The 143,666-nt window shown below is 40.1% G+C and overlaps 4 protein-coding genes and 2 long non-coding RNA genes across 10 annotated transcripts; 3 read left to right on the top strand and 3 right to left on the bottom strand.

Moving 5' to 3' along the window:
• Positions 1–11,083: 11,083 nt before the first annotated feature.
• Positions 11,084–25,960, top strand: TRIM71 (tripartite motif containing 71). The gene is made up of 3 exons (XM_015615351.3): positions 11,084–11,332; positions 20,951–21,085; positions 23,217–25,960. Exons 1-3 carry the CDS (start codon positions 11,219–11,221, stop codon positions 24,666–24,668), a joined length of 1,701 nt encoding a protein of 566 aa, XP_015470837.1. The 5' UTR covers positions 11,084–11,218; the 3' UTR covers positions 24,669–25,960.
• A 7,923-nt stretch (positions 25,961–33,883) lies between these two features.
• CNOT10 (CCR4-NOT transcription complex subunit 10) lies at positions 33,884–66,055 on the bottom strand. 3 transcript variants are annotated; one of them, XM_015619504.3, is made up of 19 exons: positions 65,911–66,054; positions 60,372–60,463; positions 57,570–57,731; positions 56,921–57,071; positions 55,754–55,899; positions 54,799–54,885; positions 54,013–54,096; positions 53,145–53,262; positions 52,157–52,306; positions 50,368–50,570; positions 47,684–47,805; positions 46,912–47,088; positions 44,207–44,287; positions 39,441–39,554; positions 37,945–38,075; positions 37,129–37,164; positions 36,901–37,028; positions 35,550–35,625; positions 33,884–34,179 (listed from the first exon to the last, which is right to left on the bottom strand). In XM_015619504.3, exons 1-19 carry the CDS (start codon positions 65,930–65,932, stop codon positions 34,025–34,027), a joined length of 2,235 nt encoding a protein of 744 aa, XP_015474990.1. In that variant the 5' UTR covers positions 65,933–66,054; the 3' UTR covers positions 33,884–34,024. The 3 variants fall into 3 exon arrangements, with proteins under 3 accessions (XP_015474990.1, XP_015474991.1, XP_033367806.1); XM_015619505.3 differs by lacking the exon at positions 65,911–66,054 and adding an exon at positions 58,352–58,485; XM_033511915.1 differs by lacking the exon at positions 39,441–39,554 and having other exon boundaries at positions 65,911–66,055.
• A 2,277-nt stretch (positions 66,056–68,332) lies between these two features.
• On the bottom strand, positions 68,333–91,752 carry LOC107200929. Of its 2 annotated transcripts, XR_001519859.3 has the most exons (5): positions 91,558–91,752; positions 79,258–79,360; positions 78,084–78,147; positions 72,207–72,383; positions 68,333–69,672 (listed from the first exon to the last, which is right to left on the bottom strand). It is a non-coding gene; the product is annotated as an uncharacterized LOC107200929 (long non-coding RNA). The 2 variants fall into 2 exon arrangements; XR_002001414.2 differs by lacking the exons at positions 68,333–69,672; positions 72,207–72,383 and having other exon boundaries at positions 77,352–78,147; positions 91,558–91,748.
• An 88-nt stretch (positions 91,753–91,840) lies between these two features.
• On the top strand, positions 91,841–117,351 carry DYNC1LI1 (dynein cytoplasmic 1 light intermediate chain 1). The gene is made up of 13 exons (XM_015618010.3): positions 91,841–92,051; positions 92,343–92,416; positions 103,242–103,358; positions 104,856–105,086; positions 108,199–108,368; positions 109,509–109,602; positions 111,232–111,367; positions 111,635–111,746; positions 113,134–113,193; positions 113,320–113,364; positions 113,895–114,015; positions 114,184–114,342; positions 116,398–117,351. Exons 1-13 carry the CDS (start codon positions 91,882–91,884, stop codon positions 116,508–116,510), a joined length of 1,602 nt encoding a protein of 533 aa, XP_015473496.1. The 5' UTR covers positions 91,841–91,881; the 3' UTR covers positions 116,511–117,351.
• Positions 117,352–123,131: 5,780 nt separating this feature from the next.
• On the bottom strand, positions 123,132–124,601 carry LOC107215687. The gene is made up of 2 exons (XR_004495839.1): positions 124,514–124,601; positions 123,132–123,867 (listed from the first exon to the last, which is right to left on the bottom strand). It is a non-coding gene; the product is annotated as an uncharacterized LOC107215687 (long non-coding RNA).
• CMTM6 (CKLF like MARVEL transmembrane domain containing 6) lies at positions 124,524–138,148 on the top strand. 2 transcript variants are annotated; one of them, XM_033511914.1, is made up of 5 exons: positions 124,524–124,810; positions 129,519–129,695; positions 130,608–130,706; positions 132,204–136,567; positions 137,451–138,148. In XM_033511914.1, the coding sequence occupies exons 1-4, from the start codon at positions 124,685–124,687 to the stop codon at positions 132,354–132,356; spliced, it is 555 nt and encodes a 184-aa protein (XP_033367805.1). In that variant the 5' UTR covers positions 124,524–124,684; the 3' UTR covers positions 132,357–136,567; positions 137,451–138,148. The 2 variants fall into 2 exon arrangements, with proteins under 2 accessions (XP_033367805.1, XP_015473497.1); XM_015618011.3 differs by having other exon boundaries at positions 136,908–138,148.
• Positions 138,149–143,666: the final 5,518 nt, after the last annotated feature.

Below are 143,666 nucleotides of genomic sequence, written 5' to 3'. Positions count from 1 at the left end.
GTGATGGAGAAAAAAATTATTCTGTGCAACCACTTTTGACTTCCTGGAACAGCTTTTCTTATTCTTAGATGTCTTTCCTTTATGATTTACAGTACCTTTTTTGGCTGTAACTACAGAGCTGTGTAATTATATGATAGATGGACAAGAATTTACTCATTCACTCACAAGGGATTAAAGAGTAACCTGCAGTAGTGTTTGTTATATGATTATTGAAATGCCCTGTGGCTGTTAAGACAGCTAGGTCTTCCAAAACAAACATTAAATACTAGAGTTCAGTTGGAAGTAATAGTGCACTAGCACCCATAGGATAACACTTGCATCAGGAGTCTTTCATAAAATGTGATTTGTATAATCCTCCTTAAAATTAAAAGGAGTTGTAACAAGCGTATTAATCTGACAAATGCAGTCTGACATTCTGTTTCAAGCAGCATAGCTTTGGTCCTCAAGGACAACATTGTTTCTCTGAATAAGATACTCCAGTGTATGTGCCAAGCCCTGTGCTGGGAGCAGATAATGATTATTTTTGACGTGGATGCTACAATTTGATGATGTTAGCTAAGGAAGCCTGTAATAATACACTTCCAGAAACTACTGGGTTTGAAGCAAACCAATTTTGTCTTTTCTTTTAATGCCATCCAAATTTGGTTTTGTTTAATTAAGATTCCTCATTTATGAGGGATCCCAAATGAAACCTCAACATGCTGTAATTTTTTTTTCCTGCTCTGAAACATGTGCACTTAAGCTAGTAAAAATTTTACACTTGCATATTTTTGGTGTGTTAGTCTTTCAAAGGATGATGGTATAGGGGTAGAACTTGAATGTTTTTTGAAGATACCTTTCAAATGTTCACATTGGCTGTTTTGGTGAAGAAGGAAGTTCCCTTAAATGCCCTATTCTATAAGGACTTCATATGTGGGTATGCAGTTGTTGTAAAAATACTTTTTAGGACAGAGGAAAGCAGAGGAGGTAAGGCAAAGTACAGAATGGGCCAGTTCAGAGCTGCCTTTGTGCTTTCCACAAAAGCTGTTCCACATAAGCAATAACTAAAAACATTGCAGTATAAAACACTTGGAATGGGTTTATATGTCATTTTTCCCAGACAACCGTCTTGCCTGTATTTCCTAATAAAAGGCTATAGTTGGCCATATTCACTTTGACCTGAGTTTGATGTGCATATGGCACTGGTAGTAACTGGACTTGTTTAATAGGAATGGATTGTTTCACAATTAAAGAAGAAAAAATTTAACAGTTCCTGCTGTGGGGGTTCAATACCATGGCTGTTCCTGTTACAGCTTTCCCTAAAGACAGAGATTTGAGGCAGAAGTGGGAGGAACAGCAGAACTGTGCTGTTCCTGTTAGATATCGGGGCTGCAGCAGTACCCAGAGCCTAATGCTGGCCTGGGGTGGGGAGGAGAGGAGAAAAGATGCCACTTTCTGCCCCTTCCCCAGTCTGCTTTGCACACTTGGCCAGCTGGAAGTTTACCACTGAGAAAACGCAGGGAGGAGGAATTCCTTCCTCTAGTATCCCAGGTGGTTGGCTTATGTCCTAATGGGTAAATTGCTTTTATTGTTATTTGCTTTTACTGCACATAAAAACAGAACCATAGTAATCCTATGGAAGTTTAAATGAAATTTAAACCTGATAGGGGTATTTAATGTTTTGCATATGTAAAAGTCTAGTTCTCATTGCAAGCAGCCTAATCCTCCATCGGTAATTGCTGTGCTATCTCTGCGGCGATATTCACTCCCATGGGTTACTCTCTGGAGAGCTGATACTGGGAAGCAGGGGAGGAGGGACAGTGTCTTGTACAAGTTATGTGGAGATGCATTTGTCTTCCTTCCTAACACAAATATTCCTTTTAAAATCTATAAGAAGCTTTTTTCAAAATTATGTAGAGACGGTGTAATGTTATTAAAATTACTTGAACAAGTAATCAGTACGGAGATAAACCCCCCTAAATAATATGTATGTATCTGAAGATTAGAGATTAAACACGTTGAGCTGCTACCTACTGCTGGTTTTATGTTCATGTTACTTCCATGTAAAAACTATCTAAAACTGTAAACATGTAAAAATTTTATCTAAAACTTATAAATTTTTGAGCACTGTTGTTCTCTACTAATTGTTTTGACTCTGGGTTGCTGTGCTTTTCCTCTGTGATTGTCAGTAAGGCCACATAAGCAAGGGGGGAAGCAAGGAGACAACAAAGCTGCAAAGTGGGCTCAGCATTCATGCTTACTTAGTTTTTCAGTATTCCCCAGCTTCTGCAGTTTGACTTGGAGGGTATTCATGTGGTGCTTCAGCTGTGGGAGTTTTCAAATACATACTTTCAATTTTTTTTTTTCCCTTGTAGCAAATGAGTACTAGATGATGTAGTTGAAGCATTACACTGTGTGAAAGAGTAAGTCCAAACTCGTGTTCTGAAGAAATACTTTTCTGAACCAAGATTTCTAGAAGTGCTTAAAAAACCAAAAAACAACAAAGGAAAAAACAGTCCAAGCCCTGCCCCAAAACCTCACATGAAATAAAATTTTTTTAAAAGCCCAGAAAAACCTGTGAAGTAGAACCTATCACAAAGTTCAAACAGATAAAGCAGTTTATCTGGATAAATGTGTTCTTTCTTCTCATACACGATTTTTCCCTAGCAGCCGAACATTTTGAATTTAAGACATCTAGCTGGAGAGGCTTTCTGACCCCTCAGAGAAGCCCTCTGACAATATTAATGGGAATCAGTTGCATCAAAGTGAATTTTGTTAGATAGTGGTGGATTGCCTAGAGACTAGTTGTATAAGAATGAATCCTACTCAAGACTTGTTTGTGTTGGGATCAGGGAAGTCTCTCTGTCAAACTGCACATAACCCATCTGCTTAACATGTTGTTTCTCAATTGGTTTGTCCTCAGCATGAAGACTAGCTGCCCTTGAGTGAAATCTGGGAACTTCAGGGTTGTTTGCTTCTCTTCCCACTCCCTTCCAAAATAATGTTTGTCTCCAGTTTATTAAGAGACAAAAACTTTCTATTTGGTTGCAAAACATATGATGGCATCCTTGCTGTCATATTTCCATGGGAAGATCAACAGTTGCCAATGACCTGAACAGAGAAAGTGTTCTGCACTGGTGTGGGAACAGCATGGGTTTGAGGAATATGGATTTTGAGAGGTGAAGCCTGTACTGATGGTAGTCACAGAGCTGACACAGGAGCCTTGTGTGTACCCTGATTCTTAGTCCAACCCTTTCTGTGCGTAGAAGGAAAATTTTCAAAAGCTCTTACAATGTGTGGGAAAGGGGAGAACATGTTACGTAAGGAGTTTGTAGAGATGTTAACATTTGGTTCTCTCCAAAACACAAAACACCTTGTGCAATAGCAAAGAAGTTGTCAACCTGTTGCTGTTTTACAGCATCATTGAAATCATGGCCAAGCTTTGGATCAGAACTTTTAAGACACTCTGGTTTTCAGAGAGCTGAAGGATTTACTGAGTCTCAGTGGAGGATTTGCAGGGACACTGACAGCAGTGCCTTGGACAGATGGGTTTCAAAGCAGAACTGTCCTGACCCACTCTCAGCTACCACAGCAGGCTATTTATTAGCTTGCATGCTTGAACTGTTGAATATTTAGATCCACCCACTGTCCCCTGTGCCAAGACCACCCTGCTGCTACTCATGTCATGCAGATTTGGCACAGAAGCTGCATTTAAACAGCTAATGAGTTGTATGTTGAAGGACAGGCTGGTCTCCCCTATTGAAATCTGTGAAAGAGCTGTGACTTATCTTGGGCTGAGTAATCTACTAGCTACTGATAGCATTGCATCTTTCTCTAGACTGGCTACTTTACCTGCTTCCGTGTTGAAACAGATGTTGTGACTTCTTAAAAAACAAAATATAGATGTTTCTTTTTTTTTTAAACTCCAGACAACTTACTTAAAAGAAAATTGCTGAAGTCGACTTGCCACTATGTAATAATTAAACAATAGTCTACTGTGGGATAACTATACCTGCATCACCTCAGTATTAACATAAAATAGTATTAAGCCTTGCTTATCCCTGTTTAGGAAGAATTGGACCAAAGAGTTAAGTTGGAAGCAAGATGCCCTTTCCATCAGTAACTGGAATCTCTGAGGTGGTGAGTTAGATCAGCTGACTGAGTTACCTAGCACCCAGGAGCTTTTAGAAAGCTGATGAGATGGGCAAAGTCCAGTGACTGGTGTGCTGCTCCCTCCATAATCAGAGTGGATCAGTGGGGGCGTAGTGCATCTGGAAGAGGTGAGAGCTGCAGTGCCAGGTGAGTGCCTGGAACCAGAATCTGCAGGCATCACATGAAGTTTCATTTGTAAGATTTTTAACTTAAAACACAGAGGATGCAATTTCGTAGTAGGCTGGAGCCAGCAGATCCTTAAAACAGCTTTGTCAAAGGTGTGACTTCCTGTCTCCTGGCCCGGCTGGCAGCCTGTTGTCACACCATTGCAGGGATCCTGTGGCCTTCAGACTGAAGTGGAACTTGATTGTCACTTCTACCCCAAATCCATTTAAATTTGCAAATGCTGTTTGTGTTGGCAAAGGCAACTTAAATGGTCTCTGCTCCACTCCCAGCTGACTGTTAATACCTACTGGGTGTTCCAAAAGTGATTAATGTGGCTATGGTCTTTCAAAAATCTTTGCTTTTAGCCTGGATGGTTTGACTGACTCAGTGCTGTCACCTCTCTAAAATAAATAGCTGTTTTTACTGGCTTCATGACATCACTGGAGAATTGAAGAAGGTAAACATTAGGAATTTTAAGGGTATAGTAGTCTGTTTAATTTACCAGCCTGTTTAACTCGCTTCCAGTTAGATACTGTTCTCTTCCAGTTAGAACTTGAGACGAATGCTATCAGTGAGAAGATTTACACTGATTTCCAGCTGTGAGGTTGGCAAAGTACCAGAGAGTTGTCATCAAATGTCTCTATGCCCTTAATTATGGGTTCTTCCCCCTTCCCTGTGCTGATCCTACTGATCTTCTGATCCCAGGCTCAGCTGATAAAAATAGTTTATTCAAAAATGAATTTTATGCTTTTTGTAAAGATACCCAGACCTTTTCACTGAGACTGAATCAGTAAAGGGAGGGGGAGGTAAGAGCAAGGCAGGGGGAGATTTAGGGCTTCCTTGCAGAGTAGCTGTCAGTTTAACTGTGGAGTGAAATGACAGCCTTGAGCTGTGTGTGGTTTCACATTTGGGGTTTTATTTGTGAGCTTCCTTCCCCTCTTCATGTGCTGGGCCAAGAGATACCTGTGTGGCTGAGAAACGAGGAACAGAACCCACTGGAGCATGTGGGGAAGGGAGGGTATTAACACAAGTGCTGGGAAAAAAGCGTGTGGAATTACATATATATATTTATTTCCTATAAACAGACTTGCATGAGCCAAGTCATCTGTTAGCTGGACTTTTATTATTCCAGGTGGGATAGGGAAATCAAGGTGAATTTAACAGAAGGGGGCTGAATTATCCTCTTGCACTTGAAGAATTTCTAAATGGGCCAAAACCCACCTCTGTTCATCCAAGCAGCAAAGGAAGGTAATAGAAAACTAATTTTATTGTTGCCACTTGGTACAGCTACCTGTGCGTGTTGCATTCCCTGTGTAGGATACAGCTGTAACACTTCAGAGTGCCCTTGCTTTTGTAGAAATTTTGTAATTACAAGTTCGAGCTAAGTTCAAGAAGTAACTCTTCTCTGCTGTGGAGACCTTTTGGAGTTGGTGTGCAATTTCCCATTACCACTGTGTGCAGAGAGGAAGATGGGTGTTAAGCCAGCCCCTTCTACACCAGAGCATCAAGTTAAAATGCAAGTTCTAGGAGCAATTTGATCATTAACTGGTGTCTCTGAATGCCAGATGTTTAAAGTATACAGGGAAATTGCCTGTAGTTCTGATGTGGTTTGCCCACGTCTTCAGTCCTGATATTTAGCACTCAAATTTCAAATTAAGGTTCCTAAAATACTACTTTCATCCTGGTGTGAATCAAGTTGTCACAAATTGCCAGTGAGGTGGAAACTAAGGACCAGTTTCCTACAGAGTAAAAAAAATAACTATTTTTGCTTAAACCTGCAACAATTACCTGTCTCAAACTCTACACCACTCAGGAGGACTAGTTAATTTGTATACTGTTTTAAAAAAAAAATAAATTAAAAAAAAAAAGTTCTTCATGCAGGGAAGCAGCTTTTTCTTCAGGGAGGGAGGGAAGCAAAAGGTAAAAACAACCCCACAGTGCTGAGGAAATAGAACCAAAATTCATTGGAAAATTGCTTAATACTAAACTCAGTCATCTAAGCCTTACACACCACCTAACAAAGCCACTGGTGTTTGAGTTACTGTCAAGGGAACATGATAATAAAACACCTTTAGTAACGGAAAACTTTAACTATAGTAAGATTTTTAAAATTTGTTTTTATCATAAAGTCAGCCTAAGTTAACTTACAAGTACCATACTGAAACTTTTCCAAAAGTAGAAACCAAGAGGCTACTGTTTCGTCTGTAGACTTCTTTTATTGTTGGTTAAGATTACAGGGTAGCTTTTTAGAGCATCAGACTTTCATTTTAGAAATAATGTGGCCTTATGTTCTGTTTTGTTGCCTTGTACAAATTCTTAACATTGTAGGCTTAAATAAAATCCTTGCAAGATACTAAAATGTCATGACAGAAAACAAATTATTAATGTGATTAGATTTCCTATGCTTTATTGTACATTTGCATGCACATGTGCTCTGAAAGTGAGAGAAATGAAGTGTTGGCAAGCTGGGAGGAGAAGGGCACAGTGAGTATTGCTGAAAGAACATTTATTCAAACACAGTGTAAGGATAAGCCTCCTCAGATGCTGTTTCTGCTGAATTCTCCTCTGTCATGGTCCCTACTACATTCCATTGCTTTTGTCTGGGGCTTGGTATTTGGGAAATTTTGGTGAGGGCTGGAAGGTGGGGGGGCACGCTGGAAGCTGGTCAGCAGCGAGGAGAGAAGGGCTGGTGTGGGAATTGTGGAGTGGGGTCAGGGTTTAACTTTAGTGGCCATTCATCAGATGATGATTGATTGCTGTGCAGTCCCGGGGGACGTTTAACAACATCTCCGCCCATCCCCCTGCCCCCTTTGAAAGCAGATGGACCAAAAAATGGGGAGAGCGACACCCAGGAATTCCTGCTGTTGTAAAATGTTTTTACGGTGCACTGTACAGCCTTTCCTGAAGCAATCACATTTATGGCCTTGCTGTTGTATTTCTTGGGCTGCTGTGGCTGTAAAAGATGAATAGCCCTGTAACATGGTTCACTGATTCTGTTTAAATTGAAGTAGGCTCCCTTTATTGTTTTGTGTCTAAAATTGTATGCCACCAATTCAGGAAATATTTCCTGTTTGGGAAATAATCAACCCATAGCTGATTTATTTTAAAATAAATCACTTTTAACTATCTCTAAAACTAGTCCCATCTTCCTTCTGATTTCTCTTTTCACTTAATTCTGGTGGAAATCCTAAAATACTAATTAATGTAGTAGAACAGTTTTTAAAAAGACATAAAAGCTCCTAAACTTGCTTATTAATCTTTTCCCCCTAACTGATAGGGTGTTGTAGGGCACTAGTTTTTATCTTTAAAACGGAATTTAACTTAATTACTTAATAATTACAGCAGAAAGAAACAATTAATTAAATGCAATTTACACAGATTATAAATTTCCTTGAAAAGAGAAATCTGTCTTTGCTTTTGTACTTCTTTCCTTGCTGCCCATCAGAGCATTCATGTGGTTTGGAAAAACCAGCAATGTTTGAAGCTTATAAACCAGTTTTTCCCATGTTTGGGTAAATAGTGAAATTAACCAGACAATAGCTAATTTACAGCCTGATGGATCTTTTGGCTGTATCATCTCTGCCTCTTCAGATAGGGAAGGGGGGAAAATTTTTAGGACTTTCCTTTGAGGCACTTGTTTTGGTTTTTCATTTTGTTGGAGCTTCTGTTTTGGTTTGGGTTTATTTGAGGTGGTGTGGAATTTTTTAACTGAGTCTAAGCTGATGTCCACTAAGGAAGACTTAGTCTTATTCCTCCTTTCCCTCCTCCTACTCCATCCACACTTCAAGACCAGCCCTGTTATTTGTGCTGTGAGGAGCATTGGGATGCTGCAGTAGCAGTGAGATGTGGGGAGCCCATCTCACATTGCTGAAACTGGAAGAAGGGGGGCTCTGCCAGCTTTGGGTGCGCTGTGTGTGCTGCATCAGTTCTGAACTGAGAACACAGCTGTGCATTGTCCTACACCTATCCTCAGTATGATTATCCTTTTCTTTCCCCCCCCAGGGAGATGCTTGTTTGGGGGATGGGGAGAAAGGGGAGCTCTGGCTCCCCCTGCCCCCCTCTGTTTAGAACCAGGCATAGAAACTTAATCTAGCAGTATGTGACCTTTGTGGCCATGACCTAGGGACTGGGATGTGAGCAGGCTTGAGCTTAACAACAAACTCCTGGCCGTGGCTGCAAGCACAGGCAAGTTGGATGCTGTGCCCAAGCCCCATCAGCCCAGCTGGCACAAAGCCCCTGCACAGCCAAAGACTTCCCAGCTCTGTTCTCTGGGAGCGTGCCCCCTTTGCTGGGCAGAGCTGATGTACAGCCTGCTGGGCACTCCTGACCAGTGTGTGTGACACTGACCACAGGAGGAGAGCTGCCCTTGTACCCCTGCCAAGTCTGGGGGGTTCTCTTGTCGTCTTTGTGCCCAGAAAGGAGTTTCTGGGGAGTTGTTAGTCCACCTTGAAGCTGACTCCTCCTTCAGTGCTTTTCTGGTTGCTAGCTCCCCTCCCCACAGAGAGCACATGGGATTGTGCATTTGTGATTTTCCCCTCTTGTGTACGTAAGGTAAAGTGTAGTGATAGAGATCAGACCAGCATATCTACCTCATTTTGCCCAAGCTTGCTAACTCTTTTGCTCTCTGTTTTAAATCTAGGTTGTTTTTACCTTTTTTGTTTTATTTGTTTGACTAAGAAAGAAATGAATATAAGACCATATCAATGGCTCTGTAGTACTTACCCAAGACCTTCCCCTGCCGTGTCCTGTGTAATCTCCCTATTTCCTAAATGAGAATATGGCTCTTGTCACTCTTCATTCTAAATTCAGGAGTGATGTTTCCCACCACATTTTGGTGGGTGGCAGGAGGCAGCTGAACAGTTTAAGCTTGGTTTTTTCATTGGCTTGAACAGCTGGGTGTCTCTTTTACCCAGTGGCTGCTGTTACCTTGCAGCAGGAGTGGACTGAGCTTTTGCTTCTGGTATTGAGTATTAATAGTAACCTAGTAATAGATTTAACTTGCTTCTGGTCTTCTGTTCATATGGTCACCATTTTCTTTTCAGCTGCTCTGCTTGACTGAGGCCCCAAATCCCCGCTGTATGTTTTTAAAGTATATCAGATTCATATGACTTAACTTGATACCTTGTCTTGGTTTTCATTCTCTCTCAACTTCTCAGTTGTTTAAGTGGAGTTATTCAGCAACATGTAATAAACATTCCCTGTAATTTCAACAGAAAAGGAATTTTGTTTGCAAGTGAACATTGTATACATATTTAGATAACCGCAGTGTAAGGACAAGCATCCCTCTCGTTGAGCAGGACGATGTGTTTGAATGATGTATTTTAGACCTAAGGCATTTTTCACTTGGGGAAAATGGCAATCTGAGACACTGCTTGAGGGTTTAGTGTTTGAACAGAAGCAAACATAAGTTTGTTCCAGTTTCCCTACAGCAAAATTTAATTTCAGAGGAAAAAAAAGAGGCAGATCTTAGTAAAATCTGACATGTGCACAGGAACACACACATACCCCTTTGAGAAATTAATCCATATACCACTTCAGCTGTTGCGCTTATAGGAGCTTAAAATGTCACTTTATGCAGCCCAGGCCATCCAAGGGAGTCACCTGTCCTGTCCTTCCCCTTGCTTTTGAGGGAGAAGGGAAAGGGGGATGTTAAGCACCATATCAAGCTGGAGTCGGGAGTGGCTGGATGACAGCTGGGAGAAGACAGGCATATCAAACACTTGCCCAATCTTTGTTCTGCTCTTGCTCCTTTCTGTGAGGTAGGCTTCAAATATCTGGTGATGGAAAAGTTGTCCTTAATAGGAAACCTTGTGCCATTGTACAGTTCCATGGTAATAGAGATTTTTGATTATTACACTGTAAGAAAAATAGTGTGTGTCGTTAGCAGCAAGACTTGAATATGGAACTTTCTTATGTTGGAGTGTTGTGCTCCTTCATTTGCATCTTTGGAAACGAAAACTTAAGAGAGCCGATTTCTGCTTCCCTCTAAGCAAACAGGCTTCTGTGGAAAATTGCTGTTTCTGTGTGTTACTTCCCTCTACTGGATGGAATGGGAGCAGCTACAGCTGATGAATGGATCCAGCTTTCTAGGCTAGCATCTTGGTCTAAGTTGTGGTTTGAATACAGGGTTTGGAAGTGCTTTGTGAGCAGAATGGGGATTTAGTGGTTGCCACAGGTCACTCTAGCATTCAGATGCTCTGATTGGGCATGACAAAGTTCCAGTCTTGTTTTCCAACTCAAGCACCTCGAAGCATCACTAGCATAGAAAACACTGTCATAGCAAAGGTTTTTTGCTTTGTTGATGGAAGTGGCAGGGGGGAGTTTTGCCTAATATTGTTGCTGTCCTGAACGTAAGGAATTTGCATATTTTGAAAAGAGAGGATGGTTCTTGGCATGCATGGTTGGTTTTCCCCTTGTGAGCAGTGGGAGTGCTGGTGTTGCAGCTCTCCAGTGTATTGATTATTGAATGGCCCATTTAAGAGAACTTGGTGTTTGTATTTGCAGGAAAAGTCTTCACCTGAAACTTGCTATAGATGCCATCTCCAATCTGTAAGTGTTGGCAGATGGCTTCCGCTCTTAAGAGGAGCTGATGCGGACACTCTTCCTAGTATTGTATTGCAAAGAAAACAATGACACTTCCATCCAACTGTTATGCATGATTTGGAGTTTACTGGGGAGGATAGCTGTGGAGAAACTATTGTGAACTCTTTGCCCATTGCTGCTGCCTCTAACCATCTCCTTTACAGTTGAGCTTTTGGATTTTTTTATATTTTTTAAATTATTTTTTTTTTACGCATCCTGACTGTTTTCTTTTTGATTCTTCTCTATATAGTGAGATTTTTATTTTTTTTCTTTCTCCTTTTTCCAGGTACTGCATTTCTACTGTGATACCTGTTCTGTCCCCATATGTCGGGAATGTACCATGGGACGACATGTGGGTCACAGCTTTATCTACCTCCAAGACGCCCTACAGGACTCCAGGACTCTCACCATTCAGCTCCTGGCAGATGCTCAGCAAGGACGACAGGCTATTCAAGTAAGATACTCCCAACTTGTGTACTTTATTTCCCCCTCCTCCTTCTCCCCCCTCTCCCCCCCAGCTTGTCTGTTACAGGGCAAAGTGTCAAGGCAAAAAGCTCTCTGCTTCTGCTGTCAGTCTTCTCACTCCTTCTGTTTTCTCAGATCTCTGACAGAAGTGGCGGTGGAGCTGAAAATAAAAGTGCTGTTATATGAGTTTTGCATTCTTGCAGCATAATCCTGTCATGTAAATCACAATATATATGAAGCTCTGTACAAATGCGCTTGAGTGTGAAGCATTTCCAGAAAGATCTTGTGTGGCAGTGCCAAACCTGGTTTTGTTTTTACAACTGAGACTTTCTTTGAGCATCTTCCTGCCTGTATAGCTTCTAGCACTCTGCCTACCTTTGACTCCTGTTATGTCTTCAGTGTTGCCACCAAATAGAAAATACTAATGAGTTGCAGGGTTGGTGTGAAATTCCTTAACCTGCATGCTTAGAGGATCTAGAGCTATCTCCATGTGAGGATTGCTCTGCACACACAGATGCACACTCTGCCTATCACTGTGTTCTACCTCAGCTGTGTTTTATAGCTATATAATTATATATTTATTAATACCTGGCAAGGGCTGGGAAGAAGGTAGCACAATGCTTCAAACCAGAGAAGGTGTTTTCATAGGGAATTAAACTGCTGTGATATGTAGAATTACTTACTTTTGCTGAGTATTACCTAGTGGCAGGTTTGATATTATATTAGTAGTAGTTTTGTCTATAGGGAGACTCTGGATAGGGAGTTAACTTACTTTCCAAATTGGGTGAGCTTCCCTGGCACGTGCAAGGTACAAACAATAATTAAAACAATCCAAAGCTCATCGTCATCCTTTTGCTGCTTGTTTCTAGTAAATGAGGGAATTAAGCTTGTTCCGTGAAACAAGAGCGACTAATTGGTCTCTCATTAAGTCTTTGCACCAGTGGAATGATAATGGTTTATGTTGGTATAGATAATAGTCAGTTGTTGACATTTCCTTCAACTTCTGATGTTAACTTGTTGTACCAGCACAGTAAACAAGTTTTTGGCACTGGATGGCTAACTTCACACTCCAACTTCAGGCAGAATCCTGGAAAACATAGCATCTTCCAAGATCTGTTTTAAACTGGGTTACAAAGCTCTTCAGCAGTATCCATACTGAAATGTTTCACACATCCCCAAAATGACAAGAAGGAAGGAATGATACTACTTTAAAGACCACTAGTGCGGTGTTCTGAATTTCTCCAGGCTGTCCTAGACAAGGGCTTGCCTGTTAGTAATTAAATTATTGCTTTTGACCTCCAGGGCTCTAAGTCATCTAACTGGTACAGCTAAATCATGTAAGGACTGTTTTTTGGAATAGAAACTAGCAGGAGATCATGGAGCACCACTCTGCTACTATTGCATAAATGCTTTTGTGTCTGATTTTCTTCCCACTGAGTTTACTTTGGTCATTCCTCCCTTTTTTCTGGCTTTTATGCTGAAGGCTCCTGCCACTGTAGTGAGCTGATTGTTACTTGATGGTGCAGGTAAAAGTTACGTGGTTCTGGCTATACTCATGTATCTTGAGCAAGCAATTCTATTGAACTTAGCTCATGCAGCTTTGCCCTGGTCTGGCTACAGCACATCCAGGTTAAGAGTCTGTCTTGGAAGTGCTAGCGGAGCAGCTTGTGTAAAAGATCTGTAAAATGAGCCATGTTTTCAAGAACTGGGCTGTGTCATTAATTTAATGGCGTTTTTAATCTGGACTACTGCACAGAAGAAGAGTAGTGAGCAAACAGATCAGTGATAAAGTTACCAGGATGGAAATCTTGGTGTGCGTTGTGCAGGAATAGGAAAATTGTTCAGTCCATGACAGCTACTCCAACATCAGCAGCAGCCAGAAGAGCATGTGATACTGTTAAAAGCAGAGGTGCTCAACTCAAAGTTTCCATGGAGCAGAGCTCTCCTTGTTCTTGGGACAATATGGCTGTGAAGCTATATGTTTATCCTAGGGAGGAGACAGCTTGTCAGCATGAATTCAAAACAAACTCTAAAATAAGTAGTCTCTAAATTAAAAGAAATTGGCTTGAGTGGTTTTGTTAAAAGTATGGAAATAGTCAACAGAGAATTGAATGCCAGTACAAGCTGTAATATGAGGAACACAAGACTGGAGCTCTAAGAGGCTTGAAAAGTAATACGTGGTAGTAACACTTCTTAGTGGGACTGATACATACTGCTGTTCCATAAACGCTTTCTTAATAGGCTCTGAAAGTGATAGCTCCCCTGATAGGAGACACTGAGGATGGATGAGGAGGGGTAGTTGGGAGTAAATGGGGAAAGGTGGAATTTGAAGGGCGTTGCAGGAGAGAGGAAATCAAGCCATGAGTCAACTGGAGAGTATCTGGTTAACCAAAGTTGAAGGCTTTTAGGAAGAAATGTTTATTTAAGCTCTTCCTGTGGCTTTGGAGGAAAGATTGTTTTTCAGACTTAAAAAAAAAAATGTTGTGAGTTGGGATACATTTCAACCTCTTGATCCACTGAAGCCTGATGTAGTCTGTCACTCCAGAAGAGTCCAAACCTCACTTTTGAAGGAAGTGGAAGTCCTCTGTAAGAAACAGCAAGCCTGAGAGCAAGAAGCTTGCTTGTTTTTCCTGAGTGAAATTTCTGCAGTGATGGAAGGCTTTCCATGCTTCCTTGTGCTATGAGGTCCTGGCCTGCATTCCTAAGTCTGTCTCTAACATGAGAACTTGTGCCTGTGGGGTGAGCTGATCCAGCTGAAAGGGAAGCCTTTCTGTGGGTTTACTTTCTGGCTGGCTCAGCCCCCTGGCTGGTTCACTGCAGTGCTACAAGGACCATTGATGGTGCCAGGGAATGAAAGCAGCAACATCCAACTGGGTTGCTGGTAGGACTCTGTCTTATTTCAGCAGAAAGCTATGCTCCTATCTGGGATACTTTTCCAGCCTTTTCAGAGACTCGGATTGATTCACAGGGTGATATGAAAGCCAAAGTTGACACTGGATAAATGGTGTGGGAGGAATCGGGACTGCTGCCGTTCTATATGGGGAGCGTGTCCCGCTGCCTTGTTTTACCTCATGAAAGTGCACACTTAGCTGTCTTCTTTCAGAATTTTTTCCAAGGACTAGGTCACAAACTGAACGTAAATCTGTTATGGTGAAAGATAGATGGCTTCTTCAAAATGTCACCTTCTTAAAATACATCTATACGTGTGTAACTGTATATATGTATGGATGTATGCATGTAATCTAATGCACTTGCATAACACTAAAGCACTGAGTGCTCATGTTCATTTAGGGTCAATTTCCAGGTGAACATGTTAAAATCTGTTTTAATTTGTTCACCTCAGATGTCTTAAAAAGCGGGTTTATTGGTAAATAAAGTGAATTCTTTCTTAGCTGAAGCTATAATTGGTTTTGCTGGGGTGCTTGACCATGTGAGCATCTCCACTGCCTGGTGAGACTGGCCATGTGCAGAACACAGCGGGAGCTGCTCTCTTATCTATCCTGAAAGGCTTAGGAGCTTCCCTCCCAAATTTGTGGGGGAAGTGGTATGAAATAGATTAGCACCTTTAGGGGGGGTGAGGGGGTACTGTAAGAAGCTGGGCTGGCCAGAGGAGGAAGCTGGTCTGTTGCCTGGAGCCTCTGCCCTTCAGTGGGAGCTTCCCTGTGGGTTGCCATATGGATGTGTGCTGCTGGGAGGCCGATACCTGAGAAGGATGGCACTGCTGGGCTGCGAGGGATCGTCTTGGGGTTGTCACATTGAGTTAGCTCAGGCAGCCCTGTGCATGGCTTTGAAGTCAGGCTTGCAGGTTTGAGACTCTGAAATGAAGTGTGCTTTTCAAAAGCTGGGATTTATATCAAGAGGCTGAATTTCGTCGTACTTTCAGTCATTGTTTTGTGTGGTATTTCAGTGAGTTCCTCGGTGCAGCACATGAGCAGATGGTTATTGGGGAAGATGGATTTGACATGTGTCACTGTCCAAACTACTGTTCTGCCTAAAACTGTAGGCAAAAAGTCTGTTCTTGCAATACAAACCAAAATGATTGTTTAGATGTATCTGGCATGAGTAAACCTGGCCTCTAGCCTACTCTCCATCAAAGCTTCTTTTAAAATTATCCTTGTGAGAAACTTCAAGTGAGGATGTTTTAGTGTTTTACACACATTAGACTGAAACCTTTAAATTGGTCCATCTGAGATTTGTGCTATAGCTGCACCAATATTACTGTAAATTCATTGCTAAGCTTCTTAATCCTGGTACCTTTCTCTGCAGTTATGAGAAGTTAGGCTCTTCCAGTTAATTTTTCTAGTGTAAGAACATCAGGAAGTTTGTATCCAGTTCTTGATGCTGGAGAAAGCCAACAGATTGTTTTGTCCTGGTTGTTTTATCCTGCTTTGACACAGTGATAAGTAACTGGAAAAGTTCAGTGAAACCAGCCCTCTGTATCTTTTTGTGCCTTCAGGAACTGAAAACAATCCACTTATGGCTGGAACACCTCCCATTTGGTGGAAAAGGGCTAATTTAAGACATACCAAAAAGTTTCCTTCAGGATTTTTTGTATTTAATGTGCTTTTAAAATCCAGAAAGGAGTTTGTCAGAGAAGCAGCATCTCAGCATCAGTTTGCTTCCCTCTGAGTAGGACTAACTTAGTCTTAAATTCCTTAATGGTTAAACAGCAAATCCTACATACTGAGGTAGGAAAGTGTATATTTAATATTCTTTATTCAATACTTGTCATCCATTCAACTCTTCAAATACTGAAGAATTCCTCAGTAGAACCAAAATTTGCTTTTGAATTTGAATTTTCTCTCCAGAGGTTTGAACTTTTATTGGAAAACTTGAGATTGGGAAACTTAAATGTCAGAATTAATGCCTGAAAAATTATACCTCCCTCTCATCTTTGGATGGATGAATGGAATAAAAAAAAATCCTAAGGACTTTTTCAAATATGTTCATGCAAGTCAGCATTGATGAGTAGCAGTACATAACCATAAGCAGCCTTAACGTGTCTCATGGTGCTGCCACTGTGGTGTGTTGTGCTGCAGTTTGTTCAATTGGATAAATTCCTGGACTGAATTGGTGTGATCTAACATCATGGCTCAGCATCTGGATTAACAGGCCCTGCTGTTTCAGAGACCTGAGTTAGCCTCTGTGTGGACATAACTGTGGACAGACTGATTTGATTTGAGTATCAGACAGCAGAAACCACACAGCAAGGGCATCAGCATGTCTGTCATAGCTTTTCAGTACACAAGCTTTTTAACAGTTTTTCTTTCTCCTGAAGCATTTTATGCTTGTGATCGTTTTTTGGGGTTTTTTTTCTCATTTAAAAAAGCAGAACTAGTGAAAACTTGGGAGTCTAGAACATTAAATATTCCATTGGAATATTTAGGTAAACATGAAATCATAGAATTTTTTTTTATAACTTGAGGCTCTAGTTCCTGTTGTTCAACAGAAGACAGGAAATGCAAAAAATTACTGAATGCTGGCATTCTACAGAAATGGTGAGTCCTGATTTGGGCAATTCTGAGGTCAGCATGGATATCCAGAAGTATGGCCAAGTTCTGTAATGCTACCCTGCTACTTCTGACTCTTGCAGTTGGTTTCTTCTTTGGTTCATGTTGTACCATCAGTTGCCGTAGCCACTGGAGCAAGATCATCACTAGTTTTTCCCTCAGGTGGTGAAATGTAGATAAAGGGGAGCTAACAGAGATGTCCACCTAAAGGGAGCTTGCAAAGGACACCCATATTCTGATACAACTCTGTTTGTCACCTTCTACTCAAAACTGAAATGTGCTGGTAACAATAGCTAGTTCTGGGAACTGACATTGGTCAGATAAGAGATTTTTAGGCTTCAGGCATTAGCTTGAGCCTGTGTGAAACTAAGTCACACAACTTTCTCACCCTGGCCTGGGAAATCATAAGGAGGAATCCAAACAGTCCTTGGAGAAGGAAAACAAGCTTTGCAGGTGTTGTTTGTCTCCTTGTTGTTTACTTGCAAGAAACGGTCGGGGGCTGTTGTTCCCAACTCTCCAGTGATGGTGATGTGTTGGTTTGATGACCAGTGAGAGGTTTTACCTTTTCAGAACTGTCTATAAAAGAAGATCTGGAAGAATAAAACTTGCTCTCTTTTGCAACCCAAGCTAGAGAGTCTGTGTCATCACTTTGCCATTCCTAATACAGTGGTACAGCTCATGATGGATGTCTGCATTGCTTTCCTTCATGCAAACACATTTGTCTGCCTCACTGGAAGCGCTGTCTGCAGTTTCCTTGTGTGGTGGCCCCCTGGAATGTGTCACCTGCATAAGGACTGCTGCTACTTCAGTTTTACTCTTGAGGAATTCAAAGTACCAGTTTCAACCCTGAAATTTACAAGATACACTGCAAAGTAGTGTTTTACTTGTTTTCACTTGTTTTTAACAAACACAAAGCACTGGTGACATCTCTAATAGAATGGGGAGTGGTATTATAGGCCATCTTTAGAGCCCTGAGAAGCCACAGGTGGAGAGGGACAGGTACAAATAGATGATTTACTTATTGGCCAACAGCAGGAAACGGAACAGTTGTTTTCCATCTCACATTCAGTAACCCAGCAGAATTCTTGGATAAACACAGGCCATGTCTTCTGTCTCCTGAGTGTGTGAGCTGGTTGACCATCTAATTCACTAGCACTGGGGAAATTAAGATATGCCATGAGGTGAGAGCATCATAAAAGCTATTTTTCTTTACAAGTGTTTGTTGTTAAAAAGATTGCTTGGTGTCTGACCAGAACAAGAAAAACTGCTGCTTGACATGCTCCCTAAAAAGTTGACTGCTCCAAGACAAGTTCCACATAGAAAATACCTGCAGGAGTGAGTTTTCATGGCAGAACTCTGACATCTTACAGTAATCAAAATGAACAAGGGATTTCCATGTGAAGAAGACTTCCAAAAATTGTACTTTATGCTTTTGGCTTTTGCTTCAGTTATAGATAACTTGCTATTGCTGTTCCCCCTGTCATACCTCTGCTGTTTGATGCTGGTCAGCCTTCCTAGGCTGTTCTAGCTTATTTGGGCAGAGTGCAGGACTCTCTGAATTTTACCAAAACTTTACTAATATCCTGGGTGATATTAGAATCATAGCACTTTGGACATCCCCTATGATCTGAGCTGATCATGCTTGGGCAAGTAAAAATAAATCCAGATGATGACATGAGTAGACAACCAGTTGTGCATAACTGGTTCTTATAGCTGAAAGATCACAGCATCCACAGGGAATTACTATTCCTTCTGCTATGATGGAGTTCTTGAAAGGTGGACTCTGGTTTTAGTGAAGATTAATGAGGGAAGTTGGGATTTCTCTTATCTCTAAGGTATAGTAAAGGATAAGTATATACAGATCATGGTTCTAAATGGGTACTGAGTACAAAAAGCAAAAAATAAGTAAATCAAGATTTTTATGATTCCCCAGACATCATTGTTAAAATTGGAATATGAGTGGATAGTTTCCCTGACACTTCTCAAGATGATACCACTTCCTCTTTGCAAGAGAAGGTGTTTTGCTGTATTTGATGGGAATCCAGGTCTCTTTTGGAAGACATGGATGCTTTTCCCATGCAGTAGAGGAACTTCTGTATTTGAATGGCAAAGAGGAGGTAATAGAGGTGCAGTATTGTTATATGTGACCTCTTCTAGCTAGGTCTGCAGTGTCCTGGCTTTTATGAAGAATTTATCCCTGGCCAGTTGTGATTTCATGTCTCCTTTGCTAAATGTTGTAATGAGATTTTCATTTTTTGTCAAATTTGCCTGCCAGAAGTTTTGTGAGAGGGCAGGGCAGCCTCCAGTGGGACTGGGATATGTAGGCTGTCTATGAGTTTGAAGACATTCCCTGCTAAAACTGTAGTGAAAGTGACTCTGGGAGCTCTTGAAGGAGGAAGAGTTGAAAGACCTGTTCCTCTTACTGAGCCTTGGTCTGCAGTCTGGCTGTCAAGTAGCAATGCTGTTTTCCCCTGACAGTTTGCAGGAGAATTCTTTGGAGTAAAGATAGAAATGTTGTCTTGTTTGATTTTGTCAGTGTTGTCTTCAACTTATCTCTAGAGAGCAATCACCTGGCCAAGTTAGTCTTCATTGTTCTTTCAGGAAAGGATCTCCTGTGTGACCTGGAAGAGTAAATCTAGTTCAGACTAGTTGTCTTAAAATAACTTACCTGGAATGAAAATGTCCAAGTAACCCTATATTTAAGTTTTTACATTTTAGCATTCCAGTTCTTGGCATAAACTTAGATGCTGCTGAACTGAGAGTTCAAAAATCCTAATAACTGTTCAGTGAATGATGACACTGTACTGTCTGACTTTCTAGATCCAGACACTGTACTGTCTGGATCACGTTGGGTACTTCATAGATTGTTGCAACAGGTAGTTCTTAGGTTGGTAGATCCTCATACGCACAGTTAAAATGAGGGTATCTTCCTGAAGGTTCTGAATGTATGGGAAAGCCTTTAAGCTCCTTCTTAGCTGATTTCAATGAGCCTGCATTTCTGAAGACAAAGAAAGTGTTTCCTTCTGTTCAGAGGGAACCTCTGTTCCAGTTTGTGCCCATTGCCTCTGGTCCTGTCACAGGGCACTGCTGGAAAAGCCTGGCTCTGCCCTCTCAGTGCCCTCCCCTCCAGTGTATGTATGCTTGTAAGAACCCCTCTCTTTTTTAGGCTGAATACTTTCCCAGGCCATCATTTCGTTCTAGAATTTTGTAACTAAAAAGTTACTATCTTTTTAACCTCTTTGAGGGTCACAGGTTGATCTGCTGGTTCACTTTATGACAAAGGGTTGAAAAAATTGTTAGCCATTGCTATTGAACCTGTTCCATTGGGAACTGATCCTTCAGATTTGCCTGGTCTTTGTTTTTATGCTTCTTTCTGTAATATTTTGTAAAACCTGGGAGTAGTTTAGGAAGAATTTTTTGAGGAAAACATTTTTAGTTTGAGTGGGGGGAAAAGAGACATATTCTTTCTGGGTGCATTCTGCAGAATACTACTACAGAATGCTTTTAAAATACTAACATTGCAATGATATATTAGAAATAATTCAGTCTCTAGCCAAGATGTGAATAACTATATAAATACTTTTTACTGATAACCATTTGTTCTTTGTTTTTTCTTTTAAAATTAATTATTTCCATATCCTTTTAGGGGGGCAGCTCAAATGCATTGACAACACAGTCTGTTCCCTACAGTGTCATTTTTCACTTGAAGTGCACCCATCACACAACAGCAGTCTGAACCATTTTGAGGGGGTAGATAAACTGGGTTTTCTACATGGAAGAAAACATGAGTATGAATTCCTCTGCAAGTCTCTTGTTCACCATATTAGCTGCTTGCTGGAATTGCACGGGGAATTTAGTGCTGTGGTGTTAGTGTAAGGCACAATGAAGGTGTAAACTCCATGTAATAGATGTATTTAAGCAATCCCTGTCAGTTTTTAGGCTGCAGTATATGAAATGTGTGAAGGCCTAGTAAGAAACTAAGAGTTGTCACTGCGCCTTTACCTGCAGGCATAGTGAAATGCAACCAGCAGTCCTCTGACACATTTTTTTATTGGTTTGGTCAAGCCTTAAATGTGTTTGTCTTTGTTTTTCCCCAGCTGAGTATTGAACAGGCCCAGGCTGTGGCAGAGCAAGTCGAGATGAAAGCGAAGGTGGTACAGTCTGAAGTCAAAGTAGTGACCACTAGACATAAGAAGGCCTTGGAGGAGCGGGAGTGTGAGCTGCTCTGGAAGGTAAGCACCTGTACATTTGTAAGTGCTGACAAGTGCTTTTCAAACTGAAAAAATACTCAAACTACTGCACAGCCAGATTCTGATATCCAAGGGAAACTGCAGGTTTCCTTAATCAGAGCGGCTGGTGGGGTTTTTGCTGGGGCTGTGGTATCCTCAGAGCAGTGCAGCCCCACAGGTGGGCTGGGCACTCCCTCTGCTGGCCCAGCAGCTGCCCCAAGGGGAGATCCCCTCTAAACAATGTCTTCAAAATATCTTAAATGTGCTGCTCTAGAGTCAGGTACATGGTATATTTGGTTTTCCAATCCACTCCTTATAAAGGAGCAAAGCTGTAGATCATATCCTGTCCTTTTTTTGTTTTTAGAAAGGCTAGTAGAAATTCTGTGGGACCAACTTTTCCCCATCCTTAAAAACCTTTACTGTCAATCAAGGTAGCATCCTCCCGCTATTTTTTTTTTTTTTAACTAGTATAACAAAAGAGTGCTCTCCAGCAAGAGTATCTGCACAGTTCTGAACTGATGGGCTCATTTCAGCCACAATGCATGTGTTGTATTTTGAGAGGAGGAAAGGATGTAACAGGCAAGTTTCTTATTCCAGAAAAGTAATTCAGTGGTCACCTGCAAGTGAAGATTTGTTTTCTTTTGTAAGTGTCAACAGCAAGATTAAAATTGCACTTTATATAGTTAATGTACTTTGAATGCTGCTTTTCTGAGGATTTGGATTGAGGGAGATGAGTTCTTTTTCACTGTTAACCTTCTGCAGGAAGTGTGGCAGCTTTCTCTTTTATGGTGTTCCTAGTGAAGGAGTAAGATCTGCCCCTAAGTTCTTTTTATCCTATGGTGCTGCACAAATGCACTTTGTTGGAATATCTGCACTGAGAGCAAGTTCTCTTCAACTTGAAAAATTTTATTTTAAGACGGAAATGTGGTGGTAAATTATTTTAGCAAAATAAAAACTCAGCTATCAAGCTTTTGTGCCAAACATGCTATTAAACAATTTTGTATACCAGAGCTGAGTCTGAGGATTAAGCTGAGACCTAAGATCAGTAATTTGCCATGAACAACTATTGGAAGAATCATCTCCCATTTTTTTTACAGTCTGGTAAAACCTACATCCCTCAACTTATAGGAAGTTTGTACATATGTAATCTAGTCAGTGTCCAACCAAGGAGTCTTCAGACATTGAGTCTTCCTTCACTAAAATGCATTCCAGGTATTGTTCTGTGGCCAAAAAGGTATTCAGACATCAGGGAGATGTACCTCTGCAACAATAAATCAAAGACATGTTCTATTAGTTTTATGAAGCAGGTGTCTTTGCCAGGTGTTCTGAAGTGTTTTTTCACAAGTAAATTTAGACACAGGCTTATATAGATGAGTTACAAAACAGACATTTTTGCACCAATTTCAGTCCTTCAAGCAGGGGCTGGCAGCAACCTTCTGTGTTATTTGAAGTGACATTTACAAAGCATCCTGTTTTAAAGCACTAGCTCAGCATGACTGCCACTGTTTACAAGAAAATATTAAATTAATTGGACCCTAAAAATCCCTGGAGATAGATGTCTGGTATTATCCAGTCACACAAAAACAGTTCTGGCAGGCAGGGGAATGACATGGAGAGGAGCCCACACGCATTAGCTGATGCTGACTCCCAGCCTCAGCTCAGTTGGACAACAACCCACCCTCTGAAATTGGTCTCAGCTCTGGTTAGTGAAGCCTCAGCCTCTGCTCCTCTTGAGAGGCTGCAATAACTTCTGCCCTCCCTGGGGGCTGAGTGAGATGTGCATCAGGAGGATCTGTCAAGAACCTTGTTACTAGAAAACAAGGAGGAAGCAAGTAATTGCTGGTAAGCAAGCAATTCTCGCTTTCAAATGTCACTCTGATGCAGCAGATCTGCAGAGTTGGAATGTATGGTTTTGCCTGGAGGGTAGGAGAGGCTAATAATCCTAAATTTGGGTAAGTAATTAGTTTTCCTTGTTTCTTCTTGTCTACATCATTTTTAGAGGTTTGTTCCTCAGCCGTGTATAGCTAACAACTGTCCAGCTGGCATTTATGTAGCAGGGAGACTGATGGAAATCTGTGTTGTGGTCTGTCTTTCCTGATGGAAGTGTGCTTTTCTCTCCCCCGTTTCCCACAAGGTGGAAAAGATTCGCCAAGTCAAGGCCAAGTCACTCTACTTGCAAGTTGAAAAGTTGCGTCAGAACCTGAACAAGCTGGATAACACCATTAGTGCTGTCCAGCAGGTCCTGGAGGAGGGTCGTACCATGGATATTCTTCTGGCTCGGGACCGCATGCTGGCTCAGGTGCAGGAGCTGAAGAACGTCAGAGGCCTTCTCCAGCCACAGGAAGACGACAGGATCATGTTCACCCCCCCTGACCAGGCATTGTATATGGCCATTAAATCAATGGGCTTTGTCAGCAGCGGGGCTTTTGCCCCCTTGACCAAAGCCACAGGGGAAGGGCTGAAGCGTGCGCTGCAGGGCAAGGTGGCCTCGTTCACTGTGATGGGCTACGACCACGACGGGGAGCCTCGCCTTTCAGGGGGTGACATGATCTCTGCAGTGGTCATGGGCCCAGATGGAAACCTTTTTGGGGCGGACGTCAGCGATCAGCAGAACGGGACCTACCTGGTCAGCTACCGTCCGCAGCTGGAGGGAGAGCACCTGGTGTCCGTGATGATGTGCAACCAACACATCGAGAACAGCCCCTTCAAAGTGGTGGTGAAGTCCGGGCGCAGCTACATCGGCATCGGGCTGCCGGGGCTGTCCTTCGGCAGCGAGGGAGACAGCGACGGCAAGCTCTGCCGCCCCTGGGGGGTCAGCGTCGACAAAGAAGGCTTCATCATCGTCGCCGACCGCAGTAACAACCGCATCCAGGTGTTCAAGCCGTGCGGGACCTTCCATCACAAGTTTGGCACGCTGGGCTCCCGGCCGGGCCAGTTCGATCGCCCTGCCGGCGTGGCCTGTGACAGTTCGCGTAGGATCGTCGTGGCCGACAAGGACAATCATCGCATCCAGATCTTCACGTTCGAGGGGCAGTTCATTCTGAAGTTTGGGGAGAAAGGAACGAAGAACGGGCAATTCAATTACCCATGGGATGTGGCAGTCAACGCAGAGGGCAAGATCCTGGTCTCTGACACGAGGAACCATCGCGTTCAGCTGTTCGGGCCCGACGGCGTGTTCCTTAACAAGTACGGCTTCGAAGGGGCACTCTGGAAGCACTTTGATTCCCCCAGAGGTGTGACGTTCAATCACGAGGGCCACTTGGTAGTGACGGACTTCAACAACCATCGGCTCCTGGTCATCCATCCAGATTGCCAGTCGGCACGCTTCCTGGGCTCCGAGGGCACCGGCAACGGCCAGTTCCTGCGCCCGCAGGGAGTGGCGGTGGATCAGGAAGGGCGCATCATCGTGGCCGACTCCAGGAACCACCGGGTGCAGATATTCGAGTCCAATGGTAGCTTTTTATGCAAGTTTGGCACTCAGGGAAGCGGCTTTGGTCAGATGGACCGTCCTTCAGGTATAGCTGTCACCCCTGATGGCATGATTGTTGTGGTCGACTTTGGAAACAATCGAATTCTCGTCTTCTAATCTGTGTTTGAATTAGGAAGAAACTGTCTCAGGGAAATTCTTCTAAGAGAAAATGAAAAAATACAACGTTAATTCAAACCTACCTCATCTTTAATTTTTTTACAGATGAATGTACTTACCTTTTCTGCAGGGAGTGAGCCTGTAAAATTGAATTCTATCTACCTCATTGTCCTCCCTTCCCTCCCCGGTTTCTTGCTCCCTCCCTTATCCCCACATACTCATAGTTCAGAACGTTTTACCTCTTTCCCCACGATGGGGTTTCATGCACAAACAAGTGTTGCTGTGCACATTAGGTGGTTTGTGTGGTGAGTTCTGTTAGACTAAGCCAAGAAAGGCGCTATGTAACTTTTTAAATGGAGAAAATGGTAGTAGGTGTTTGTAGAGAATTTGTGTTGACCATTCTGCAGTTCTGTGGGTGGGGACATGGGAGGGAGGGACATTTGTTGGATTTGGTTTGTGCTTTTTTGTTTTTTTGGGTTTTGGTTTGGTTTTTTTTTTGTTTGTTTTCTTTTTTTTTAATTGCTGCTGCAGCAGAGAACTTTTTCCTGTTCTCCTTTTTATACCTCAGTGTGTTTGATTTACTGGTGAGCACAGCATCTTGTTCCCAAACAACTTTGAACATTTTATGAAAGTGAGTGGGATTCACTTGCCAGGAAGAACAAGTTTGCTTCTTTTTTGGCATTTCTGTGTATTTTTTTACTGAAACATGGTAATTTAACAGCACAAAGTGAAGCTGATGAAAATGCACAAAAATTCTTTAAGTTTAAACCAAATTGTTCATTTTAGTGGCTTAGTGCAGTCATTGTAAAGTTCAGATAAAAAGCAAGGCTTCCTTTAATGTGTCCTATCATTGAGAATTTAATTTTTACCCCTTTTCACCTGAAAGCTAAATTAGTTTTAAAAAAGTTACTGTTTCTTTTTATCAGTGCCCCCAATCTAGGTAACAGAATAGGTTAGCAGGAGCATTGAAACAGGGAAAATCAAACCCTTTTGATATACTTTCTTGTGAAATGACTTAGTGTTTTTTGCCCCTCCCCATAGAGAAACTTTAAAGGAATAGCATGTGAATTTGTTAGAACAGAAGTGGTACCTTTTTCCAAAAGTAAGAAATAAGCACAGCTTTGGAGATTCAGGGTGTGTTTTGGAGAAGTCAACAGTTGTTTTGCTTTGTTTTGTTTTGGGTTTTTTTTGTTCAGAGAGGATTGCAATAACTCTATCAGTGACTATTTTTTTTTTTTTAATCATTTTCTGGCTTCCCCAAAGAGCTGGACTGAAGATTTTGGGAATATCTACTGTAGCTTTTAGGGTGGGTGGGGTGGGCCTATAGCTCCCTGCTGCAGGATCTCTGGCTACAGATCCAAGTGAAGAGTTACCAGTACCAGCTAAAGGCAAACTGCATCAAGGTGAAACTTTGCTGCTTTTTTTCCCAGGGCAGTACCAAAGAATTCTGTGTAGAATTAACATATATGATCCTTTAAAGCTTGGAGGCAGGGGGAAGTTTGCCCTTTTGGGGATATAGAAACAGATATTCTGAGAAGCAGAAACTTTTGGGGAGAATAGAGATCTCTTTAGCAAAACGTGACTTTGAGTCCCTGGAAAGATTTGGTTAAATTCTTCAATTTCTTGCATTCTGGTTTAGCTGTTCACGCAGATATGGTCTCTACTGACCTGTAGCTTCACCCTCTGGTGTTGGCAAACAAGAATTGTTTGAAGTGGGGAGCAGAGGGCTTTTCTGTCTCTCTGCAATGGAAAAACCTCATGTGTCAGTGCTCTTGGGTTTGGAAATGCCGTGGGATTTACCTTACTGTTTGCAAAAGAAGATCTCTGAAATGTAAATATGGTCGTTGTCAAAAGGTCTGAAGAGCCTTAACCATCCTGCAAGGAAAGGGTTCCTCTCTCTGCCAGCCACCATGCACAAAAGTGACCTGAGGTTGAAAGACTCTTCCCAAGTTCGTGAGAAATCACAAGGTGCACTTTCCTTCTTGCTGCTTTTCCCCTCCAAGGAGTGTTAACTTTCTGGGTTTTGTAGAACTACCGATGGTGTGTGCAGACAGAGAGAGCTGCCTCTTTAGAGGAGGCTTAAACTAAAAGACCAGAAAGAGACAAAAAAGATTCATGAGATGGAAAAACCTCTTTCAAAAGAAGGGTGAGGAAAACACCTAATTTAAGTTGGATATAAAACAACTGTGCTGCCTTTTCAGTCAAAGCCTCAAGGAAGCAAACTCTTCAAAGCAGTGTGTTTCAGTTAGGCTTAATCATAGGGATGGCATGGTTTAAAAACAGTCTTGAAATGATAATCTTTTATACAGGTGTCTGTCATTAAATTTCTGTGGCCACACAAAATGTGTATGAGAGAGAGCTAGTTTACCTTCAAGTTTTGCAAGTTCTGCCTGTGTACACACCTCCCTTCTTGGGAGTGGCCTACAGCTGACAGAAGTTCATGGTTGTCTTGTATTAATCAGCCCAAAAATTATTCGCAGCTAGGGCTGTGGAAACTTATCAGCCTGCAAGATCTAGATACCAAAGAAAACTGGTTTATAAAGCTTTAATGTTTAGTCTGCAGTGTCCTTGCATTTATCCTGTCATGTCTTAATGAAAATGTCAGGTCTCTAAATACTTTGACCAGAGTGGCTGACAGTGTTGAAGTGTCCTAGAAATGCTCTTGTGCTTAAATGCTTGTGGGGCTTGCCCTTCTCTGGGGCTAGAAGGGAGTTGTTTTTCCAGGCATTAAAAAAAAAATTAAAAAAATTTAAGTGTGCAGTCAGGATTGTGTTGAATTGGAGGAACTTTTTGCCCCCCTAGCCTGCACCATGTGGAAGGTGACAGATGCTGAAGTTGCCCTTTGCTGTTTTGAATGGAGCCATTATTGCACAACCCCCCAGCCCAGCTCAGTCAGGAAGAGGAATGACTTGAACTCTTCCTAAGTTGCTGTCTATTTAACTCAGTGGGATTTGCTTGCAAACCGAACCTTGAGTGTTTGACCTCATGTGTTGGGAAGCTTTTTCGTTTCAAAAACACTACTATTTAGCTACCCAAAAGAATTTCTTATCTTTGTAATAGATAGTGCTAAGCACACTTGGTCTCATTGAAAAGTGGTAGTGTAGCTTATAAAATGGAGTGTTTTATATGCAATGAAAAAAAAAGTAGTGCTAATATACAATGCCAACGTCAGATGCCCCATAGAGGCTTATTAAAAAGTAACATACTTAAAAGAGATTCAAACCTTGCTCTGCTTTTCCATGCACATTCTCAGGTTAAACCCCAGTATCATAACATACATGCATGCAGAGAGGAAAAGCAAGGCTTGGAAGCTGGATTGCAAACCAAACAAGCATTCAGAGTAACCTTCTTAACTCGGGGAAATGGCCTGGAGAAGGGTGAAGTGAGTGTGTGCCTCTTCGTTGGGGAGCAGCAAATGTGGGGGACAGAGCTGTCTACTCGAACTCCCAAAGGATTTTCTCTATGCCAGGTTAAACCAGTGGCTTTCTGTAAACCTTTTGCTTGACAAAATGTTATCAGCAATCAGTGTGGCTGGTTTGGGTGTTCAGCATATAAAGCAATCTCGTCCTTTCTCAGAATTATTTAAGCAGGAGCTTTAGTAGCAAACTGAAGCAGATTCAGTACTTGATAATGCAGGTTCTTCACATAACTCGCTCCTTTCTATTTAGTACCTTTTAATTATAACTTATTTAAGGAAGCCCATAAACCTGAAAATTTTAAAGAAAGCAAGGAAAGGAAGGTAACACCTGAAAACTAATGCATGTTAGGGCCAGACATAATCAACCTGGGAGAAAGAATAGGTCACTTGGATGTGGCATTCCCTTGGAATTGAAGGGAAGTGGGCCCAGTCTGTTATGTTACAGTTAAACCAAAATTGATTTCTGAAGAGAGCAGGTTTATAGGCTCATCTTGCCATAACTTTGATCAGAAGATTTCTTTGTTCAGTTCTAGTTTGAAAAAAATATTGTGCCAAAGTTTTGTTTATTTTTTAAAGGAGTGTAAGCCAAATGGTGCCAAAAGGTAATAGGGTATTTAAAAGTAGAGATATTTAGACAAACAGTTTGGAACTGTATAAAAAAGGAACACTGGTACTTGCGTTAGACAAATATTGTACCTTTGGTCTTTGAGTCCTTGGGAGTTTGAAACCCAGTTTGCTGTGGTACAAAATGCACAACTAGAGATGCCACTATCTTTTGCTTGAAATTCTACCTCACTTTGCAGAAGTAAATCATCTACCTCAATTTAGCATCAGACAGGTTTGGGAAATAGTTGAGAATCTGCCTGGGGGAAGGATTCATCCTGCCTGTTGGAAAAGCATTTTAATTGAAACAGAGATACTGAGTGTGTCCTATGTGGTGACTGCTTGCTTTTGTTTGCTTTTGTTTTTGCTGCCTGCCTATGGAGATATTAAGCTGCCCTTGCTAGAGATTCTGTAAATAAAACCAAATGTTCAGGCAAACTGGACTGAGACCTGAAACACTTTTGAGTTTGTTCTGGTTTCACTACGAGGTATGAAAGTGTAAACTTTTGTTCAGTATTATGACACTACTGGCTGACGTGACATACTTCATGTTCATTTGCAGTGTTCTTGTTCTGTGAGACCTTTAGGTCTTCTCTCTACAAGAGAAAAACTTTTATGCATGCCTACCAATGTGTTCTGCTTGGGAAGACTGGTGTTATGATTGCTGTAAACACAATGCTATACCAAATGCTTGAAGGGAATAAGGTCCTGTTTTTTTTATTTTATTGACTTGGTGATTGTATTAGTAGCTTGCTTGACTCAATGAGATTTTTTCCACCATGACAAAGCAATCAAGTTCCTATTCCTGGAGGGCAGCTTAGGTTCAGACATACTCAGGAGAGGCAGTTTAAAACCAGTGTCTTGGGATTTTAGGCAAGTTAAGTAGTGACGTGCAACGTACCCCATTTTACCTGTGGAGTTAAGTTGCACAAGCACATTTTTCAGACTACTCTATTGGAGGAAAAAATAATCCTTCCCCCCCCCCCCCAGCTCATATTGAGGGGTGGCAGAAGTGGGTACAGGAGACCCCTAGTAACAGTAGGCTGTGTTGGGTTTGGTAAATGTTATGGTGGGAAATGTACATTGATGTCTCTAAGTGATCTTACGGGTTAACAAGCCAGACTGGCATCTTTTTCCATCATTGTTCAACCAATAATGGTTCTAAAAATGCTTTGTGTACCTGCATGGTCTTAGACCTACTATTAATGATTGTATCAACTTACAAACTCAGGTAGATAATTTTTTAAGCTCTTTTCATAGAGCCTTACTGACTGAATGTTAAGTGTCTGTGTACTGATGTAGTTAAGTAACTTCCTTTTGAACTACCAGACTAGTTTAAAAAAAAAAAAAGTCTTTTTATAGATTTGTAGAGTACTTTTCAAACAATGTAGTAGTTTTTCCTTCAGAGGGAGAGATGTCTGTGTTCTGGTTTTAGTTGGGTGTTTTTGGTTTTTTTTCTCTCTAAAATGACTAAGAGGTTTTTAACTAGTTTGTAAGGTTTGCTTAGACACCTGAGTTGGTGGGGGTTTCTTACGTCTGTGACTCTTGTTTGTACTGTGCATTACCTGTCATGCCCTGCTCACTTCATGCACAAGTCCTTGGAGGAGTTGAGGGTATGAAACACATGCCTGCAATTTAACTCAAATAGAAATTGCAAACCTTGAACAAAATGAAGCTCAGCCCCATGAAACCAATGTCAAACATGTTTTTTTTCCCCTCCTCCTCCTCCCCACCACCTTTAATTTGCTGTAGTTGTATGCCCCATCTTATAAAATTTTCACTACTGATTTATAAGTAGCATTGCCCCAGTGCAGGTTTGCATCGGGATCCAGGCTGATCTTGTCCTTCTTTGAATGTTGGGCATTTTGAATTGATTTGTTTTCTTGGTTTCCTCTTCCGTTATTTCTTTTCTATTTTAGTGACTGATCATGCTGCTCTCCTAATAACAATAAAATATCTCAGGAGGACAGACAGTGCTCTGCTTTTAATGAGCTGCTCAGAGCTTTTCTATCCAATTGGGAACGAGGCAGGCTGTGACAAGAATTGCCATGCTCCAAAAAGGGCATCACATTTTGACTTGGGCAAAAAGGCCAAGTAATTTTTACTTGTCAGATGTTGAGTACTGCAGAGAAGAAAGCATGACAGGTTATGTGCAAACTTTTACATAGAATAAGTGAACAAAATGTTAGAACCCTTGTGTTAATGGAGGCTTCTGAATGTATCTTTGTGGTCCATAGGGGGAAGGCTGAAGGATGTAGCAAGGAGATGATGTATCAGCTACTGGCAGCCTTAAAACAAAGTCAGTGTCTCTCTGGACTTTAAAATGTTCCTATGCAGTTTATTTTATTTTTGTTTAATCAAATAAATGTGAGGTTTTTTTCATGGCAACTCTGTGTGTGTGTTTCTGTACTACCAAGAAAAAGCCTTCTCTTCTATCAGGATGCAAAAAAGAAAAAGCCCCTCCTAGTTGTTTGTGCTGTTAGAAAAAGTCCTCATTGTCATGACTGGAGGAAAGAGTTGTGATATTGAACTCACTGCTTAAAACTGCATGCTTTTTTCCCCAATATCTTGCCGGAAAGTTTCTGGTTTAACTTTTCTAGGTCTATTTCTAGGTTTCCATTCCTTTACCTTGGCCACTGAAAGAATGGTTCTTCTGCATGGCAGTGTAAAGCAAAGCCACCAGAGCATTTAAAAAGTCTCTGGCATCTTACAGGGCAGACTGTCAACAAAATTGTGTAAAAGCTGCCCTTTTACTTCACAACCTTGGAAAAGGTTTAAAAAGAAATGGTTAAACATAGGAAGATGGTCTTCAAATAAGGTTTGAGAACTAAAGCCAGTGACTGAATTCCCAGCATGGCTAGCAGTGGAGGTGGAGTCCAGGCTTGGGAAGTGCTGGCTGCTTTAGCTTTTCTAAGCCAAGATGCCTTCTGGGCCTGCACAACTGTGGGGCTCTCAGCACCATGCTGTGCTCTATTCATCAAAATCCTTGACCAGGCCACTGCTTTCTTCCTGCTGGAGCAGCTGGGAATATGTCAGAAGCACAGAGATGACTTCAAGTGGGAGGGAGGGAGAAGGCCCTGTGGAGGTGGGGACAAAAACTGCCCAGGTGAGTTTGTCCGGCTTCCTTTGTTACTCTATTCCCTTGGCTCCTCTGTGCCCTCTTCCTGAAGACATCTGGAAGCCAGAAGCTCCCCGAACAGCAGGAGATGGCTCAGGGCACTGCTGAATGAGCGCTGTCCAGTCCTTGCACCGGGGCCGTGGGCAGAGCTAAAGGTTCTGATGCGAGGAGCAGCAGTGGCCATGGTGCAGGAGCGGTCCTGAGGCAGCCACAAGGCTTGTGCTGTGTGGAGGGGGAAAGGGAATGCACGTCCTTTCTCCTGCTGTGGGAATCGGAGCCGGTGCATGGCTGCAGGGGAGATCCTGGAGTAAGGGGGGAGTGGGGGGAGAGGGACAGGCACCCTTTCCTTCAGAAAGGGCCCAAACCACACTGAGCTTTATTGGCTTTACTGCTGAGCCTGGGCTGCTCGTGTTCCCCCTTTTTCTACAGAAGCACAGCTCACTGCTTTATTTGGCCTTCGCTTTCCTACCAGAGACTAAAAGCACCTGAGGGAAATGGATTGAAGGGAGAAGCCAGGTCCTTGGCTGCTGCCTCCCTTGATGTGTATTGATATTTACCTTTTGCTTTCTGTTGCTAGCAAAGGATGGGAGCTGAGAGCCGTCGTCACGGCTCCCCCGTGGCTCTGTGCGAGGCAGGGCAGCGGGGAAGCGGCGGAGCCGCTCGGGGGCTGAGCCGCCCGAGGGCCGCGGCTCACGTGGAAATGGCTGCGATAAGATGTGCTGTGCCTTATCTGGGAAACAACTGCATCCATCACCCAGCCCGGCCACGGCCAGAGCATCTTTTGCATGTGAATGCCCCGCATTCCTGGGGGGGCGGGGAAGAATCTTCTCTGTTCAGGGCCCGGGACCACACAGGGAGCATCTTGAACCTTTTTGTATTTAATCAGTCAATCTACGCTGACGTAAAGGATGTATCAGCTCCCTTTCTTCTTTCTTTCAGAAAGGTGATCGCTACTTACCTTTTCCTGATACTTTTTTTTATCCTTAGTGCTTCTAAATTGTTTGTCCCTACCTGAGGACAAGGGTGCATTGCAGCTCCTGCAGGGATAGAAAAAAATACCAAAAAAGGCAGCTACTGGGTTGTATTCTGAAAGGACTGAAAAGCAGGGCAGGCAGTTCTCTGACACTAGACTGGTTTCTTCAAGATGATGGATACAAACCCAGGGCTGTCCTGCTGCCTTTCTCTCCTGGACACATCTACGTTCCGTGACACTCATGTTACTGAGAGCAGAAGTGGCAGGAGCCAACTCCAAGGTGCTGGTTGGAGAAGCGACCTTCTTGGTGCTGGCTGGAGGCAAAGTACAATGCCAGCAGCACAGGGAGATGAAGTGGTAGCTCAGCTCTACCCTGGAAATTATCAGAATAGCTGAAATGGCACAAAACAGCTCTGGAGGGACTGTGGAAGGAGTGCTCTGCTCCTTACTGGGCTCCAATTATCCAATGCCTGCATTAGGTCTCAAGGCAGGATCATTCCTCCCCTCCTGTGGTCACAGTAACCTAAGGCTCCTTGATTATGCTGCCATCTTCCTTTGAGTAAAAGGCAGATTATTATTGTTTTTTTAAAAGAGAGAGGTATTCCTCTACACTAGAAACTAGATTAAAAAACTGCCACAACTGCCCCCCCAAAAAACACCTAACAGAAAAAAATCCCCAAACCCTCCCCCACCAAAACAAAAAAAAAAAACCATCCCAAACCCAACCTTTTTCTTATAGCCAGGCCCATGCCTCCTCTGTACCTGCACCATTGCACCTTTCTGTTGGGCAAAGGAAAACCAGGGAGGTGAGAAATAAAAACAGAAAGAAAAAAAGCCAACAGAAACAGGTTCCCTCCTTGTTGAGGATGTGCATGCTTCATATGTGTCAAAACAGCAGCCAACACAACAGCTCAACTGCTCCTTCAGCAGGACTTTAGTTCAGGTAAATGGTTCTCTCCCCTCACTGCTCTCCCCTGTATTCTCTTCAGAAAGAGCTGAATTACACACTTGGATAACCTTTTTTTTTGTAAATAAACTGTCACTCCCATTCAAAGCAGGTACCAATCTCCCATCATTCATGAAATAACCTTTACAAACAAAGCTTTTGGTTTACATCTTTTATTAAAAATTTACATAAACAAACACACTCCAGCAATTGGGGTATTCAGGTGTCCTAGGTTAAAAAAAATATACAAAATCCCAAGCCCCCACGATCAGGGCAGCAGCAGGTTTAAAGCACAACCTCACTTCCTTTGAACAGTGGTGAAAGCTGGCATCTGAATGGGCTGGATGGAGTGGACTGGCTGGAAAACAGGCTTTTTCCGCATGTCAGATAGTGTTTTCACAGAAGGGAGCAGCTGGTTCCTCTTGATGATCTGCAGTGCCAGCTGCGTGTTACCTACAAGACAAGTTTCAATTAAAAAACCCAAAATACCGTTTTATGACATATGAATTACTGTTCAGGGACAGAGCTGATGAGCCAGCCCTGGGCCCAGGCCAGGTACACCAACAATCCTTCCTCTCCAGTGAAATGCTGGCACAGATAGGAAAAGGCAGTAGACAACAGGAAATTTGAATAAAATAGTTTTGATTGAGTCCACCTATTCTTAGCTGAAGGCATTAAGCTTTTACCTCAGAGCTGGAAGATGCCAAAGCACCTTCTAATTTCCCAAAGGTCACCTCTCCTCTCTCCCAGCTGCACAGTGAGGTGTGCTAGATCTCACACAAAATGCTCTCACACTGTGACACTGCAGATGGTAATGCAAATGCCAAGGGGATAATAAAACGTGATTTTAAAAGAAGAAATCTGATTTTCAGCTGTATGTATGGTCCATCAAATAACCACCGATACACATGGAAAACTTACTCTGTTAAAAATTTAACTTGTAAAATTACAGGGCAAAAGACACTGAGTTCTGAGGAGAGTATTTCTCCCTCATACTTTCCTTTCTTTGAAGTTTTAGTTTCAGAAGAGATGCACCATTCTGTTGTCATTTATAGGACAAAAACCATCTTTAGCCTCTTAGTTATATACTTAGAAGAGGGTGAGAGATGTAAATCACACTTTCTACTCTCTTCTGCTCTGTACATCTTTGCTGCAGAAATAAAGGTTTCCAAAATTCCAATTTAGAAACATCTTTGTAAGAAAAGCTTTACAGAAGTCTCAATTCGAAATGCAAATGCTCAAATCTTCTGCCTGCCTGCAATGCAACATCACTGAAGGGGAACAGGCACACAGAACATTTCACAACATTTGGATGTGAAGTGCCCCCCAAGGGGCACAGGTCTGCAACCATGACAGCTTCAAACAGCAGCTGCACCAGTCTGCTCACACTGCAGAATTCAAGTGCAACCTTTCCAGTTTCCCACTATGTAGGGTCCTCCCCTCATACAAACGAAGTGAACCTTCAAAAGAAAGTGTTGTTGAAGAGAGAGGTATCAGTATTACAAGCTTTGCTGCCACACTTGCTACACAGGCCTTGACATAGCTGCTTTGGGAAACTTGAATTGTGGTTGCATTTTAAAGGAGAAAGCTTTTCAAACCTTCTTTATAGGATAAACCTCATCAAGGGTTTTACTAAGCCTATCCAAGACTTCTGACTTCTGCACTAAGATAGAAAACTTCAGCTCAGGAAATCAATGTTTAGGAGTGTGCAATAACAGGATGGCAATAAACGATGGAAGTGAAGGTGCTCATACGTGGGTCCTGCCTACTCCCCTCCTCCCTTTGTATCCCAAACTAAGGTGACAGAACATTTTCCAACTTACCATTCTGCAATTCAAGATACACAGCCAGCAGGATGGCCTCTGGAGGGATCTCTTTGGGGTGGATCAGCGAAGCAGCCTTTATTGAAAGAGGGTGGAGAGAAAAAGTGCTTGAGAGAATGATCCAGCACAAAGAAAGTGCCCCTTGACAAGATTGCTACCACCATCTTAGGTAATGAAACTAAATAACAATTCAACTAAGACCAGATTTTTCAAACTCATACACTCCATTCAGGTTTAAGCATGCAAGGAGAGACTGCAAGATGATCTACATAGCAAGATTGTTTCACACTAATTAGCAGGACCATCTGCTGTGTGCTTATGTTCATATGGATATGTATTTCTTGGGCCAGCCTAGCATGGTTTCCTGGTGAGGTAACAGGTGAAGAAAGTAACCTCCACTGCTCCAAAGTTCAGAATACAAAGTTAACAAGGCTTGTTCATCAGCTTTCCATGTACAACCATTTTTCATCTATGAAGTCAATAAATTTATTGTAGATGCAGAGCCCCACTATATTTTACATCCATGGGTGGCCTTGCACTGCTTTGGGCTTTACACAGGTGTTACAGAGCCCAAGCACAGACACCTGCCCCATCCTAAGAAGCCTCATGAGGAAAAAGAGCCAGACAACTGCCTTAAGTGGATGAGAGCCTCACAGGATTTGAACCTATTCACATACACAGCTACTGTGGAGCAATTTGGAAGCTGCTGTTTCAGTTTGTAGCTCAACAATGCATCCAAGCAGTCCTCCTGACAGACAGGAGTGGCTGCAAAAAGAGAAATATCATGACTGAAAGAGATGGGTCCCAGCCATGAGAAAGACTGAGTGATGTGACACAGGCTAAGTGGAGACAGCATTTTAAAAGCAGTACTTGAGAATTCTTGGGACAAGAGGCAGACAAGGAGCATACCTCCAGCAGAATTGCAGTTTGCTCTCACAGCCCTAAAGATAATAGTTCTGATGGTGAGTTATTAAATGACATTGGAGAAAACCTTCTCTGAATTATAGCAATTGCTACTAGACCACTGAAAAGACCACAAAAAACTCCAAACAAACACGTAAACTTTGAAAACGTGAAAAGGCTTCCCAGCCATCTTCCACTGTTGTCATATGACCTAAGGAAAATAAAAGGCTGCCTTATAGTGGTACTGAACTTTTTACACAAGTAAGAAATTTGGAATTATTTTTGTTTCTAATAGAGACTGGTTCATAAAAATGAAAGAAATCAATTATGTCAGCAGGGTCTGCAAATAAGCCTGGGCTGTGAAGTCACCAGAATTCACTGTGATGTGAATGGCACTTTGAAGGAAGTACATTTGTCCCAAAGCTGCCTTGAGATATGTTTTTCATACCTGATGAAGACACTTTCGAGCCTTATCATATTCACTCCTCAAGCAGTAAGCACTTCCAAGGTTAAATAACATCATTGTTCGTGCAGATGTGACCGAACTGGGGTAACACTGTGGTGTCTGCTTGCCAGCTGCAATTAAAAAAAATAAAATTCTTTTTGTTCTTACACATTTATTCCAATTGGCCAAGCAAGTTCTTGTACTCTGCTGAATACAGTGTCTGGTACTTACAAGATTCCATTGCCTCATTCTCTCCTTTGTCAGACCCTGCAAAGGGGGGAAAAAAAAAAACAAACAAACACAAACCCATCATGTTCTGTGACCTTTTTTAAAGGTTATTACAAAAATAATATAGATACAAATTTTCTGCTTTCTTCACAGTCTGACATTAAAGAGGGAAAACAGATCAGTTTGCTCAAGAGTTTATGTCATTTAAGACTTCCTATCTTCAGTGTTGTGCTTTTAAATCTGCAGATGGGTACAGTGAAGTTTAAACTGCAGGCATGTCACTGGAATCAGAGCTGCTGTAGATTTCACCATACAGATGGTTCTGAAGTACTTTTCTCTTATAGAATACACACTCCATCAAGAAGGCTAAGATACAGATTGACTAAGTTCTCCCCACTCCTACATCTCACTAAAGTAGACTCCAGTGGTATGACAAAGCCTGGTTTAAAGACCAAAAAGCTGGAAGAGATGGTATAAAACCCAAATGTAACCATAATAGCACATTTAACAAAAGCAGTTTTCAAAAATTTCTGTCAAACAAGTCAGGATACTACAATATACAGTCCTATTAATGCTACAGAATTAACCCCCTCATAGGAATGACAAACAAGGAAAAGACACACCAAACACAAAGCAGGAACTGAAGCCAGGAAAATAGAAACACAACAAAACCACAAACAACACCCTACCCCACCCCTGCAATAACCAACAGGTCTTAAAATAAAATGTCTTCATCATCATTATATTTGTGCCTACAAAGTTACAGCAGGAAGGCAGTTGAAAGCATAACCAGTTATAATGAAGTGTGGATGCATTAACCTTGATCCTGCTCATTTGAAGAGATCCCAAGGGAAACATCAGTGACATTCTCAGGGTTCAAGTGAGTGATGGCATCAGATATTCTGTCTAGAGAGATGAGAGCTTCTGCTGCATACAAATGCCCGAGAAACCTACAACAGCAAAGGGTCAGGGTATAATGTCAGCACAGCAATCCCCACAGTTTGTTATATGAGACAAACAATGCAGTTTTTAATGTGAGCACATGGGAACTATTACTGGGAACACTTGCATGGAAGATAACTTGCTCATAAGGTATTGTCATAATACCCAGTTCTACCATTTACTGCTTTTAGGCACCAAAGTTAAATAAAAAAAATTCCACACCTGAATAATGACAATTCATCCATGCACAGGAGTTGCCATTCCACAGAGAAAGTACCTTGGTGGGGCTTCATTCAGAGAATTAAGAAAAGCCACCCCAGAATGTGGATATATCTACAGTTTAAAGTGTTATATTATTTTACATTCAGTAAAAATAAAGTACCTATTTTCCTGGGACCAAGATACATACCTCTTTGTCTTTGCAAAAGACCAGTTTAGCAATTTCCTTCATTACCTAACAGTAACACAAAATTATGTGTTACCTTGCAAACTCCTCAAAGATCTTGCTAATACAATGACTGTGCAAAAGGATGAGTTCCTGCAGTACCATGAAGAACAGGAGCCAAAGAATTGAATTGGCATGGACCAGTTTAGAGCATGGTGCCAGCATTATATAAAAATAAGCACGTTACCTTGCCTTCCACAAGTACGTTACTAGTTTTGAAAAACATTACTGCTGTAAAAACCTCTATACTATCTATACTTTATCCTGTGCATTAAATGCACAGTGTCAGAAGGATAGGACTGAAGTTTCCTTTTTAGAATTTGTAGAGCTGTATGAGAACTGGTGGGTAAAAAAAAGAATGCACTTTGAATATCCTTCCAAAAAAATACAGTGCCAAATGAGAGGTGAACAAGAGAAACTGAAGAATGGAACCTATATAAGCAGCAATAGCAGGTGACATGACAGTCCTGCACATACAAGATCTGTTATCCCGAGTGATTGAGCAAACCTTCCCCTCTGAGGCTGTAGTTTCATAAGTAACCTTTCAGCTGTGTGGGTTTGGGCTGATGTTGGCTACCCACAGCTGCACATCCCTGTCCCTTGTGCTGTGCCAAGCATGTACAACCCCACAGTGAATCACGACAGAGACCTGATGGTCCTGCTGCTGCATGGGTCCCAGAGCTGCAGAAACAGCAACAAAAGCAGCAATTGATTCCAAATTTCATGGAATTCATACACAAAGGAGCGAATTCATGTTCCTGTGTGTCAATGGACATTTAGTCAGGGCTTCAACAAGAACAGGAGCAGGCCAAGCAATTCTTTGCATCAGACACAGATTTGGCAAGCAAAGAGACATTGGAAGCTTCAAGTCAGAACTCTCCAGTTAAAAACAGGCCTGAGAAAGAAGATAGGACTCCATCAGACTTACTTAAGAGACCCTGAGAGCTTTGGTTGCTGCAGAAGTTTATCTGCATGATTCAATGCCATAAGGTTATCCCCCAAAGCCAGAGCCACATAAGCACTACACGCAAGGATCGAGCACCTGAAAGGAAACAAAAAACAGACAAAAAAAAAAGGGGAAGGGGAGAGAGCCAATATGTTAAATGGAGAATTCTGTGACTCCAAATACACCTGATAAATTTTCTTTCTTGTTTAGTGGTAAAGAAATAAACTTTCAATAATGACTTCCCATCTAACTTTGAAGTAAAGGAGTTAGTTTTCATTCTTTATGGGCTCAACAATCCTACCAATATAAAACAAGGATCACCATAGTGTGCACAATAAGATTTTGCAGTTTTCATCATAAATAACAGACTAAAAAAAGATGGACTTCACCATGTGTAATTTTTCTCATGGACAGTTTCCCTTTCTCTTGTTACTGGTCTTGCCTTGGACTCTCATTTGTACTCCTCTACCCTCACCTTCTGTTGTGGAGAAGAATAGCAGATTTCTAGATTGCTGTAAGAATCTACAGACACACAGTACCTATCAATTAAGCTGTAACATATTTCACTCTTCTATTGTACAATGTCTGCACACGGGGAGACAAACACTGTAGAATTTGGCATTTCCACTTTTGTGTGCAATTGAGGGCTGTAACCCAGTGCCCAAGACTCTGACTGATCCATGGCATTTTGTTGCCATCACAGACTTGCTTATCTTTCCAAAACCAGAAAATCTCTGGCAGTTCATTTAATGAAATCTGAACTACTCACATTTTCCATCTTCAAACAATAACCCCACATCAGGATGCCATCATTAGGCCAAGCTTCACACTTTGTAATAACTGCCCCCCTCTCCAAACACCATTTTTGGGGATATTTTCCACTTGATAAAACATCATTCAGTGCAGGCTGCCTTGTCCTCAGGGCACAAGCCTCTGCCCGTGATGCCCTGCTGTGAGCAGGACTCTGTTCTTCTCCAGGGAGGACAAGTGGATGCTCTGAGTGGGGTCTCGCGTTGGGAGCGATGGGAGGAGAGCCGTCGGCTCTCCCGCTGGTAGGCGGGCTATTATTGCGCCAACCTTCTGGCAACTGTCAAGCCCACTTTTGGTCCAGCAGTAAGTCATGTAATTCATGGCAGGACCTGGGGTGCCTTTATTCCCCTTTCCCAGGAGGCATGCTCCTTAATTATGCACAAGCAGGATAAGAAACTTCTCCAGTGTTTCCCCCTACCCCCCACTTCCTCTCCACCGTGCCCAGATGTCACATCAAATCTGAACACATACAAAAGCTTGAGAGAGGGAGAGGAAAGCTTCCCCAGCTCAAGTCCCAAACCTAAAATATTTCTGAAAGGTTGTGACTGAGGAGGGGGATGGAATGGGGGAAACAAAATAACAGCCTGCTTCTAACTAACCTCTTTTTGTCTCTGCCTCAAGGAAGTACAGCTTTGAAATCAGCAGAGATGCTGAATGTCACCAGCAAAATACCCTTACGCACAAGTCAGGGCCTGCAGAGTTGGTTGCTACTGCCCTTCCTGTCAATGTGTCTTACATTTTCCACAACTTTTTTAAAGCCTATTTTTATTTCTTCAAGTGTAAATTCCAACACAACACATGCTCCAATCATGCAACAGGGATGAAACCTACTCCTCTGCACTAAGCATTAGTCACTGGGCCACATAAGAGCTGGCAGAAGCCTTCAGCAACAGCCATCTAAGGAGGCAAACATGCGGGTTTCCTCCCCTGCAGTTGTGTTCTTGCACTTGGATCCATTGTTGTGTTGGCTGAACCAAACGCTCAGGAGAGCTGACAGCCAACCGGAGCAGAAGAATTGCACCACAAGGGAAAAGCCAAACTAGTTTTTCACCCCGGTCAGGATTCTGACAAAACTCCACAGGTCGCCTTTGAGCGCGGCAGACTTCCAGCATCACCGAGCCTCCACATGCCCTAAATAAAACTGCCTTTGCACTAGGAAAAAGAAAAATGTTTTTTTAAACTGCCAGATCACGTCAAACAGCCTCTTGTATAGGTCTAGGCAACAGGATTTGTCAGCCCACACTGTAAGTTTATGGAACCCCAACTCCACATCTTGACTTGCCTTATTTCTCAGGGAAATGGCAAGCCAGAGCAAATCCAGTTCTTCAAAACTTAGTATGAGGGCACCAAAAATGACACTTCTAAGCCATTAAGAGAACATCACTAATCTGAAATAATTTCAAATAGCTAAACCAAACAATGGATACAAACTATCTACTTTTTATGTTTCAACACAGGCAAACAATACAAAATATTAAGAAATACAGAATGCAGACTGTGCTTACTGCAAGGGGAAAATCAGCAGCAGCAAAGGGAAGATGGGGAAGAACTACACAGTGGCTAAGAGTGAGGAAGAGAGTGAAACAGCAATGGGTGATAATCACTGTAAGCTTCTAGTATCATGACAGGGTCAAACAGGCACTGCAACCTATAAATGGATAACTGAGGCAAAACTGGGTAAGAAACAAATTATCTTACCCAGTTATCTAAACTGGGAGAAAACAAATGATCAAATTATTTCTTTATCTCTGTCTGCTTTGAGGGGGAAAATTAAGGTTCTCACACAAAGACCATTTATCTAGGGAGAAAGACTATAACAAGGCCTGTTGCTGCCCATCTCAACTTTAACAATAAAATCCACAAAATTTTCCAAATGTAGCACTGTGGTCTACCAGAATTTCTTTTCTCTTGATATACCCAAACAGTGTTAGGTGGTTGTGGAGTGTGGAACATACCACAGCCTGACAGCAGAGCAGGGGAATTGGCTTCTCCAAGGATGAGAAGCAGCGAGGAAAATTGTTTGGAAGAAGCTCAGAAGAAAAACCTGGAGTTTCTTCTTCCAGTGCATAAATTCTTAGCAATGATGGGTGTCCTCAGACTTCTGCTTGTTGCTTTTAAATCCTTACAATTGAATTATTGCCTATTATGAGAATAGTCCATTCCACCAATTTTCTAGATGGTATTTTTAGCTTTTAAAAACTTCTTGGGGGCAAAGGTAAGTCAGGTATTTTGAACTCTTACAAGGATGCACAACTGTATAAAATCAGTCCCTTTTCAGTTCTAGAAGCAACAGATGTTTTTCAACTCAGTGACTTACAAAAAAAAAAAAACTGAACAGATACCTATTCCTTAGAATAATCCTTGACAACATCCAGAATTTTTTTCTTAATTTTCCCTGACTCAACAAGAATTTCAATTTTCTCACTTAGCTCTTTAGTGAGCCAGGCTAAATGAATTTACTATTTACAATATAAATATACAAGACTACTATATGAATGTAATGTATTTTGCTCTTCACATGTCCAGAAGCCTAGAAACAGTTTCAGCAGGATCACTTTCTAGTAATATGTAGTTCTCTAGATTAAACCAAAGCATGTAGTGAAAAAAAATCAATGCTTTTCCTTTCCTTGTATGAAGTTCTTTACCAGAAGCAGCTCACTTCTTGCTGAACTGCTAAGTTTTTTCCCGACATGTTGTCAGATTTCATCAGTAGATAACAACAGCTGATTGTGAAAGATAAAACTACATATTAAAAAAAAAAAATCACAAAGTGATATTGTGTAATTTTGACATGTGGCAGCCACATTTTCAACAGTCAGGAGAAAAATCCCACAAAACCCACAAGCAACCCACATCACTGTTTTTAATCCAGCGTGTTCTATTTCAAGCAGCACACTCTTGTACCACTTCAGAATAAATAATCGACATTGCCTCACAGATTCCTCCTGAAGTGCTTTTAAATGAGTACAAGAAGATTTGCTACATGTAGTGGAGCAAAGGAAAGGTTAAGCTGGTCATTATAAAACATAGGTTACCTGGGGTTAGGCTGAAATAGAATGTTTACCTAAGAGTTCAAGTGGGAAATTATTGTATGCTTTGTCCATAATGGAAGCTTAAAACAGATTTCTTTTTTCTAAACAGGTGCAAGCTTTATAGTAAGAGATTTTCAACAGGCTGGAAGCCACCTGAAATAATTATATACCATTTACCAGTAAATGGTAATCTTGTTGGGGAAAAGTAAAGAGGCTTCAGATAACATGATACTTATTTACACACATGTGAGTTATTCTATCTGGAGAACACTCAGACTCCTGAACAAGCAGTTTAAGGATCTTTGAGAACACATAAGAAATCTACAGTGAAATTTTACTTGTTTTTCCATTGTGAGAAAGTCAAATGCCTAGACAGAGGTAGTTTTGCTTTCTATTTAATGCAAACTATGGATTTATTCCTGCTGAAAGGAACACCATTCTCATTGGTAAAAGCAGCTATGCTGTTTCCCACTTTAATTTTTTTCCCATCCAAGAAGCATATAATGGAGGGACTGAATTCCAAACTAGCCTTATTGTGGTTTTAGAAGGAAAAGGTACATACAGTAATTTCCATCCCTTTCCACCAATGTTAACAGCCATTCTCAGGTTTTTAGATTTGTCCTTATGTGACTTGATATTTTCAGTTTTGCCCAATATATAACACCAAACTTACAATACTGGGATCAAACAGACCAAGCTACTTAAGTTGAAATTCTGGATGGTTTCTATTGCTCAGATTCAAAGCCCAAAAGAAAGGGAGCACACACATTTGAAAAAAAAATTACCAGCTACAATTCAACATCACAGGTGCCTACAAAAAAAAAAAAAACCAACACAAAACCAACTAGGAATCACAATTAAGAAAGAGGCTTATTTAATAGTGGATATTTTATATTATTTACTTGCCTTAAATTCTCCAATTCCTGTTTCTTCAAAGGTGAAGAAGGAGGAGCTGCAATGAATTTATCCCCTTCATGACTTTTATTGCTAGAATAAAAACAGTGTATTATTATAATAAGCAATTTAAAAATTGTCAGTGTATTTATTCACTTCATTTAAAAGAACATAAAAAATTCTGCAGCCTAAAAGAAAGGGAAATGAAGTTATGCAGAGATTGAGGCACATGCTCTTATCCTAACCATTCTATTTGAGAAGGAAGAAGTGGGACACTTGCTGGAAAGGACTTGACAGACAGACCAAACAACCTACACCATTCTTCACAGCCTTGAGCTATTTTTGGACTTCAGTGTAGGATAAGCATTTTTAACTGGAGGGATACAGAATTTGCTGCATTTGTAGCTTCTCTTCTTTTAGCCTGTCAGAAAAGTGGTAAACTAGCTTTCTCTAGACATCTTAAAAACTAGTTACATAAATATTCTAGAAAGATAACCTATGAAGTGCTACATCTTCCTTTAGACTTCTAGCTACCCTACATTACACATATATTATAAATTTACCTTTTTTCCTTTTTTTTCCTTTTTCCAAATAAAATTCTACTTTCTTAAAATTACACCTCATTTGTTTGGGGGCAGCATATGGGGAATATTAATTCTATCTAAGTAGTATGAAACTTCACCCTCCAATAAGCTGAAAGAACCTCTGGAATAAGAATTGAAGAGACAGCTAATGCCAGTGTCTTGGCAGAGAGAGACACCAAGATCTAGAAAAAGATTTAAAAGAAAATTCAGAATTGAAACTTAATCTGTCCACTTAACAAGAACTTAATTTATGAATGTAATATCTGTTTATTACAAACAGGTAAGATAACTCCAACATTCAAAACATACAGCAGAAAACTCCAAGGTAATCCATACTCAATACTGCTGTAGAGTATATACTTCATGTCTTTACCAAAAATTAGATTAAAAAATACCTTTGACCACTAAAAGTAATCACTGTTTTCTTGTGAATAAGAGAAGAATCTGCCTTAAGAGTCAGCTTGCTCAATTAGTGGGATTTGCTTTAAAACCATCCTGTTCAATTAGTGTGATTTTCTTCAAATGCCTTGTATGTTTTACTGTTCTCTCACAGAGGTTCCCTTGTCAGAAGGAACAAATCCTTAGAGAACCTTTCAGAATGTGACACAGAAATTCAAGAACAGCCTCTTTTGTTGGATATTTTGAGATTGGCAATGACTACTGGTAGATATGAGGGAGTCCTTTCTTTAGCTTTTTTCAGCTGAAGAAGCATCTGGTTTTGAAAGCAGAAGGTAGCAAAGGATCTTCCCATACAGGGCATGTTTTCCTTTCCTCACTCCTACAAAAATAAACAAAAAACACCCTAATAGAAAACAAAAAAGGAGGTCTTGTCTGAGCAAGTGCCACCATTTTGTTTTCATCACTGCCCCTTAGTGAGCCCCAAAAGATTAAAATTTAAGTCCTATTTAAACCAGAGAAGCCTCATCTCAATGGGCTGCATATATACTTGCCAGAGAATCTCCAGCCTTAGTAAAGAGAAAAAAAGAAAAAAAACCCTACAACAAACAACCAAACAAAAAGAAAAACCCACAACCACCCCCTAAGCCGTCTGTGACTTTTATAAATCATTTGGTCACTTGACAAGATAGATTGTAATTGGAAAAACAGGATTATAGAGAACAGCTTTCAAATACTGTTGCAACAGTAACAGCCACTGACCCCCAGCCACAGTCTATCTGCAGACAACCTCAGAATATATGAGGATGCACCTTGTGCCTATACAATACAGTTTGTGTGCAGTAAATCCTGCCTTGTGACAAATGGATCTTATCTTCTTAACACTTATTGGTACTCAGGTCTGACAAAACCAGTGTTTTTTCATTACACTCTAAGAAGTTCTACCACAGACACTTTTTCCAGATGAGTTATTGTAACATTTCCACTCAAAATGGTCTTTAATGAAAGTGCAGACTATGATCAAAAGTTACTCTTTGAAAGGAAGTCCAGAATATATGAGGTAATGCAATAAATTAAACCACCTTCCTTTAACATAGTATCTACAAATTACTTTTTCAGAAGCTTTATTGACAAAAAAGATTTTTCTTAAATTCTTTTCTGCAAAATATGATTTATTAAGCAAAAGCTCCATGCTGCTTTCCTACTTGCGTTCTAAACCTAGTTTCCTATTTTAATGGAAACACAACAAAGTATACTAGGGCTGATGAATGTCAAATCTGATCATAGGGAAATGTTTACAACTGAGTTTCCAGACATTCATATATATATATATATATATATATTGAAGTCCATGGCACACGTGTGTGCACACACAAAATCACTGTAACATGTGAAACTTCACTTACAATTAGAGAAATACCAATATGCACAGCAGGAGGGTGTGGGAAAACATAACATTTACAGCACAAAAAAAAAAAAAAAGATGGCCAAGGGAAAAAATAATTTCACTGTCTAATTTAATAAAAGTTGTTAGGGACAGGAGGAATCAACTTAGTATTTTATTCTTAAATTAAAACAACAGGGATATAAACAATTTCCTTGAACAGGCCAGCACTGTGAAGAGAATTTACAAATATGTTCTATTTTTCTGCTGGCCAAACAAGGTAAGTAGCAGACACAGACTGCTGGCCCACAGTTACTCTGGACACAAAGAAAGGTTTATTCAATTCTGTTTACCTGCATGCTTCACTGCTTTCAGTGTTTTCTGTATTTCCCCCCAGCTGATTACTTGTTTTAGATCCATTTTCCTGCTTGGGCTCCTGTTGATCTTCTGGCAGTAGCAGCAAGGCATTTCTTAGACAAATCGCTGCAAACTCCATGCTGGCTACTGGTATTGCTGAGGACTGCCCATCACTTAAAGAGAAACAGAAGTTGACAAGTAAGTAGCAATCCTACTAAATTAAAAATAAAAGCAGAGCTCCAGAAATATCTGAATACAGAGAAAACTTCACCCTAAAAATGTTAAATAATGCTTTAATATACCAAATTTAATTTATGAGCATATAGTATCTTGTTATTTTTACATATTGAAAATACATCACAATGCCCAAATAGATTCTACCATGTAACTTCTTGATTTCACTTACTGAAGTTTTATGGCAGAGCAACTAGATTCTTCCTGCACTTTTCTAAAGTGGATTACTGAAAATATATATATTCTAAGTGAGAAAAGGAGGACAGATTTAGCTATCTGAAAATAAAAATTTCAGCTAAATGAATTTTAAGCTTTAATGCTCATCTTACTTACAACAAACACACAGTTAAGCCCTCTGCTGGTTATCACAGAGGAGGCACAAAATGATGTTTAAGACTCTTCAAGCATTTTTGCATGCCTCTCTCTTCACTACATGAACAGTTATTCCATAACAGTTAAAATCTCTGATAAACAGATATGCATCCTTAACAAAGCTATAAAAACAAATAAATAACCCATGGAAAACATACTCACTTATAAACAACATTCTGTATGGACTGGGATGCTAGGACTATCTTACGGTGGTAGCCTTGACCTACTATTGATTGCACAATTCCCTTTTTGCTGGGAAGACCTTTAGTCTCTTGTTCTGATGTCTAAAAGGAAAAAGGGAAAAAAAAAAAGAGCTTAAATGTCAAGGCTATTGAATGAGAGCTGGACAAAATAAGTGAAGGCTGAAAGAAGACCTTGAACCCTGCTAAAATATAAGAATAATGGATACAGTTTTAAATCTAAAATACAATGAAGGATCAAGCACCTTCTATTGTCTTTTGTTGCAGAGGGGTTTTACTGCACACAGTGTAAGCACAGATTAGTTCTGACAGCTTGTCTGATAGCCTACTGACCTAGTTTCTCCTCTGTTTTGAAAGCAAAAGAACAATGAACCAAGTCATATTAAAAGAACTGACAGGATATCTAAAAAGAAATAATTTGATCTGCCAAATAACATTCAGTCTTGGCACTGTAATGCTTGCCATCTTCTGTCCCTGCTTACACAGCACTCGAAACGCTCTTTGGAAAAGCTGCACCCAAACTGTTCCACAGGGAGCACAAAGCTGAACAACAACATATGCAAAGATACATTAAATTAACTTGTTTAATGGGTTGTTGAGTATGTAGAAACATTATGGGGGTCAAATGAACTTAAAGTACCCTAATTGTCAGTCCCAAGAATTATCTCTACACCATGTTTACTGGGGTTTGTTTGGCTGTTTTACCATGAGCCATCTTAACTTCATTGGTAAGTTTAGTGAGTGATGAGGAGTTGCAATTTTAAGAAAAAACTTACCCTAAATCTGGATTTTCAATAGTTATCACTTAAAAAAAAATAAATCAGAATCTATTGCAAAAATATTGACATAGTAGCATTTACTGCCAAATAAAAAACACATACACTGAAGTTGCATATGAAGCACATATTTCAAAAAGGGTGTTTGAAATGCAGGTGTTTAAAAGGGAATCTTCTTCCATTTATATTTTATAAACTAAAATACTAAAGTGGGTGAAAATTAGCTCCAGTGAAATTGCTTTTCTGCATGGTTCTCAGAGCATAAGTATGAATCTATACTTAAAGGAATATTACTGCAAATTGAGTTACAAGGCCAAATTAAACATATTATTGACTTTAGGGCCTCACTTGTCATGTTGCAAATCTAACAATTTAAAGACACTTTCTCTTTGCCTTTAATATTAATAGCACCCAAAGTTAATTTTTTTCTTTTAAGATTACAAATTTAGGGAACAACAAGCTGGTTTTTTGACATGAATTCAAGCTCTCTGGTACACCACACAGCATCATAACTGTACAGGAAGAAAGCCTCAGGAACATGGCATAATCTACTACTTTGGCTAGTCTGCAGTAAATAGGGAAATGCCCTATAAGGATCTGTATTTCCCTTTTCCAGACTGCTTAACACACAATCCTAGTTGTAATCCTAGTTGTGCAAAACCTAATCCACTCTCATACTCAGCTTTTCACTAGAGATGATCAGATGTGTCTTCTTTATCTATGTGTGACTTGTACCCAGTAGGATGGATATAGAAAACTGAAAAATTAGTATGAAGAAAGCTGTTCTTCCTGCATTTGCTGTGCTTTATAAAACTCAGGCAATCTGACAAGTGGCACATACAGAATCAGTCAGTCCAGTTTTGACCTAACACTCTTGAATCTTCAGTGCTCTGCCTCTGAAATTGGTATATAAGCAAACCTCTGCTATAAAGTTATATCTTTTTTAAGTTTTCTGAAATGGAGATACCAAAATATTGAGTACTATTTAAATTCCCAAGAGAAAAGTTATTAATTTTGTATTTGGAAGTGTGCAGTAAATAAATGCACAGAGGCCACCCTGAGAGGAAAAACAAAGAATTCAGGGGTGTGGGGAAATAGAGTGAATTTAGCTATTTGTTCAATTCATTCCAAATATTCTGTGTAAGGAGTGAAATGGGTATACTGTGAGAATAACTGCATGGGAACAGGCAATTACAGATTACATCATTACTTCCCCACACTTAAGGGGTGAATTACAGTTTTACATGGTAATAAGTACAGTGTATCTAAATTTCACAGATGTATTGTTTAGGTGCAGTTTTTTTCTTCTAAGAGCAAATGATGCTGTCCTCAGTTCTGTGAATTTTATCATATGGGTTTATCCTAAACATACATGGATCAACAGGCTGAAAACAAGATGTCCCAGAGGACATGCAATATGCCTGCCATCAGCAGGTTTCCACCAGCTTTGCCAGGAAAAGAAGATGAAGACATGGCAATTAGAGATTCTGTTTCCCAGCAGTTGTGATGCCAACAGCTTCAGGATGGAGAAGGCTGATCATTGCTTCCTCAGTCTCTGTCACTTTCAGGCTACTCACACTACAGTCTCACCCTGCTTAATCTCTAGTGGACAATAAGTGAGGATACAGTGAAACTTCAGATGAGCTTTGGCTGCATGAAGAGAAAAAGGACATATGCAAAGAGTTCCCTTCAGCTGTTGCAGCTCCAGATTGAACACATAGAAATACATATACACAAGAAAGAATTCATCTGGATTTACAGAGGTGTTACAAGATCAGGCCTTCAAAATACACAGCTTGACTCTAGGTATTAGTTCTACCTTTCTGTAACCACATGCCATTCCTAAGAAGAGTTTTCCAAAGCTACTTACCCCTTTATTGGCAGCAATGCAGCATTCTGCTATTCTCAGCCACAGACGAGGGTTTGAGTGATATACCTGGACTGCCTCAATCAGGCATTCAAAGGCAGCTAAGGGCCTCCCAATATGCAAGAGCTGAATTCCACAGTTATAGAGCAACTCATATCGTTTGTTAGTCAGTAGTGTACACATGGGTCTCCCTGAAAATTTTTTACCTGCAGAAAAGGATTACATCATATTGGATGTGAAGCTCAAGAGAGTACGAAACTCTAAGAGGAAGAGAGAAGCTGAGAGAAACACCCCAAAGATACCAAAACACCCTCTCATTGCTGAAATCCACTAGCCTCCCTCTGTAAATTACTTTCATACCAAAACTGATTTCAGAGACAAATAAATTGTATTCTTAATAAAGATTGTAGTACATTAAATGCTAACCTTATACATTCCTTATCACACAAGCTAAGTGTTGCACAATAATATTAAATCCCAGATTTCTGAGAATACACATCTACACATATTCCAAAGAATACAGATTCCAGAAGAAAACCACTTTGCTATTAAGCATAAAACACTTTCTGTCTTCACATCAATACCTAAGGCTCCACTTAGGTCCAGGGGAGAAATAGGAAAAACAATAAAAATGCCCGATAGTGAGTAAATTTTAAAGAAAACAAGAAATGAAAACAATTATAACTTCATCATAAAATGATGAAGGCTGAGTGATGAGGCCCTCTATAGTCAGACAGGAGAGGCCTCACATTCACAAGCTCTGGTCCTGTTCTCTGGGACAACACAGAAGGCCTGGAATGTGTTTCTGGTAACTTCCTTCTCCAAATGTTGAAGGAGTCAATGAGGACAGGTCCATACTGGACCTCATTCTTACCAACAAGGTGGGGCTCATTGGGACAGAGAAACAGTGGAGTTAAAGATCCTTAGGACAGCAAGAAGTATGTACAGCAAGCTCACTACTGTGGATTTCAGGCAAGTAGACTTTGGCATCTTGTAGGGTCTGATTGGTAAAAAACCATGGAATAAAGCCCTGAATGGAAGAGGAGCCCAAGAAAGCTGATTAATATTCACGGACCACCTCTCCCAAGCTCAGGAGTGATGTATCCCTACAAAGAAGTCAGGCAAAAATGCCAAGAGGCCTCCTTAACATGGAGCTCCTGGACAAACTCAAATACAAAAACAAGCCTACAAAGGGTGGAAGCAAGGACCAGTAACCTGGGAGGAAGACAGAGAAACTGAGCAACCAGGGATCAGGTTGGAAAGCTAAAGTCCTGAAAGGATTAAATCTGACCAGTGACATCAAGAGCAACAACAAAATCTTCTACAGGTATGTTGGTGATAAAAGAAAGACATGGGAAAGTGTGAGCCCCCTCCACAAGGAAACAGGAGACCTGGTTACCCAGAATAGGGAGAAGGTATCCTTCATGCCCTGATGGTTCTATATATATATTGCCAGCAGGACCAAAAATAACCTATGCAAAATAGGTCACAAAAACTTTTTTTATTTATACCTCCCTAACTGATGGACAAAGTCTATAAACGAGAGAGAATTGTGCCAGCACTATGGTACATCAAGAAAAACAAAGAAATAAAGAACATATTTAATCATCATCATGTATTTCTGGCAGCAGCAACTATATTCTTGTATCAGGTTATCATCAAAATTCTCACCCCTCTTACCCTGCCCTCCACAAAGAAGGGGAATTTTGCTGATAATTACTCAAACCTTCTGTTCCCTATTTCCTAGATTTGCCAACCCATCTTTTACCATCTGTTTTAATCTCTTGCTTACCTGGATCCGAGCTGCCCATTCCCAGCTGTGCACATGCATTATCATTTTCTTGCAAAGCTTTTTTAAAGTAAAAAATTCCTAAATTGTGTTTTCCCATTGCAAAGTGGATGCAGCCAAGATTGTTCCAGAACATACACCTTAAGCATTCACCTGAGAGAACAACAAAAGACTGTTTTCAGAAAGTGAAAGTTGTTGCTAAGCCCATGAAATGCTCCAACCGCTTTCTGATGGGTCAGCATATTATGGCAGTCTATTAAACATGTTTTTCATGATGCTATTGTATCTGATATGACATATATTTATACAAGCAGGAAATGCACCCTTCTTCCAAATATATGTTCAGGTAACACTGTGAGAGGTTCTTTCTAAATAATAAAGGACAAAAAATTAAACTTTTCACTTATCTGATGGTGACTAAAGTTTTACAGGGTTAACTTGGATAATAAAGACAAAAGAAAAAAAAAAAACACACACCCTAAAAATCCAAATAACCAGACCATTAGCAAATCAAACAGACACTATTTTAGTCATAGCCCAGGAAGACTACTAAGTGAACATTATACTGTGCCAAAAAGCTAATGCAAGAAAGTTATGTAACAGTGAAGTTTTAGAAAAAAATTTAAGTCGTAAAGAGAACTTTAAGCATCAAAACTGCCATAGAGGCCTCAATTCTAGATCTAATAAGTTGCATTTTGTTTCATTTATTGATTAAGAGACTCAATTATAAGCCTTGCAAATATAACACAGTTTCATAAATCCATTTTCATGGACAATCACAGCCTCCTTAGAAGAAGAAATCAATGAAAATCAGCACAGTGTTATGTGAAAGAGTAAAAAAAAGAAAGATGTAACACATCCAGCATGTAAACCCATGACTTTCAGGGCTGACACTGTTAAGTAATCATTAATATCCTTAAAATTGTTATCACCAATAGTCCTATTATAGGAGTCACTGAAGTACCTGCAGGATGAAGGGTTTTTATTTTACCTGTTTTCATGAAGCCTGGATGCTCAGCAATGTTGGCACTGTTTAAAAGTTTGACAGCTTTACGGTAATTGCCTCTCAAATACTCAAAATTGCTCTTAAGAAAGAGAGAAGGAGCTGACTGTGAAGGAGAAAACAATAGTTTGTTATCCCCTGCTTGATGATTTCTACTGCTAGTGTTATATCACTTCACAAGCTTGGCTCTGCTGCCATTTAAAAATAAATGGGTTTAGGCCATAACACTTTCAAGAACTCTGTCACGAACTATGGAGAACCCTGTCATGGAAATGACTAAGGGCAGAGGATCTCTAACCTGTCTTGTAATACCTTCCTCCCCACACTTCCCCTCCCTGCAGAGTTCCTCGTAGGCTGTAATCTTCCTGCTCTGCCAACAGAGACCTCATGATTCAGAAGGTTTTCTGTTAAACTTGCTTTCCAGAAAGACATAAGCCTCCAAAAAACAACAAAAAGAAGAAAAAAAAAATCCTAAAAAATGCCCACATATCCCAGAATTAATATTTTATAAACTGGTTTAAACTACCAATTACATCAAAGTTTGTAATATGCATAACATCTATAGTAAACTAAAACTTATTTCATTTCAATCATAAAGAAAGCTGAACCTGTTTATTATAGTGTTTCACTGTTGACACCACAAAGTGTATTTTTTAGCAACTGAAAACAGCACAAATAAGAAAATTCTACATTAGTTACATTTGCAAAGAGATTACAAACCAAACTGACTACATAAAGAATTACTTCAAACATCCACCCTCAGCAAGACCTTTTTTTGTAAAGTACATTAGGAAATTCAGTTTTAAGATAAAGAACACACCCAGATTTGAAAAACAACAATCTTAAAAATACTTACATTCCCAGCTGTATTCATAACTGACTTGATCTCCCTTTTGCATGCTTTTAATGACTTCATCTGGATATAGGCTCTCACCTTATACTGTTAAAAATTATATTTGTTACATAATATACAATAATTTCTGCAGGTTTACAAGACAAACTGCATTTTTTAGATATTTACTGCAGAATATTTTAAATATATCTTTTAAAGTAGGTAGAAAAAAGCTATTCAAAAAGTCTTCAAAAAAAAGAAATTCTATTTAAATATCACATTTATAGGGTTTGTATTTACAAAAAGCAGATGAACATTTTGTTCAGTAGCCAACAGCTGCTCTATATTCAAACACAGATATGTCTACTTAGAATGACAAACTAATTTATATAAAGAATCTAACATCTTAATCCCAGACATTTACCTACTAAACTGAAAACACCAGAAAGTGAATGCTAACAGAGAAGAACTCTGATTCTTCACATATTTTTCAACAGAAGAGCACAGTGAAATAAAACCTCAGCTGATTTAGACTGCTGGAGGTCAAACAGACAAATTCAATGCAGCAAACTGCCATGTAAAGAAATTGTTATAACACACATGGAATGAAATGGTGGTGGTGGGAAAGTTGTTAAGTCAGTTCTTCCTGTACAAGGATTGCACGAAAAATGAAGATTTAGAAAAATTCATTGTTTTGTTTTACAACAAGGAGAGAGAAAGCATCATAATTTGGGCTGAACTGGTTTTGAAGGATAACACACTCAGATTTAGAAAACCTGTAAAGAAATGTTCTTCTATAAAGACCCTTACCTGATGTATCTTAGATTTAGCAACCTCTATTAAAGCTCCACTTTCAGCTTTTTGATTCGAGGAATCTTTATTAGTATTATTACCTGACTGTCAAACAAAAAAAATGAAGCATTACCTTTTAAATTCAGTTTACAGATTCAACTCACACAAAGAAAAAGAAGTATTTAATAGTATAAATAATAATACTGTTTTAAGTATTTAGTATCAAAATGTACACATCCCACCAGGAACTAACTTGAGTTTAACTATCAAAATCCATGAACCACAGCAGCCTATGAAGAGCTGAATTCTGTACTAACATAAATGCTACTCTGTGTAGCTCTGCAGTTAAGAAGAATTCCTTTGCCTAGAAGAATGACATGCACATTCTAGAGTACTTCTTTAATACTTCCTTCAGTACAATTACTGTTATACCTAAAGAGAGAATATTTTAAGTGTGACACTCCATCAACAGGGAAACACTGAAATGCCTCTCTTCACTTCCAAGCCACCACTGATTCTACTGATTTTTCCAAAAGGCAAGTGAAAGACTTCATTTGAAAGTCTGCCTCATAATTTCAGATACTATGTAAAAATGATGCTTAATTTCCCATCCTATGCTATGCAACTGCAGTTCCTCTGACACTGACTTCCCTTTCAAACTTAGGGTCTCATATGGATATAATCAAAGACAAACAATATTTGACCCTGGACACAACTGTATTTCCAATGCAAGTCTCTGAGTGAAGAAAGACATCTTAGCTCTCTGAAGTAAGAGAAAAGGGTGAAAGAAAGGGAATAAACAGCTGCTGTACACAATTAACTCAGTTACTAACATATTTAAGCTGCTGTCTAAAGTTACAGGTGATCTAATATAGTTTTAGAAATCAAAAGCCTTTTAAGACACTAATTTTGGATTGAGCTAAAGCTTACTTCTGATACAGATTTAATGGCATTTGTGTGATTTTAAGCTTACCTCACTTTTTCCATTCTTGCTGTTATTGTTGCCCTGTGAAATCATTTTTTCCAGAACAGCAAGCAGATGCAAGGCTTTCTCAGCTTGGTAAGTTAACAGGTATAAGTCTACAAGCAAGAAGCATACAGCCTGGGCAAATTTCTCTTCTGTGAAAAGCAAAGAAGAAAAAGTTGTTTTATAGCTCTCATATCAATCCCTCCAAACATGATGGAAAAACAATGACTATAAAGCGCCATCTATGCAACACTATGAGAAAAATCAATATATTACATAAGAAAAAATAATGCTGCCGTGTCCATCCCACAGCTAAGTACACACACAGAAAAGAAAGCTCATTCATTCAAATGGCATCAGCATAAAAGCACAGACTAAAGACAGCTTAACAAGTATTTCATGTTCATAGGTTCTGAGAACTGAGCTAAGCAGATCAGCACCAAAGATGCAGCATCTAAACAGACAGAGCCATATGCAGATGTAGAATCCCACAGAGCTCAGAAAGATTTTGTACAAACACATCTCTGTTTAGCTGACTTCACAGAGTAAGTCCCAATTATGCATATTGAAAACTGGGAGGAATTGAAACAGAAACACAGTCGTATTTACTTAATTTACTGAGACCCACATATATACATCCTTCAGCCTTCTCAATTCTAAAATTCAACATGGATTATGAAATTATTTCATAAAAGTACGGCAATTGCACTGCACAAGGTATCATAGCTCATAAAAGTTGCAGACTTTTTATTCAGATATAAGCACATATATTCACTTATATTTACATATAAGCACTGTATTACCTAATAAAGGTATTTAAAAATGAGTGCCCTGAAAAACAGACACATACCTGTGAAGTTGCATGATGGCTCAAAACATTAGCTTTAAAATAATTTCATTAGCTTGTACATATTATTTACATAAATACCTTCACAAGTTGAAAAAATCCATTTCAGTTTCATAGCACTTGTATGCTAAAGCTCTCTGAAGCACCTTCCCCCAAATTTGTTTGCTGTCCTTGATATAAGTAAAACATATTCTTCATTCCAAATCCTACTTAATTTCTTAAAACCATATTAGACAAATTACAAATCACTTGTCTGGTAGTGAGAAAGACTGAATTGTCTTTCTGTGGCTCTTGAATGAACAAGATTCTTCTTTCTGCCTACATACCAAAAGGCTCTATGAACTGGTACAGCTTCTCCCCAACGGATATAGCTTCAGTATACTGACGCAGATGGTACAGGATAACAGCTTGATTGTAGTACAGCATACTGTTCTCAACATCATCCAAACCATCCATTTCTTCAACAACAGAGTGAACCTGAAAAAATCCCACTCATTTCTTGAAACTTTCAGTACCCATGATTTTTAAGTACCAGGTATTTAAAAAAATAAAACCAAAACAATTCTAAAGCTATGAATTTAACTTACTGACCTAATAAACTTCATTGTTGTTGCACATTAATACAGCAAAAAAACATACAATGAAATAGAAAATTGTCAACTGAGTAGTAAAGTAATATTTTCACTTTTTTATTATTTCACAAGCCATTCCATGTTAAGGAACTTTCTACTGAAATAACATAGCAGGTCCTTCTATTATTATAATCTCAGACCAATTTCAAAAATAGTTTAAAACACAACTACAAAAACTGTCCTACAAGATTAAACTGACTCAGATGTTTAAAAGTAATATTTCTTTCTTATTTTATTAAATCTACAGGACAAGGGGTAAAAGCTTTACTCCTACTTCACTGAAAGATCCCACCACCATTAATAGTACTCAAAATCAAGTATCATGTCAATACAGTTGCATTACCTGGTTTTTCAGCTGGTTAAGGGTTTGTCTCAAATTGTCTGTGGTAGTCTGATTACTTTTACAGAACTCTGCAACAGCAGTATTCAAAGTTATTTTGTAGTCATCTTTGTTTATGTCTTGAAGGGTATTTAGGTGTTGTAAACAAGCATCATAGTTTCCAGCCTGTAAATTGCACAAATATCAGAAGCATGCATTAGAAAATACAGTCTTTCCTTTATCAACACAAGTGAAGTAAACATCTATACACATTCTTCATTATTTATGCAGATTAACATGGATGAGAAGCAAGTCTAAATGTTGAAGCCATATCCAAACTTCAAAAATAATTTGGTGGAGTAAGGACAAATTAAATAGCTGATTATTATTAACAGATGTTTCCATGAAAAGCATTATTCTCATTTCTCTTATCATATTAAGCTTCAAGACTCTGTTTCCTCAGTTTTCATAATCTTTCCCCATTTCATGAATACTGAGCAGTTGCTTACACAAGTTCCAGACCAACATTTTATGTTCAGTCTTCAGTTCACCTGAATATATAGTGATTTACAATTTGATCTATGGAAGTTAGCTCAAGAGAGATTGGAAAAAGAAAATGTCACTTTCCCAGAATAGATTTAAAAAAAACTTTTCACAACCTTTAGCTGTTGGATGAAATATTCAATCACCTAGGCATGCCTAAGCAGAAACTAGGAGCCAAGCATGATGCTCCACTGATGTGTGATTTAATGGAAAAATCCCTTTCTTTGACCACAGGAATAAACAAGGACTTCCAATTCACATACCTCTGCCTGCTTTCAGTTTTTCTTTTCTGTGTTGGTACAGGAGGACTTCAGTGGCATCAAGGAATGAAAGAGAATTCCTCACTCTTTCAACTACATTAAGCCTAGATGATGCTTCACTTTCAACCGCTCAATTCCTACACAGGAATAATCACATTCACCTCTTCCATATCAGAGTTACTTTCAAAGTGATCAGACAGATAAGCAGATGCATTTCCATCTCTGTCAATGGTTCACACCCAAAAGCTAAGCTCCTGAGTACCACCCTCCATTTACTCCTCCTTTTTAGGTGCTGTTGCACACAGCTTCTCCCGGACTCCTGATTAACTTCATATTAAGGGCAGAATACAACAGAGACTAGCCCTGGGTCCTTCTGCTCTTCCCAAGAAAGCTGCCATTCTGCAGCTCCTTTCCATGGAACCATTCCAGTTCCTTCAGTCTCCCAGGCAGGCACAGTTATACAACACAGAGAGAGGTGGCAGGACATTGACCCGTTTTCAGAACTCTAAGCACCAACAGCATGGATTGCCTTGTGATCATGTGCACACAGGAACTTGCAACTCAACCTTTATGCATGCTCCTTAATTGAGCCAGCTCATCTCCCAGTGATTCTCTTCCTATGCTCACACTTGGAGCTTCTCTTCAGTAGGAGCTTTCAGATAACAGCAACAAGGCTTCTAACCATGGCTGGTCTACAAACCTTGAACCTTTAAATGCTCAGCTTATTTCATGATGTTTTTCTTCCACTAGCAGTCCTTTATGACACTCTACTAGATAGGATCTAGAATATAACACCCAATTTTATAAGAATTTTATCAAGACTGAAACTGGACATGTGATATGATACAGCAGCATGAGAGGCAGTCCACAATGCTACATGGAGCTACTCAATAGCAAGAAGTCAGCAAACAAGGCATCAAATAAATTAATTCTGCTCGCATCTGTTGCCACCTCACTCCATGAATTCAGGGAATTCTTAAAGCAAGGAAAAACTTGACAAGATAAACCAGATACACTGGACCAGGATAAAAGTAAAAATTAAATCATTAGCAGATCAAAAGTATTTTAGGCATTTAGATGTGTGGGCAAGGTGGAAAACAAATGACTCTCATGTGTCTTCAGTTCTCAGGCTCAAATGCCACTGATTAAAATGTTTTTCAAAAAGAGTGAGCTAGACAGCATTCAAGAAGACACCAGTGAACAACAGAGTGTTAAGAACCAACTACATGCACTTCATGTAACAAAAAGAGTGAAACATAGAAGTACTTGGTGAAACATTGAAGCAAGAATCTCAAAAGACAACACTTAAATTCTTTCCTGACCTATTTCACAAATTCAAAGAAGAATTTAAAACAAGGCATTCCGGTGACAGAGATACAATTGAAAGGAAAAGTAATTATATTTCCTGTCACACATTAAATTAGGAGCCAATACAAAGAAAGAAATAAACTGAAAGATCTGGTACCTGAACTTTAACACAGAAGAAAAAACTCTTACATGAAACACAAAACAAGTAGCAGATACTGTAGGTGTTAGGCATTCAGAAATATGTTTTAATGAAGTGACAGAGCATTATACAACACTTTTTGTGAAAGAATATAGCATAATGCTAAAACACAAAAGTGTTTGTTTCATTGTTGTTCTTTTAAATATATGAGGTTCTTTTAAACACTAACACAACATTTTTAGCTAGATGTAATTAATTCTTCTGAGAGATCATGCATTTCCAATGCTGATGCAGAAGAGAAGCCTGTTTCTTCTAATTAACTCATCATATAGCTTTTAAGGTCACTAAGTTTTGAGAATCAAGATTAAAAGTGCTCCTGTTCAAGTATCCTGTTCAGTCTTCTCACACCACAGCAGACAGAAAATGCCTGTGCTGTCTTTATAACAAAACTAGTGCTACTTTTGAACATACTCTTAATGCATTCGCAACTGTATTAAGAAAACAGGAAAAACACTTACATAAGCTCATTTAGCAGTAATGTGGTAACTTAGGAGTCTCAGTTTGACTTTGTCTTACCTGAAAAGCTTGTAATGCACTGCTCGACAGCTCCTTTTCCTGATCAGTAATCCCAGAAGTACCCGCTCCTTCATGTTTTTCAGTACCTTGATCTGTGAAGTGGACAGAAGATTACACCAAAGCTTGCAAGTGTGATGACAGCTGTGCAGCTTAAAAAATTTGTTTCTTTCAGTTCTCCAGGTCCTCCTGCCAGCACAAGTAATTTTACAGATAACTGTAGCAGTGTCCCTACTACATTATCTATATCCCAAATTACATCTCCTATCACAATATATCAATTTATTCTATACTTCTAGTGAATTCCTCTCCATAAAATGCAAATTATGGTGCTCAATGAATGACCAAAGTCCTGTAAGTTAACTGATAAACCATGCATTTTATATTTCTCTTTAAAGCTGCAACCATACACTAGGATTGTCTTATTTTGCTCAAAAGTCAGCAGTGAAGGCCATGCATCATGAAATATGTACCACAGTGGGTTAGATGAAAACCCACACAAAATCCTGTATAGTGCTTCCTAAACAGCAAGCAAGGGATACTCCAGGGTGCAACAAAATCCAGAGTAAACACTGTAACTTCCCCACAGCTCTCTACTTTGGAAGAATATCTCCCCAAATAACAGGCTGCACTTGAACCATCACTGTTAATAATCACTGACAGACCTAATATATTTTTTTAAAAACCTCTCTATACTTTTGTATTCTTCAATATACTCCAACAAATGCTGTCTGGTGATTATATTGCAAGGCACAAGCACATGCTGCCTGTTCACTTTTTCAGCCTCACTCCAAATCTTACAGATCTTCCTTTGAATTACCTCCCTTCCAACCTGAGCAGGAGCAGTTTATTCTCCATCTTACTCATATTTTTTTTTTCCAGAATCTTCTCCAGTTCTACTATACTCTTTTCCAGATTAAGACAAGAACAATGAGTAGCAACTATGATGGTGGCCTCTTTATGCATTTATATAGAAATTTAAGAAGGTTTTCATTGCCTTCAATTTTTTACATAGAATTCCTAATGATTTATGTTTCAGTCATCAATGAACATATTTTTCAGAAAGTCTACTAAATTCTTTTTTCATCATGTAATTAAGAATTCAGTGAAGTTGCATTAAAAAGCAGAGTACAGACATTCCATGTCAAAGAAGCTGAAAATAAAACCAACCCACTAAGCCCTTCCTTGTGCTGAATACAAACTACTGAGAAAACAAGCACACAACCACCACACTAGAGAGAGTCTTTCTAGGAGCATTAATTAATGTGCTAAAACATACAAAAATAATTTCATGTTTTTGAAACAAAGACTTTATAAACCAGCAATGGTTTCTGCTTCTGCAGAAAATTATTTCTTGAATTTCACAGTGGAAGATCTGCTCTAACACACATATCTTAGTAGACTATGTAGGCTTTGTAAACCAAACGACTCCTTTCTCTTCCCTATAATTCAGATATATAATACAAACCCTGCTAGTTTTGTTTTCACTTTGAACAACACTTATTGAATGAAAACACTTAGCTGTGAGCTCCTCTGCAAAATCCATTCCCCATCATCACCAATATATCTGGATCTTCTACTGGTGACCAATGAAAATTTATAAATATAGGACAAATGACAATTATAAGGGGCAGCCAAACCTCAGAAGATTCATGAAATAATATCCTCAGTAAGAACAAAACAGACTTAATAATCTATTAAGTATGTGCCTGTTCCTGGGAAATAGTGAAATTCTTTCCACCTGCAATAACACTACTGCCCCCTGCATTTGAGCAAGAATTGTAAATATTTGGTTGGGACTTCAATCCTGCATAAAGATGTCAACAAAGTAGAGATTTTAAAATCTCAACAAATCTTACACCAGCAAAAGTCACCCACTGTCATTTGGACAAAATTTAGGGTTCAGCAATTTTAGTATTCCGGAGGGATGGATTCTCAAGGGCCTACACCTGCTATGAAATCTGACTGAATAATGCATTGATCAACACCACTTGCACTGCCTTTTCCTTCAAAAGGAAAAGCAAAAGAGAAATTTAAACCACAAGAAAGCTCACAACATTTTTGATGTGCCAAAAGCTTTCCACAGTGAAAGAGGAAAGGAACAGGAAGTACCTCTGCTTCAACTTAAATATAGCATGGATCTGATTCCAGCTCTAAACTTGGTGATTATACAGATGAACTGAAAGCTCCCACCCTCCAAGGATCTCTTGAACAGCAGCAAATAAGCAAATGCATTTTCCCTCAAACTTTCATGCTAGCAGTGGCATTATCTGCTTTACTTGCTCAGCATGTCTGTCAGATGGTGCTGGTAAAATAGCCACGGTGCAGAGCCTTGAGACTCTAAAGCTCCTGATAACACTCAGTCTGATCAGATTCCTCACATATGGGTTTACCTAGCAGAGAGCCATCAACTACCACGTACTTTACTGATTACTGCCTTTGTAAGCAGGTTTGTAAGACCAGTGTCTCAAAGGAAATCTGAATTCAATGTCTTCAGTGAAGTGACAGATAAACCAAGAGACACTTATCTAAGGTCTGCAATAAAAACTATACTTCCACAGCTTGGTTGATGTAATTCCTAAGAAAAAATCAGGACAAGTCTTCAAATTTCACTGTCTCTCTAAGCTTGTTGGTACATCAAACAAACACAAAACATAAAATGAAACTGGGGACTACTTTAAGCAAAACCAGAGATGTCTCTGTAATATGATCAACTGTACCTACTCCCACTCAGTAAACAAAGCAGGTTTGTGAAACCTGAACTGGAAGTTTATCAAGAAAAAACTAAAATCCAGCTGATGTGGTTGACAGTGTAGCTCCTTCCTTTGAAAAAAGCACAACAAACCTTGGCTACTCTCTACCCTTTTTGTCCAAACACACCTGAAACTTGTTAGAGACCTAAAAGCCACTCCAGTCTAACGTGATACAACCATTCTTGTTTAGATTGGAAACTACTGCTTCAGCTGATCTTTGCTATCAGAGATCCCTCCAAGAGGAGTCACCTGAAAGCTGGCTGGCATAAGATACTGAACAGAACTCACTAATTCCACAGTGAAGTTGCAGGGGTGGTGGGGACAGAGTGCTCCTGTTCTCTTGGCTGCAAATGGCTATCCCAGTGCTTGCAAATAAAACTGTTACTTCCATGTTCCTTGAAACATTTGAAACCAAAACAGGTAGGGAACTTGTTCCCTGGCATAAGAAAAAGCATGCCTTGCTCACTTGGGCCCCTGTGACCTTTGGCATTCTTGAAGAAGCATGTGGTGTGGGTAACATATGGCACACCAGTCATCTCCAACATGCTCCCATCTGTACAGCAGCCACAATTATCAGCTGAAATATCCAGAGCAGTGCAGATTCTCTGCTTCACAAGTGAGAGAACTTGATTTATCTCTGTAATTTGTATTTAAATATGGATCGGTTTGCTTAACTTTTCATTTGTCCAACCTTCATGCATACAGACCAACTCTAAAACTAAAATTTGTGCAGGCTCATGATGAGGGGCAAAAGGAACAACCTGGAAAAGGATGTAAAAATCAAGCGCTCAGATTTTGAGGCTTCTGGAAGAAGCTTCTGCACTGAGTTGCAAGTTAAAGAATGAAGCCAGGAATTATCTTCCTAGCTATCAATCCTGGGCTTGAGCAGTAGCAACACTATGTCATGGAGGCTGGTTTGCTTTGTACAAGCAGGAAGCTGCTCCTGCTGGAGAAGGTACATCATGATGGACAGCAGAGCTTCAGGAAAACAACCTCTATGAGAGGTGAACAAGGAAAAGTATTGGACTGCCACCTGAAAAGGAAGATTGCTCTCCTCATGGGCTTGCTGCCAGAATTTCATAAAAGCAACAAGAAGTCACATCTCCCACATACACATACCTGAAGACACCTGAGAGTGACAGCAATCATTATCCTTCTCATGCCTGCTCTCTGTTTCTCCAAGGACTGCTGTTCCTGAGCTCTCTTGTTCCTACACCCTGAAGATTACATCTTGCATGAATTATACTGCTGAACACCAGAGCATCTCTGGAAATATTTTTAATTTCCAAACTCTACAGGCAGAGGGATAATCTCTTTATTGAAAGGAGGAATCTATCACATGACTTGCTCCAAAAGAATTTTGAAGCATATGAAGCCCAGCCAGTGTCCAGCCATTACAAGATAAGAGTTTGTGGCACCAAGACTTACATTTTAATTTTTGTATTAAGCCCTCCACTATCAGTATAGGTATAATAGGTTTCTTTGATGTTGTGCAACAAAAAGCAAACACTTCTCAGTGGAAAGCTACCTGTAGCTCACCGCTATGAACAAGTGCAGCATGTAGAGTATTTTGCCATAGTTCACATCTTTGATTCATTTTGCACATACTTTTATGAATGTAGAACTGAAAAGTTCCTTCAACACTTCAAAGAACATCAACAAAATATACTAAAAACTTGATGCCAATTATTTTTCTTGTAGTTTAGCAGTCACAGTTATTGTAAATAAACATGCTAGTTTAGTAAACATCACTCAGAACAGTATACTTAATTTCCCTGAAAAGGTGACCAGACACAGGACCCAAGGAAACAGCATGAAGCTGTGTCACTGAGGTTTAGGTTGGATACTGGGAAAAGGTTCTTCATTCAGAGGGTGTTTGGGCACTGGGATGGGTTCCTCACTTGGCACAAAGCCTGACAGAGTTCAAAAAGTGTTTGGAAAACGCTCACAGGCACAAGGTATAATTCTTAGAGATGTCCTGTGCTGGGCCAGGAACTGGAATTTCTTCATCTTTATCAGTCCCTTCTAACTCAGGATATCCTATGCTTCTATTATGTAGACTTATACAATTCTGTAAGTAAGGTTTTCCTCCACATTAGCCTCTTCTCCATCCCCTCACGAGCTGCCATCTGATGGAATGACCTTTCCTGCAATGAAGACTTCTTGCATGATGGGGAGTTGTACGGGAGATGGATGGGCGGTAGTTTATCAGTGCTACACAGCAACTGTATTTGAGATTTATTCTGTCTGTTTACCAGAACATGGCTTATTTTTTAGTCTCAGTGAGTTCTCTCTGCAGTGTCTTTTCAGGCCCGAGCTCAGTGAGGACGCACTCATTCCCTGAAACCAAAGCAGCATCCCTGAGGGAATCAGACCGAACTCCAGCGATTAAGCAGCACCACCAAGAGTTATAACCTCCCTCGTACCCTCTGCATGCCCCAGTTTAACCAATTATCCCAGACGCTCGATCCCAGTAGGTGTTATTAAGCTCTGGGCGACACACACACACACAAACCCCCCCGCCAAGACGTCCATAGGGCCCTCCCCGCCGAGCCTTTCCCGGCCAGGAGGGGGCAATAGCCCAGCGCCGCTTGCCGTGCGCACACGGCCCCGCCGGTGACCCGCAGGTGTCACGGGGACCCCTCACAGCGGCCCACGGACGGCGGGGCACTACCTCCTGGGCGGAAAGACACGGCACAGAACCGCACAGGCGGCCGTTTTCCCGGCGGCGCTCGCCGCCACCCGCGGGGGCGCGTGTCCCTCCGCGCCGGGCCCCCCCCCGCACTCACCCGCAGCCTTGTCCGCCGCCATCTCCGCCTCGGCCGCAGCTCCGTGCGGGACCGCACAGCCCGAGCGCGCCGGTAGTTGCCGAGAGTCCCCCGCGCGCTGCCCGACCGCCGCCACCAACCGGCCACTGCCCCCCCCGGCTCTACTTTGCCGCCGCCGCTGCCCTGCGCGCGCCGGGCCCGCCCCGCCGGTTGCGCCGCCCGCCCCGATTCGCCCGCCGCTTCCGGGTTCCCGGCCCGCCCGCCACGTCCGGTTGTTGCCGGGGCAGCGCGGATGTGACGCAAGGACGCGGCGGGGGGAGGGAGAGGTGAGGGAGGTGGGGCCGCCATGTTGGCATGTGAGGGCCGGGGTGCGGCACTGCCCGGTCCTCCCCTGGCACGGAGCTCGCTGGCAGCCGCCGGCCGCCGTCTCGAACGGGTCTTGTCCTTCCTGCCCCGTCCAGACCTGCCGGCTCTCATCAATGTATGCAAATATCTAAAGGTGGGGTGCTGAGAGGATGGAGTCAGGCTCTGCTCGGTTGTGCCAAGCAATGGGACAAGAGGCGACGGGCAGAAGCTCATCCATAGGAAGTTTCACCTGAACATGAAAATGAACTTTGCTGTGTGGGTGACGGAGCACTGGAACAGATTGTCCAGAGAGGCTGAGGAGTCTCTATCACCAGGGATATACAAGAATCCCCTGGAATCCTGTGCAAGGTCTCTAGGATGGTCTTGCTTGAGCAGGGGGGTTGGACCAGCTGATCCCCTGGGGTCCCTTCCAACTTGACCCATTCTGTGATCCCCTCCAAAGCAATAGCAGGGACCTGGAGGCTTCTGTTTAATATAGTCTCTAGTTTATGTGGATTATCAAGCATAATATCTAAAGTGTTGTTAAGGTACTTCTCACCATACTAATTAATGGCAATAAATGCCCGGTGCAGGTTGGGTGCCTGCATCCCACATTCCTTCCTAAGTGGCTGTTTGGGCACTGGACACCCAGAGCCTGAGCGGGGAGACAAAACCATCATCAGATTGAAGACCTCAATTAGCTTTTGTCGTTATTATATTTCTCATTAAAGTAACAGGCATGGGATAAATGGCACTGGCATAGTCATGAATATTAAAGATACTTTAGTGTTTGTGTCCAGGTCCAGGCCCCTCAGTTCTGGAAGGACATAAAGGTGCTGGAGTGGGTCCAGTGAAAGTCAGTGAAGCTGGCAAAGGGTCTAGAGGATAACAAGGAGAAGCCAAGGGAGCCAGGGTTGTTTAGCCTGGAGAAAAGGAGACTCAGGGGTGACCTTATCACTCTCTACAAGTGCCTGTAAGGAGGGTGTAGTGAAGTGGAGGTCAGGCTCTTTTGGGCAGCCTGTGACAGGACTAGGCTCAAGCTGTGCCAGGTGAGGTTAGGCATCAGGAGGAATTTCAGGAGGAAAGAACAATTAAACATTAGAATGCATTGCTCAGGGAGATGATGGAGTTGCTGCCCCTGGAAGCAAAGACTGGACATGGCACTTAGTGCCATGGTCTGGTTGACAGTGGTGCTTAGTCATGGGCTGGACTTCATGATCTCAGAGGGCTTTTCCAAGATAAGGGATTCAGTGATTATTTGGATACTGCTATACATAGTATTTAAGCATTCATTTTTGCTACAGTGTATCTTGGTAGACTCAGCAGCTACTTCTGACTCTTGGGCATGGACTCTGTGGATAGTGTGCAGAGGAGGCAGGTAGGGTTTATTTTTTTTGAACCCTCATAGTTATAACAGGAAGTGGGATGAGGTTAGAAGGTACCCCAGAGGTGTCCCCTTTAAGCACCAAAAGGTTCTTTGTGTCTCTGTCCCTTGGAGTCAAGCTACAGGGACAGTTACCCTTAATGGCCGTCACCGACTTGCACTGTGCTTCTCCTGTGTCACTGTGGGGCTCCTGTCAGTCACAGCTTCCACAGTGATAGGCAACAGTTATCTGTTGATATGGGAACACTTTCTTCTATAATTTCTCCAGACATGGTTCTTCAAGATTTCTACCTCCCCCCACTCCTTCCTCATTTATTCCTGTTAAACTTCACCTTGTTTTTCTGCTTGTGACAGTGAGTATAGATACAGTCAGTTCTGATTAAGAGATTTTAGCTTTTTTGCCTCAGTTTTTGCTGCATTGCCAGCAGACAACACTTGTCAAGACAGCCCAGAGTGTCTCATGCACACTGCACCTATGGCGTGCCTCTTGCACGTTAGAGAAAGGTTTAAGGAGGAAAGTTGTCATAGGGGAAGTCAACAGCTAAAGGGATTTACTGGAAGCAGGATTTCTTAGCAGTCTTCTTGCAGTGGCCTCCAGTGACAATGTTCTCCATAACTCTGCTGTCAGGCCCCTCAGAGAGGTCAGGTTTGTAGGTAAGGAAAGATTTAACACAGGGATACAGTTGGGAAGAAACACACTCTAACACACACCAGCTCTGAACAACTTGAAATCACAGCTTTTAATGAGCCAGGCCCTGTAACATGAAGGATTCTGAAAAGGAACAGGATTATTTCAGGAATTTGAAGAGCAGGATGATTCTTTAAATTTTGTAATTGAAGTTCTGAATATTCCAAATTATGTCTAATAACTTACTATTTATCACCGCTTCTCCAATTCATCTTCACTCAGCTCTGATCTTCAGGCTTTCTTTTAGACATATATATGAAAGAATCACACAATCCTTTTTCTTAAATGTCTTATACCAAGTCTCTGCATTTGTTGTATCTTCTTTTGTAAGAAAGGGCTGTTGGACAAGACCTATACATGTTTACAAATATCTGCCAGTTGCAATAGCAAGTCCTCCTAATGTGTATATATTTAAAAGTGTAAGTATTTATTTATGTTGGCATTCTATTTATTTATATGTGCATATATATGTAAAAGCCATGCTGTTTTGGTAAGAAATAAAACCTATACATGGAAGAGCACTGTGCTACAAGTTTAACTGCATATTCTCTCTGATTTTATCAAGGAAGTCATTAAAAATCTATGCTGAGTGACCAAGCCAGAATGGCCAATGTGGACCTGATGTGGGTGTCCATGTCCCGGTTTCCCAGGCTTGGCCTGTTTATTGCCAGCACCTGAGCAGGAGCCTGCTTGCTCCAGAGCATGTCACAGCAGGATGGGCACCATGGTGAATTTGTAGTGCCTTACTGTAGCTTTTCTTTAACGAGCATGTCAAAACCTATTTAGCTTCAAAAGTGGCAGCCCTGGTATCCAGCTGCTCCTCTTCCACATCATGATATCTAGAGGACAGTAGTAAGAGTTTGCTTTATCCATCATGCCGTGATTTTACCACAGGACTTGTTTACCTGAGGGTTACTTAGAGCAAGGTTTGGTATAACTTCCATCATCATTTTGCCTTGTCTGTGGCTTGCAAAATAATTTCTCTTTTTCCATTTCTAGGGGGCAGACAAAGCAATTTTTGTCAGCTGGCCTTTTATTTTTCCCAGTATGGATTATTTTAAAAAAAGGAACTTAAATAAAATCTCTTATTAATAATCAATTGCTTATGTGTGTGGAGGTTAGTGAAGGAAAGGAAGAGATCTGCCCTTTAATACAATTCAAACACATAGTCATGCAGTCAAAAATGTTGACATTTCTCCTTCAAAAATATTGTGGTAGCATCACTACTTTCCTCTAAGGAAAGAGGAGCACATTTCTTGCATAATTGTTTCTTATATTATACAATTGTTTCTATGTTATACAAGTTTCTCGTATCATTTACATTCTGCTGGGATCTCTGGTCTCAGGGAGGCAGGCACGCCATCTGCTGTGGAAGATACAGAATAAAATCAAATACCATTTGAGAGAATAAAAGTGTGTGGGGGAAAAAAACCCAAAAACCTCAAAACACTCCTAAAATATTACCTCTCCTGGAATTTTGGTTTTCCAGAAAAGAAATTACCACAATTCAGGCTTTTAAAACAAATCTCATTTTGAAGAAAATAAACATGGTACAGAGATGGGCAGTTTTTCTATGCTGCTTTTGCCCATTTCTAGGCTGAATCATTAGAAGTCCAAGGGAGCCAACTGTAATTTGTAATTTCAAGGAGTTGGGGAATTTTCAGGAGGAATAAAATGTATCTGCTCTCAGAGTAGTCTCAGCACCTCTTTCCTGCCTTGTTCACTACCTTCCTTTAGCAGACTAGATTAAGTAGACCAGGGTTTTCTCTCTGCTTTTGGCTTCAAAAAGCAAACTTTTCAAGGCTCTATTTCCAGTCCTTGGAGACCCAAGCCGAGCAATACAGCAATCTCCTACTCAGCTTACAGCTGTAAGGAGATGTAGATAACCTCTCCACTTACCATACCAGGGAGACCTGGCTAGCAGAGGAGAAAACTGGGATTTGTGGCATCCCCACTGTCAGGCTATGGAAGAGAGGAGAGAGTATGGCCAGCCCCAAAGGGACCTGTGAAATTACAATTCTTTTGCCAGATTCCACAGTATGAAAATCTCAGCAGCATTTTGTTTGTCTAGTATATTCCAAAAGAGAATCTAATAGAAGAAATGCTTTATATGTTATTAATAAAGCTCTGTCTCCTTTGCCGCTCTAGTTTAAAACCCTTTACCCCCTAGGTGGCACTGTACAATAAAGCAAGGCATGTTTAAACATGGCATGATCATTAAGAAAGAGTCATTAAGGTTGGAGAAGACCATAAAGATCAACCTGTGGCCAAACAGCACCATGTCAACTAAATCATAGCACTTAGTGCCATATCCAGACATTTCTTGAACACTTCCAGGGATGGTGACTCCTGCACCTGGAGCAACAGGTTGTACCAATGCTTGACAACCCTTTCAGTGAAAAAAATTCTTCCTGATGTCCAACCTGAACCTCCTGTGGCACAGCTTGAGGCCATTTTCTTTTGCCCTGTCACTTGCTGCCTGGGAGAAGAGACTAACCTCCACCTGGCTACAGCCTCCTTTCAGGTGGTTGTAGAGAGTGATGAGGTCCCCCCTGAGCTTCCTCTGTTCCAAGCTAAACACCCCCAGCTTCTGCTGCTCCTCACAGGACTTGTGCTCCAGGCCCTTCACTGGCTTTGTTGCCCTTCTCTGGACTCACTCCAGCACCTCAATGTCTTTCTTGCAGTGAGGAGCAGAAGACTAAACACAGAACTTGAGGTGCCGAGCACAGGGCGACAATCACTGCCCTGGTCCTACTGGCTACACTATTTCTTTCACAGCCCAGGATGCCACTGGCCTTCTTGGCTACCTGGGAACACATTGGCTCATGTTCAGCTGGCTGTCAACCAACACCCCCAGGTACTTTTCTGCTGGGCCAGTGGAGTTCTTGTTTACAGCGTAAATTAGCCTAAGTATGTTGAGTGTAGCTATTAGTCTCAGTTTGGTACTCCTCATTTTCTGAATCTGTCTCTCAAAGTCAATAAAGCATACTGCTGTGAATCTCATTTAAATACAGTGGTTTTACTTTCAGAGTGTTATTGAATGTATTTTCCTGGAAAATTATAGTGCATTGCATGTATTTGTTCTGTCTAGGCTAGTGAATAAACCAGCAGAGGCTGTATTTTTACTTTAGCAAGTCATTTAGAGCAGCAGGATCAGATTGACAGCTGTAAACTGCAGGAACTGAGGTTCCTCACAGCTCCAGTATATTCTCACACGGAAGTTATTTTGCATCTGGTGGGAATTGGCCCAGTACTGCACATCATCATCACCTATTTTGAAACTCCCTCAAAAAAAAGCTCTCTCACAAAACTTCCTCGACCATGGGACCTCTAAGGAGCACCAAGTTCTCCTTTCACCTGTCTCACATACATATGTTTCACACCAGTCTCCACTATGTACATAAAAACTTCACAGGTGGAAGGACGCCCTCTTTCAGTTTCTGAGTGACACTGTTTTACCTGTTTCATATCCTGCTCTTCACTCTGGTGCTGGAACATGGATTGCTTGATGGCACAGGGGAGGAGGAATAGCCTTTGCCCTCCAGGCACTGTAGCAGTGCCAGGAAAACACCTTGAGTAGACCCTTCTTACCCCTTGCTTTCACATACAGAAAAAAAAAGAGACAGGATATTTTTCTGACAGCGTTTACCACTGTGACAACTTTGTTCACAGTCAGATAGAAATGCTGAGCCTAGGAGACAAGCTTAGACAGACAGGATGTTGGGATGTGGAAAGAACAAGTGGATGCAAAACTTCTGAGAGCAAGGGGATAGATACCAATGAGAAACAGGGAACTGTGGAGTATAAGGGATTTAGAGGAATGATGCCACAATATCCTCAATACATTTCTGTAATTCCCTTTTGAGAAGAGGTACTCCGCTTTTCTTCACATTCTAGTACCTGGTAAATAGCTCCATCATGTACCTCCTCTTTCCCTGTTAAAGATCTCCTCTGATTTTCCTTGTATATGGTATTATGTGTTGTCTCTTCATTTGGCTCTCAAAATTGCATCATTATTTTTTCCTGGTAATGGGTTTAAGTCCAGAGATCATCCAAATTGTGCCATTTAAGTCTTTCCTGGGATAAGAAACAAAACATGGTTTTGTATAACCTGAAGAAGATGATACATTTTTCTCTTCTGGTGTCATCTAGAAGAAATCTGCCCACACAATTACAACTACTCTGGCAAACAAAGAAGTTGTGGAAGGAGAACTATTCACACGTCAACATTTTGGGTTGTTTACCTTCCTGTAGAGAAGGCCAGCATAAACCTTACAGAACTTTGGTTTCCAGTTCAACTCTCAAATTGACAGCAGTACCTTTATTTCAACAAAAGTATGCTAAGACCCAATCCATAACTTGCAAAGGGGCAAAATTTCCAGTGTTACCCTGTTAGTAAAAGATCTCTAAAACATTTTGTGATTACATCAGTGCCTTTTAGTGCAAGTAAGAATTGATTTATTCCTAGCAGGAGGATGTCTCTATGACATATGTGTTTATGTCCAATGGGTCAAGCACTACTTTATGCCCTTCAACATTGCAGAGCTTTGACCCTTTTTAAGACACAGAACTAGAAAGCAAATGTACCTATGTTGAATCAGAGGTTTTGAGGAAACATTTGTTCTTTCAGACCAGCCTTAAGAATTCTTCCTGTACTGGCCCAAGCTGCAATGCACACTTAGCAGGAAAGTCTAATACTGGATGGTTCCTTGGTTTACAACAGCTAGGAGGCTGGAGCTTATTAGGAAATTGTCTCCAGACACTGAAGAAGTAAATTCATACTAATGACTCGTTTGTTGTAGTTATTATTCTCAGCATTTCTCCAGACATTCAGAAATACATGATTTCCCTCTTGAGAAGTATAAAGCAATTTTTTTTTCACTAAAGAAACAAAATATTTTGCTGATAAAGCCTATATGAGATGTCGCAAAAGCCAAAGAAATGTATTCAGTACAGTTTTCCTACCTTAACAGTGTGCAGCAGAATTTTTATGTATGTTCTATTTATTCTTCTTTATTTTTTTAAGCTCTCATAGGCATTTGAGTGAATTTGAAGTATTTTTTCATCCAGAACTTTTAGGAACTTAGGGACCTAAGACTACCATGCAATTTGTTGAAAGATGTTAAGTCTATGGTGATGGAGTTGTTTTTTTAAGAAATAAGAGGGGGTTTTACCTATTATTTGCCTAGAGTTGTAGGTCTCTGTAAAACTTGCATCTAAATGCCTTCATGCTGCACATCATACAGAAATATCCTTTTTTTGTTTGTTTGTTTGTGAAAAGCAACAGGAAAAACTCTGCTGGCAGCTACTATTGTTCTCTGTGTGAGTCTGTGAGGTTCTGACTCAGACAGTCTCTAGTTCAAGTCAAAAACCTCAGGTTTTAATGATATATTACTAAATACAAAGGGGGTTTTGTTGGTTTTTTAATTAAATTTTAATTTGCTGTGTTACATCCCAGGAACAAAATACTGCATGTGATCCTGGGTGAATGCAGGATAAAAATCCTAACCCACATGTTTTATTTATTTATAAAGATTATTGTAGACTTAATTTTATTTCAAGTGTTTGTGTTGGGTCTTTTAGTTCCAAATAGATTTGACTGTAGTAGTAATTTCTGAAAGCTATTTTAGCTTCTTTCTATCTGTCCTTCCTGCCTAATCTAAGTTAGTTGTAAATGCATGTGGCTTCAAAGGAAGGAGGAAAAAAACATAATGAAAATAGTCAATGTGCTCCAAAATGTTAAAAAGATGGAAAACTATTTAAAGAACAAAACGTGTCTCAGGAGCTCAAGAATCACTGTGGACTGACATATGGAAATTGTATGTCAGCATATGCCTGTGCTGCTTCTGCAGCATATCTCCATTTGCTAAATTCTATTTGTGTCCAAAGTTGTAGCAAGAAGATCAAGCTTCAATGCAGTTAGAAAATGTACAAGCATGATGACAGGTTTAATTTTCTCTAGAAGTAATTCTGCATATTTTTATTATTTCCTTGCTCCTTTTTCTGATTTCAGAGACCATTTGACACTTCCATTTATCCATCTCATCCCATGTTAAATTCTCTGTATCAGGAAAATTTGGACCAGCTCCAAGATTAACAAATATTTCTTTAAGTTTTGGGGAGTGGGGGGAAGATTCAAAAGGTGCAGAACATAGAAACACGTAGAATTAGAAGAGGGGAAACATGTTCATTTTCCTGCTCTAAATCTAGTAATTTAATGAGCTAATCACTGAGTCATTGTGTGTATTTGTTTCTGGTTTCTAGAACCCAGAAATCCCATTCTGAACTACAGTAATCTCCCCTTGGAAAATCTTGATGAAGTTAATATATTTTTAGTTTCAATTAAAATATTAAAAAGTGGTGCAAAATTTCAGCTGCAAACTAACTGTGAGTTATGAGCTAATCTCAATTCTCATGTTGTTTCCTATGAAGTATTCCTTCCTCCATCCCAAAGTTGAAGACATCTGTTTATTTCAGTTTTATAACCCATGTTAAAGCTAACAAACTACATATTTGACTCTTCTGGCTACTAGAAAAGTAGATTATTAGCAACAAATAATGTTGACAATTAACAGTAAAAATATTGTATTTTAAAAGTATTATTGTATTTTAAAGTATTATAAAAGTGTTGCATATGGGTCTGAGATCCTTCCATTACTACAGTGTGAATGGAAAGCATTTTACTTAAGGATACTTGACATGACATGGCATGACACAGAAATAGGTTAGAACAAGAAAAGATTCCAAGGGTGACATTGTGTTATTTGGGTTACACAGATAAAGTAAATGGAGCAGGTATTTCCTTTCTGCAGACAGTGAAGATTTTAATTTCCAGGCAGATGGGCAGGGAGTGGATTCTCCTGTCAAGATAAACCCAAAAATAACTTTGCCAAAGGAACATCTCTAGATACTCCAGATGAGAAATTCCCCCACATTTCTGAGTCTCAAGCATGGATGAATGCCAGCAGATCAGTGAAGCAATCATTTAATCATTCAGTTCCATTAAATGGGATATAGGGTAGTTCCATGTGTCAAGAGCCAGAAGAAGGAAAGCTACTTTGAACATATACAGGCCTTGGGATTAGAAAACCACCACAATTTCTGCCCAAGGACTGCACTGAAACATCTTGGAGGTTTCTATCATAACCCAGCACTGTGGTGGTGGTTGAGGAGAGGCTGTGCAATGGTAACTGCAGTTTCTGCTTCGCTGCATTACTCGTAATGACATTAGCACATATTTTACATTCTGTGAGGGGAACGCTTCCCTCCTCCTCCTCCTCCCTGCCGCTTAGAAACAGTGAAGAGATGAGATCTGACACTTGAAAATGCTATAGCACTGTGACCTCACTGGGGTATAAGACGGTCTTAGTGGAGGCAGAAAATTCAGCTGCCTGAAGTACTTTTGCTTTGTCCAGCTGGTGTCCTACTGTCTGCAAAGCCGCTTCCAGACAGCAGTGCTTTGTTATTCACTTGACTTTACTAGCCCTTGTCAGAGTTAATTGGATTTGTGACATGCTCAGATGTTTATTTCTTGATTCTGTTGTCCTTTGCCTTACAGAACATAAATGCCAGGGGAAACAACAGTATATCTAGCAAATACTAAACTATGAAGAGATACATAGAAATGCTATCTAACTTTTTAGGAGATAAAATTTAAGGAAATGTGTGCTTAAAATATTTTCCCCTCTAATTTATGGCAATACTTAGCTTTGGTTTATCACAATAATTAAAGCAGTTATAAAACCTTTTGTTTAAATATAACCACAGCTCTACAGACATATCTAGAAATATCACATTCATTAATATGGTCATGAATAAATGCCCAACTAAACCTTATCGTAGTTGAATGCTATTTTGGGGAAGAATGCACATAAATCCCATAAACACAAGTTACACTTCTAGTAAAATCTCTTAGTTTATTAAGTATTTGAGAAACTTACACTCTTCATAAAGCCACTGCCTACAGTTATAATTTTATTATACCTTCCTTTATGTAATAACTTTTGTTTTGTATGTGAAATTATATATAATATTAGTTATACAACTCATTTTCTAATCTTTGCTTCTATTACTGATGTAGTATTTTGCTGTAAATGCTTTAAAATACAATGAAAAAAATGTTTATCAAGTCAATAATACCTCTAAATGATTTAAATTCAAAACCAATAAAGAAGAGGACTTAATTTACAACTGCTACAAAAAGCATAAGTTTTGGCATGGAATCCCAGAGAAGGTTTTATTCTGAAATGCAGTCTCCCTTCTTACAGAAGTTTTGGTTGGATGAGAGTCCCACACGTGGTCTTAGAGAACAGATACACACACACACACACACACACTCACACCACTCTGAGAGTCACACTGGATACAGTCTTTTCTTCAGGCTTGAAGCCTGAAACCACAGCTTTGTGTACAAAGAGTGTATAGAAATACCTGAACACTCATTCATATGCCAGCATGAGCTAAATTTCATAGATGTCATATGATAGTAACAGCAGGAGGACAGGGAGAGAGACAGATTGACAAAGCAGTTAAGCATGGCTTAACTTTAAGTTTGTATCCAAATCCTCATGAAGTCAACAGCTATGCCATTGGAGCTATGCCAGGATGTAGCTGAAGATGTGACCATCACAGTCTACTTTATGTAAGCATGTTGTTATTAAGTTTGTAAACAGAAATTGAGTTAGGCAGTTATTGGTAATCGGTAAGTGTTGTGAAAACCATGTTGGCACAATTTTTATATTGGCTAGTGCAATAGAGAGCAATAAAATCAAAGAGAAACTACTTGTCATCACATCAGCAAGAAACAGTGTGTACTATTTATTTATATTTCATTCTAATTTTATTATTAACAGATCCCCAGTACTTTCCAAAACACATAAAGCTGCAGTGGCGCAGGGGCAAATCAATCAAGCTTGGTTTAATTTTGGGCAGCTATTTGGAAGCATCTGCAAAATTCATAACAAAGCTAACCTCCACTCCAACATATTGTACTAGCTGAGAAACAGGAGAGGAATATTTTCTCTTTTTTTTTCCTTTTTCTTCATATTTTTTTTTTTTTATTATAGTGCTTCCGCCTTTTGTACTGATTTTGATGGGCCTTTGGTTCCTTAAATAAGGCAGTATTTAGTCCTTCACTTCTTACACTGTGAGGTAACATTGTATAAGACAAAATAACATCTACCTAGACTCTGAAACTGTTACTCTACCCCACTAGGAACTCTGGAATGGATTTACTGCCTTTAGTGGGGCAAGGTCTGAAATAAAATCACTAAGCAAATTTGTTGAAAAAGTTACTAAGCTGAAGAAATTTTACCAGAATGTCATCCTCTATTGTATCACTGATTCTATTTGCCAAATCAATTACAAGATGTTCTTAAGCTTTCCTGTATTATGTTAATTAAAAATTCCTCATTACATTTCCTTGAGGGCAGTCTTAAAAAAGGTATCTCCAGACAACAGTCTATAAAATACCTGGTGTATCACAGTTCCTTCATTACATTCACATGTAATGTAATTTCAATACCATTATTTAGTTTCCATAAAGTTGAGATTGATTGATTTACATGGCATCTAGTAGCAATCTACAAGCAGTACCTAGAGCAGAAACTCTGCCTATTATTGTGTAATTTATTTATTTTTGGAGTAGAGAGCCATTAGGAAAGATAAGTTTTCTAGCAAGCTATTCAAAATGCAGTAAAATATTAAAGAATAATCAGAAAAAGGATGAAAAATTGCTTTGTGCACTTTTATTATTTATTAACCTGAGTTGGCACTTACTTTTATACAAAGAATACACACACCCCGGAATGCTCCATGCTCTTAAATTGTACTTTTCTCAGCCCTAAAAAGATAGGATAAAAAATACTAAGGTCAACAACCATGTACACACCAACATAAAGCTTATCAGCTTCTATTTATTCTTTCAGGTCTTTCACAATACATTATTAATACCAAGGTTGTATCAACTACCATGAATATTTAACTGATTAAAAACTAGTTCACAAAACATTGCTGATGTCTGATTGAATCTCAAATAAGATTAGATATTATTGGGGGGGGGGGCAGGGAAGAATGTCTCCTAAGATAAAAGGGAAACACAAAACCTCAGCTAAACCTAATGCTAATGTCAGAAGCCAAATTCCAACTGAAAAAACAACATTCCTCTAGACATGTTGTTGGCATTTTGTGTCATTTCTTCATGAACCTTCCTCAGAAGCAGGACTGATACAAAGTGATGTGTTAAAGGCATCCATCCCTGTCTTCAGGTACAAGGCCTTCCTTAGTGACAGAAATAGGATGTCCACTTACAAAACAATTTCTTAAAGAAGTACTGAAAGCTGGCACAAAGTAAAACATTTCCAGGCTTGGAAGTTCCTTAGCTTCCAGCCCTGCGAGGAGGCAGGAGGCACAGCACATCACCCCAGGGTGACAGGGACCCTTTGGGAGGGAGTCCATCTGGACACCTGCTCAGGGACCTGAAGCCCTGCAAGTGCTGCCAGCCCTGACGCAGAGGCAGCTGCAGCTCTTGGAAGGCTGGGCCACCTGCCAAGTGGATGGGTAGAGAGCTGGCAGGCAACCAGCAAGTTTCTGGCAAAAATCTGACAAGCTTGGGTTCCACAAGATTTCTCTTGTAAAACATAAGAATGCTACTTTCTCTTCACAAGAAAATACTAAATATGTTAGGAAGTGCATTTTGTACAAGTCCATCTACTCTGTCCAAAAATACACATTGAGTAAAATTTAACTTGACAGTTTGTGGTGAAGTTCAGATAAAAGCAAACATTAAGGAATATATGCCTAATTAGAAAAATTAGTATTGAAATAAATAGAACCATACTATTTCCCTGGTATGTCTGTGTCATCTGTTGCTTGAGTAGTGCAATGCAGGGCACAGTAGAAATTCTGCAATTCTAAGAAACATTGGAGTATCACAAGCAATGTATCTGCTTACCCATGGCACTTCCTCAGGCAGACCAGGGCCACACACAGGCAGACAGGGACTGGAACAAGGGCTTTAAATGTAACTCTTCCAAGTTTTTGTTCACTTCCCTTAGCTAGAAATAGTAAAAGCACAATGTGATTTCCTAATATAGCTCAGTATGAAGTTGTCTCAGCACAACTTTTAATCCATATTTTAGACATAAATTAGCACATATTAATGTTAATGGAGTTATATTGCTTATTGTGTCTTAGCTAGAACCTTCAGCTTTGGTTGCTCCCATACATATTTAGAAGAGCAGCCCTCCTACTGCCAAATAGCATAATAATTAAGTAATTAATCAGCAACTACTTAGCTCTTGGACTAGTTAAGCTAAAGAACTGTAGCAGCTATAATTTTGGGGATTGAAGCCTGAATCCACACTGATGGATCCAATATTCTTTCTGGATTTCTGTCAGTGCTTTAGACTCTGACAGAGTGGTTGGCAAGCCAACCCAAGTTCATATTATTCAATATTCATATATGGTTTTACAGTCAGGAGTTTGCTATAACGAATGCTGACAGAGTAGTCCCTTGTGAATACCTACATCTCACTGAATTTCGTTTTCAATATTCCCCCTTCAGCTTTAAACAAATGCAGGTTTCATCCACTCAGCTAAGTATTAATTGGCCTGATGCCTATCACTTGGGGGGAAAATAACTTTATGCCATGTTACATTCCTCCAGCTCCAGTTATAAGTGTGGGAACCAGTTTCAGCTGTTACATGCACTTCGGTTTTTTTTGTGCAGGAACCTAAACAATCTGCTAATGAATGTAGGCATCACTGCAGCAGGGAATCACTGTCCCATTCTGTCCTTTGACAGCAAGAAAACACTGGAGTTTATGGTATCCTTTTGCATCCAGAAATTTCTGTTGTACCCGTACAAGACTTCCAAGGAAAATGTCTGGCAAAAGACAACGGAAAGTGCAAAGTCTTGTCTCAAAGTTTCCATCTTATATATTGCACTATTTAACTTCCTTGATCAAGGCAGGAAGGTGGTGAAGTTCAGAGGTGGTGAAGTTCAACTCTTCCTCCTTGACAGCCAGCAGGAATAGAGGTAGACAGTACACAGATTAACCTGCTGCTGTCTCTTGCACCCTCTGGACCATTGAGAGAAACAGTGAATTCCCCATGAAGCTTCCCATGTGAGGAATCTCGTGTGTGTGGCTGCCTTCCTAACAGTACCTAGCAGCATCCAGCATACATGCTTATACTGTATTAGAATACAACAATTTTGTAAATGTGGAAAAGAGACACATTTTCTGAAGTCAATGACCACAGCTAGAAAAAAACCATTGCAAACAGGAAGGGCTGCATAGCAGACACATGTATAAACCAAAGCCTTTTCTTCAGAGAAGGACACCTTCATTAATTGATATTAAGCTGAATTTCTTTTTCCACCTGGTATGTTCTTGGTCACTGGCATTTTTCACGAGACAAAGCAAATGCTGATCCTCTGTGGGCTGTAAGGAAAAACAGCTGCTAGTCAGAACTGGGGTATTGAGAGCACTTGGCCAACCCAGCTTCATAGAAGGTTTAAGTACCTCCAGACTGTATCACATCTGTCAAAGCAGCAGCAAATACAGCATAAAATGTAGAGCAGGTCCAATTTTTAGTGTGTCAGTAGAATCAGCCTGCAGTTATTTTTAACTGCCTTGGAAAGCTTAGCAGGCAGATACAGTTAATCCTTTAAAGGATTTGCAGGTATTCATAGCTTAATAAGTAAGTATAGTGGATTAAGCCAATAGGAGATTGTAGACAGTCAAAGACAACCTTTACATGCTAACATGAAAAAAATAAACAGTTTCTTTTATATAGTTATTTCCTGACAATCACCCTCAATTGTCAGTATGTGCCAGAATCCCATACAGTGAAATATGAAATAAAAATGTTAGTCATTAACATCAACATGTGTGACATTTAAATTATCAGGAAGCAGTGAATTCCTGTTGTCTTCTATTTCCACCTATTCTATAAGTGCTTTGAAAAGCAGAACTGCATTGTGAAAACAAATTAAAAACACATCTAATTATGAAATAAATAAAGAATAAAACTAAAATGGTAGAATTCATTTTAGAAGAAAAAGAAGAGAAAGGCTGAATTATTTTTATAAGTCATATTTTATATTGCTTGTATTCTTTTTCAGGATTCACTGACTTAGGCTCAGCTGACAGATGTGGGCCCTCAATATATTCATAAACAATGTGGAAAAAAACAACACATAATAAGACAAAGGAAAAAAAATAATCAGATGACACCAAACTATTAGACTGAGGAAATCTAGGGCTGGCTATGAAAAGCTTGGGAGGCGGTTCAATACTGAATGGGTGATAAAATGCCAGAGGCTATTCACTGTCATTAAATGCAATGCACATCAAGAAGGGAAAATACACATACATGTGTGTGTGTGTATATATATTACATATAATATATATATATTACATATAATATATATATTACATATTATATATATTACATTATATATATATATATATTACATTATATATATATATATAACATTATATATATATATATAACATTATATATATATATGAGGTGTTAGTATCACCAGGAAAGAAATCTGAAAACATCTGGTGCTTAAAAGAACAAATATATCTGGGATTTATTTAAAACTTAACAGAGAAAAACATGAAAAATCTGCCCTCTAAACACTCAGGCCACAAGCATATTATGAATACTATATGGAGATTTAGTAATTCCTTTATCAAAAAGGTTATGATATAATTAGAAAAATATCAGGAGAATAATATGAGAGCGATGTACTAAATAATGAACTCTATTCAAAAGGTGACCTGGTAAGTTATTCATTAGTTTTCACAACATAAATATTGGAAGGCATGTGGGGTTTTTAAACTAAACTTACTTACTTTCATTAGATATTGTGAGACAAAAACTGTACATGGATCAGAAAAATCATGACTTCATTGATTCAGCAGTTCTATTCACTAGGTCAGCAGTAACCATTAAACAAAAGAGTCTCCTAATCACTGAAGGCCTGAAGAGCATGATGGAAAAATCACCGTAAGCATGACTGCCTCCGGACATTTTTTCCATAAGTATCTACTTACTAGGTTAGGTAGACTTTTCATCTGGCTGAATTCAGCAGTTCTCAGGTCCTCATGGCTAGAATGACTGAAATCATGATGTATTTTGTTTGGCATATTGTTACAAGAAATTTGGCCAAGAGCTCCCTGCTTCTATCACTGCTACAAAAAGAATCACAATAAAACAAAATTGCTTCATTAACTGTCCAACTGAAGCAGCCTAATTCCCTACACATTTTCAAGGTTATATACTCTGGCTACCAGACAAACCACTGCTTTCATACCTCAGTGGTGTTAACTGAAATATGGTTGATATGTACATAGATAAGAGATACATGAAAGATAAGAGGAGAATATTACTGCACATGGTTATAATTAGGACCCTGCTCTCCCCAGATGATTCAATAGTGGGATGTATTGTTGACTCTGATGCTTGAACAGAATTGTGAGACATGGGAACATAGGACTAGAAGGAAACTCCTGAATCACTACAACTACTCAACTCTTACACTTGCAGCTGTATCACTTAATTTATTTCAGAAACTGAGCAAAGCCCTTCTTGTAACTACTCAGAAAAATGCTATTTGATTTTTGGAGTCAGTGTATTCCTAGTCGGTTAATGCTCTTCTATTAACACAGTTCCTTGGCTTAAGGAGAACTTTACCTCTGGGCTGGTACATTCAGAGAAGGAAATTATATAATCTGTTAATACTCATTTAGCTTGGCTCATTGAGGCAAGGTCTTTTACAGCACATCTCTGCTACCGTGGTATGCAATGTGAAGAGGTCCCAGCTGGCTGTGACACCAGGCCTGTCAGAGCAGACACTGCAAACATTCTACACCCACATGCCCCTGGTCCCAAGAGCTGGGCAGATAGGTTAACACATTCCTTTCAGACCAATGTGCCCTGCCACTGAGACAGTCAGTCTTCCTCAGCATGTATTCAGAGCCAAACTAACGTGGCTGCACAAAGTCACTTCTGGAAATAGTTTAGTGGTGATTAAATCAATTATTTATATACTATACTTCACTGTGTAGTGTAATTACGCTCTCAGTTTCCCACTGTACATTCCCAATCCCATGGATCACTAAGCTCTTTCTCCTCGCTGACTCTGTACTGATTTGCCTTTCTGGAACACAGAATTTCCATGGAAAAGACTCCAGTTTTTCCATACATATCAAAGTCTAGGATAATCTTTGACATGCAAACTGAAAAGATTTTCAGCATTTGCACTAAGGGCTTTGCTGGAATGCTGAGCCCTGCAAGTCACTACAATGACTCTGAAGCTTAGTGACAATTCTATTATGAGAATCGCATTGCTTCTTATCGTTTTGGAAGAAACATCTTAATATAGTAGTGGTAGATAACTGACATCATCACCAAGTTCCTAAGACATGCCTGAGAATGAAAGAAATGCAGTTAAAACAGTAGGAAATGCAGATTGACAGAGCACTTTACAATGGTTCTGCACTTTTTAAGAGCAGTCTATCTTAATTTCCAATCTTTCGCCTGTACAATCCAATTTGCTTAGGTAACTTGGACATCTTTCACTCCTCATGGTTTCTCTGGCTCTGTTCCACACTGCAGATTTGTTGCTGCAAGTCACTCCTACTAGCAGACACTGCACAGAGAACACAGTTTCAGGAAGTCTACCACTTATCTCACTGAGTGCTTCACTGTCATATCAGCACTTTTTCCAAATTCAGGAAGGGCAGGGGTCTAGGGGTGGGAATGAGAGAAACTGCTTAGGCAGTGGATTCTATCCTTATACAACCATGAAGGAAAGACCAGCAAAAAGATCAACATAAACCTCAAAAAAAAAAAAAAAAGGATTTGAGGACATAAAAGGGCTCCAAAACACAGATACCATACAAAGAGCTTTATCACAGAACAAATGAAATGTAGTATCATGGAATCACTTGGGCGGGAAAAGACCTCCAAGATCATTGAGTTCAACCATTTATCTAATACTGACGATACTAAATCATGTCCCCAAGTGCCACAAGATCAGAAGCTCCAGGACCTTAACGGTCCAGAGTGACTTGGTGGGTGTGAGGATGAGGGACATTCATGTTTTACAGATGAGTAAGAAAGTGGCTGTGAAAGACAAAGTAGCTTAAGAGAAAGGACACACTGAAAAACTTTTAAAATTAAGAGTTTTTTGGTTTTTTTTAATGTGTGTCCTTCTGCAGAAATTTAGATTTAGTTATTGAATATCACTACATAATAGCTGTGTATGCACATTTATTCTTACGAAAGCAAGCAAAATACTACTGAAGTTGAATATACAGCCTGTATGTATTTATCCCCATATGAAACCATACAATGTTTACCTTACAGTGATTTATACTCTAACATACATTTTGAAAATATGTAACACACATCTCAAATCAGACTATGTAATTAGAAAGATCTGTGTTTGCTTAGCAGAAGAAGCAGGACAGTGGTACTTCCTCATTCCCTTTCTGCCATCCTAATGTCCTATTGCCACTGCACCTGGCTTCTGTGTTCCTCACACATTGAAGAACTGAATGAATAAGAGGAAACAGCCTGCAGGAAGCAGTCTGTGTTTGGCTATCCTTCCATGCCCATTTTGCTTTGTGGCAATACCTCTGGCTTAATGGGGGTTTCACTTGATTTAGTTCAAGTCAAGGGAAGAATTAACCCCACAATATGCCCATACCTATCCAACACGGCTTTAACATTCCTGACTAACCTTCTGAAAGCCTGTCCAAAGGCAAAACAAATCAACTGGAGATTTCAAATGCAATTTGATTGTAATGTGATGTGAGCCAGACAAATGCTTCAGCTGATCTCCATCTCTTTCCAAAACATGGAACACTGCATTAATAAATATCAATACTCACTTCAAAATCTTCAGAGTACTTAGCTAAAATACTTTCATTTTAGTCATACAGTCAAGTGTTAGCAAATTTTCATCGTAAAGATAGCTGCTGCATTGGCAGTTTGCAAAGAATTTAGAGAAAATAATTAAACACAGGAAGCCCCAATGACATACATAATGCTGGACAACTATAAAGATTTTTGGGGAAAAAAACAAGACCTGATTTTCTTAGAAAACATATAATGTTGAATAAATCAAGAATTTTTATTTCCTTACTTTTCTTTAGTACTTTAACTCACTCAGGTATACTTGCTGTGAATCAGTTTCATAGAATAGTACTTCCACAAATTAAGATTTGATCCTTTATCTTGTCAAGGTTCTTACCAAAGTGATGAGAAAGTGTTTTTATAGTCCACAAGATACAAGATTTCTTCCTTTATTATGAGTAAAATAATTTATTAAAAAAAAATCAGTTAATCCTCAGCTACATCCATAGACCTGCTCCCATCATCCAGGGATTAAGAATCAGAGGCCTTTCCCTCAAGTGTGGCATCACTGAGCGAAGGGCAGGGATAAGAACCTGGGAGGATGCCATAAAGGGGACAAGAACAGAGCATCTGTCTTCTCTCCTCCCACACATTAAAGGGAGAGATGCATATGAAGGTTGTACAATGCTTATTTTTAACCAGTCAGGCAAAGGGCCATGATGGCCCTGTCCCATTGCTCTGTTTATCTTGAGCAGAGCTATAAATGCCTTGTGCTGAGATCTGATGTTCTCCCCTCATGCCATGGTATCCCACTCCCTATTCTTCAAATGTTGCCTTATGTGTTAAAAATGTGTCTCAACAACACATATTCTTGGCACTCTGCAGGCAGCTCTGCTCGTTGTTTTTGTGCATCACATCTCTTAATACAACATAAGGATAGATCTTGCCAGGACTTAAATAAAAGCCAAAAAAACCCCAAAGTAATCAGGCCTCCTTCCATGCTAAAGAATTTTCACAATTCTGTTTACTGAATGTAATATTTCTTTTAGGTTTGCTTTCAAGCACGAACTCTTAACTCTCATTGCCAGTATTTCTCCTCTTATCATATTAATAACTTTTTTTTTTGGCTTTCTGTTAAGCATCCTAAGACATTTTAAGGCTATTCTAAGGTAGTTCCTCATGTAGTCAATTTTTGTTTATTTTCTGTTTGGCCTAGGTTTTTCTACCAATTCACAGAGAGTACAGTACTGTATAATTCATAACTTGATTATACTAACCTAAGTCATCCATTCATGCAGTTCTGAGGAGGATGATTTTACCAGGCAATTTTATTGAAAAGGACATCATCCTCACCAAAGATATCATTCACAGCAAGAGCAATATGGAAAAAAATATCCTTCTCCAACATATGAAACTACATACCACCTAGTTAAAATTGTGATTTCTAACCTAACTTTAAGCAAGTACATACATATATATATATATATATATATATATATATAGTTTAACTCTGTAGGGCTTCAAAGACTAGACTATGAAAAGGAAAAAATTAGGAAATCACATGTATCATTCTTATTTTGCAGTAATGGAAGATATCCTACCTTATTGTTCCTACTAAAGACAGAACAAACACAAAATTCTTCATGGATACCTTGAGACAACATGCATGAAGTAGTTGCCACATCACAAACACAGATCCTTCCTTGTTTTATGTTAGCCTATCCAAGTAGCCATGCCATCTGGCAACCAAAAAGCCACTGTAAAGAAAACCAGCTACTTGAGAAACAGTCATTCAGCTCCCTAAGGTAAAGAACTCACTGAAAAAGCAGAATTGTTAATAAAACACAAGGAAGTATTTGCTGCTCCTCGCCTCTACAGTAATCTGAAAAATTATTCATTCATATATATTTTTTCTGAATAAACAGTATTGTATTAAAGAACTAAAACAAACAAACCAAACCACCTGAGACATTTATCTCTTGGAAGAAATTATCCTGCTCAAACCAACAGAACAATTGTACTTACACCATGTGGCCCTGAAAGAGCTGAATGTGCCTTGAGAGGGAATATACCTGGTCTGCTAATGAAAAACAAGGACACTCAGATCTCAGCAAATCAGACCCTCCATAAACTCACACTAAGCACATGTTTTTAATCGTCACTGAGACATGTAAAGCACATTTAAAATCCCACTGATTTCAGGTAAATTTAAGGATGCACTTAAACATATGTTTAAGATGCTCTGGTAACAAATTTAGACTCAAGAAATCAAACATTGCCTATGTGAAATGAAAGATTTTGTCTCCTATGGCAGCAGACCATAATATACTGTTTCACAGTTAGCTAGTCCTGACCATTCTTAAAAATTTACAGTCCAGTATGTAGAAAATAAATTTAGAAGTGGTATATAGAGCTTATATTACCAACCAGCACAAACCACAGCTGGATGAATAACAAGATTTATGCTTGGTCAAATGAAAAATAGAAATGTGATACACAAAACTGGCCAGAGTCTAGTATTTCTTAGGCTTAATCCCAGTAAGGCTCCTGAGACATGTTTGTTATTTTAAAGTATTATCTATGGAGTTTAAATTAGCAAATTTCAGCATACAAATTGAAATATTAATTCTGTGCTGAAGTAATCCATTTGCAAATAGTGCTATTGCAACTGTTCAGGTAAGTCATATAACATTTCTTTAATTTCTTGACAGAATAACTTGAATCTTGTAAACAAGATCAGTAATTCACTTTCAAGATTAAGTTTCAGAAGACTGGCTGTTAACACTGCAAAAAAGACACTTTCAGAAATCATTACCAACTTCATGAATGCTTTCTGCATATTAACTTCCCAAAAATTCCAATCAACAAATGATGACAAATCACCCTGTCTTTCTCTTTTAAAGGCTTATTTTTGTATTTTTGAATACATTACATCCAAAGGCAACAAAACATCTTTTTGGAAATTTTATGTATTCTGCCTCTTCATTGCTGCCTTTTCAAAGGGAAGCTTTTTGCACAGTAAAAAGTATGTATTGTGCACAGTGAACTCTATAATTTTGATTTCAACAAGGTCAACATTGCTAAGATGCTGGTTTTGCCTTAAAGGCAAAAGTCTTTATAAGAACCCAAACTGTATCTTTTAAATGTAATTGAACTATAACAATTCATTTCCATAGGTTTATAAAAAAAATGCCTTCTAAATTTGCAACCAATTTTATAGTATTTGGCCACTGACAATAGATGCAGACAGGAAAGCTGGATCATTGCTTTTTGAATTTCATACACTGCTAACTCAGACAAAAGTTTTTATGTGAAGAGAGACAGGCAACAAGAAGCCCCCTGTTAAGAACAAGCACAGCATAGTCAAAACACATCAGAAAGTGAAAAGGCACAGGATGTGAGAGAGACCTAGACTCCACATCACCAGCCAGCTGTGCACAGGAGTCATCTTTCCCAGTTGGTGCCTCCTTGGTCAGCACAGCACAGTTGACTCCCTCCCAGGGTCTGCTCTTTGGCATCACCCCAGGGCAGCTCACAGAGAGATGGAGAGCCTGTTTGTACTAGGAAATTACATTATTTCAGCAGTGAGATGTTGCTGCACTTTACTCTTGTGCACATGTGTAGTTAAGCTGTTGGCAGTGCTGTTTCCAGTTAGAATGGTTATAACGATCATCAGCTGAAAAAATGTTATTTCTGATCACAGTTGATGGATCTGTTTCTTCATTACCTTTGTATTGTACAGTCATACCTATCTCTGCAAGTGTAACAGCCACTAGTATAATATAGTATCAAATAAAAAACTTTAACTTCAAAATTTAAAATGTGATAATAGGGAAGACCTTATTGTTAACATACTTGGCTAAATAGCTACAGGTTGGGTGAGGTAGGAGAAAATGAGGCTTTAATGTTTGCTAGGCACATCCATTTCTATTCACAGCTACACTTTGGAAAATGCTACACTGCGTGGTTTTTCCCATATATTCACAAGATCATTTTTGCAGACAGAAACTTATTTCACAGGATAGAAAAGGAAAAAACGTATTACTGATTTCCCCCCTGCTTTTCTACAGTTGCTTCATTGCAGCTTTCCTAAATTTCCTCTTCCTATCATGCTGTACAGCGAACTCTATGAATAATTTAATTGGGATACTCTATCAGCATGCTGCAGTTGATGAAGGCTTGATTCTCTCAACATTTTTGCTTCCATCCTGATTTTTTTGTAACCTAACCTGAGAGCATGATGACCAAGCATTTCCATTTTCACTTTCTCCTCTGCAGCTCCCGAGTCAGAAATAAAATGGAGAGGGGGCAGAATGGGAGGGGAGGGGAATGCCTTCTGCTGAAGGTAGGAAACACATCACACAAGCACCATCAAAAGTTCACGTGTGACAATCTGGTAAGTGAATCCTCAGGGAATTTTAACTATACACATCCCTTCACAGATACACAGCAAAATCCTCTACGACAAGAGGATGAGGCAGTGAAAGCCACCTTAAAAAGACTCCAGAATGAAAGGATGTCAGAGGAAGGAGGAGGGGAGAAAGAAAAGAGGTGGTCTCTTTTTCACTGTGAATAATCCTTGTTAGGTTGGAAGCTTTCTAGTTTCCAGATTTTTTTTTTTTCCAGATAGCATTATTAGCCTCTGTAACAGTAAAAAACCAGGAAAATTGCACCATCTTTTCTCAACATCAGTAAGTTCCTAACTTGCCACAAAGCAGCAAGCTTTTATTATCATTCTCCCTTGAAGCTTTTTATTTTCTACTTCTTTCACATATTTAAATATTACTTCTGTCATCTACATTCTAATTTCAAAAACGTCCTAGGGTTATTTTATTTATATATCTCAATTGAATATAGCTCACATATGAACAATATGATAAGGAACATAATTTAAAATAACAAGCAACATGAAGTACTTTAAAACTCCTTATTTTCAGTGCTTCTGCAAGTGAGGTGTTTAAAACTAATTAAAAAAATTTCAGTGATTCGCCCCTTTTTAATAAAGTTTCACAAAAATCTAAAAACAACACACCAGGATAAACAGACATCTGTTTCTCATATTATATTAAAAGCAATGTTATCCCTTTTGATTGAAGTAGCTGGCTGAAATTTGGACTCTCAGAAGCTCTTTCTGTTAGGAAATACGTCAAGAATCTGTTTGGGTTCTTTTTGCTTTTCCCTTTCTCTCTGAACATGAGCTCAATCTGCAACTGAGCTTATCTGTTTACTGTCACTGAAAAGGCATTCCCATCCCACTCTTTCCAAATTCAAACCATACCCTTCTTCTTCCCTTACTTTCTGGTCAATTCTGTTCTCCCTCCCTTGTATTGGCTCTGCCTCTTGTCAAACACTTCCCACAAGCTGATTCAGCTCATTAAATTAGCAGTGTTAGTCAGCCATTCCAGCAATCAATTTTTCTGTATTTTTGTGATTTAAGTCAGCTGACCCAATGGTGATGAAAACCAGAGATAACAGGTGAAGGCAGCTCACAGCAGGTCATAAGGAGGCCTTGCAGGGTCATGCAGAAAGGGTGTTTTCTTGGCAGCTTTTCAGCAGCATTCCTCTATTCAGTGGTCCCTGTTTACTAGATGATGCATCAACAACAAAACTTTGCCAGTCTTCTGCACCTACATTCTGTCGATACACTTCTGATCAATAACTGTGCATTTATTGTGACAGATACCTCCAATTCAGCACATGGCTACCATAGTTTCACTTATTTTATAGCTGAAGTACCTGAAAGAAATACACTTTCATGAATGGTGACCTACACATCACAACAGCTGATCCCTACTAAATCAACAAACATGTGAAAGAAACATCTGTATTTTGGGTTGCAAAGCAACAGAGAGACATTGACAGAAACACATGGCTAAGAAAAAACTTTTTTTTTTTCCCCTGTTTCAAAATGCTACTTAAAATCAGTGTTTTCTGGGAAAAATAAGTCCAACACAGCAGCAAGAAAAATAAAAGTGCAAACTGCTGGCGTACATAGGTCGTACCTTTCCGTATACCCAGAGTCTCTGGGAATGTGCATCCTCTGTTTAAAAGGGGGAACACGAGGAAACGTCCCCTGTGTTAGGTTTTCCCTGAATTCCCCTTAAGGGACAAAACTCACCCACTGAACTTCCACAGACTTTACCGCCATCCTTGTGTTACACTAGGAAATATATGAAGAGAGGGCTGGCACACTTGCAAGCTTCTTCTGGAACTTCTAGCCAAAGTCGAGCTGTTAAAATGATGGTGCTGTGACCCATCTTTTCCGATTTCTCATGCGATACTCGTGAGAGAAGAGCAAGTAACGAGGCCTCTTGCAGAGAACGACCACCCAGTTCTCCCCAAAAGGCACACCTTGCCCCTGAGCCGCACTTACTTCTCTCGGATGCGCGGTGCTTCCTGCAGGGCCGGGGCTGCCCAGGAGCCAGCGGCGCAGCCCCGTGCCCACGGCAACACCTCACACGGGGGAGCGGTACTGAAGGCAGCCGAGCCCAAGGCCGCTCGCTGCTGTGCCGGGGCGGCTGGGGAGGCGGCTGAGGGGAGAGGCCGAGGGGCGAGGCCCGAGCGCCGCTGCCCCCGCCCCGGGCCCGCCCCCGCCCCTCCCAACATCCGGGTCCCCGCCGGCGCCGCGGCGCCGCCGCCCGCTCCGCGTCCCGGGGAGGCGGCGGGGCAGGGGAGGGAGGAGGAGGCAGCAGCGAAGATGGCGGCGGCGGTGGGGAGAGCCGGCTCCTTCGGCTCCTCTTCTTCTTCCGGGCTCGGCTCGGCTGCCAGCTTTTCCTCTGCTTCCTCCGCCGCTTCTACGGCCACGGCCAACAACAACAACGCGGAGCTGCGGGCGGGCGGCGATGAGGACGATGGGCAGAACCTCTGGTGAGTGCCCGCCCCGCCCCGCGGACCCGGGCGCGCTGGCCGCCGCCCTCGGAGTGCCTCGGTGCCCTGCGGGGGGCGAAGGGAAGGGGGCTGGATAATCCCCCCGCCCCCGCTGGAGCTCAGTGCCTCTCAGTCACTGAGCTGGGGGGGCACCTCCCCTTGGCAGTGGCAGCTCCTGCCCTGCCCCCCGCCCCTCATGCCGTAGCCCCCCCCATTCCCAGGGGATGGCGAGGGTGGGGACCGGCAGGAAGCAGGAGACCCTTCCTAAGCGCTGTCGTCTCTCCTCGCCAGGTCCTGCATCCTCAGCGAGGTGTCCACGCGCTCGCGCTCCAAGCTGCCTTCGGGGAAGAACGTCCTCCTGCTGGGTGAGGAAAGCATCCCGATCCTTCTGCCTTCCCCTCCGCACACAGACTGAGGAAAGCATCCCGATCCTTCTCCCATCCCCGCCGTACACAGGCGGGCTCCTGAGCTCTCTTGGGTGCCTGCAGCTTCCCTTGTTTAGCGCCCCAAGGGAAGGGGGGGGTGATGGGTGGCAAGGCGCTGTCTTAACCCTCCCGCTTCCTCCCCTTGCATGGCTTTGCTTCTTTTTGGAGATTGTCCACGGATACTTTAGATGCGCGCCTCATCATAGGTACCTCGCTATAATACCCTCACTGTCCTTCCCCCAGCCTGGCTCCATAGGCGGGGATGGCTTGGATCGGGAGCTGTTATTGTCTCTCCCACGTGAGCCTTGGCTTTGGGAGGCGTGCGGCTCCCGAAGCCTCCCCCGCCGGAGCCGGCGGTGCCGCTTGCCGGCGCTTGCGGTGTGTCATGCGGACACAAAAACCGCTCCCATGGCCCGAGCGGCATCAATGACGGTGCTGCCTGCGGGCCGGAGGGCGGGGAGGGCCGTGCGGGCTCTGCCCTGCCCACTCGCACCCAGCGGCAGCGCTGCCGCCCTGGGATCTCCACCCAAGGCCTTAGTCCAGCCTGGCCCTCGGCAAGGTGAGAGGTACGGAAGGGGACTTTGATAGGGCGGTGATTGGACACCCAGCTGCAATTCATGAAGGAAAACGATACGTCAAAATTAAAAGCTTCATGCAGGAGAGAGAGAAATGGATGGTCTCAAGTGTATGTGTATGAATAGTTATTAGTATTATTATTAGTGTGGTGTGGTTTTTGTTGTTTTGTTTACCTCAAAGACTATTAAATACTATTACTACTAGACAACATAATGAGTTCAGGTGTATGGATTTATAACTAGCTGCTTCTTCCACTCCTTTTGCCAGCCTCCCCGTCCCCAGAAAGAACTGTGTTAATATTTGGAAACAGGGTTAAAACTCAGTAAAGATATTTTTGCAGACTCTGTGCACGCTATGATTCTGCGTAGCCTCATGGCTTATACTCTCGAGGTTTTTCGAGTTAGGCTTTTTTTTTTTCCCTCTGTAATCCTAAAGCAATCACTGTGATCCTTTTCTTCCTGTTTTGATAAGCTGAGTGGTTACTTAAAACTGACTGAGAAGGAGAAGACTGTGCAAGGATGATAGCATGGTCTTCTGAAGCTTTAACAAGACTTACTACCCTTTAATTTGTTGCTTTGTATGTTATGTAATTAAGTAGGATATTGAGATTGGAAGTTGCAGTGATATTAAACAAAGGAAATATTTCATAAGGATTTTTGTACGACACTTTGAACCTAAATTGGATGATTGTCCTTGCTGAAGTTGGAAAATTCTTCTTCAAGCTGTGATCCTTGTCAAGAAGATTACACTGTTTGTTTTTCCTCTCTCTTCGTAGTCAGGTAATCCTTAGTGCTCAGTAACTGGAGACTGCTTCCTTCAGAGCTAGAAAGGCTACCATAGATTGTTTCCAAATGCTCATGTAGTTTGTGCCATACAACCTGTTGTATATAAATTTCCTTTTTTACCATTTTTGTAGAGCTTATAGAATGACTTAATGTAAAAGCTTTTTATCCTTTATTTGTCTGATGCATTTTTTTGGAAAATGTACAGATTTATAGAAGAAATTCTAATTCTTGCTTAGAAATTGTATTTTCTGGAAGGCCTTGATCCAACAGGGGGCAAAAAACCCCCAAATTTGGCATGTATTTAGGAAAAAGAGTATCAGGTCTGAGGACTGGCCAGTGAGGACCATGGCTGTGTTTTTCATGAGAATATGTGATCTTTGTTGTTCACTTGCAAGTTATGATGCTGCTCCTGAAGCAGAGTGGCACAGGAAATGGAGAGGATTTATGTATTCTGTATTGGACAGATTCAGTGTGTGAAGTTCTATCTGTTTGGATTTTTGAGTTGTGTTTATGGTTTCTCTGTTACCAAACATTTCCTCTATGTTCAAGCTTTGTTCCTTTAGATACTTTTGTACCAACTTTTGTTACTAATACAGAGTACTTCCCAGCATGATAATTTTAAGTTTCTTTATACTTTCAGTACTTTTAAGCAAAAGACGTAAAGCTGACCAGCATCACGATAGTTTTCAGTCAGTTTGTGGCAGGCGAATATTTACTCTATAAACAGTCATATTGGTCAAAACTTGCGAGATTAAATATGATTTATAGTAATAAATGAGTTCTTATTTTCAATACAAACTGCATTAAAAATAATCCCTTAAACCTCCAACATCTCTTGGCCCCACCCTGAAAAACCAACTGGAAAAACCCACCATGTAGTGTTCTTTTGTTTGCTAGGACAGGTTTTCTAATTTGCCTACAGCATTTTTATTTTTCAAACAGTGCATAAAGTTGTATGCCTAATTGTTCTGGAAACCTATGTCTGGCATGCAAATTCTGCTATTTCAGTATTTATTTTTAGCTGTGTTAACATCTCATTTTTAAGAACCTGCAAAGCAGTTGGAGTTATCTAACTAGAGGAGACTGGAATGCCAAATGTTAATCTCTAGATATGGCACATAGTTTTGTGAAGTGAAGGTTAACAAATAATATTGGTAGTAATTTGCTCAAAATCAGCCCAAAATTAATTGACTTACAGTTTTACTTCTCCAAAGTTGTTTCACTTGCAGACATTTTTTCAATAACTATTTTTCTTTAAAGTTTAAACTCTGATTGGCACCACATGTGGTGTGAAAGCTTCTCATCTTTCTGTTCTTGTATGAACAAATAATAAAAGTGCAAGCTTTTCTAAACTTTACTGTAAGTCCCTCCTGCTCCGATTCCTAGATAGTTTTGTCATAGTGGCCATTGCTACCAGCAGAAAATGTAAAAATGTCCATGCTTTCTTAAGGATATAGAGTGCTCTCATTGACATTTCTAGCTACTTTTTGCAGATAGCCAAAGCAGTGTGTTTTTGTTGCTCTTGCTTTATTTTTTTCTCTTTTTTCTTCTTCTCCTGGGCTGCCTTTTGCTCATTTGTGTAATAAAGGTAGTTGATCACAGGAGATGGTTTTTGTGATGAGAGAACTGATGCTTATAACTGGGAGCTCTTGTGTTCATTCCCTTTCTGATACATCAGCGAGTGGAGTAGAGGGGAGCAGCTGACAACTCACCATTGCAGATTATGGATGGAATCCTTAGTGCTGTGGAATGTGTGAAGGCTTGGATTCAGAGACCTGAACTAATAATTTATCCAATAAACTGCTGCATGCATTCAGGCAGAAATGTTCAAAGTCATTCCAGGATGCACCAGAACACAGCCTCCCAGCTGGCAAGTGAATTGAATAGTTGTTTTCTATCTGGCTTTGTGTTTCATACATTTCTCTGTCTCTGAAGCACAGTATATTCTTTGCCTACAATTTTAACAATGTCAAACCATCCAGTGACACTCATATGCCTGACTCTCTGTGTCTTACTACACAGTTATGCTTCTTGTGAATCACTAGTGGGCTTGAGTTTTGTATGCATTTTACTTGACTTGATGATAAAAGCTTTGAATTTAATGGGCAGTGAGAGTTCAGTTGCCTCATGTCCACATATTCTCTTTATCCCAGACATATCACTTCCCAGGGCTAGGCCTGTTTGTTTGAATCTTGGAGCTCTGCTCCTGTCCAGTGGCATCCAGTAAGGATGCTTGGAAAGAAGCAGAATCCACAGCTAATTTACAGGTACACTTTTCTGTGTGTAGGTGTACCATTTTCTGCAGTAGCAGCCATTCCTAATATAGCTTCAAGAGCAGGTTTAGCTTGCTGCTTTTTTCTAGTGGACCTGTGGAATATAAAGACCTTGAAAGTTAAGTTTTGATATGGCAAATTTTCATGAGATTGTAAAATCTGCTTACTTAAATTTGTACTCAACAGTATAAAAATTAGTTTTTCTTTTCATTTTTTCTTTCCAAAAGCTGACAGCTTACTTTTTATAATTTGATCATTGAAACTGATAAAATACTGCTTGTTCATACTGTCCATATTATTAATCTCAAATATTTTAAAAAACCTAGTACTGCAGAAGTTAATTCAGAGGGTTTCTTTTTGTCCTCTTGCAACTAATTCACCTTCTGCAGGCAATGAAAGCCTTGCAAATGTAGTCAAATTGTGTTTAGGTCAGCAGAGTTATGCTTCTAAAGTGTCAATTGTTTTGATGGGGCATTGACCTAGATAAAATTCTAATTGCTTGTTTTGAAGCTACATTTTTTTAGAATTAAATACACAACTTCTTTGTTGTGTATTGTCTTTGTTGTCCTTCCTGCTATAATACCCCTCCAAAAATCCAAAATTACAAGAATGCTGTGTAGTAGAAATCACTTAAAACAGCATGGAAAGTTCTGAAATTCTTGAATTACATTTATTTTAGTTTGTCTCTGCAGTGTCAGCTGCTGGTTACTGGATCTATCTCAGAAATAGCTCCAAAGGTGAAGAATACTGAAAGGAATTGTGCTTTTGTGTTTTTCAGGCAGGTTAGTGGCAGGAGTACCAATAAAGGTGTCCCATGGATAGTAACATGGGATTATTCTATTTTGGTATTGAACCAGGATAAAATACACTAGACAACTTCCTGCTATGTTAAAGGAGAAGGACTAAGTTAGAAATGGATGCTGTTCATAGTCACTGTAGAATTCTCTGCTATATTTGCCTTTCTCTGACTGTGGGTCTCTCCAAACACTGTTAACACCATTGCTGTACATATTTCCACAGTCAGGCTGTGTATTCTTCTGGTGCAGGACATGGCAAAATATTTGCTGGAAGAATTATCTGCAATCTGCTTTCTGTCATGTTGAAAGGCTGACCTGCAATTAAGGTGCTCCTCAGAAAAGTTACTTAATTTTTCAGTGCCACAGATATAGTGAGTGAACTGTATGTGAGGGGAAAGATTTATCTGGCAGAGTAAAATAAACTTGGAGAAGGAGACAATTTTTATTCAATGAGCAAGTGAAAATTTAGTGACAAGTTATTTGTAAACTTGTTATGGCCTACTTATTGTGTGCTTCCATGTTGGTTTGAGAGATTGTATAGAGGGCTCTCATCAGCGTAACAAATTTTGTTCTCTAATTCTCTGAAAGCAAACTGAATTTGGCTTACTCTGATTATTTTGGTCTTGTTCTGTAAAGGACATCCTTCAATTAGTATAGAATGTGTAAACAAGCCTCTTTCACTAATATGCAGCTGTAGAAAAGGCAGTTATTAGCTTGTGACAAGTATTTTATCTTGAAAATAGCAATAGTGCACATGTGCTTGGTTCTAGTAGGAAGAAGATCATTACGTCTCTACGCCGCTGTGTCAGGATTTAGGCATTCCTCATGGTATGGAATAGAGATTGCTCTGGGACTCTGGGAAGGCATTTTAACCCCATTTGTTAACTCATGTTTAGACTTGATGGCTTTGTTTTATCATATTTAAGCAAGATAGATTTTTTTTTCTATTAATAAAAATATGCAATGTTTTATGCTACAGATATTGGACATTCTGCATTTTTCTATCCAGAAGCAGTATTTTGCATTGTAAAAAGTGTAAAGCTGATTAACAAAAATATGCTTAGGGGTGTGGGGTGTGCAGAAGATGTTAATTGGAACCATTACTTCTAGTTTTGTTTGGCCTTGTTTGAATGTGGGGTTTTTTTTTTTTAGAGATGAGTTGTAGAATTCCCATATCAAGCTGAATTTTAATTGATGAGTTTAAAATTCAAACAAAAATCTTCCTTCAAGGAACCACTAGGATTATAGACTACAAACAAGTACAGCATTCAGAGTTTTTCAAAGAGCTGTTGAAATAAAATCACAGTCCTGGATTGAGGAGGGGCAGGCTACCAATACTGATGACACAAAATAAATATTCACTTCTTGTCTCTTTGCCTTGACATATTTTAAATACACGGGACACTTTACAATGGAGGAACAATTTAGACAGGCAGTCAAAGCTCATGCTTGTCCTGGAGATAACACATTAATTGCTCTTCCATGTTTCACAGATTTCTGTGACAAGTAAGAAGTGTTAAAGGATTCTTGTTATAGGACCAGTGAAATTCTACTTCTGTTTTCATTTGTTAAACTGAAAGAAATGTGGAAATAGCATGAGTAGTAAATATTTTGAATTTGAAAATGTTAATTTAAAGTTTGAATAAGTTCTGTAACGGAGAGCCTAAGTCCTCTCTAATGTAATAGTTTATGGCTGAACAGTTGGTGTAGCAGGACACAGATAAGTGCCTGTTTGCCTGCACTCACAGAAGGAGATTCATTCACCTCATTGCCCACTCTTCCTGTCTGGGGGGGGACCAGTCTGCTAAATTCTGTATTGTAGCAGAACATTTAGTGATACTTGATTTTCTGCTCAGTAAAAGTGCTTTTTGCCTGGAGTAGTGAGAAGAGAGGAGGCTGGGAAGGGTTTCTGTTGTTACAGTTTCCTATATGTTTGGGGGCAGCAGCAAGAAGGAAGTTTTCAAAATCTGTTTTGTGAACAGAGTAGCACCTTGGACAGAGGAGCTTTCACAACTCCAAACTGGAGCTCATGAGAGGAATGTAGTAGCAGCAGTGTGCGGATAAAAATGCAACAGCGTTTGTTTAGTTGGGTATAAGACTTTCCATTTTGTTAACAAGACAGTGAAATACTGTGTGTAAGCAGATTGGTTTGGCTTTGTTTCAACTGCTTCCTAGCCTGACTTTTGTGCAAAATTAAATCTGTTGTTTTTCTTTTACTTGTGTTCAGCTTTGGTGCATAGCACTGCTTATGTTAGAAACATCACTTCTGTTTCTTCACTGTTGTATTAATGTGTGAATGCAGTTTGGTTTAATGGAGAAATTTTGTTTAGTATTTACACCACAAAAGGAAGCCTTTTTTATGTTATTTGCAAAAGAAGGTTGCAAAATCTACCTGATTTCTATTCTCCCTTGAAAAGCTATGTCAGAAATGTTTTCCTCTGTGAGCTTAGGTATGGAAGTCAGTTGTTTAATTATCCCACAGTTAAATATAAAGAAGCTACAGGATTTTCCAAAATTTTGAAATGAAGTGGAGATTGATGGTAATTATTCTTGAAGGTGCATAAGGCTCTGTTTTCTATATTACTTCAATAGCACTTGAAAAAAATTCTATTTCATAATATTAATATGCAGTAATGTTTGAGCCTAGGGGATATGAAATTTTCCTTTTGTCTGAAACTAAGCAGTATTACTTTTTAATATACTTTAGAGATATCCAGAAACAAACAAAAAAAGGTAAATATGTTAAATGTGTTAAGGTCTGTAATTTGAAAAGCCATATATGTGTTGTGATTTATATATTTTCTTAACATATATACTTTTTTATATGCCCCAGGTAGCAATTAATGTTAATTATATCAGTATGTTGTGCATTATCAATCAAACCTCCAACAGCTAATAGACTTTAATTTCCTCGCATATACTTCTCTCTCGTCTGGGGGGGGGAGAAAAAATGCTGTACAAGGTAAAACATTACAATGTTGGATTTTGTTCAAATTTTATTTTAAGTAAATTAAATAAATTTTGTTTGAGAAGTCTTAGAAGTTAGCACTTAGAATTAATCTGATAATGAGATTTCTAAAATCAATCTAGGAGTTTTAGATAAACACTGGTTTAAGATTTTTTGTTTTGATACTGTTGTTGAAGAGTAGCTACAAAGCAAAAATCTGCTGCTGCTCTTTCTTAGCATAACTCAGTATATTCAAAGTGTGTTGACTTTTCAAGTGTTTTTTATTGAAGAGTAGGTTGGGAAAAAATAATAGCAAGGATACAAATACATTTGCAGTTGTCATGATTTCAAAAGGTATATGCAACATACTATGCATAGAAAGTAGACATAGATGAAACCTCAAGTTTTAGCATGCTGGGTTTCACTAGTGTGGGGTTGGACTAGCTGACCTTTGAAGGTCCCTTCCAACCCAAACTATTCTGTTGTGATTCTGTCTCCTCTTGGCCAAGACAGTTATCTTTTCCTCACCTTTATGATCAGTTGTTTGGGCAAAAAAGAGGAAGTCCTTGTGTGATTAATGATGGTCCTGTTTTTACTTCCTCACAGCTTTTAAAATACTACTGACTCTAATTTGGTTTACATATGTCAAGAACTCTGGATCTCCTATGGGCTAGGGCATATTTAGCTAGGCAGCTATTTTGTACCCTTGCAAATGGGTCATCCTGTTTATAAACTAGTTGGTTTATGTATTATTAAATTCAGACTTCACTGATGCATCATTCTGGCTTCCCTCATGAAAGAAGAGTGCTGCTCTCTTCATGCAGTAACTTGTACAGAACTGTTGTGTGTCAGTGATCCACCTGCCTGATCTTAATGTTTTGAAATGGGTGAATATTTGCTAAGGACAAGAGAATATACAGGCTTCCTCATGGAACAGATTAAATTCAAGTAGATCTGTGATGGAAGGCTGAAATTACTGCTGTGTGTGCATATGTGTCCAGAGGTACTCATTTTACTTCAAATCAATTTGTCTTGTGCTGTACTTGGTAAAGCTTCTTTTAGTGTAGAGGGGAAAATAAAATTCCAATTCTTACTTTGCCATAAGGTATTAATTTAACAATATTGAACTCAAATTTATTTTAGGCATTTGGAAATACGGGGTTGGAGAGGAAATAACACAGAGCCATGACAAGTAAGGGGCCTGTGGGAAGTATATTTCAAGCTTGCTTATATTGCTTAGCATAAGCACTTTGTAACAATAGTTGTCTAGGTATTAGCCATCTGTATGTTCTAATTTAGACTGTTTAGGTGTATATTTTATCAGATGCAGAACTTTTTACAACCATGGCTGTTTTTTAGAATTGTTGCAGCTACTTTAAGAGCTGGTAGATACACACAGGAGATAGTAAAGTTTCCCAAATTCAAGCAAGTAGAAATTTTTATTGACACTTGTGTGAATCAAACTCTAGTATGCAAAAGAACTTAGCTGGAAGTCAACTGTTCTGAGAAACTCAGAAAGCTCTTTGGTGCAACCCCTCATTAAAAGGAGTAACAAATTTTCATTTGTCTTACCTGTTGAGCCTTCTGCTGGCATGCATTAATTGAAGCTGCCAATTCAGAAAGGTAAAATAGCACAATGAATCATAAGACATTGTTGGCAAAAGTTAGAGCAGCTTCATAACATTAGAGCAGCAGCTAATAAAGTCTTCTCAGTTATTTGTAGATGACAATTTTAAGTTTGGGTAAGTACAGAGGTGAAAGCAGAGGAGGAATTGTAATTCATCTATGGTGATGAAACTTGAACTCTTCACTCTTCGTCAGAGTCATTTAAAAGATACTCTTACAAGAGGAAAAGCGTGATGTATGACTAGAAAGTAGCATTGCTTTCCAATGGTTATTTAAAACTAGCTGTAACTGTTTGCTAATGTGCATCTTGATTTAATACAGGAGCTCACAAATGAACCCTTAAATTGTGGATAAGTTAAAGGAATGCAACTTATTTTTTCATTTAACTTGTCTATACTTAACTGGATTTCAAACTTCAGTTCTGGTTTTATTTCTCTCTTTCTCAAAATGTATTTAATTTAAAATGCATTCATTCTATTGAGTAAAATTCCCATGGCACCTTAGAGTAGGCAGTCTTATGTTTTCCAGTGTTAGTGAAATATGAAAATAAAGTTATAGTCTGAATTGAAGACTTAGTGTGGCAAATTTGGGGATGATATGTTAAGCAAATTCAAAATCAGTCTATCAAAGTGTGATATCTCTGTTCTTTACAGTGGTTATAGCTATAGTGTTTTTAATGTAGTCATAGTGACATCTATAAGATCGTGGTCAGTTCTTTTCACAGGGAAAAAGTCATTATGTCTAGCAGTGAAAATTACTGCCCTTGAACTTTTGTCTTTGTTATGTGATTAAAAGCAAGTGTTTAGACTCTTCCTCTATAGGAGAGACTTGGGAAAAAATGTTCTGTTTGACACAAAATTGATAAAGTGTTTCTTAGGGACCTGGGATAAACCTCAGTTTTATAAGCTGTGACTTTCAAGAATTTTGTCATGTCTGTTACAATACTCATCATTCTGCAAATAAGAGAAGAAAACAAACTGACAAACCCCTGCTTTATGTCCAAATTCAACTTGATTCTCTTTTGAACTGGAAAAAAATGCACATGAAGTTTTCCAACTCTGAGACCCATGATTACAAATGAAGTTTTTCAAGAAGGGTCTCTGACAGTAGTTCAAGTGTTTACATTGTGCATATGCTGTAAGGTTCAGTGGTTATCCAAGCTCCCTTTAGAAGGGAGAGAATAGGAATGAATGCATCTGGACTGTGGGCTTGTCTCTGTGTTGTGCAAATACACACAAATGTATTGTAAGGCAGTGGGCTTACTGTTTGTCACTTCTTTTAAAAATTTCTTGAGAGCTGTAAAAGAGAAAATATTCAAAGAAACCAATGCATAAAAGCTGAGGTAACAGATTTGCCTGATTCAGTGTGCTGTTTGAAGTGAGAGAGTTCTGAACTGTAAGGGGAGCTTACTATGAATTAAATTCTATTTTAGAAAAACTTTGATACTACTTTGATTGTAGGTGAAAGACTGAAATGGTTTGAGGTGTTTAACTACTCCTTAGCATATGCTTTTAAAGATCTGTATAAAAGCCTATTTCAGGTAACATTGTTGGTGTCATAATTGCATTTATCAATAAGTAGAAATAATATTTGAAGCTGAAGCATGCACTTATAACAGATGGATGATGGGGCAAAACCTGCTGTGTTTCGAAACTCCAATGAGCTTAGTTACCCTGTTAAGATACAGTTTTCTTTTTGCCCCAGGTGATTTTTAATATGTAACTGTGCTTAAAGACTGAGTGATATCTTCTGTTTCTTCAGGTGAAGATGGAGCAGGTAAAACTAGCTTAATAGGAAAAATTCAAGGAATAGAGGAGTACAAAAAAGGAAGAGGAATGGAGTATTTGTATTTAAATGTGCATGATGAAGACCGAGATGGTGAGTCTGTATTTGTAACAATATCTTAAACCAGTTTGAAAGCAATGGTTGAGTAGTGTGATATTTGAAATGACAGTGGGATGTTTTTCTGTCTTTATAGTATGCAGGAATCCAGCTTATGCCAAACATAAGGAAGTTTGTCTGTGTAATTTCTTCGGTAGATATCAGGAATGACCACTGAAGTGGTAGAGAAAGAGAGGAACCTGTCTAAAGAAAAAGCTAAAAAGAAAAGACCAGGGAAGCAGACTTAGCTGCAATATTCTGAATAGATGTGTGTTCCTCAGGCCTAGAGGAGAAGGTGACCAGGCTTCTATCTTCCATTTCAATTGCTGTGGCAAGTAGTTAATGTGAACCTACAGAGAAACCTTTGTCTTGCTGGCACACAATCTGCAAGACTATTGCCATAACTCATGGGTAGGAAATTGTGCACAATGCTAAAGGAGATTTAAAAAAACAAACAAGAAAATCCAAAAGCTTGGGTGAAGGTATGGCTAGAAAGGAAAAAGTATGTTTAAGGTCCTGTTTAATACCCCAGTACCTGGAGTTATAAGATGTGAATAAGGATGTACTGGAAGCTTTGGAGGAAAATGGGAACTCTTGTGTATATTATAAAAAAAAATCCCAAACATGTTGAAGGAGAGCTATAAGAAGTTGGCCCTTTTTTGTTTTTTTCCCTGAAATCACATGTTTTCCTGACATTCATGTCTGGATACTGGTCTCCAAGATGGCTTGGGACCAGATGTAAGAAGATTGGGAGTTTTCTTTAAATGTCTTCCTCAGAACTTCTGTACCAAGTAATAAAAATCTGCCTGAAAGGACATGTAATTACATTAAGCCAGCTAATTTTGAATCAGCATTTCTTCTTATACTGCACAAGTGTTGGTGAATTTCTAGTATTGTGGTATTTTTGGGGGGGAAACAGTGGGATGGTCTGTTTGTATGGTGATTGTCCTTTTGCAAATTGGAAGAGTAAACAGTCTGTTAAGTCAAACTCAGTCATTAAAAACTTACAGCTCTTCGGGGTTTTTTGAGTGCCTGAAGTACATTCTATGCTCTAAGAGTTATCCAACCATGTCAGATGGAGTTTTGAAAGAGAGATGGCAGTCCTTGAGAGCTGAGCAGGCCAATGTCTGCAAAAAGATGACTGAGTTCACCCAATATTTCTCTTCTAAGTTGCATCTTGAAGAAAACATTTTCCTACTCAAAAATGGTGATCAACTGTTTTGGAAATGTTGAATGCTTCCTCTGGAACCTCTCTCTCAGATAATGTATTTAAAATCTTCAGTTATCAGCCATTAAACTTCAGGGTTTGAAAGGGGAGGAGCTTGTCTCCCCACAAGTTGCAGATTGCTGTGTCATTATGTATGTTCAGTGGACTGATAAAACATCATCTGCTTTCTTCCTTGTATTTTACATGTCCAAAGAACATTCAATAGCCATTATGTAGTGGTGTCTTTCAAGTAAATCTCATTAAATGCTTTTCTTTTTTTTTTGTAGACCAAACAAGATGTAATGTATGGATTTTGGATGGTGACCTGTATCACAAAGGTCTTCTTAAATTTGCAATGGAGGCGAGCTCTCTAAAGGACACTCTAGTTATGTTGGTAGTAGACATGTCTAGACCTTGGACTGCACTGGATTCTTTACAAAAATGGGCAAGTGTTGTAAGAGAACATATTGACAAGTTAAAAATTCCTCCTGAAGAAATGAAAGAAATGGAGCAAAAGAGTGAGTATTCTGCAAATACATGGGAATCCATTTAAATATGCTTAATGCTTTCTGCACCATTTAATCTCTCCATTGCAGTCTTTTTCATTCTTTGGAAGTGGTATTTAAAATTAGAACTTATCAAGCAAGTCTAGCTTCAGATAAGTCTCAAGTAGCTATGTGAACAATACTAGTCTTTCTAACAGAATAACATTATAGGGGGGGAAAAAACTTTCAGAATGAACACAGCTGAAATTAGTCTTGCTTTTTAAGTATTTTTCTAGATAAGATTCACCAGGCAAAAAAAAAATCTAAGCATTCAATAAATTTTTCATTTATTTGTTTAAAGGCAGATCACTACATCAGCTTCTTAACTGTTCCTGTAGTTAGCCAGTTAGAGAATCTGGGACCTGTTCTGTGCCTACCAAAAGTGTAAATTTTGAGAGGATTTATGGCAGCATGGCCATATCTGGGCCCTTTCCACTTGAAGAGTTTTGTTGTAATTATTATTGATGTTAACAGAGCTATGTGTTTGTTGCTCTGTCCGTGTCTTGTATTTTTAGTTTTAAACATGCAGAACACAAAGATTTTGCAGGGTTTCTTAAACTGGCTGACTGAACTCACATTATAGCTCCGTGTTATTTTTGAGCAACCCTTTGCATTTCCCTTAGGGTAGTAGAATTTGAATCTTTCCCATTCATCTCTTGGTGAATTACTACAAGGAAGAGATTTGAGAAAGCTGCATATTGAGATCAAATAGCATGATTAAACATGCTTTTTAAGTCTGAAGTTGCACTCTGACTGGTACATTTTTAAGCAATGAGTGCTTACACTAGTTTAGAAATGTAGCTGTGCTGTAGTGGAATGTAAGGTGAGAGTTGTAAATACTCTGAAATGAGGTATGTGGAATATTAGTTGTTTTGTTTGTCCCTTTAAGGGAGAGATTCTTCTATGGGAAGTATCCTTGAGAATCATATCTTCCAGGTGGGAGGAGTTGAGCTCTCTTGGACGTGTTTTTTGGTTTGGTTTTGGATGTTAGTGCACGTGTGTTAAACATACCCTCAAAAACTTTCAGGATAGGATTTTGCTGGATGAAAGTACGGATGCTGATAGTTTTGCTTCTATATAGACTGAGCGAACAGAGTAGGGAAACTACAAAATCCAGAAAATGTAAGTGATGAAAGGAGTCAAGAAAAAAATGCTGCTCCGTTTAGTTTTGTCAGTTTTTGTTTTCTATCATCTGGTCTAATTCTTATAGATCTAAGTTGTCTGAATGCTGGCCATAACAGAGACCCTGGACACAATCCAGCTGTGACTGGAAGCTGGTTTTTGTTTTGATCCTGTTGTGAGGTGACTTCATGCATTGCTAGGCGGGCAGGAGCTTGCCAAAAGGACGAGGGAACATTGTTTGCCTGACTTTTGGCTACAGGATCCCACTAGATTCTTGCGTCAGGCTCAGTGCTCCTGAGAGCTTATTTAACTTGCTACCAGGACTGAAATCTGCTGAGGGTTTGTGTGTGTGGTTTTCTGGAGGCATGCTGCTGTGTTTGTCTTCAATTCTAGCAGCTTAACTCCACTCAAAGACAGACCCTGCGAGGACTAGAACTGGTACAGAAAGGCATTTGGGAATACATAGCTGTGTGTGAAAGGTTGGAATAGCTCTTCCTCTTCACTGAATTAATCTGTGTTTAATGAAATTGTGTTTTTTAAGGAAGACCTTGTCTTTCTAAGGAAGATAGTATTCCACAGTTTTGGAGCTGTGATATACTAAATTATTCCTCCTTTATACTGCTTTCCATACTTACATAAAGATTAGTATGTTATGATCACACACTGGGAATTTTAGGAATCCACTGGAGGATTTATGTGATTATCCCAGGACAGGATACTATACAGTAAAGACATTGCAGAGTGACTGGCATATTGTGGTGAGAACTCTGGGTTTCAGATACATTCAGTGAATCTTAAAAGCTCTTCAAACCAGACTTGAATTAGAGCCTGAGTTGACAGTTTGAGATGATAACGTGTGCATGTGCTTTTTGTTACTGTGAAATCCAAGATCTGCAGAAAAATGGAATAATCTCGACCCAACATAAGTTTTCCTCCAGGGTGTTGAACTAAATCTTGCTCTGTTAATTGCAACAGATGCTTTTCTAGGTATAAACTCAGAGGGCTTCAGTCAGTTTAGTGAAGGTAGCAGTGGATTAACACAGAAGGGAGGATGTTCTGGTGTAGTTCACTGCCCCTGCACATGATGCAGCTGAGCTGCCTTGCTGCCTGACTTCTTGTGCTGAATCAGGATGTGCTACTGATGGAATAGAAGGCAGTGGTTTGGTTTGGTAGAGCCTTGTTTCTGCTGTGTGGAACAGGACATGTGATGTGAAAAATACAGACATTTATGCCTCACTCTGCATCCCTGACTGTCGGAATAGTGAGTGTGTAATTAGAGGCTTGGGTGTGTGCAGCAGAACATGACAAGGACTTGAAACAAAAATTAGAAAGAAAGGAAGTTAGTGTAACTTACCCTGCTTGCTACATTTTAAAGTAATATCTGATAATTTTAAAGCATTCCAAATGTTTAATATGCTATTAACTAGTTATAAAGCTAGTTTAAAATGGTGTTTATGTTTTCTATTATTTTTTGTTTATATCACTACTGAGTCACTGTACAGAGAGTCAAGTGTGGAGAAAGGGTCTTTGTAGGTAAAACCTAGTATACAGTGGCAGCTAGAGCAGTTTGTGTGAAGCTTAATTCTGTTTATTCTGAAACTGTTCCATTAACTTTGCCAAGAAGAATAAAAGGGAACTTATGTCCTTTAGGAAGCAGATCAAACAGCAATCCTTAGTAGCAACTGCCTAGTGGTTTCATAATGAAATGATTAAAAAGAAAATATTTCATATTGGTCTTATAGGCAGTTTTATCTGATCATGTTCTTCTGGCAACTGATCCAGCATATCTCAGACTTGCTAGTTCTCCCTTGTGCTGCACAGAGCCAAGAGCTAGCCAGGACTAGGTGCATGCTCCATCTTTTTAATGCCAAGATGCAGACAGTGCTAGAGATCAATGGCAGTGGAAATCATTGTTGAAATAATAAAGCAGCTGATGTTTTAATGTAACTTTTTTTACTTTCAGTGGTAAGAGACTTCCAGGAGTATATAGAACCAGGCGAGGATTTTCCAGCTTCTCCACAGAGAAGAAATACTTCATTACAGGAAGACAAAGATGACAGTGTGATTTTACCCCTGGGTGCAGATACACTAACATGTAACTTAGGCATTCCTGTAGTAGTAGTTTGTACAAAGGTTTGTTTCACATTTTAGGTCTTTTGCGTATTTTATTGAAGTAACTCTGTCAATTGTGGATTGGGGTGGGAAGCAGATGGTTATTTAGTTATTCTGAACACCTCACTTAAGAACTCTTTAAGTGTTTAATATTGATGGTTGGTTATCTTCTGGAACCCATTATTTAACGTTCTGTTGGAATTAGCTTTTCCTTTAGTTCTACCAGTTTTCAAGGAATTGAGAAATACCTCAGACCTGATTTTGCTCACAGAAATGAGCTAGTCAATAAGCAACTAGAATTCCCCTTGATTTCCACAGTGCTCCATATTCTGAAAATAGTGGGTTTTTTTAAATATTTCTGCTATTTTTCTGAAGATAACTTCTTCAAGAGTTGTAGTTAGTGAAGTGCTGCACTTCTAACTTTTCTCAGTTCTTAGGGGTCTATGTGATCTGTTTTGGTTTCTGTTAGATATGTAACCATATTAATGAAAATAATGGTGTGGTTCTTCTGTGGCTATTTTTCATCTGGTTTTCTTGTCTTTTTCCCCCCGGCTCCTAAGTTCTCATTGGCATTAAGCATACTGCATCTGCAGCCTCTGCTGTCCCCCAGGAAGGCCAAAATCTTTTGATGCATATGCTGTTCCTTCTCTGGAAAGCTAACCCTCTCATTTCAACAGCATGTTTTTCCCACCTCCTAGTTTCCATCTATTATTTTCTCCACCCCCACACCTTTTTTCTTTTTCTGCTTCCATATTCCTTGCTTTTGCCTTCCTATGCAAAGAGCTAGTTAGTAACTGGATTAAAAACACTGTCTTTTAATGCCACAGTGTGTAAAAAAACATTGGGTAAAAAATTATGATGTCACTTAGTGGCAAGTTTTCAACAGAGATTTTGGGTGGGGAGTGCATTGGAGTGGGAAGGGAGAGTGCATGAAAAGTTCCAGTCACTTGAACTCTCAAGTTATGCTGACTCCAGTACACGTCCATCTGGTTATATATTATCAAAACCAAAAACATTTAGTTGTGCTTCTAAACTATCTTAGAAGGTTTTGTTTTCCTCTGCACTACCCCACCCCACTCCATCTCCCTTTCCCCTTGTGAACTGGATGTGTAGCAGCACTGCTATTTTAGCAGTATATTAATTTTGTGTTTATTTTGACAGTGTGATGCCATCAGTGTTCTGGAAAAAGAGCATGACTACAGAGATGAACACTTCGATTTCATTCAGTCACATATCAGACGGTTTTGCTTACAATGTATCCTTTAACACATCATAAAGATGATACAATTACTCAATTCAATGTTTATATTAGTTATGACAAGCTTAGAAGAATATTTGTGTCTGTACCAAAGTAGGATGAAACTCTTTTACTGTAGCTTGCAGTCTCCTTCAGCTACCCCCATGGGCAACATCTTATTAAATTTTTCTGTTTTCTTGTACCTTTTTTTTTTTTTTTTTTACAGAGCTACAAGAGTTTCTAGCATGTCCCCTTACCATGAATCGCCTCTGTTTCCCTAATTAGGAAATCAGTTCTCAGAACAGCACATTTTAGCTGACAAGCTCCCTAAATACCAACAAGATAATTAATTTAAGTATGATCTTGCTCCAGATGCACATAAGGCATGTTATTTTGTCCCAAATATGCAGTCTTCTCCATGCTCAGTAATTCCACAGGACGAGGTTAGGACAGAAGGAAAGAGGTGTGAATTGCTGTAGGCAAGGTCCACGGACTTCTCTTGCATTGTTACAGAGACGATGCCCAAAAGCTGTTGCTCTGCTATTATTATTTTTAAACTTCATTTTTTTAGAAGAAGTGTATAAAATACTAGTCTAATATTGTTCATTCAGATAGACATGCTGAGATTTTAGATGCCAGTAACATGCCTACATTGTGTCTGTCATCATTTGTGCTGAGGTAAAGGGAAGTTTAAATGCTATTGGAGGGACAGCAGGTGACAGATGGAAAAGTTAGTTCAAGAGCCAGAGACCTCAGCTGAAATGGCACTTCCTTCAAAGGGCTTCCAAGACCTAATTTTTCAAAATGGAATTATGTAGTGACTCTTGTGTGTGGCAGAAGAATATAAAACAGTAGGGATTAGCCTCCATAATTGCATATGCCATATGTACAACTTGCAATTCCATTCTAAATTTCCCAGAATAGGAATCAGACCCCACCATATGACTTTCTTCTAAGATTTGAATTGCAGGCATGTAGAAATAAATTACGGAATTTGGTATTTTTATAATCCCAAAGTAAAAATTACTCTCTTATTAATCTTATGCATAAAATGTGTTAATTTGATACTGAACCATGCTAGAATACTAAGCACTCTCTTGGTCTTTTAGTAACTGATACATAGTAAACTCATTTGCCTTCATTTCCTTTAAAAGCAGATCACTGTATAATGTGAGAGTTTGTTCCCCTAATTAAAAAAAAAAAAACCACAGATGGGAAAGTAGAAGATATTTGGCATTTTTGAAGCTGCTAGTGTCAGTGCTGCAGTGATTGTAGGGTGGGATAATGAGAATATACAAGGATATGGCTTTAAATTTTTTGTTCACTTAAAGCAGGAGACTTCTTAAGGGCATTTAGTGAAACCATTGGTACTGGGAGGCTTTGAAAGCAAGAAGAGCCTTTGCTTTACTTGAAAATCAAGAGTTGAGGTGGCCTGGAACAAATGCAGAAAAAAAGAAAGATTGATTTAAGTTACTTAATAGCTTATTTCAGAATGAAGTGTTGGAAGTTATTTGACCTGTTTTGCTTTGGGTTTGTATTCCCCTTCAAAATTCTACAAAGTAGCTGACCCTTTTTTGATAGTTTAAAGGTTACTTTAGTTTCTCTTACTCTCCACTAAACAAAGTTTTCTTTAACATGATTATTTAGATGGGGCAGCACTTATTTACACTTCAGTAAAAGAAAACAAAAACATTGATTTAGTGTATAAATATATAGTCCAGAAGTTGTACGGATTTCCTTTCAATGTTCCAGCTGTTGTTGTGGAAAAAGATGCGGTATTTATGTAAGTTATCTGCACTTATCTGTGTGTGACTACAAAATGAAAATCTGCAATACTGTAAAGCTGCATTTATTTTTGGTTTATGCCTTTTAAAGTTCCATGTAACATTCTCATGAGTTGGAATTTGGTGAGTGCCAGTGGAGAAATCTTGCATTGGAAAATGGGCACTGTGACAGCTTTCCTGGCTCTCAGTTGTGTGCAGTTCAGGAGTGCATGCAAGAATAGCCTGAAGCAGCAATAGAATTTTAAGCCAAATAATCCCTTCTCTAGTCCTGCAGGTTGGGATAATGACAAGAAGATAGGAATATTGCATGAGAATTTCCAGACACTAAAAGCAGATGACAATTTTGAAGACATCATAACAAAACCACCAGTCAGAAAGGTACACTGAGATGTCTTTGCATTTAACTTCTTTGCTGTCATTTTTTTTCTCTTTCATTGAGACTGTGCTTCCAGCTTATCAAAAGTCTGATGTACTGAGGGCGGGGGGGGGGAATGTTCTTGTTTTGTACTTAAAGTTGCTCTTTAGTTAACAGAAAGGATCATTATATGTTTTTGTTCTGTATAGCTCTTCTTCATCTTACTGTTACATTGTTTAAGACTACAAATACACTTGATTTGCTTTTAAGACATGTTTGGTATTGAAAAGCCTAAATATTACTTATCTGTTTCCCAGGTTGTGTTCATTTTCTTTAAGAACATTTTATTTTGCTCTGAGTTGTTTATAACTTCATAATGCTTTCTGTTTCTTTTGGAGTATTTAAAATAAGAAAGCTTGAGACAGTGTAAAATCAAAAATAAACATGTGCAAACAGCTTCTACATACATTCGGTGTATTTTCCCTGGTGCTATCTAATGAAAGGCCTTGACAGAATGACCTGTAAACATATGTGAGGTTGTTGAACAAAATGCCTGCAGCAGTGGACTCCCATGAACTCAAATGTTATTGAAGGCAAATATTTCTATGGCTTTTTTCTAACAAAGCTAAGATTTTGTAACTGATCTTATTTTCAATTGGGAATTATTTTAGTGGAGGAAACTAATACTATGTCCTTTCTGAAATCTTAAGGGTAATTACCAAGACATGCTAAATAGGTATCCAAGGAAAATATAACTGACAATATTTCCTTTTGCATGCTTACAAACTTCAGGCCTGGATTATAAACTTTGATACTGATAATTCCCATGCTTGCTTGGGAAAAATTTTTGATGAATTTATTTGGAAGGAGAGTGCTTGTGATTTGATGCATAGAATTGGGTTCTGAGATGTTTGTGTCCAGTTCCTACACCAGTGTGGTGCAACACAGCTGCAGAATCATGTGTGCCATAGTTACTTATAAAGTAATACTGAGGTGACACCTCAATAAATTAGCAGAGACATTTGCATGATGCAGAGTGTGTGTATCTGTGAATGTTTCTTACTGATCCTGAAACTCCTGAATGTGCCTTGTGAACATTTACTTAATTCCTTTTCACTGAGCAATTAAGTGAACTTTTTAGTGGGTCTTTCTACAAATGTATCTACAGCTTTATACTTGACAGGTCAAAGGAGTTAATGATAATTCTATTTCACTTCTAATTAACTTGGCCTAAATGGAATCATGAAGCAGCAGTCTTAAATATGAAAAATGTGATATGCAGCAATCACAGTATTTTATACATGTACTTCATTGAATATTTTGGTCATATTCACGAGAAGATAAAAAAGAAAATACCTTTCTTTCTTTCTTTCTTTTAGTCAAATTTATGCTCATGTTTTTGTATTGCAGTTTGTTCATGAAAAAGAAATTGTAGCAGAGGATGACCAAGTGTTTCTTATGAAGCAGCAGGTAATTTTCTGTCTATGAAACAAGCAGCAAGAGTTTAATTTGACAACATTCTCAATACAAACTTGGGGTTTTATTCTTAGTCATTGTAATATCCAACACTTACATGTATGTTTGTTTTTTTTGCAGTCACAGTTGGCGAAACAACCACCTACTGCTGCAGGAAGGCCAGTGGTTAGTAACAAAAATTTTAAGTACCATCACATGAAAGTCATTAACTTTTATTTATTTAGAAGTTTGATTTTAATGGCACTCTCAAATATTGCTTGATCTAATTGTTTTAAACTACATAGTATTTAAAGACTCGTAGTGCTCTAAAATTATGACACTCCACAGTGAGTCACGACAGCTTGTATTGACAGTAAGGGCTAAAGGGCCTGGCTCTCCTTTTCATATGTTAGAATGAATTTATGGTCAGAGGCACTACTGAGTAACAGATGGATTTTCAGGTTTCTCATGGGGATGAAATTAAAAGCTTCTCTTGTGCTTTAGTTACACTAAAGTTAATAGTATGTTCTGCAGGTGTGAAAAGATTTGTATGCAATCAGCAAAATCTAATCCTGTGTCATTTCAGTTGCATGAGATACTATATTTAAAATACAAAAGCTTAGGAGCTGTGAGAAATAGCAAAATGCTTCATTTAACCTGTTCTTACACTTTGTGTTTGTTGGTTTGTTGTTTTCTGTTGTTTTTTTTTTTAATAGGATGCCTCACCAAGAGTTCCTGGTGGATCTCCTAGGACACCAAATAGATCTGTAACATCGAATGTTGCCAGTGTTACACCTATCCCCACTGGGTCAAAAAAGATTGATCCCAATATGAAAGGTACCTTTTCTTATGAAGGCATAAATGTACCTGGAGAAGTAGAATAATTGCTTTGCCTGCTTGCTTTAATTTTCTTATTTAGATTTATTAACACACTAAATCAGTATTTACTTAGAAAATCTGTGTTGGTTTTGTGTTGTGTTTTTTCTTTCCTTATTCCCCTTGTAGCTGGAGCTACATCTGAAGGAGTCCTGGCTAACTTCTTCAATAGTCTCCTGAGCAAGAAAACTGGTTCTCCTGGTGGCCCTGGTGGTGTTGGTGGCAGTCCAGGAGGAGGTGGCACTGGAAGTGCTGGCAGCAACTTACCACCATCAGCAAAAAAGTCAGGTATGATTAATGACAAAAGATCAACTCAATCTAAATTGTAGAATGCATTGTTCCTGTTAGTATAGTTTATCAGAATTTAGAACACTACCGTATTTAACTGAATGTTAGATATATATAAATGCTTTTATATTCTATATGGCTTTTTGCTTTTATTTTCACAGCACTTTAGTATTGTATTTTTGTGGCTTTCAGAGGAGCAAAGAAAACCTTCATGTAGTTGTTTAAGCATGAATCATATCTACATGAGTTCCTAGATTTTTTCCCTTATTTCCACCATCCCAGTGAAATAGCTTATGCCATAAGCCTCTTCTAGTCTTATTTAAATAGGGTAGGACTGTATTTCAAGTTGATTCTTTTTGACAATACTGTCAGTATTAAAATAGCTTTAAATTAATAGCTAGTGTTCTAGCTCTGATGTGATAAGTGCTTTGAGTTTAGTGACAGCCTGTAAAAATACTTATGGTGTTTTCTTTTGACAGCTGTTTATATATGAGGCAATTTAAAAATATTATTAATCTAGAAATGTTTAATAGTGACTGTGATAAAACTAGATGCAGGAATGTACTGACTCCCTGCTTCCCCAGAGGTTAATAATGCTGCACTTAGGGGAGAATGCTGGTGTTCCATTGGTACTTCACACTTCCCACTAACATTTTGTGTAGATTAACCCTGATTTTTTTTTTCACCTGTGCACACTTCCCTTTTCTAAGTGCAAAACTCTAAGTGCAAACTTTGGCTAAGCAAAGTCTGAGTGCTTCCTAATGTGCTGTAGGCAAAGTCAGCAGTGCCAGTTTGAACAACATATGGAGATTGTTCAAACAAATGCAACTGACGCAATATGAGGCACAGAGAACACCCACTGAAAAATCCTGTGGGGAGTGGCTGGCAGCAGGTTTGGATGATGCCAAGCAAACACTCCAGAAAAGTGTTCTGTCTGGAGCTGTGGCAGAAACATCAAGGACAGAATTTAATCATTAAGGAGGAAAACAGTTCTCAGAAATTTCCTACTCTGCAACAAATGAAGGGTTAGGATTACAGCCAGTTTAACATTAGAAAGGACTATACTTTCAAGGAGTTATCATAAATGCTAATAAATGTGGCTTAGATATGACCTCGTCATCATCCTCAGTGTTTTCTGTCTTGTATTTAGTGATATCTGCGGCACTCACTCTTCAAATCTGAAAACTGTCTGTTAAGACAGTAGTTTGGGATTTGAGAATTACTTTTTCCTCAGCAGCTTTGGGAAATTCCACTGCTTATTAGTTGGAACATTAGCTATTTTGATTTTAATACAGTATTATCTTTAGTTAAATGATTTGAAGAGCAGCGAAGTACATCTGGCCAAAATTACCTTTATGGATAGTTCCTGTTAATTTGCAGCTTCAGAAAGGATGTTGGGACACTGCTACAACTGCATATGTGTAAGAATATTCTTTTACAGATGCTGTGCACCCTTGTCATAGCATTGGAGTCCTAATACTGCACTGCCTTTTCCCATGTTTTCTCCTCCATTCTTGCTATAGAACATAGTGGGATAGAAACCTAGACCGAGGAGGAGGAATTAAAAGGGTGGGGGGAAATGGTGTGTTTTGAGTTTGAATTAAGTTAGAGTGTGGCTGAACAAATGTTTGTGCCATTCCAAGTTAGGGAGGGGATAAGTAGGTGAGAAGAGAAAGGGATTTGCCCTCTGCAGGTGTGTGTGTAACCATGAGCAGTGGTGTCAGGTTTGTGTTGACCTAGTACACAAAACTGACTTTGCTGGACTTGCTGAAACCCCTGATTTTTATATTCAGCATTATTTCAAAACAAATTATACAGAAAACTGTATAGAAGTAGTCATAACTGCTAGTCTTAATAGTCTTCTGTATTTTATACTTTAAGGATATGACTTTCTCTCTACTGTTTCCTCTCTGTTTCTTTAGGGTTTTGGCTTTATGCCTTAATTTTTTTACCCAAAACATGCAGTAACTATTATTAGGATTTGTCTGATTTGAGAATTGAAGATACCATAGGTTCTTCATAAACATGACTGAATGATACACATTTATTTTGTAGGTCAGAAGCCAGTTTTAACAGATGTTCAGGCAGAATTGGACAGAATTTCACGAAAACCTGAAATGGTCTCTCCTACATCATCTACATCTCCCACAGAAGGCGAAGCATCTTGAAGACACCAAATAAAACAAATTGTTCAGTTTTCTGGGATAATTCAAACTTGCCTCTGCCTCTTCCTTCAGTGACTGGAACTAAAGAACTGAAATAACTTTCAGAACACCAACCATTGATGTCTGTCTTTCTTTTATATGTGTTGCCCAACTTTACAAAAGGGAGCTGTACAGATGGAAAACAGTTATCACAATGTGTAAGAGCACTGCTCACAGTGCAAAAACAGTAAATTAATTCTTTTTTCCTGGGTTTTGTTAAAAAGTCAGTGTAATTCTGTAAAATTGCAAGTATGTCCACTTAAGTGATAGGGGTTGCTTAGAACAGGAAAACTGATACACACCACAGGCACTTAATTTATATTGATTTCCCAATCTGTTAGGTAAGTTTAATACTATCTTAAATAGATTAACCTCTACATGAGAGAACTACTGCTAGTTTTCAAAAGAGAAAAATAATTGCACAAATCTATAATAGCAACGAACTCCAGTTATACTTAAACACTTCATTGGGAATATGGTTTAAAAAAATCTGTTTCATCTCCACTGAAATTTACACTGCATTCAAAAACCCATGCAAAAATGCATTCAGGTGTAAGACTAAATTATTGGCTGGGGTTTTTTTGTTTTTTCCTCTGATTAATTTCAGACACTGAATAAAAGATGTATAAAGAAAAAGCAGAGGTTAAATGTACAGAATATCAGTATCCAGATTTGTCTATATATATATGGCTCAGCCTTAATGTCCCCCACTATGTTTCCCACACTACTTATGGTTTAAAATTGGTCATCAAAACTGTAATCAGTTAATAAAGTATTCTCTGCATTCAAATTTAAATAACTTTCATTGAAGCCATGGTGTTCTTGTTCATTTACAGTTACATCTAAGGATGTGGTATAAAGCATCTTAAAACATGCTTTTATATTTTTACCTCTCAGTGAATAATATCTTGCAGGTATTTAAACTTCCTTAAAACACTGTTTCTGGAAGGAAGGGGATAAGTCTGCAGTGTTTGTTCCTAGGAGTGAAACTAGTTTATCTGACTTGGGTGGTTTGTGCTGCAATGTTTTCAAAGCACACTCATTAGACTAAGGATCTTGCTGCTGGCTGCAGTGTGTTGTCTAAGTAGTAGTTGACCAAGGTTAGGACTTAAGCTTTCAGTACACAAATGTTGAACATCACTTTTTCCTCTGTGAAATTTGTGATTATTTTCTACTTACAGCCTCAGACTAGGACTCAGACTATTTTTTACAGAAATGTAAAAGGTATATCCTAATCAAATGATTGCCAAGACACTTATTATAATGAGTTCAGGTTTTCTAGGTTTATTTGTTTTTTTTAAATCAGTCTTATATTAATTTCTCTGATTAGTTTGAAATCTCTCTATTTTGGACATGGTAGTACTCTTCTTCCCCAGTTCTTGCATTCTGTAGTGGTTCTAGCAAATTCACAGAATGAATCAGGTTGGAAGGAACCACAGTGGGGTCACCTGCTCCAACCTCCCTGCTCAAGCAGAGCCATTCCAGAGCACGTGGCACAGGATCGCCTCCAGGCAGTTCTTGAGTATCTCCAGTGAGGGAGATTCCACAATTTCTCTGGGCAATCTGTTCAGTGCACAGTCACCTGCACAGTAAAATTCTGCCTCTCATTCCAGCAGTTTCCTGTGCATCCCCTTCTGGCTGTTGCCTCTTGCCCAGTTGCTGGGCACCACCAAGAACAGTTTGGCTCCATTGTCACCCCCCTTTAGATACTGGCAGACATTGATGAGGTCCCCTCTCAGGCATCTCTTCTGGAGGCTGAACAGGCCCAGCTCCCTCAGCCTTTCCTTGTGAGAGAGATGCTCCCTTCCCTTTATCATCTTTGTTCTCCATGGGACCTGGTCCATATCTCCATATCTCTTGTCCTGAGGAGCCCAAAACTGGACACAGCACTCCAGGTGTGGCCTCACTAGGGCTGAGTAGAAGGGCAGGATCACCTCCCCTGACCCAAGTTACCTCCATATTTTCTAAATACCTAAATTCATTTAAGAACAACATATATTTTGTTGTGGACTTAACTCCCTCAAGTTAAGCACACTTGTTAAAATAGAAGATTGAATTGTGGACTGAGAAGTTTCAGTGGATATTCTTAACTATGTATTTAACTGCAGTCCTTAAACTTTTGCTTATGTCAGCAATTCAGTAAAGGTGACACATGGGGAAATGCATGACCTGCTGATGAACAGCTGTATGGAATAAATTGTCTGGAAGAAAAAAATTAGGCTTCTAATTATGGGTGCATGGCATGCATCAGTATCAGAACATTTGTCTAGGTATGTAAACTTGAAACTGAATTTGGAACATGCTTGAGAGAAAAGATTCTCTGATGATGAAAGCAGGACCCATTCCACACAGCTGCAGTATGTGTCATTAGGGTGCAACTGGGTTTTACATTTTAAACTAGTGGATACTGTCCAGATTTTTGAAAGACAACTCCTGGAATCTAAGTTAATTCACCTGAGCATTTGTCAAAGCACAAAAACCCTTTATGAAACTGTAAAATTGGCCACATAATGCACTAATTGCTATTGCACCAGGTGCCCTTATTTGGAGAGGCTGGGACAGGGCAAAACCTTACAAATCACTCATTAGAATTTCACTTCTTAAAACAGATGTCACTTCTGTGTATCTGAAGCTTCTAAATGTGTTTTTCCCTAAGGCCACATAGCTTTGGGGTTTTTGGGTTGTTTTGATTTAAAATTATTATTTACAAATTATTATTTACACAAAGACTGCCCCCTACCATGCCTTTTCATTCTAAAAGACTAAAGTAGCTTGCTTCCCTCCTTCAAATTCTCTTAATGCTGCTGTCACTTCCCTAGCTGCAGCCTGCTCATGCTGTTTGGGGGAAAATTTACCACAAAAGGAAAATACCTGAGAATATTTCTGTGTAACCTGATGTCTTTTACTTGTTTTCCTCTCATGAGACCAAGGCTCCTGGGCTGATTTCTTTGTCCTCTTGAGCTTCTGCTCCCCCAGCTACTGCTTTGGTGTAGACAATTTGAGAGTAGACAATTAAGATGGGATTTACCACAACTATAAAGCAGAAGTAGTCTCTGTGACAGATGGCCCTTTTCACAAAAGGTAGTGCCAGTAAACCCTGTTCTCTGTTCTCTTTTCACCATCAAGTAAGCACCAAACTAAATAAATTGGGTAAACCACTGAAGCTAATTTGGCAAAAATAACTTCTTGCTCTAGGCTGGGGAGAGGTTAGGTTTGAGATTACCCCAATTTTTAAAAGAGGAACAGTACAAATTACATTAATTTTTCTCTCAATCACTTCTCTGCCTGTATTGCTGTTGGACACAAAATTTCAGACTAGCACATAAGATGCAGAAAGCAGAGGTAATATAACAAGGCAAAATTTTAATAATCATACTTTAAAAATATTTTTCAGTATGAACACTGAAAAAATGCTGCAATTTAAATCAACTAAATTTCTTTAGACTTTCAAGGCTAGTTGAATGTAGACAAGTTGCTGATTAGACTGAAACTAAACTGTTTCAGGGGAATTTTGTAAATCTTCTCTTTCTCCTTCTGCCCCCTGTTCCCACATCAGTTCTTTTGAGTATACTGGTTATAATAAAGCTGCTCTGCAAATTTTAAGCTTGAAATTTTTGAGTAAATGTCCACTTTATTTCCAGGCAGGTCATATTTTTCAGCTGAAAATTACAATCTCTGAAATGTGCACATAGCTTTTAGGTTTTATGGACTAGCTACTGTATTAACCTTAAATTTCTAGTGATACTTCTGAAATGCAAGAATTGCTGCCTGTTGGGCTAGCATCTCTTCTTGGGGAGCAAACAATTTGCAGTGGAACACCTAGCAGAACTGTTGCCTATCAAATATGTCATGGTTTAATGCTTCTCTGTGCCATGCAGATGCATGCAAAAAACCACTGAGAAGAGTTGGACTAAGCTTGCGTTTGGTAAGTGTGGGGATTTCATCTGTAGTGCCATAAGGGATACTTAGTAATAGCTGTTAAAAATGCTAATTCTTCATCTTCAGCTGCTTAAAAATCACACATTTGGGCCTGTTTCATGTGGTGTCACAGTTTGTGAAGTTCAGCTGCAATACTGAGCACAAAAATAGAGCCTCAAGAGGAAAAGGAAGTTCAGCAGATGCAGTACTTTCAAGTCTTCTCTGAGTTCATTGTAGTACTTAAAATATTCCATTTGCTAGCTAATCATCCTGTAAACTTTGTATTTTTCATATATTTAATTCATATAATATATGGGGATAGTCTTGAAGAGAAGATGTTCAGATGCCCACGTGAGAACATCAAAATGAAGGAGGGAGATGTTCCTCAGACAGGCTGTCTTAAGTGGAGCTCCCTGAATTGTGCAGTAACACACACTTCTTCCTCATCACTCTTCCAATGAAACTATGTCTGTCTCCTTCAGTGGTTTGGGCTTCCAAGCTGCTTTCCCATTCCTGTACTTACTCCTCCCTTGCCTTCTGGAAAGAAAAGCAAAACCACCCATAACTGCATTTCTGAAAGTGGGAAAAGGAGAACATGAATTCATGAGGCTGGTGCTGCCAATTCTGAATGTGAGGGACTCAGGCTTTAGTGTTGCATTGTATCACAGCACACAGAGTGCCAAACAGCCACTGGGGCTCACTTGATGAGAACAGCGATGCAGCTGTGGCCCAGAGCCCCCTTATTGCAGTAGCTGGCATCTCAACTGCTTCCAGGAACTCCAGCCACCATTTTTGAAATTATTTCAGCATGGAGGCAAGAAGTGGCAACTGTCATACAGCTATGCTGTGTACACTGCAGTCTCCTCTACTGAGGGGCCTTTCTCCATTGGTATTGCTTTTTGGTCACTATGGAGGGTGTCTTGGAGGAGATGTAATGAAGGAGAAAACTAGGTCATTCATCACTAATCTGCTTCCACTGATATCCCTCTGTGTGCCTGGCTGACTGGAGATGTTACCACAGCTCAGCATCTAACTATGGGGTTGCTTCTCTGCCACTACGTCCTGCCTTTAGCTCTGCTCCTGCCATTCCAGAGGAGGCTATGGCAGGATAAGAAAGACTTCTTCTTCTGGAAAAGAAAACTGTCAGGTGTAGCACATAACCAAAAATAAATTAATAGCTGTATACCTGGAATGGGATTTCCATCACATCACAGTCAGCCAGTTACTGTTATTTGTATTAAACTCTATTCTTACTTACAGTACCTGTTTTATTTCCTTCTTTAAAGGGAAAACACTCTACTAGAAAGTTAGTGTGATAAAAAGGGTGAAGAGCACCTTCTGAACCTCTGTGAATAACAGCATAATGTAATACTTTAGGTATTTTCAAGATATCAACTATGCTGTTGTGCAGTTTTCATTCCTTCTGTCACATGACCTTAGAGTTCCCTAGCTTTGCTGTAGTTTTGCTTTTCCTGAGTCTCTTACAAACAAATAAATAAACTGGCCTCAATAAGTTAGGCTTTAAATGGCAAGCTAACCTTTATCATTCATGCATCGTTGATATGTATTTCCTGGAGAGAGCCTGAACAGGAAAACCAGGTTAAAGACAGTAGAAACTGGAAAGAGGTTGCCATTTATTTTATCTTTGGTTGTCTTGTTTTGTGTTTCTGTGGCTCCTTGAAAAGCAGTCTGTCCTCAAGACAGTTGTCTTCAGTACTTATATCTGTATTCATAAGCAATTCCACATGAAGGCATTCTAAAGACTCATAAAGGAAGGGTTACAAAATAGCCTTAGATGCTTCTGAACACCTTAAAACACCTGACAGCTGCTTCTATCTTAGTTAAATCCTGTCCCTGTCACACCACAGTATAGCCTAGACACATGCTGTGTGGCTTTGGAATGTTATTCAGCCAGTTGTGAAAAATTATGAAGGAAGAAAACAAGAAGGAAATTTCCTTCAGAAGAGAGAAGTCAGCCTCTGTAATGTAATTTAATTTATAATGTACTAGTGTGAAAAAAAGATAGTGAAGGCACTAGGGATTTATAAGCAAATGTTCCTGACTACACCTACCTGCTCCGTCCTGTAGTCTGGGTTGCTGCCAACAGAGCCCTGTTAGACTCATCCCAATCCCAGGCAGAAGCTAGGGCACACCCATGGTGATACCTCATTTGTTTTAGCAGAAACACCCACCCCTTCGGAATCACAGGACTTGCCCTACTCATTTGCCTCCCAAGCCAATTCCTGCAGCCAAACATGTTTATGGCAGAGACAGATCTGTATGCTCCTGCCTAGGGACACTGTGTATTCCCCTGGATTGTGTTTTCTTACTGGGAGAAGTCCGGCATACAGCCTGCTGGTACACACTCAGCAGGGAGCGTGGCCCAGCTGCTTTGGTCTGGCCCATACTTCTGCATGTGCCCAGCTGAGAGGGTGTCCTGGCAGAGTTAAAAGTAGCCCCAGCCTCATGGGGCTCTGTAGCACACACTGCACCATGTGGCTCCCAAAGAGAAGCAATGTCCAAACAGCCTGATCTGTTCCCTAAGCAGGGAATATGTTCCTATACACCTAACATTAAGCAAGCAAATCTCCTCTTTTACAACGTGCAGCAATCTTCCATTTCCTTGAAGTTAAACAAGTATAAGTGAATATGAATGACCATAATAGCTCTTTGGATAACACATCAATAATATATAAGCAAGCATAACACACCTTTGCTTTACATATAAAATGTCCGATCTACTCTTAGTATGCAAAAAAATTAGAGTTTCTTTTAAAAGCTGATTTGGGCAATGGTATGGGAGTATATTAGAAGAGGCTTGGGGATATGAGTATTTTCTCTCATTGACAACAAGGAATGTCTTCAATGACAATGATTCTTCTCCTGTACTCAGCACTGGTGAGACCATACCTTGAGTGCTTTGTCCAGTTTTGGGTCTCTCAATTCAGGAAGGACATTGGGGGTCTGGAACGAGTCCAGAGAAGGGCAGCAGAGTTGCTGAAGGGTCTGGAGCACGAGTCCTATGAGGACCAGCTGAGGGAGCTGGGGTTGTTCAGACTGGGAAAAGGAGGTGACCTTAGTGATATCCAGAACTGCCTGAAAGGAGGTTGTAGCAAGGTGGGGGGCAGGGTCTTCTCTCAAACAACTCATGATAGGGCAAGAGGATACAGCCTCAAGAGGCACCCGGGGGAGGTTTAGGTTGGACATTAGGAGGAATTTCTTCACAGAAAGGGTGATTAGACACTGGAGTGGGATGCCCAAGGAGGTGGTGGAGTCACCACCCCTGGGGGTGTTTAAGGCAAGACTGGATGTGGCACTCAGTGCCATGGTCTGGTTGACATGCTGGTGTTCCATCATAGGCTGGACGCGATGATCTCAGGGGGTTTTTCCAATCTAATTGATTCTGTGAACGTAAGTAGGGAAAGCTTTGGCTTAAAACCCTCTTCTGATACTGTAATCTCGTGTGACAAGTGAATAATCTTGTAAACTTTACCTACCAAGCCCCGGTTAGTGAAAGGAGCCCAGACGGGGCCTGAGGCGGCCCTGCGGTCCGGGCCGTTCCTCGCGGGCCGTCCCTCACGGGCCGCCCCCGCCCGCGGCCGCCAGGGGGAGCGCCCCTGCCCCGCCGGGAACAACCGCTAGAGAAAACGCTGGAGCGAACACCGCCCCCCAGGCCTCCCGGGATCCCCCGGGCCCCCGGGGGGCCACCCAGGCCCCCTGGTGTCCCCCGGCCGCCCGGGTGTCCCCCCAGGCCCCCCGGTGCCCCCCGGGCCTCCAGGTGTCCCTTCAGGCCCTCCGGGATCCCCCGGGCCCCCGGGGGGCCCTCCATGCTCCCCGATGTCCCTGGGGCCTCCGGGGGGCCCCCCAGGCCCTCCAGGATGCCCCGGGCCCCGGGGGGCGCCCCCAAGCCCCCCGGGGTCCCCCCCAGGCCCCCCGGGATCCCCCCGGCCCCAGGGGGGTCCCCCAGGTCCCCCGGGGTCCCCCGTGCCCCAGGGGCCTCCGGGGGACCCCCCAGGCATCCCGGGGCGTCCCGGGGTCTCCTGTCCCACCTGCCGCCCTTTTTCTCGCGGCTTTTCCCAGCTGGCAGCCGGCGGCACGGCCCGCCCGGCCCGGGTGCCGTCCATAAGAAGACCAGGGAACCGGAGGCGAAGGCACCCCGCCCCGTCCCGCCCCACCTGTCGCCCTTTTGCTTTCGGTTTTTCCGGCGGCCCGGCCCGGCCATGGAGAACGGTACCGTCTACAACCAGACCACGGAACCGGAGGCGAAGGCGCCTCGCCGCTGCCCCTTCGGCTGCACCCTGCGGCACCTGTGGGGATGGCGGCTGCCGGCCAAGGTGGTCCAGACGGTGAGTGCCCGCCTCCCCTCGCCGTGCGGGACGTGCCGGGCCTGGCGCGGAGGGAGCAGTCCCGGCAGGATAGCTGCCAGCGGCCGGAGAGACTGGGACACCGAGAGTATCCTGGGGCTGAGCCCGGCGGGGCGGGGGTGGCCCGCTCTGGGATGGAAACGAGCGTGTTGTGATGACCTTCGGCTTTAGGGCGGTCCCCGCCGCTTAAAAATTAAACTTCTCTGTGAACCAGCGCAGGCTGAGGAGATGGCCACACACAGGCCTCGAGGGAATGGGTTCTGCCGGTCGGAAAGGGCTGGCTCCGCCGGGAAGGTGTCCTGGCTTGGGACGTGGCATGGGGTCACTAAAGTTGTGCAGACGTGTAACTTAGGTGGAAAGATGGTATGGTGCCTTATAATGCAGGTTTCAAGTGATTTGTGGTAGGATTTATATAGGAAGTGCTGGTAGTGTTCCTTCTTCATGTCTGAGCTGCGGGAGGAGGTGCTGACATGGGATGGTGCCGGCATCGTGCGCCCGAGGCTTGGTGCTGCAGCCGCCGTGGTGCAGCTACCTGCTGGCCTTAAACACCACCCGCTCTGGCTCAAAATCAGAGGGAAGCCTCGCAAGAAATGTAATGTTATCTTCTGAGGGCAGGATTGTATGAAAAGAGGAGGAAGAAGCTTTTGGTTGAACCTCACCATAGGGCAGTAGAACTGGGAAGGCATTGCTGGGTCATGAGCTCCAGACCTTCCTCTCTTGCTGCTCCTGCAGCCCGTTCTAAGACTGTCAGCCTGTACGGTCCACGCTAAAATTAAGGAGCCTATTTCTCCCATGGTTTGTGGTAGAAAATTGCACCAGAAACCCATAATCACGGTGGCCCATTGCATGAGACATCATGTCAGGCAGCCCTGCACCCACCAGGAAATAAAAGGCTTATTTTCTTCTGGCTTTTTTACTACATGTTGTTGCTTCTGAATGAAGCGTTTGGGCTCCTGGTGCAAGGTCTGTTCAGTATTTGGTGATGGGCTCTTCCAAAATGTACCAGTGTTACTGCTGATAAGGGTGTGAGGAGCATCACTCTTACGTACTGGGCAGGGAATAAGTGAAACCCATGGCGGTAAAGGGCAGCTGACTGGAAATGTGTCAGCGTGCATTTTGCACGCAGTATAAACACAGTGGCTTTTTAGTCAGATGTGTCATGCTTACAGGAATTGTAGGTGATTTCCAACCCTTTCTTGTTACTTCACCATTGCAGAAAAGAGGACGTTTGGGTGTTAAGCTTCATCTCACATACAGTCAAAACCCTCAACCAGAAATGTAATATTCTTTACTGTTTGTAAAGTAGTAACACTGCCAAAAAGAAACTTTTCTAAGGGTGTTTAAAAAAATCACACCCAAGAATGCTTTAAATAAATATAATGGAACATAAACTTTTAATTCATCTACTGGAGATTATTAAAGCAAGCTCTGCTGGATTCTGCTCCCTGACAAACAGAACATTTGTATAAGTAGGTTCATTGACTAAAATAAAATAAGTGATTATGTAGGCAAATTTACTGATGTACCAAAGCCTTAAACTGTTTAATTATTTAAAATGGTTTCTAAGTACAAAACCAGAAAAATTGTCATTATCCTAAACAGGATGAATAGCTGCTTGACAGCTTATTACTTATTACTTATTCTTAAATAAGTAGCAGTTTATGGCCTGCACCCATTTGTCAGTGAGAGGAAAAAGAAAATGGAGTTCTAGTGGTTCACCCACCTAATTTCCAACATTTTTCCCACCTTTTTGTAACCTTTATCAAAATGCACAGATCTTGAAGTCTCAGTCAAAACACTTTAAACAAGCCCCAGAAAGTCCTGAAGGTGGAAGCCTCAGTCTTGCAGTAAGAAGGTTCCTCTTTTGGGAAAGTATTGATTTTTGGAAATGCCAGGAATGATCATTAACATCTGTTGACTTTGTGTTACAATAGTGGTTGTTACTGGGATTATGCCCTGATAATTTCTTTTGTGGACTGTTAAAACAGGGGGTTGCAATCAGAAAGCAGACTGTTCATTGTAGAGGTGATCAAGGGTTTTATAAAATACTCTGAAATCACCTGCAGAAAACTATCTTCTAGACCTAAGAAATACTTTTCTTTAAATGCATAATAGCATACACTGAAACCTTAGCCAGTTCTTTTGAGCAAATGAAACAAGGAAAATACAACTGCCAAAAGTCACAAATGTGAGTGCCAAAAGAATGTTGGGAGGCATGTTATTGTACAGGTTTCTAGGACAGTGTGGTGTTTGGATTGTTTGGGTTTTTTTATTTTTAAATAGGTGGAATGTTTTTGTTAGTCCATGACAGGTTCAAATTCTGCACAATGGCAAATGGCACAGTGTGTATTGTGCCAAGACTGAGGTAGAAACTTTAGAAAAGTCTTACCTAAAGCAGGACAAGCTGTCATCAACTATTGTTTAACTTAAGTCAAAATTCCCTAGCTGGAAAGGAAAATTGTAATTTAGGCTTAAAAATCAGCTCCTTTTTGAGTTGATTAGTAGCCTGAATTGTGCAGACTTAATAGAGAATTAATGCGTGCACCTGTCTGAACTAGAAGGTTTTGTACTGGGAATCCCACTGCCGAGCAACTTCACAGGCTTGTTGGCAAGTTCATTGATCTGCTCTATTTTTGTAGCAATTCACTTGTTAAATCTTCTTTACAAAATTGACATTTATTTAGAAACTTACAACAGTAATGTCAGTATCAATGAATAATTTCTTGCTGGTAAGACACAGACTTATGTTTAACTTCTGGTGTACAGACAGGACTAATAACAAAATTTTAAAAATCTGAAATAACTGCTTCTCCAACAATGCATTTGGTGTTTAAAACTTATTTTTTTTTCTTTGTGGTAGTATGACAACAGAGGAATCCTGGTTTTTCCTGATAGTGATATCAAAGAGCAAGTTAAGAAACCCAAGAAGAGCTCTCTAGCATCTCGTAAATGTGCTGCTGATACATTAACTTAATCAAAGCACTTGCTCGAAGTTCTTCAAGTAACTTTTTTTTTTTTAATTGTTGTACTCTATTTTATTACTTAACTTATTAATTAAAAAAAATGGAATATTGACTTGGGCAAGTCCCACACAGGATTCTACTTGGTAAATCTCAGTTATTTGACACTGAACCCTTTATAACTGCTCTTTGAGTGGGATTTTTTTCAACTTGTTTGTACACTCAGTGAAGAAGCTTTTTTCAGGTATTTAGACCATGTAATGGTTATCTGGATATATTCTTTCTTTTAAGGACAGGTTTATTTTCTTTCTGTTCTGTTTCAGCTCAAATGAAAGTGATGGCATTCAGTTTCCAGTTCTTATAAAAAGAGATGTTTTCGTGTACAGTGCTATCTCACAGCTGACCTTGTGAAAAATGTGAAATTGAAAGTCATTGGATGAAGTTGTAAACACATACTTAGAAATGCAAAAAAAAAAAACAAAACAAACCAAAAACAAACCCAAACCATAAAAACTGGAAAGTCAGAGTTAAAAAAAATTCCTGGACTGATACTGTAGTTCACTGGTTTAGGTGCAAAGGCTGCTGAGAAGTTTGTGTTGCCAGACACTGTGGGAGAGAAAGGAAACATGGGGAGGCCTGATAGTAATATTGAAGTTTCCCAGCTCCCATTCTTTCCCTCTCTGAGCTCCTGTTTACCTTTTATTGTTGCATTTCCAAAACATGTTTCTCTGATGTGCTCTTCTGAGACCTGGCTTAGTAAGGGGAATTTACATTTCCTACTGCTAAATTGTTGTTCTTGCTTTTACTGTGAAAGACTGGTTTCATATTTTCCAAGAACAATTCTGAATCTTAAATTTAAGTTGGTTTGTTTGTTTTTAACAAAGAATGTTTAACCTCTTTATTGCCCACATACTCGTATTAAAATATGATCATCATTCTCATGTCAGTCTCAATTTTATGACCCAGTCTGATCTTATTCATGGTTTTGTTTTAATTTGGTGAACTCCTTACTATGAAGATCTGTAAAGCTATGCCAAGTTTATGGGATGAAGGAAGCTAGCAAGAAGTGGTCAAAATAAGTGAACAGTTAAATAAAGCAATATTCTTCCTTAATAAAATAGTAGAAAATCCAGCAGCAGGGATTATGGTGACTGTACAGGAAGTAAGTCACATTTTTTTTCACAAACCACACTATGGCAGGAAGGTGAATATAAAGCTCTGCATAGATTAAACATTGTCCGACATAGCTTGAGCATAGCTGTAAAGTTTTTGTTCCTACAAGAACAGTTGAGCTTCTGTCATTACTGGGTCACAAGCACATGAGTGTTGGGTTCATGGACTTTCTCTGAAGTTTTGCAGCTCAGTATGTAGTAAGCAGTAGCATTTTTGCAGGATGTCTGTTCTCCACACTGCCTCATCTGCTTCCAACTGCCAGTTGCACAAAACCACAAAACAGGAATCTTGTCTGTCTAATCAAGAAGCCTCTGTTTGCCTGTGTGCTCACCTTGCCTGAGTGTACTTTATTGACTACCTTTAACAGCCAAGTGTAAACTGTGTCATTGTATAATTATTTCTGTCTGTAAGAAAATTGTGCAGAACTTCACCGAACTCTTTGTAGATTGAGAATTCTTGTCACAGCTAGCTTTATTAATCTTGATATCAGAGATGTCTGCTTGTTGAAGATGTTAGAGACTTGATCCAACTCAAGCATGTTATTTGTTTGCTTGCAGATTTTTTCTTTTGTGGCTGTTGTTTGTGAAGAAATTGTGGATGATTGCAGCATTTGTAGTGGACTTTACTTCTTTGAATTCATAAGCTGCAGTGCCTTTCTTTTGAGCCTCCTGATTCTGTGTCTGTATTGCACTGATTTGTATGAATCACTGGGGAAAGATAAAGTGCAGAAACTGGTAAGAAAACTTTTTTTATTTTGGAAAAACAAACTGTTCTAAGTGCATAAAGCCTGCTGTGGAATAAAAAGCCTATGCAAAATTAATCTCCTTTTCTTCTCCATGTAAAGAGTAGATTAAAGTATCTTATAGTTTTAAAAGGAGACAACTTTGAGAGTTTATACTGACATCTTTTTCAAAGTTGGCTACCTGCAGGATTTTAGGACATGTGGAAAAGTCTTTCCACATTAATGCTACTAATACTACAGCATAGCCATTGCATATGTGTACATATAAGGAATACAGTTTACTGCCAGCATGATGCTTGCTTGCAGTTTACCCCATTTTCCTTTTTGGCAACAATCATAGCTCATTACATTACATAAATGTTACAGTTTATGGCTTTATACTTCAGAAGATCCAGTGGTGGGAGAAAGTTGCTCTGTAAAGTCAGTGGGAACATGATTCTGTCTCACAAGTGTCCCTTCCTATTTGCCTTCAGAGCAAACAGTAGTGTCTTTATGTGAGAGTACAGATAAGGGAGTGTAGTAAAATGTTTGAATGAACACATTTACTTACAGTTTCTAATTTCTCAAATGTTTTACTTAGGGAATAAAGCTCATGGTTGAATTTGATTGTGAAAATCTGAGCTTGAATTTGATTGGGAAAAAAGGTTAGATGAAATCAGTTAAATACTTAAAAACAAAAACAGGCCAGGCTCCTTTAAATAGTTGATAATGCTGTTTAAATAGCTGATAATGTTGAATGTCATTTGGAATGTAGCTGTAAAATGTATTTTCTGAAGTTTCCACTAGCATCAAATTCATAGGGAAATTCATAGGCAAGCTAACTCAGCTGATGTTATGATGTTTGTTCTTTTTAGGTAACCTATCTACAGTTAAATGCTAAATATTTTTATATATATATTTGCAGAATTTTTGGGCTGTGCCTGTCATAGCTGCCTGGTTTCTGTTAGCATCAATAGTGTTTTCTGCAACCTGCTCTGGCTCTGCTGTTGAAAGTGCTGCATGTGTAAGTCTTAAAATGGCAAGATTTACTTTGTATTTATCTGCTATGTTAATTTCTCTACCCTCTGAACTTCACTCAGTTTTCAGAGGAGAAGCTGGGTAGGGAATAGAACTCAGTGCATTGTGATGTTTCAGGAGGAACTAGCTATTTCAGACCTTCCAGAAACTTACCATAGGAAATCCAAAGATGTGGGATTCCTCAGGTTTTCTGGAAAGCTCTGTGCGTACTTGCAGCTCCCTACCTTTTGCCTGCTGCTTCAGATTTGTATTATTTCCTGTCATCTCTTGCTGTTCAACATTATCATCTCTTGAAGCTTGTCCAGTTCTCTGAAACCCTAATTCTGAAATTTCTGGTTTTCCTCAATTGTCTTTTCATAATGTCACCCCCTCACAAAGTCATCAAGAAATCCTGTCTTTTGCTTTTACAGAGCACATGTGGATAACACTGAGTTGCACAGTTTGCAATAAGAGCAGCAGTTTCCTCAGTGACAGAAATAATAGAGCAATAGTGCATTCACCTCCCAGGGAACACTGAGGAGGCTCAGGGCAAGGCACTGAAAGGGCTTTTGAGATGCTGTAGATGTCATAATTCCCTAGTCATTTGAATACTTCTTTTGAGTAACCTTGGAATTGTGAACATGTGAGTTTAAAAGATACAATTCTTGAATGAGAAAAAATTATTGGAAAAGAAAGCAAAATAATTCTGTTCCACAGGCAGCATCAGCTATCAGAGATACGCACTTCTGTATAGTCATCTTATGTGATGTAGATCTATTTAGACCTAATAGTTTGAGCATAAATCAGGTTTCAGCTTTGCTTTTTTTTTCTAGTGCAGGAAAAATAAAAACTACTGTGTTGTAATACTTATTAATATCAAATTACTTCGGTCCAAACCAGTTGTGTAAAATTTAGGTAGAGTTAGAATTACACATATATTTAATTCCTTGTTTGAAAAAAGCTGCCTTCTCTTTACCACTTCTCATCTTGCCATGACTAGTAACGAAATGTCATTCACAAAATGTCATTTAATTCTCACTTGCTGACCCAGGCTCTGCAGATCTTCTCTTCCTTCACCTTCTGTGTGTTATTCTTCTTGATTTACTCTCATTAATCAGCAGCCCTCTCTTGAATAAATAGTCTGCTATATGCTGTGCTACTTTAATAACTGATTTTGGCAATGAAACTAATATACTTTCAGGATTAAAGGTTGATTGGAACACAGTATAAGGTTCACACTTGATTAAAAGAATGAATGTTTAAATTATTAAAAGAGAGAATGAAAACTGAAAACTTCAGCAGTGAACATCCTAGAATTATGATCTCTGATCTGTGTCTAATTTAAATGGAACTATTGATTTAAGGAAAACTGTAATCTTAATATATAAGCATTATTAATGTATATAAATGTATATAAAATGGTACAGCAAATATTTCCAAACAATATTAGGATACAATTACTGTTTATGCCTTTTAAAATCACATATTTCTGTCACTTTCACAGGTATTCGGATTTTTTGCAACTTTTGCATTTGCAGCTGAATGTGGTATAGAGCTCTATCTCAGGCGAAAACAAAACATCGATGGACGCCCTGAAAATCCTGGTAACACTCCAGGAAAATCCAGAGAAAATCAGCCATTGAATAAACAAAGATAGCTTCCTAAAATAGTTTCAGGTTTTTGTTTTGTTTTTTTTAATTGAAGCAAACTAAAATGAGCTTTCAGTGCACTGTAGGTAATAACTTCTCTTTCTTTGTTATGATCGATTTTGTATGTATTGCTCATCAAATTTTTATGGATTCTTGGGTCAGGTAATGGCATCTTGAGCATCATGTTCTAAGGTAACTGGTCCTGCCACCTGCTGGGATGACAGGCACTAAAAAAGCTTGGGTCTAAACAGAATAACTTCAGGACAGCAGTGTGCTGATTCGATTTTGACAGAGATGACTAATAAAGGTTAATGTCTGAGGCATAAATTCTGAGCTATAACCTAAAGATATTTCCTGGTTAAATGGACCATATGCTTCTGTTGCAAGTTACAAATTAGCACTGCAGGATTCATTTTTGTACTTCCTGGTCAAATTGAATGTAAAAGGGATACCTAACTGGAATCTTACAGGAATGTTTATCCTTAAGTAAGGGGGTTTGGGTTGGTTTTACTACTGCTATGTCTTACTTCTGTTTGTGGAGATCAGTTTAATGGTATAGTGACTGTAAAGGGTTTATGGGGAAGGTAATGTAAATGGTATATTAAAGAGACAGTTTTGCACCCCATGTTTGTCAAAGTTTGGACTTATATACCAGAATCTTCTTTCAGATGGTTTCGAAAGCTGTAACAATTGCAGGAAGAAACTCGAAGAGCCATCAGTGAGAGGAATAAGATAAAGAATAAATATTTACATGAGACAACTCCAGAAGTAGCAATCTGAGTATCAACAGGAAAAACCTTACAGCATGTTGGTTCTATCCTGGTGGATATTACTTGCAAGGTTAATACCACATGCAGCTTGTTTATGTGTAGATAATGCTAAGTTTTGCCAGAATGGTTTTGAACCTCACCATTTTCTGTGTTTATAAATTTGGCAGTAGCTTGAGACTCCTTGCTGCTGACTAGCTCAGTTGGTAAACAGGTAAATAAGCACTTGTCCCCTCGATTTGTTTTACAAGTGACAGTCTGTAGGACTGCAAGGAACGCTACTGAAGGGACACGTATCAGACAAGTCACGGATGTGTCAGACCAGATATTGATGGCTGTAAAAGAAATGAAGTAAAAGCATTTTTCTGATGCCTGAGGTAAAAGCAAGACTGCTACTCCTCTCTTACCTTCAAAAGCAGAGCAAATTATTGTAAGCCAGGAGATGTTCCACAATACTAAAGCAAATGAGAAAAAGCTGATTATGCAAAAACAATTCTTGTTTGAGTGCTTGAGATATTTGATGTGTCTCTCAGGTGTTGACTGCATTTCACCGATATCCCAATCTGGTGTGTTCCCAGTCCTGTAACCTCTTGCGGCAGCATTGAGACCAAGCCCACCAGAAATTGGCTGAGCTGTATTTGGAAAAGGGAGAAGAAAATGTTTTAAGACAGAGAACTGCAATAGCAAGTCAAAGTTGTTTTTTTTTTTCCATTGCTGACACTTTCTGATGAGTGTGAGCTTGTGATGTTCTCTCTCTCTCTATGGCCTGAGACTTAACCCTAACACTACACTTTGCTTGGAGGATGTAAAATTTTGCCAGGTGGCATGAAGCACCAAGTTAAAGCTGTAGGTTGGTTTTAGAGCTATGCATAGAAGAGATACTTTCCTTCATAGAAATTTCTGGTTTGTAAAGAAGAAATGCTCTTTGGACAGTTTTGTTCTTTGGTTGGGTTTTTTTGTATTTATTAGTGTCTGTTTGCACTAAAACCTGATTTCAGTCAGTGCTTGCTGTAGCTGTCTAATAACTGGGGTAGATTAGATATGTTAGATTAGATATTAGTTATGTTTGGTTTACAAGTGGTGTTGCCAGTGATATCCACAATGAGAAATATCTCCTCTATGATCTGCAATGTCTTACTCTGGTGACCGTGCCCATATAAGTAACATTCCAATAGTCTTGTTCTGGTTTCTTTTTATTGTCTAGAGTCCTACTGAATTTTTTTTCCACACCAAAATGTCTACAGTCTTTAAATCTTCATCTGTAATTGGTAGCTGTAAATATAGTATAAGAGTAACACTGTGCTGCTAAGTATTTATTAAGCAATGCAGCACCGTGAGTGGACTTACCTTGAGGTAATTTTTCCTGTTATTTTTCTCAGTCTGAAGATAGGTTAATTGAAGTCTGGGTTTTGGTTGCTTTTTCTATAGACTTTTCCCCACCTAAGCAATGTGTTACTGGTGTCCATTCCTGGAGATACACAAAGGGATCTGTAAAGTCATTTCCTGGCCTTGGCAGTTTACCTGGCAATAGTCTGTCACATAGTAGTTAAATACTTAGGAGCAAGTGACATAAAATTAGGCAGTTGCCTAAAATGTTGCTTCCAAACCAGTTGTTGGCTAACATGCATGAGGTGCTGTTAATCCTTACACCTCATAAGGTGTTTTTGCACTGTTTTAAAATAGTTGAGAAGCAGATTTGTGTGTGTGTGTTTTCTGCTCTGTAAGGTTATTTGTTTTAACTACTTTTTTAGCTTCCTATATCCTAACTTTCCTTATTACTCCTAGCTCCTCTGCCCTCCCAGTCTAGGTGGGGGAGAGGCTTCCTTGCTGCAGTGACTGAGCAGACTGGTCTGCAGTCTTGACATGCCCCTTTGATGCCTCTGGTGTCAGGTGCTGGCTTTAAATGTCTGTCTCATAATTAGACTGATCCTAGAGAATGCTGTTGGTGCTGGATTAAATGTCTGGTTCTGCAGGAGCTCTGTGTGTATGGCTGGATGTCCCTAATGCCTTGTGCTCTGTCACCAAAGCCCTTTGCTTGTTTCCCAGCCTGCTTCTGATGAAATCAGCTGACCTTATTAAAACCACCTATTTAAATTGCTTCCATTAAGGTGGTTGATTTTGGCTTAAGTGGATGAGGGATTGTTCAAGAGAGTGATGGGAGCTCTAGCAGAAGTGCTGTTAGCTACAACGGCCTCAAATTTCTTCTGTTGGCAAAGCGAACATCTCTGTACACCATAACTGGCAGTAAAGCCTGTTGGAAAGAAGCAACTGACCCAGTACATCTATCTGGGGATTGTCTTCTCCATTCTTCACCACAGTGCTTGGCAGCCTGCTTGGACACCCAGCTTTGGTGTTTTTGAGCTGAACCTGTTAAGTTAAAGGTCTGCAGCCTTAAAGGCTCTGCAGCCACTTTCAAGGCCTTTTCACAGTGCCTTGAGAATCGGTGGAGAGGGTTTTTCATGTTATGTGAGGACTTGCCACAGTGGCTGGACTGTGAGCTTTTGCTCTGAAGATCTGTACTGGGCATTGTGTAGATTGTGAATGTTAATTTTTGTGTTTGGTGTTTAGCCCATGTTAAAATCACAGTGCTACCCTTTGGTTCTGAGTATGGGAAGGAATTGTGCCTTACTACCTGTACCCTGTGCTTCAAAAGAGCAAGGAAGGGTTGTGATCTGTTACAGGTGAGTTCTACCTTTGCACCTTCCAATGTGAAAGAGCAGCAAGTGATCTCACACAATTCTCAGAGCTCAGCACAAGATGTTTTTGCATAATGGCTGTCATGGTGATCCTCGTTCAAATTTGTGCAATAAAATACCAAGCTTTCTACACTGAAGGGAAATTCTTAGTGAAATTTTTCAAAGGTTCTATAAAATTGTAGCAAATCAAGATGCTTGCAGTGCCTGTAAGATGGAAATTCATCCCTTTTTTAGTCTATTGCTGTAAACATAAGCAACTCTCTGGATATTAAATTCTATGCTGGACAGAGCTATATATCACTTTTAATACCATTAAGAATTTAAGTGATTTTTAATTATCAGAGCAGGATGATAATACATTAATTTTATATATATGTGTCAGGTAAGAATTATGTCATTTTATTTCCAGTGTTGCCTTGAATTTCCATCTAAATAATTTTTAAATGCTTAAGTATTTTTTATCATTTTAAATGTGTGATCTTTTTTAATGAGTTGTTTTCTTGATCTAAGGAACTTTATAAGATATTTTGTAATCATTTTTTAAAATAAAGGTTTAGTAAATAACTGTTTCTTGGTTTTGCTGCTATGATTTGGTGCTGCGATGCAGTTCTTCCAAAGCCAGCCATAGGAAATAACATCATTCTTTGTTCCTGGTTTGGAGGAAAACCTTGCATTGTGTTTGCCTGTTCCTGGGGAAGAGGGTCCAACTGGCTGCATATTCTCACTGGAAGTTCCCAGGAAAAAAGATCTGATAAGGTCAGTATTGTCCCTGACCACAGGGACTAGCCAGAGTAGTTTGCAGTAGCCTTTATATGTGGTCTCTAAGTTACTGTGACAAACATAATCCAGCTGCTGCTTCCTATTGTCTTGGTTATATGGAATGGCAAAAAATAAAGGGGTAGACTTGCTAAAGGAAGGAGCACAGCCTAGCAAAAGGTGTTGAGAGCAAATAATTTATTCTGGTGTAGAAAACTGCAGGTCACTGACTTCCTTAGCTGAGGGAGAGACACTTGATCTTTAAAAATTTGTTTGGCTGATTGTCAGTGGTAGGGAGTGAGGAAAAGAAAGCAAACCTGTATGTTTGCTTTTTTGGCAGGGGAGTACTTTCTTGTTTCATAATCCTTCAGATGACTTATTGCCTGGTGGTCATCTTGTACACAGGAGGAGGATTTCACTTCATTGTTGGCACAGAAACTGGACTTCCACAGTATGATTTTCTCTTTTTTTAACATGAAAAGATGAAATAATTTTAAAGATGAAATTGTCTCTTCAATGAAGTTGCCAGAGATGAGTGTAATTGTAAGGAGTCGAAAGGGAAAACGGTCTCAAATGTTTTGAATTACCTAGATGCAAGAAAACAAGGCAAAATGTATTACAAAGGTATGTCAGTGGTGGATTTTACACCTTGAGAAAATAACTCAGAAATACTAGATCTAATAATTTGGAGCATGACCACACAGTTTAAGTCGTGTTATTGCTAGAATAACGACAGCCCCCTTCTCAGGAGCGTAATGCAAGTTGGTTTACTGTAAATGACCAGAATATAGTGCAGCAGGGCAGAATACGGGCTGGTAGCATGCAGCTTTCCTTTGTTAGTGCTCAGGCACCACCTGCTCACCATGTCCATCCCTCGGTCTAGGCACAGATGTATTTCCTGGCTTTGGGATGATTTTGCCCTTACAGAGAGGAGCAGGACCAGCCACTTGCTGTCTCCCACAGCTTCGGTCATGCAGGAGCGAAGGAAGGGTCAGTGCTTGGCTGGGCTTTGGGTGTGGCTGCCCCTTGGATTCGGAATGGCTATTCTTAGCCCGCGGAAGGAAGCACGACGAAGGGCAGAAATACATTCCGCATTGTTCCTGCCGTCTGCACAGGAACCTGCCGAGAAGCTGCAGGAGGGAAGGTTGTCCACAAGAGGGCAAAGATGAGCCTGGGATTGAAGTTATTTGGTCTGAAGGACTCCGTCCTCTTCCCACCTGTATTTCCAGCGGGATTGAAGCCCCCATGTCCCTCTGTTGTCAGTATGGCTATAAATTGAACTGTGCGTTTTAGGGATACTCTTTCCATTAATTTTTTTATTTCTCAATATATAGCTTGAAGGATTTTTGGCAATATAATCTTACCAGTATTGTGTCGAGGAGATACTTTGCCTGAGCAGTTTGAAAGGGTTTTACTTGCATTACTTGTGTTTTGTAGCCTGCCAATGAATGTTTTTAAAAATTCAAGTAGAGCTTCAGCTGCCTTAAAACACTGCACTTAAAACACTGCACTGCAGTTTTGGAGAACTTTGTGGTCTGTACTATGCTGTGGTTTTCAATAAAAGGTCTGTGGATTACAGGAGAGGAATGGAGTGGGGTGTACCTGTGCATTTCCTGGACTCTTGAGAAGTTAAATGAGGGAAGCTTATTATCCAAAAATGCAAATTATGCATGCTGGAAAAAAATCAGGGCCCACAAACAGAAATGTTGGCAACCATAGCTGTAAAGCGTGCCAGACGGGACTTCTTGTAATTCCAGTCCTCTCCAGGCATCCCAGTGAAACTTGCTTTGACCAACCCATGTGCCCTGATCACTACTCAGTTTGTTTCTTATGACCTATTATCTCTTGGCTGAATTACTGGTGGGAAAATAAATCAGACTTGGCTGTTTTGAAGTTGGCAAGTCCTGAGGTGAGAGTCAGGCTTCACGAGGAGGTGACAGCACATTCTTCTGCAGCATGATGCATATCCAGCCAGATGGGGACAGCAAATCCCCAGTTAGGAATGCACTGCTAGATGTGCTGCATGGAGACAGACACTATTCTGCAGTGCTAAGCTTGGGGTGTATGTCAGAGCTCTCTTTTTAGTCCTCACTTGGACTTACAGGAAGCATAATATGGTAAGATAAAAAGGATGACAAGTTTTCTGTTACCATATGCTCTACACTTGCTTAGAGAATGGAGCAATGTTGCTCAAAATAATGCAAGTCTGTCTGCCCTCCTTTTAACTACTTCCTTTGCACCAGCTGTTCCTCTCCCAGAAATATCAGTGCAGACATGATTCTGAAATCCCTGCTCATGTTGAGCTCTAGGTAAGGAAGGGACAGTTAATTGTTCTGTCGTTTCTGTACTCCACTAACCAAAGGTGTGGATCTACTATCCTGGTGTGAGCAGCAAGGCATGCTCAAGAAAGAGGACAGATTCATCACTCCTATTTTATTAACACCCATTTTCAGTCTCTTTTGCCTGCCTGCTCAGTTTCAAATGCTTCAGAGCACTGGGTTTTGATACTCACATTGCTAAAGCCTCCTATTCCTGTATCTCAAACCTAAACTAAACCTGCCTATCAGTTCAACTCATAGCAACAAGAGCTTTGACTAAATCTCTGCCTGCTAGTTTCTCAAAACAGCCGGGATAAAGAGGCTGTGGAAGCCTTTCTGAGAGGGTACAATACAGCTCTAGAAACAACTGGCTCATTAATGTAAGCCTCTTTTCTGCCTCATCGTCGTTTTGCTCAGAAAGGCTTGTTTTATGAATGAACCAATGTTGTCCTTGACTTGATACAGTTATTTTTTTTATTTAATTGTAAACTCTTGTTTCTGGCAATTGTGCCTCTCATTTGAGGGTAACAAGGGCATAATTATTCAGCTCTCATGCATCACAAACTGCTGAGCATGAGGTATTAATGGAGTGCTTTGCTGCCACCATAGCTTAATAGCTACAGCTGCAGCATTGTGCTCTTGTTTGGCAGGGGTTCATGGAAAAGGGGGATGCAGATCATTAAGCTTTATGTTAAGAGCGATTTACAGATGTAGCAATAACAGTAGACTATGCTAGACAGACAAAGCACTTCTGATGTAAAAGGAGCTGTTACACCAGCAGAGCTGTAATTCATACTAGTGGTGGTACAAAGCCCCCAGCACCAGTCCACCTCATATAACCCCCACTAATGATAACAAAGGAAAATTGTGTTGGTGTAATTGTGTGTGTGCTGGCGGGGGGAGGAGGGGAATCATACTCTACCATCACAGCTGGCTTGCAGATGTAATAATAGGAGGAAGCTGCAAATGGGTGCTTTTGGCTAGCTACAGGCTTTGAGGTGGTATCAAATTCCTAGCCTGGTCCCTTCCCATCCACCCAGCTCTTCTACAGCACCAGCTCTGTTCTGTGCTGAGATACAAATGCTAGAATTAAAAGGTGACTGCTTCTCCAGATGCACATGGGAAGGTAAAAGCAGTGTCAGCTTTACCCTGAGATGTTCCAGCTGAGAGGCCAAGCTGTCCTGGTAGCTGATGGAGGAGGAGGCACGTCCAGAGGGTGAATCAGAGGGGAAGGGTAACTCCTGCACTCTGACTCGCTGCTATGATTCACTCTTGCCCTTCTCTTCCTTCCTTGGATGTGCAGGGGAGAGTGACTGAGTATTAAGGCTAGTCCCATGCAAATGGTCTCCAAGATACACTGCTTTTTCCTGGGACAGTGATACTTACTCTCTTTGAGTTGCAAAAGTAGTGCAGAATGAGTGCTGTCTCTAATTTCCTAGTCTGACCTCGTATGCTGAAGGGTTATATGCCTCAAGTCTACACCTGTGGAGTTTTCTTCCCCACGTTCCAGTTCCTTCTTGTTACAATTCCTCCTGTGTTAAAAGGGCTGCCTGTCTGTGTTGCTCTTCCCACACAAGTGCAAACATGTAAGAAAAGAACAAGTGGTTCAGACATACTTAATTTAGCAATGACTCCCCATTAGTGGCCTGGGGATATTCCCCTCTGCGGGGAGGAATGCCCCACCACCCTGCGTAGCTGCCACACCATTCACACACACACATTAGCATGCCAGCTCTGCCCCAAGAGCTGGTGTCTTCTCCTTGTCTTTCTGGGAGCCCCTTCAGAGCTCACAGAAACACACAGGTGCTTCCTTCACACCCCCCCCCCCCCCCCCCAGGACTGTTTTTCTGCACAAACCCAAATATGCAAGCACAGAGCACTCAGCCTGCTCCTTTTCTTCTGTGCTATTCCCTCCTTCCCAGGTGCTTGGCTTGCTGCACAGTTGCTTGCCTGCCTTTGCATGGCCCCAGCTGTCTGGAGTCCCCTGGGAGAATGGCTCTGAGGTGACACATGTGACAGTGCCTCTGTGCACCAGGCAGGGCCAAAATCATTGCAGGGCCAGGCAGAGTAACCCAGGGGCTTTGCAGCACCAAGTGTTGGCACCAGGACAACCAGGCATTCCTGGGTTACTTCGCACTGCAGGCAGAACTTCTTGTCACTGTGAGGAGGGCAGGACTGCTGCTCTTTGGCTTAGGCTTTAGAGTTTGCAGTTTATTCCTTTATTTGTGTCTTGCTGTTACTCTAGGTCTGCAAACATCTAAAGAGCAATAAATGAAATTTACACTATCTTGGGCACTCTGAGTTGAACTCAGTCCAAGCCAGGATTATCAAAAACTAATTTTAATTGAAGCAAATTTATCTATGCCCTAATCTTTTTTTTCTGCTTCAAAAGTTCAGGCCTTTATGGCTGGCTAGTGCTCTGAAGGACATACTTCACTCAAACGTCTCACCTGAGAGCCAGCATTTACCCAGTGACAAAACTGAAAAAAAAGTATTTTGAAAAATACTAATGTGCCTTCTGTAATGCTGGAATTCAGCAATATAGAAAAATCAGGTGTTGCTGGAGGTGGTGTTGTGCTCAGGAACCGATATAAAAATATTAATTCAAGGAACAGCTCTGTTCTGAGTTGTTCCCTCAGGAAAGGTTGGGTAGTGCTGCTACTCTGCAGTGACCCCTTGATTTTAGCTCCTTCATCTGCACTTCTTCCTTTAGCTCTGCCCTCATTCCTCACCATCACCACACAAAAAGCCAAGGTCCCTCACAGCCTCCTTTTCATGAGCCCTCCCTATCATACTACTGTCCCCTGCAGCACATTACAAGCAGCCACAATCAGATAAGGCCTTTGACTATTCCGTGCTGGAACCTTAAAGCCAAGCTTTCACAGCACTAAGCCAGATCAATGCCAAGGATTTTGGTATCTAGATTCTGCCTCCCTGTAAAACTGAAAGCTCGTCTTGGCAGCCACTTCATCCTGGTGACAGGAAACTCCTGTGATGCTGCAACTCTTTTAATTATTGTTTTCTTCTTCCCCTTTTATTTTTTTTCCCCTAACTTTTAGTCTTCCTACCTACCTGTGAAGTGCTGCTTCTGGGCATGGCCAGACAGCTTCACTTTCACTGTTAGCACAGCTCAGGCAGAGATTTGGCAAAGGGCAAAAAGCAGACAGATTTTTTTTTTTTTTTGCTAACTGCCCCAAGGCACAGGGACTGGTTCAGGCAGGTGATGAGAGCTTGTTTGATCCCTAATAAATCGGCAAGTCATTTACACAGTAGAACACTGCAGATATGAGATAACAAGAGGATAAATCATCAGTTCATTAGAAATATGGCCCTTTTTTTTTCATTTTGCACAAGCTCTGGGATGGTGGGAACCCACTGTATGTTGATCAGCCCCTGGTAACAATCACCAAAGTGTACTTGTCATATTGGCTGTGAGAAACCAGCGTGCTGACCCAGGGGACCAGCTGAGGCTGATGGACTGGGCTCAGGGACAGGCAGAACAGAAATAAACTCTGGAGTAGCCCGCTGTGGGTAATCAGTGACCTCTAGAAAGGACATAATTCTTTTCCTGTTTTCCAGCTGCTGCTGTGCTGGAAAAAAGTAATTGTTCTTCTCCAGGAGAGGAAGATAACAAGCACTAGTGCCACTTTCTGACCTGCTCCCGTGTAGCAGGGTTAAGCAAGCCCTGGGACCAGGACTGGAACCAAGACCGCCCATTCCCAACAGGATGGGCTCCCAAGTATGCAGCCCTGTGTGTCTGCACAGGAGCGACAGGTAAGCCAAGGGCATGGCACTTGCACTTGCTCCAGTGTGAAACTTGAAACAGCCCAAACACGTGGGTTGCTTAAGAGCACCCTAGAGCTTTGTGGTGAGGGCTCTCTTCTGCCACCTGGGTGTAAATCTCTGCACGCAGAAAGAACAGGATGTGGGCCTCCCTTTCTCTGGTACCCACTTCTCCCTGGCTCACACAACCAACAGCACCGCCAGCGTGCACAGCAGGGCCCAGTGAATGTAAATCCAGCTTTCCTTGGCTTTCTGGTGGCACTCAGTCTAAAAGCAGGTCCATACTTTGCCCAAGCTGCAGGGATGGCCAAGGCCCCTGGCCAGCACACAGCCTCAGCAGCACCACGTGGCTCCATGCTGTCTCTAAGCACAGTGGAGCCCACTGCAATTTTAAGTGAAACAAGGCAGAGCATATGGCAACTTGATGCCACGTTCTACAGCCTGCAGTCAGGTCTTGTGTCTCTCCCCACAGCTTTAGCAGAACAGGAAAATCCCAGACACAGGGTATAAAGTGCAGGCAAGCAGTTAAGAGACTTCTCTGTCACTCCAGGCAGATATGCCCTTAAATAACCAGCACAGCCAGAAATTGTTAATATCTGCCACCATTTCTGTTAGTGCACAAGGCACTCACATTAGTTCCTCCCCTCATAAGCTTTCTCCTGCTGTTTGCACCTGATCTTCCTTCTCTCCTGCTCCTTTTTGTCCTAGTAAGTTCTGAGTCCTCTTCCATGGAGCATCACTTGACACTCCACCACCACCCACACACTTCATTACAAGTTATCATTATCGTGGTGTCCTGCTACCTCCTTTAAAACTCACAAAGTGAACTGTTTCTAAACAGTGCAACCAATTCTCAGCAACAGAAAAAGTGTGCAAGTTACGCAGGTCACATAAGCTGCAGTGACTTCATCCAACACTGTGGTCCTCAAGCTTTTCAAAGCCACTCTTCCTCTTTTTGAAAACGTTTCATTTCCCCTTCTCATTTTCCTGGTTTCTAC

Source organism: Parus major, chromosome 2 (genome assembly GCF_001522545.3).
Source record: "Parus major isolate Abel chromosome 2, Parus_major1.1, whole genome shotgun sequence".
In the NCBI taxonomy this organism is placed as follows: domain Eukaryota; kingdom Metazoa; phylum Chordata; class Aves; order Passeriformes; family Paridae; genus Parus; species Parus major.
The sequence above is the reverse complement of the archived record's forward strand: the minus strand, read 5'-3'. Positions and strand labels throughout refer to the sequence as shown.

Excerpts from the sequence above, each read along its gene's own strand:
- TRIM71 (XM_015615351.3), top strand. The coding sequence starts at position 11,219 with ATGGGACGACATGTGGGTCACAGCTTTATCTACCTCCAAGACGCCCTA. Across the intron at positions 11,333-20,950 it reads AAGGACGACAGGCTATTCAA|CTGAGTATTGAACAGGCCCA; the intron begins GTAAGATACTCC and ends GTTTTTCCCCAG. Across the intron at positions 21,086-23,216 it reads AGTGTGAGCTGCTCTGGAAG|GTGGAAAAGATTCGCCAAGT; the intron begins GTAAGCACCTGT and ends GTTTCCCACAAG.
- CMTM6 (XM_033511914.1), top strand. The coding sequence starts at position 124,685 with ATGGAGAACGGTACCGTCTACAACCAGACCACGGAACCGGAGGCGAAG. Across the intron at positions 124,811-129,518 it reads CGGCCAAGGTGGTCCAGACG|ATTTTTTCTTTTGTGGCTGT; the intron begins GTGAGTGCCCGC and ends GTTTGCTTGCAG. Across the intron at positions 130,707-132,203 it reads CTGTTGAAAGTGCTGCATGT|GTATTCGGATTTTTTGCAAC; the intron begins GTAAGTCTTAAA and ends TCACTTTCACAG.
- DYNC1LI1 (XM_015618010.3), top strand. The coding sequence starts at position 91,882 with ATGGCGGCGGCGGTGGGGAGAGCCGGCTCCTTCGGCTCCTCTTCTTCT. Across the intron at positions 105,087-108,198 it reads GAAAGAAATGGAGCAAAAGA|TGGTAAGAGACTTCCAGGAG; the intron begins GTGAGTATTCTG and ends TTTTACTTTCAG. Across the intron at positions 111,368-111,634 it reads GAAAAAGATGCGGTATTTAT|TCCTGCAGGTTGGGATAATG; the intron begins GTAAGTTATCTG and ends TCCCTTCTCTAG.
- CNOT10 (XM_015619504.3), bottom strand. The coding sequence starts at position 65,932 with ATGGCGGCGGACAAGGCTGCGG. Across the intron at positions 57,732-60,371 it reads GTGCATTACAAGCTTTTCAG|GCTGGAAACTATGATGCTTG; the intron begins GTAAGACAAAGT and ends TGCAATTTACAG. Across the intron at positions 57,072-57,569 it reads TTAACCAGCTGAAAAACCAG|GTTCACTCTGTTGTTGAAGA; the intron begins GTAATGCAACTG and ends GGATTTTTTCAG.